We start from the raw sequence: 142,796 nt of genomic DNA, 5'->3' as shown, positions 1-142,796 counted from the left end.
CCACATTTTTTTAGAATTCCCTTAGCATATTCCGTCACTTTTGGCAGCAACAAACCCTAACATGGTCCAGGTGGGATGGCAATTTGTAGACATTTCTCCAGTAACACACTCCAATTCACCACAATTTTAAGCACAATTCTAACAACCAATTCAGTGACTTTTTGCCAAAACAATCACAACAAACCCTCCAAACCAAGATCCTAGTGCGAGTAGATGAACGGTCATCTTATATAGACCCTTTCAATTGCATAAGCAAACAGGTGCGTTCCTAAGGCATTTCCGGTGGCACGGAATACAACACTGAGCTGATGGTAACTTGGAGACCATTTTAAAAACATGTTTTAGTCAACATTTTGTAGAACATTACGCTAAGTATTTGCGCAAAGTATTTGCGTTGGTGTTGAACGCTTTAACCAGAAACTCTTTAGGAACAGATTGAAACGGTCTATAGTCTATATAAAGCTACGTGGACATAGTTGACAGCGCCAGGCTTATGCACATATTGAGAAGCCCTTTCGAAGTCTACACAAGCTACATGGATGTCTTGCCCTCATCAGAAAGACATGACATGGCACTCACGTTTAAAACTTGCAAACCCTCCTTGCGTATCTCCATGCATTTGCGTTGGCATAACTTATGTAGACTGAGAATCAGCCCAACCTCTGAGCTCTCTTGAACCAACTGGCATCACCCATGTGATCCTAAGGCAGATGCTGCTTCTGTATTGATAGTATTTGTTTAAGTCAGAGCAAAGAATCTGTATTTCTGTGAATGGCTGATATGCTTGACTGGTGCTTGAGTGCAGCTGTGAGTGATGTTTGAACAAAGGAGATGTATAGCACTACTACTGCAGTTCAGCCCAAACCCTTGAGGGACTCAAGATAAGGATGCGTATGAGGGGGATGCTCACTTGAAGTACAGCTCCTTGAAAGTGAAGTGCGTCTCAACGATGCCGGTGGTCTTCACTCGAGTCCTCAACACATCTTGCTGAGTAGGAATGTAATTCTGCTGAGATATCCTGTCCAGGTCATTCAGGTAACTACAAGAGAGAGTGTGTTTCAGAACACATAGCCATTAAAGTTATCTAAAATCTACTGGCCAAGCACAGGCATGACCAGCTGGCAAGTAACTGATAAACTAAACAGGTTTTTACAAGCATGGCACAGTGGAATTGGCTACATCACAATCATGCTTTAATCTTTAATAACTACTGCTTTTAATCTTTTATCCGTTTAATTTATATTATTTTCCATTTTACAGTCATGGAGTTAACCAGGCTTACATTTCACTACCCGTTGTACACACGTGTGTATGTGACGTATCTGAATCTAAATCTGATTGCCACATTCAATAACCATGATGGTGAAGCCTGAAAAATGACTCTGGGACTGTGATGGAAATATGGGTTGATATTTTTCTATATCTCCCAGGTTGAGTGTAAACATGGCGGGGTGAGCCGCGACTCGTTGGGCCGGCCAAGTGGCAGCCCAGCACGCCTCCTCTGTTTCCTAAATAACAGCCCCCACCTCCCATCTCCACTCACTTGCCTTACCCTGCCCTCTCACACACATTTGCGACAGCAGAGCCCCATCCCCTCCCATCTTGTCTAAATGCCATGTGGTCACATATGAAAGACTGGGAAAAGGCCATTGACTTTCCCTTTCCCATAAGGCATTGTACAAACACCAAATTTCACTGAATAATCCCACAATGTAAACCAATGAGTCTAATTCTCTGTTGTATACAGGTTTAGAATTTCATCACTCAACAGATGATCCGACTAAAAACAGATATCCTTTTCAGTGACACTCCTCCAAGTGGGGTAAAACATTCTTGACAAGTTTAAGCCTGAACTAAGAATGCAAGATCAATCTTGTTCTTCTCCAAAGCCCCACCCCAAAACCATAAACCACAGCACTGGAGCTCTGTCAGCTACCAAGTAAACTACACAGACCAGCCTCCATTGGTTTCCCAGCAGATGACTGTCTCATGGACCCTGCTGACCCACACTGGGGCGTCCTGCCTTGGGTCTTACTAGGACGCTGAGTCGTTGAGCTGGTACTCTCTGGAACGGCCGAAGCAGTTCTGGACGCCACCATCCTTCCACAGCCTGCGGATGACGCCGGCCAGCTCCGCAGTCATTACCCCTTCCTCAGCGGAGCCGGCTAACACAAACAGCTGCCTTGCATCGTCCTGGAAAGACAGGAGAAGTGCAATGATAACAAAGTCAGAGAAACGTGTGACCATGAGAGACACAGAAATATGTGATTGGGTAAACGTGTTAGGGCTTCAGACACTTTGCATTATTCAGCTTAAAGGCCTGATGGAGTAGCTCGTCTTCCTTCCTGTAGAAAACTGCTCAGTATGGGGGTAAACATGCCTGTGGTGATTTCTGATTCCGCTTTTTCTGAACATGCTTTCTAAGGTCAAAGGTCAATCTCTGACTGAGACACCTACTGCTCTGGCGGGGTCTCCAAAGTCGATCTTCAGCCGTCCCATGGCCCTGATGATGGCAATGATGGACTGGATGGTATTGCTGTACACAACCACCTTGTACTGCTTACACTCGTCCTCTGAGTAACCGTCTTCATGAATAATCCTTGAAAGACAAAAGGAACAGGATCAGGATAAAAACTCTCATAGTTTGAAGTGTTTTAGCCTAAATACTAATGCAGAAAAAATGCTTCCTTTTGGATATTTGTAATCACCGAGTACATTTTAAGATAATCTCTGGTTAAAATATTTGAAATTTCACTGATCGACTGAGGCTGGTTGGTTGTGTCTTGAACTCTCATATTGAGATTCTAGAGGTCTTTGAAGTGAAGCAGCTGCTGATGCAGCTGTAAAGCTGTGGTTAGGTCATTGCTCAAAATAACTTACTTCATCTGTTTCACTATTGTGCTCTTCCCCGACTCTCCAGCACCTGAGAAAAGGAAAGAAAAGAGCATTGCCGTCACCTCCAAGGCCAATAATAGAACCAAATCAAGTCGCATCGCTCAACTGACCAATCACAGATCTCGGAGCGGGACACGCTGAATAGAATTTTTCAATTCCTCCCTCAAACATCATGAGCCCGGCATGAACAAAGACAGGAGTCTTTCTATTTGAAGTCCTGATTCTCATTATGGGTGATTAAATGCCATGAAGATGAAAGGTTGGCCTGATGTCACCACCTAGGGACTTGCTGCTCTCCAGCAAAGAGCTGAAAGAGCACCAGCCGACTGGCAGACAAGGAGGATGGGTGGCTTATTTATACACAGCATTACTACATAGATTGCATGTAGCTAACAATCCTAAAAAAATGCCCGATATATACATTGCCGTTTGGCCAGACAGCTCGCATCACATCCCATCAATGCAGTGCAGTGCGTGCTCCATTATTCAGTGACGGGGACATCCACACAGAGACTCCACCAGCCTGCGATTTAGAGTCGTCAGCAGCAGCTTATATTTTGAAGACTGAGAGAATTCACAGTTTAGTTCTAAAGCCCTGCTGGCTCACTGGCCTATATTTATAGCAATGTGTGGGTTTTACTGATAGACATGGGGATGATCATGCGGAAAATTTCTCTCACTCACACACACACTCTCACACTTACAGACACAGAAACACAGCCTGAAGGAGCACAGTCAAACCCCTCCTCCAGTCAGGTGGGAATCTGGTCAGACTCTAAGCTGAGAGGAACCCACAGAGCATCTGATCAGTCGACTGGTTTCCATTCCACAACAGTGCAGCCACAGACCCTATCGCCATCTACACCAACTTCACTCACCAACTAGGCTGCCACACAACAGCTATCTGTCTGTGTCAGCTCTGAAGCCAGTTCCGTGTTTCACACTGAGAACACACAACACATTTCCTCACGTAAAGTAAAAGGGCAGCAATCTTAGTTGAGTGCAATGACACCTCTTACTCAACATTAATGAAACCAGAGTTGGAGACATGGTTGGTAGCCTAAGACTTTACAATCTGCTACACTAGCATCAAACTGACATATTTTCATATGAACAATGAAGACATTTACTTGTCAACAATAGATTAACACAGGATCACTCGCCAGTATCTGAATACAACAGACATAAGTTGGCCTTTCAATGGCCATCTATCATAACACAGCTGGTTCCCTAAAACGTCATAAACTGAAACAGGAAGGTGATCTCTGTTGCGAAAGTCATCGTTCCTAGCCAACACCCAGATTACAACCCGATGATCAAGCACTGCTGCTAAAGCACAGTCCACGTTTAGCTTTGTTAACTATTTATTATGACCACCCTAGAACCAGCGTTGGCAGTCCCATGGTGTTTGTCAAAATTTGACTTTCTCTTCACTCATCCACTTTTTTCCCCTTGTTGGTCCACAATGTCATATACTTCACCAATCTACATGCAACTTGATGGTAAGGTTGTAGCCCCACATGGCTAAAATGGAATATGGGTCATTCCAAGTGAAAACAGCCAAAATTGGGGTATCATGTACATGGTAAAGTGGTGAAAATATGCCTTATGTTACCAAACGAGGGAATCTGAAGTTTCAGGTCAATATCTCAAACGGTTTGCCCGTGGCGTCCATTTGAATTTTGGGTGCCACGGCCGTAATTGACACATTGGAATTTCACATTTCATCTTTTGCCATTTTTGGAAGCCCATAACGTCTGTTCTAAAAGTGGTAGGAGGCTGGAAACTGGTGTGGTAGTTCATTGTAGTCTGTACTACACAATTCTGGAGGCAGAATCAACATTCCTTACTAAAAAATGTTGACAGCATGTGTGATTTTTCACTTTTTGGGTGGCCTTAGCACCACAATTAATGATCATATTTATTCTAAACAGGATTATTTGTTATATGTGGGAACCTTGCTCTTGCCAAAATGAATTTGAAGGGTATGGTACCACTGGCGGGGGTTTTATGGGGGTCCAAAAACCCTCTCCGGCAGAGGTGACTCTTAGAACCCCATTTTTGGACCCCCAAATGACCATGTGGGCACTTGATGATCCTAATGGGATTTATACCAGATAAAGATACATATTTGTTCTTTCTTTTAATGAAATAACATTTTTGACTATGAAGCTCCATAATATGAATTTTATTCTTCACAATGCACCATTTTGGACATTGTTTCCAGAAGTCTGGAATGTAGATCAGGGAGAATTTAGTGTTGATAAAGCATGAAAATAGTGGAAATAACTTAGTATTATGCTCAGTGATGGCAAACAATTAAATACTGAGACGGTCATGGATTAACCCCTTATCTCCCATGAAAGAGACCCGCCATCAAACTTTTAAAGAACTAAATAACAAGAATGTTACATAGTGTAAGAGTTTTTCCTTGCCGCTGTCACTCTCCAAATAAAATTGAATTGAAAATTTAATTGAATAGTGTCTTTAACTTTTATCCAAGAAATTGTGGAAGCAGTGGCATAATTTTGTCATGGTCCTTTTGATCAAGTTTGTATTGGCGAGCACTGCGTCCATAGATGTCTGGCACACTGACACAACAAATGATATGTTGGAATGGCACCCAACAGGGGATCTGTCTTTGGTCCGATGGTCATGTGAGGATGTTGTTGACACTTCATGAATTTCACAAAAAACGTTGTTCATCTGGATGTTCAAAAATGTTTCCAATGAACACCAATTAGGTGTTAATTAATATTACTACGCTAGGTCGAAGTACTCCCAAGTGCTATTGCGCCACACATTGTAGTTCTCCTGTTTATTCGCATGGAAAATCGCCACGTTTAATGTTGTGACCTTACATTTTTATCAACTACTCATGCAACTGTATTTAAGTAGGGAAAACGTGGATGTTTTTGATTACTGCCATCTTCCTACCTCTATGGCTATGTCTGAGCCCTTCAACATGCTAACACATTCAGCCACGCACCAGAGCGTTTGAGTGCACGTACCGACACGGTAGAGGTATGACTCAACTCGTGAAAGTTAAGGTAAGAACATATATTACTACTGACATTGGGTAGCGTGTTCCTTTAAGATCAATTCCCAAAAGATTTTTTTATTTTTTATTATTCCTCTTTTTAGTCAACTTTAGCATGTGTATGTACAGGGTATGTAAACTTATGAGCACAACTGTACTAATCCGTTAATATGAAAATAGAAAACGCAATATATGAAAATTGTAAAATAATTATAATTTAAAAACGCAAACATATTCTGACATTATCGCTTTTACGTTAATGTTGTACGATACATTAAGATGATTCATCAGACCTGATGTGTTTTCTCTGAGGTTTCAAGACAACCATGTACTGTTATACCCTCCTGAAAGGCTGCTCTAGAACAAAGAAATTCTAACCAACTGCCCTGCTAGCCCCTCTCATGCACTAGAGACCACAGAGATGGAAAGCTCCTTGATGGTCTTTCAACCACCTTAACAGAATTGTTTCAATGTCTTGACCATGGCAAAACAGTAAAGTCTTCATCCAAAGACCTTGTCTACTAACTGTGACAGCTGAAATAACTGAAAGCAGAGCCAGGCCAGCATTTTCATGTGAGACCCTCACTGTGGTGATGGGAGAATTGCTGAATTGATGACTTTGTGTGCCAGCATCTACTTTTTTATGTCCTTAATACATCCTTGGTTAGAATCATTTTCATCCCCCTCCAACATGCACTCCAAGCCAGGTCAATTTGCTTTCCAACAATTGTCCCATAGGAGAGCAGATGAGCAAATGATTGTGAGACTTTATGCAAAAAACATAGCAACTTTCCAGTTTATGGACAATTACATGATAAATAATGCATTACTTAACCACTCAAAAAAAATATCAAGGATATTAAACAAGGCACCATTCACACACGACTCAACGTGATAGTGAAACTTGAACAATCCTAACAAAGGTTAGGGCCAGTAATCTCAGAAGACCTCAGTAAAGGCTTTAGACAAGTAAGCATCATAGGTTAAGATCATCCATGACTCAGATTCCTAGTATGAACAACCTGTCTAATGTATCGTTAGCTGTAATGGTCATGTGTGCACTGCCAACAGATGGTATTTTTTTAGGGAATCCTCTGCTTTAGCCTATACCTACATACAACGCCTCAAACACCTAATACATGATCATAATGTAACATGAAGCTAGCTTCTTCCCCAGTCATACAAGAAGATCTCAAAACCATACAGAGCCTATCCATCCTTCTGATCAAATGTGAAAATAACTCTGGCTATCTTTACACTACTGGTCATGACTATGGCTGCAAAGGGGTGGAACATTTCCAGTACATTTCTGCAAACTTTCCAGAAACGTTAAGCTGGGGGATTTTGGAGATCTTGACCCATTTTTTTTTTTTTTACAATTTGCAATAATAAATAGTCAATGAAATGGTGTTAGCTAGCTTAGCATATCTGATTCACTGACAAACAAGCTACTATATGAACACATTCACATTAGCAAACATAGCCTAGTATTTGCTAGTCAACCTTTAATACCATAGATCAAATATATTTACCCCAGTAGTACCAAAACTAAGTTTTAAAATACAGTAGTGTGGCTTCAATTATCCTGCAGTAGTGTGCAGGATTCTTAAAATTCTTATGATCTGTCATAAAGGAATGCACAGTGCATACGGGTGTGTGTGTGTGTGTGTGTGTGTGTAAGGGGGGGAGGTGTTCCTCAATAGCCCTGTTGCGAGTAGTGTGCTGTTACCTTGGGTGAACACAGATGAACCGGTTAGCTAACTTAAATTTTCACTGCAAGTCCGTCCAGAGACTATTGAAGTTGATCTCCGAATCACCAAAAACCCAGGAACCAATCACAACCACTTATCTGGCACGGGGCGGCCTTTATATGATGACAGTCAGGGGGGTTCAGTTAGCAGTGCTGTTCAACATAACCAATGGCTGCGCTAATGGTGCCAGTGGAATATGGACATGCATTTTCTTTGGAATTGAATAAACAACTGCATTTAAAAGCTTAGCTCTGATTGGTTTTACCAAGAGTATGCTTCAGCATATTTGTTTTTTAACTACATTTAAGTTCCCTGTTACAGGCCAACCTGCAAATCCCCATCTTCTATGTGTTAATTCCCACTTTAAAATTCCCAGAATTGTGCAATCCTAGTCATGACACACTGTAGACTGGAAGCCAGCCCAAAGCTGTCTGTGTGGGCTATATACAACGATAGACAGATGAGCAACACTAACATAGTCATTCATGTTACCTAAGCATGCTTGAGTTGATTTTGGTTGACAAAAGGGCTGCTGCTAGAGAAGCGAGAAGTTTAGATTCCGCTGTTATACAAGATATTATAAGCTGCTTTCAGATATAACCTCCAGAGTATATACAGAGCTTTGTCAAATGGAGGTCCGACCTTTCGGGTGATTCAGATATGATGCTAACCTGCAGACCTTATGCTGACATATGTGTGAACGACACACACGCACATGAATAGAATCTCCGTGTGGTTGACAAGGCCGTCCGAGTCCATTAATTCCGTATAACAGGACACACCTCGAAGGCCGTTATCCCGCTTATCACCCGGTTGCCACTGTAAAGCAAAGGAAACACACGGTTCCGTTTAAAAAGAAGCTCACTAGTTCAGCTTGTTGTAGGCTACAACTTTAGCATGGACAGTAGGGTTGGGTATCGTTTGGGTTTTATCCGATACCGGTGCTAAATCGATACTTTTAAAACGGTGCCGGTGCCGAAACAGTGCCTGAACCGGTACTTTGTTTTTAAAATGTTTTAAATTAAAATGGTCTAAAGCATGAATTGCTTTTTTTTTATGATGAGACAAATTTGAACATGAAATTGAACTGTTATATTCAATTTACTATCAATATTTCATTGCTCCTACGAATAATACATTTAAGTGTTAAAACAGCTTGCCATGCATGCACACACAATGGTAAGCTCTGCTTTCAAGTTTACCCAGTGTAGGCGATTTGCCATAAGGTATGTTAAAACCGCTTGCCATAAAACTGCCAGGTCATGGACAACGGCATTTGCAAGCAAGCTAATCTAACAGGGACTCTACTTTCCAGTTAATTCAGTGTGTTCCCAAATGCTTCAAGAAATTTCATGTCTTAACCCATAACACGCAGTAGTTTTGAACATGCTAGGCTACATGTAGGTGTTAGAGAGTTTAGATTCCCAGCGCTAGCCTAGTAGGCATTTTAACAGCAACTATGGCTATGCGCTAACACCAGTCAGCTGAGTTTAATTAGCGATAAAGTACGGAGATGGTTTCGTAGCCTCTTTGACAGCTCAGTGACATCTGGGTATGTAACCTACATATTTATGTTTTTTAACATGATCTTCATATTCATTGTGATGCTATATGGGCCTCATGCACATGAAAGATTAATATCATGCCATTATGTTGTTTTTCACCTTACAACTTTGCTAATGTTTCAAATAAATGTCAGTTGGCGCATTAGCAAGGATATTGTGTAACGTATAGGCTAGCCTACTGTTGATGTTGTTTCATAGCCTTTTGCTTGTGTGTAGTTAGGCCCACTGATAGATTTTGACAGGAGCTCGCGATATCGCTTTAAAGTAAGGTACTTAAGCTCACGCAAGCTGTCAAACACTGTCCACTCGCCTTTGTGGTGCACCCCTCTGGTTTATACATCCAGTGTTTATCATATGTTAGCTAACTGTATCTGGATGTGTTGCTAGATGGCGCATGACATGCAGTGATGCCTCGTATACATTTAAAAAAAAAAAAAAAAAAAGCTATTTAAGCACCGAAATCCACGTTGTTATTCGATGCAGTTCCTACCGTTTGCGTCAGCACCGGTGCCATATTAAAACCGTGTTTCGGTGCCCAACCCTAATGGACAGTTAGCTTGTTTACAGTTGATTCCATTGTTGCGAAGCCTGCAACCAAAGATTCTAGAGCGCTGCAACCGTCGTCCTACTATGGTTGTTATAGTTCCCATTCATAAGCATTGATATGGAACGGTGTCTTGTTATTCAGAATTAATAGCCACCCCACCAGTCAATCAGAGAAGAGTATTTCTTCTCTCCGGGTGATAAATCTGAATAACTGCTGCAACATTCTAATTCCATCAACTATTATATTAGAATGTACACAACTTTGGAATATGAAAGGAGCCCAACATACAGAAAAACTACCATACAGAACACTCCTGTCCTTTCTAATAAGTTTTTTTTCATTTGTGGAGAGAAATGGCACTATGCACAGTCACAACAAAGGGTTTTACAGGTTTATGACCAGCCATGCACATATATCAATTTGTGACACTGTCAGATATTTAAAATATCAGTAAGGCTTAAACCAATAGTTGAAGTTCAGGACTAAAACCAATGGGCCAACAACATGAAAGTCATGCAAAAACCTTCTATATAAAGAATGAAAGAGGACAATCCAGGATTATTAACAGCATCCCATATACAAGTGGAGAAAAACATTCTTATTAAAACACCAACTTCTGCCCAATAGTTGGGGTGGGACCAAATATTGACACCGCATCGTATTACTTTTTGTTTTGTTTACCTAAAATATGAAATTCTACAGACTCATCTGTCAATTTGACTTCCCATAATCACTACATAATGTAATAAACACATAATTCCAGCTCTTTGCCTTTTTCTTCCTCCTCATTTACGTTGATAATGTGACGTCCATATGTTAAGTATTGCATAAATCACTGTATCATGATCTTATTGTTATTGTGGGCAAAGCATTGTTTCGCTTTGTGAGTTACTCTGTGATTCTCACCCTTAACCAATAGTGATATGCACTGGAGTAACAGGATTACCATTTAATCATGGAGTATCATGATTAAATGTAAGTGAGTACTATCAAGCAGATAATTGCATAACCTATTTTACTCACCAACCCACCTAATCCCTGCCCTCTGGGTTGTTTTATATTTTACCTTTAAAATTACAAACCATATTATCACATTTATTTCATTAGCCTACACATTTTCTTTTTCATCAGTTTGAAAGAGTGACGTTTTATATCCTTGATAATGACCAGTGCGGGACACTGCGTGAGTGGTTTTTTATAAATAGCAAGACATACCACTGTCAACAGCACCTGTACAGAAAATGTTCAGTGTACAAACAGGCTAAAATTGCTGAGTGTAAACAGCCACAAGAACTAAATAAAGGTAGTTAGATTGAGTCTTATTGTTGAATTGGGTCACTAGATCCGTCACACATTCATGGTATAAATTTCCCAGCTAGAAATGCCTCTACAGAAAATGTGCGACAGACTACAAATGTGGAATTCAGAGCGCTTGCTGTTGCATGTTGCTACACGAAGACTACACTTAGGACAATGCTGCTGACAAATACATTCATTTCCATGAACATCTGTGGTTGATTTGACCATAGGAACAGTTCACATAGCACTCAGCCCAGTGTGTCCTCACTTTAGTTAGTTAAGTTAAGTGGTGGAGCACAAGCATGTTGGCAATCTGGTCAAGACCTCAAAAAATGTAAAAGGCATACAGCAGAGACACATCAATAATTTGCTTGATAAGTTTTGACAAATCAAGCATCCTGGTTTCAGCAGAACTTGTGTGCATCATGTAATATGTTATGAAGGGGAGAAATAGACAGAAATAAAAACCAAAACAGAGTTATCTGTAGAGCCAGTGACATTTCCTGTCGGGGAGAAAAAAACTACGGAAATCATGAAGCAATAGGTTTACACAATTCAGTCAATTTAATCCAAGCTACCAAGGGCTGAATATGGGAATGGGATGAACATTGTACCAGGAAGAGTTCAGCTGATTCAAATATTCCAGTGAGGTGGAAGCAGTTGTCTAAAAGGCCAGACACACTGTTATCAGTGGTGGATTAACATGCACAAAGGTTGGAGAATCACCAGCCAGCCCGAGATGTGCAACTTCAATGACAGACATCTTGAAGAGAGAGGGAATACATCAGCCAACACCATAACACTGTTGCTACTGACTTCAAGTGGCTCCCTGGACTTCACATACTTTACCACGACTTTCGTAAATGTTCTTCCTGAAACAGACGAGGCAATGCTGTCCAGGCCGACAAAGATGAGCCAGACCTCCAATGAGGAGGGGCCTTTGGCCAGTGGCCTAAAGCCCGAGCTGCTCTCGGCCAGTGTTTGAGGAGCCAGTTATTTGGGAGTCGCATTCATGGTGAAGCAGGGCATGTTTCATTAAGCCTGTTGAAAAGATTTCCTGCCGCCAAAGCACAGTGGTTTTATGCATCCAGAGCAAAAGCCAAACTCCATGGCTTTGCCCAACAAATTCTGTTCCAACGCCAACAAATGGAGGGAACAGTGTCTGGAAAATAGTTTGTATGTACACTTCTCTCCATTTCCCTCCAGTGTCATGCAGAGGTTGTTACACTCAGCCACAGAAAAATGTAATTCGCTGTAGGTGCCATAAATTAGCAAAAGGCAGAAATGGGTGCCTTTCAGTGGCACTGAAAACATAGCATTCTCTCTGACAGAGAGAATTAGATACAGATAAGTATGGCAACACTAACATCGATCACCAGGAAGAACATCAGGCACAAGCAGAATATGAACACAAAACATGAAATATAGCGATTGCCCTTTTCCTCGAAGTGGTTTTAACTACCTGGAAAGTAGGCTATTCTCCCAAATGTTTTGACTTAGTATGCCCACATTCCAGAACAACAATGGTTGGCTATAATAACAAAGTCATGAGTCCTTTTAACCACAATCTATTTGCCATTATTCACAGAAACAGACTGAATTGTGCAACCAAGACGGCAACTGGTTACATGAAATGCGCAACTAACCAAGAAAACATACACTTACAACAAAGAGTAGCCTACTGAAGTCTATACTCTTTGCTTAAAAGTATGCATATCCACAAGGACAAGGCTAAATGGACCGCATTACAGTGGATATCATAGCCAAGTGTAGCCTACTACATAAGATATGAGTCAGCTGTCGTCCCCGTCAAACATGGCCATTACAGACAGCCGAGAATTATTTTTGCTGGAAACACTTAATCCATTCACTTTTAGCAATGTCTGTGTCGATACTCACCGAGAAGAAGCAGTTTAACTTCTCTGGATGCCTTCTTCTCATCCTCCCGGAGATTGCGGTCAATCATTTTACTCCTCTCCATAGCCGCTTTATCTTCGGCGCTTAGTGTGCAACCCATTTTCAAAACCAGTCTACAAAACTATTTGTTGGAACCGGGCAATTGAGTAAATGCTTTGGCTAAACACACGCTTAGTTCTAACGCTTGTTGTCAAAACTTCAACAACTTACACAGCGCAACAAAGAAAACCAGGACTTAACAAAAAAGGCGTTGGCACCTAACGCAATTCTCTAACGTGGGAGAATGGACAATGTATAAGCCATCCGCAAACGCACTTAGAGCAAACACAAAATAAGCAACAACAGAAAATATATAACAGCAGGCTGTTAACGAGCTATTGTCATTCAAACTAACGTTAGTTGTATGAGTTTGGTCGCAAACCTCCGAGCTACATATAACACTTGGCTAGCAGTTTGACTTGTATGAATACTTGCCTAAAAAGTAACGTTAGCTATCCTAGCTGCTAAGTTACATGAGTTTCATTAGCACTGTTAGCTAGTAATCTTTAACACTTGAAGTACGTTAAGACGAAGTAATTAACAGAACACCAGAGTGTAAAAGAAAACACAAGAAACCCCAAACGTCCATACGTAATTCATGTACATCTGCTTCAAATAGTTCAAAAAGTTTTGTGTTATCCTCGGGCTAACTTACAGCTCCTCGTATACCCCCGCTCTTTCAGACTACTGCTGCTAGTGTAAAAGAAAAATGCAGAACTGCAAAAAAGAGGAAAAACGGAGTGGATACTGGGAAATGTAGTTCAATGGAATGTGGGCTATGTTCAACACAGCCTAATGTTAAAAAGTACGTTTTTTCTTTTCTTGTCAAGACAATTTACCGGTTATGGTGATAATAATTATAACAACAACAACAACAAAAAAAACACTGGGAAGAGCTGTAATAAAACAGGGACACCGAATGACTGTGGGCCTACATGTCTCCTAGCCTAGAAATCTAGACGCGCACCTAGCGGCAGCAAAGTACATTTGCTGCCAGGGCTACATGTCTCCCACTTCCAGTTTCCCAAAAGATTTAGGCCAGTGGTCCCCAAACTTTTTCTTCGGAGGGCCAGCTCACTATGCCTGGCTCCAAGAGAGGGCCAGAGACTATATAGAGTAGTTCTAGTAACCATAAATAGCTTAGTGCTGTGAACAACAGCAGTCTACCTTAGTTGAATATTTTATTACATTTAATCATAGGCTATTGCAATTTAATACCATTGTTAGCTGTGTTTATATTGTCATCATGCCATATCAGTGTAAAATTAAATAATACTAATAAAAAAACGTTTGCATTCCCAAAAGTATTAGCAGGGAGTCCAAAAAGTATATTTTATTAAAAAATGTGTGAACTCTAAATTCTGTGTCTTTGCTTTGCATACACAGCTCAAGTTGTGAATATCCTACAAATAATTTAAAGTTCTCAAACTATGAGAATTTTATGAAGTGCTGAAGTGGTCTGAAATGACCACCAATCTAACTTTCAGTCACCTGATGAGAACTTTGTGAACTCTTTGTATGAACATTTGAACGAGTGGATAAAAAATAGAAATAATTATCCCAGAAAGTCCCAGAAATATGACTTGAATAGAAGTTAGTTAGTTATTAACAATTAATTGATAATTTTTTTAAATACTTTGAACACTGATGCAGTCAGCATAGGTCTCTTACATTGTTTGCAGGTAGGCTTACATTTCATTCCGTTTTCGATGGCAAACGTAAAACAGCGCCAAAACAACCACCGGTGGACAAATCGAGTATTACATGTGTACTGTTAAGACTCGCCATAGAGAATGAATGGGGGAAATTGCGGAGGTTTTAGTTTGACGATGTTGTACTCCCGTGCGGGCGAATGATATATACTACGGACATGTTTTGGGGGGCCACCCAAAATGAGGTGGCGGGGCGCGGGCCGTAGTTTGGGGACCACTGATGGAGGCCCTAGAGTGCGCTCGCGCGTGTCTTAAATGAGGTATGTCAAATGTTTTAACAAACTATTACCACTGAGATAACATGCCATTTTATTAGCGTGAATTAGGACATATTCGTAGGCTAATCTAAATTGAAATGTTATCTTTCAAGACTCAAATGTGGAATGATAGGTAGCAGGTAGATCTGCCTACAACGTTCTCAGCGCAGTTTTCTCTGATTGTTGATTCGCTGACTATTTTAATCAGGCCCGCGACACCTTCACACCGAGGTGAAGTTAGTATGATATTTGATATTCGGATATTCGACAGATATTCATTTTTTTTAATGCGGCCGGTTTCACCCCGTGTTTGCAGACAATGTACAAACAGATGACCTGTCTACTTGCTCCCAGCCGACCTACTTAGGGACCGTTGGAATAATAGGATAATTATTCTATATTGGTTTGGAGTCCCTAGGTCACACGGCTTATTGAAAAAAGGAGACCATTCATGATGGCAAATAATGTATTTTCTTTAAAGTCATTAGGTCACATGGTTTGGGAGGTATTGAAAAAAAAGACCATTCCTTATGGGAAATAATGTATTTTCTTTAAAACATTCAGATAAAATATAGTGTGCATACAGTGGCAATAAGAAGAGGTGTGTCTGATGAGTCCCATATAAGATAACTATTCTGCATTGGTTTGGAGTCACTAGGTCACATGGCTTGGGAGGTATTGAAAAAAAGGAGACTGTTTCTTATATGAAATAATGTATTTTCTTTAAAAAAATAATATAAAATACAGTTTGCATACAGTCGCTATAAAAATAGGTGTGTCTGATGAGTCCCATATAGGATAACTATTCTGCATTGGTTTGGAGTCACTAGGTCACATGACTTGGGAGGTATTGAAAAAAGGAGACCATTCCTTATGGGAAATAATGTATTTTCTTTAAAATATTCATATAAAATACAGTGTGCATACAGTGACTATAAGAAGAGGTGTGTCTGACGAGTCCCATATAGGATAACTATTCTGCATTGGTTTGGAGTCACTAGGTCACATGACTTGGGAGGTATTGAAAAAAAGGAGACCATTCCTTATGGGAAATAATGTATTTTCATTAAAATATTCAGATAAAATATAGTGTGCATACAGTCACCATAAAAAGAGGTGTGTCTGATGAGTCCTATATAGGATACCTATTCTTAATTGGTTTGGAGTAACTAAGACATATGGCTTGGGAGGTATTGAAAAAAGGAATCTGTTTCTTATATGAAATAATGTATTTTCTTTAAAAAAATCATATAAAATACAGCGTGCATACAGTCACCATAAAAAGAGGTGTGTCTGATGAGTCACATATAGGATAACTATTCTGCATTGGTTTGGAGTCACTAGGACATATGGCTTGGGAGGTATTGAAAAAAGGAATCTGTTTCTTATATGAAATAATGTATTTTCTTTAAAAAAATCATATAAAATACAGCATGCATACAGTCGCTATAAAAAGAGGTGTGTCTGACGAGTCCCATATAGGATAACTATTTTGCATTGGTTTGGAGTCACTAGGTCACATAACTTGGGAGGTATTGAAAAAAAGGAGACCATTCCTTATGGGAAATAATGTATTTTCTTTAAAATATTCATATAAAATACAGTGTGCATACAGTGACTATGAAAAGAGGTGTGTCTGATGAGTCCCATATAGGATAACTATTCTGCATTGGTTTGGAGTCACTAGGTCACATGATGTCACAGCTATTGACAAAAAAGCTGAGCTAAGGTATATCAGAAGGTACTTTATACACGGTCCCTAAGTAGGTTGGCTGGGAGCAAGTAGACAGGTCATCTGTTTGTACATTGTCTGCAAACACTGTGTGAAACCGGCTGCATTAAAAACAATTTTTAATATCTGTCAAATATCCGAATAACAAATATCAAACTAACTTCACCTCGGTCACCTTCACGAACACGCTGCTATTTATGCGGACGGGCAAAGTGGTCGCCCATTCTTCTCTGTTGAACTAGCCTACTCACGGAGTAGCCTAGTCATCACACATATCATATGAAAGAGCGTTTTCTCATCTTTTAAATATTGCTGTGATAAACGGTTCGTGGGGGAAAAAACGTTCAAGAAATAATCATATTACTCTTCATAGCTCTGCGCTCATCTAAATTTCTGGGTGGAATGTCTCACGAGCTCTTTGCTCAATACATGACAACCCATATTATCAGAATAAACAGCAGACCTTAACAAACGCAAAGTTGTAATGCATTCCTCTGTAAGTAGTTCCAGAGTAATCTGGTTTTGAAGTTGTAGCACATGGTCTTCAACTTTGGGCTTAAGTTTCTTAAAACTGAAAGTTGTGCTTAAATCCAAATCGTACGGAGCCCCTAAGGGGACATGAGCAAAAAAAATCTAAAGTTTAGTTTCATGTGCTCACGTGAAACTTTCATGTGCTCACCTGAAACTTTCATGTGCGCACATGAAAGTTTCGTGTGTGCACGCAAAACCTTTTCACATGAAACTTTCACGTGAGCACATGAAACTTTCATGTGCGCACATGAAAGTTTCACGTGCGCACATGAAAGTTTCACGTGAGCACATGAAAGTTTAAAAACTTTAGAAAAACTTTAAAAACTTTAGATTTTTTTTTTGCTCAAGTCCCCTTAGGGGGTCCGTAAAATCGCCTATATATCTGTAAATATTAAAATATGAGGATATACAGCTCATGAATACGAGTCAATGTAGCCATAATGATTTATTTTCACAAAATGCTAAGCATGCGTGTATTTATTTTTCAAAATTTTCTTTCAGGTAGCATGCCCCCAGACCCTCTAGCATTGCTAAGCTAACTTTCTGAAGTGGGCAGGGGGGGCCTTTTCATGTCTGTAGGCTACCCAGGGGCCCAGTGCCTCATAATCCATCCATGCTGTTGGGTAAAAGTGGTCTTGTTTTCAAGTGCAATCAATAAATGAATTTAATTTTACATAAATCAGTAGCCTGACGTTGTCATACTCAAATTCTAGTCAGAATATGAGTCTGATATTGCTCGGATGTAATTATGGGGCGTGTACCAACCGATACAGGGGTGTGCCTCTGCACTCACTTATGTAGACATATCAGAGCAACGAAATAGCTTACCGTGCAGGAAGAACACACAAACCATCCTTCTTCTCCACATACCTTAACATTGTTTTCTGGTCTTTTGTAAAAGTTATTGTGCCATCAATATCTTCTACAACACCCGTTAGCGAAATATAAGAGATACGTAGCAGGGTAGGCTATTAGGAAAAACTGATATTTCCCCTCCTATTTTTCCTATTTTAAAAAATAATTGCTACAAACATCGTATATATATGACACTAAACTGTTGTGTCCACATTATGATTGTTTCAGAATACAATTCCCCCGACATGGCAAACTCTTCCTGCTGGACATGTGAGCAAGCCAGAGACTAAGATTGAAGAATTTCAGAACTTGAAATGGGGAAGTTGACAGCAAAACATATAGGCCTATATATACAATGGACTTCACTTGCACTTAAAGGCACAATCTGCGATTCCGCCAAAAGTTTGTTGACGTTAAAGCTCAACAGCCAATCATAGTTGGCCTATATCTCTCTTCCTGAACCCACCAACTGGATGCATAAACTTCCTTTCTGAACCTGAACAGAAGTATATATATATATAATATATAAGTATATATATACTCTTTTGATCCTGTGAGGGAAATTTGGTCTCTGCATTTATCCCAATCCATGAATTAGTGAAACACACTCAGCACACAGTGAACACACAGTGAGGTGAAGCACTAATCCCGGCGCAGTGAGCTGCCTGCAACAACAGCAGCGCTCGGGGAGCAGTGAGGGGTTAGGTGCCTTGCTCAAGGGCACTTCAGCCGTGCCTACTGGTCGGGGTTCGAACCGGCAACCTCCGGTATAAGTCCAAAGCGCTAACCAGTAGGCCACGGCTGCCCAGAAGCAACATGTTGGTTGGAATTGGCTTCTGCGGTCCCACCAGAATCTTGCAAAGGTTGGCGAGCTGACTAGTATGCCTATCTGTAGCTCAGCCACGTCTGTCTATCAGAACCAAAGCTGCTGATAAACCACTTTCCTGACAATCTCTTGTTTTCCTCAGTCAGTTGTTAAACATGTAGGTTAGCTTCAACACAGTTCAAATATCCAATAAGTGATCCCTTTATTACATAGAGAATAATAGACATGTTCAAAGCACCCATTAAAAGACATCTGTAATTTGAATTTATGATGATACAAAAATGAATGCAAACATAACTTTGATTATCTACATGAGGCTTTAGACCAAGCCTAGCCTACTTATCAAGAAGCTTATACAAAAATAACTTTCCAGTAGTCAAATATGGCCTCTTGCTACATTTGCCAGTTTTAACATGCTAACATTGCCAAATGTAATCCAAGCTTGTATATCTTTCTAAATATATGCTCAAAGCCTTACTCTCACATTAATACATCTATTTTTTTTTTACATTATTATGTGGTATGGCATTAATCCGGTAAAATATAACATACCTGAGTATGATTCGGTTCTCTATTCTTCCATATGCATAGGCTACATCTTGCATAGCCATTATCCTGCACCAGTTACTTAACAGTGAAAATAGGGAGCAGTAGGTGCAGAAAAAGGGAAACTAAAATTAGTAGTTTTTAGTAAACAAAATCTATTTTAAAAAATGAACTTGCTCAATGAAAATACATTTGTGAAAGAAGCCTACCACAGATTTTAGTAAATGAATAGATGATCATAAGATACTGAGCAAGTTGGAGTGCCATCGTAGGGGTTCGGTCCATGCTTCTCTTATCTTCTCCCTCCGCCTGTGAATGTCAGTGAGGATAAGTTGCCATGGAAACACCACCTTCAATACTTCTGAATGAAACAGAGCAATTTGGAATAAGCTCACCCCGTGTATGCCACAATACACTGGTGTTCTCGTAAAAGGAAATGCAAAGGGACTCAGGGTAACATGTGTATATGTTAAAATCTCAGTGTAGATAATAAAGGTAAAGGAAATACTCATGGTGCTGTGAGGAATAGATAAACCCTCACATGACCGATGGGTTATATATAAGCATGTCTTAAATCATTTTATGATATATCATGACATGAATGTAGAATGAATGTCCACCACAAAAAAGATACTTAGTAAGACTTAAAGACCTTAAAACCCATAGCTGAAAGGTCATGCTGTTTGAACCTTGAACCACACCACCAGGGGCCTCTCTCATACACTCCCATGCTCTCATGGCCAGGACATCAAAGCATATGTTTGTCAGTGTGTGTGTTAATGATATGTGTATGTGTGTGTTTGTGTATGTGTGTATGTGTAAGAGTGTGTGTGTGTGTTGGGGTGGGGTGGTATGCATCTTTATGTCCTATGGTGCCTCATAAAGGCTTTCCCATTTTAAAATTAAAAAAGAGAAAAAAAAAAAAACAACAGCACTATTTTGTGTGTTGTGTGTGTTTTAGAATGTAAATGTTAATTTCACATTTTAAAATGTTATTTTAACATTTCATATAAAAGTCTGTGCCATAGTTCCTGGTGGATTGCCTTAGGTGGGTGAGGGAATATTGTATATTTCATTTTGATGTAAAAAGAAATTTTAAAATGTCAAGCTGACAGAAATAGACATCAAAGAGCACCTGCTGTAAAGGTCATTGGCTAAAATATTTAGCTGGTCTTAAAATAGTAGTGATTCATAATATTTAGAGTTTGTATAGACCTTTTTGAACAGATGATGAACTGAAAACAAAGTGCTTATTGATTTTGTTGTTGGTATTATTTTGAGACAATATGTGTGATGATTCTCTGACTGCCAGACAAAAAGCAGAGAAGCAGACATCTCCAACTCCGTCATATAATTAGACTGTCACTGCTGTCTCCCTTAACCCTTAAAGGTGTAGGTTTTTGAACGTTCTAAGTTCCGCAACAATTGAAGGTTCTAAAATTCTATGTTGAATTCAATGAACCCAGATATTCTTTAGAATGTTCATTTCTCAACATTCCTGTCACACCGGTGTGACGGTACTCCTTTAAGGGTTAAATGTCACATCCCTTTTATCTTCTTTCTCTCCCAGCATTTTACTTTTGTGTCCTTTTAGACCTTCATACTAAACCTAAATGTCTAAATACACATGCCGTACGCACACGTGCACACGCATGCACACACGCACGCACGCACACACACACACACACACACACACACACACACACACACACACACACACAGACACACACACACACACACACACACACACACACACACACACACACACAACGAGGATCATTAGGATCAGTGTAGTAGTATTGTGTTGACTTGAATGGACATGAAATGAAACAGAAAGAAATATTGTAAATACCCAGGCTGGTTTAGCCAATGATTGGATGGAATGGCATCAAGGTGTGCAAGATGAACATTAGACAGACACACATGCAATTCTTGATGAATTTTAATTAGAATCAACAAAAATAATAAAGACTTGGCAAATGAGAGCAACAATACCAACCAGGACTTTTTCCTGCAAAACACAATATATACAAAGCTAAACAAAAAGAAAATAAATAATTAATTATACATGAACACCAGATGGATGCGGGGCTTTTAGGCACTATCCCCACAAAGATAACTATTCTCAAAGAATGCTGTATCTCACAAAAGACTAACATAAATACTGGTTAGTAAACCTGATGGTCATCTGTTTCTCCACTGTCTCGATCTACATTGACTTGCATGTTCAGCAACCAAGACAAAATGGCTGTAGAGCTTCATATGGCAGTGATCATATTAGGTGCAGAGATGTGATATTGATTTGAAGTTGATCCCACAACAACCCTCACAATGTGAAGGGTGTTTGGACTGATTTATGAGATAAGGGATTTTATGGAGTGATTTTATGAGCCAAACAAATCATGTTTGAGTTTGAAATTTCTGGATAATGATCAACTCTGACTTTCTCATGATGTGTTGTAGGCTATCTTTTACCACCCTGTTGTCTTAATAAAGTAAGTCATCTGTCATAGAAACAACAGAACATTCACACAATATGAGGGCGGTTCTCCATAGTGGATTGCCACTCCATTGCCTAAGCAGTGCAGAGGGTTGCACTTGAATGAGATAATTATGTTTGTTCTGTTTATATGTAATTCAATTTATACAAATTTCCATGTAGCTTCATCAACCCTTTCTATGACGCAAAAGAACCTTTGTGATCTGAATGAAGAATCCAGCTGAAAACACCAGCCTGTACTGAAGTCATTAAACAAGAAAATTAGGAGCGTTATGTCGTGAGCCCTTTTTTGCCCAGTTCCGTAACATACTTTTAACACCAAACCTAAGATGTCCCAAAATACCTTGCTTGACATCATGTGATTTAGTTCGACTGGGTTGGATAATAGAAAGGGAAAGAGAGAGAAAGGCAGAGAGATAAAACACCAGAAAATGTGAGACTTTGTTTATGTAGCAGTTTTACAAAGCATCTCTGTGTTTTATTTCCTTGAGGTGAGAAGATGGTGATGTCCTCCGGCTCTAGCTAAAGAAAGGGCAAAAGCAGGAGGAACACATGTAAGCACTGCCTCCATTGTATTCTGTGGTCACAACAAGCTCCGGCTGCTTATGGCAAAACACAGTGGTACTTAAAGTATACTGTGGAGAGACGTTTGTTCTGGTTTAACCTGTAAACAATGAGCCATTTGAAAGTGGGTTGGTCCTAATCATTAGAATTTGTCCTCTGTGATGTAGGCCATAACACTGTATTATGAAAGGAAGTTAGCATTTAGATGTTCAGGCTAGGAACCAGCAAGACTGTAATTTTCTTTAAATATGTCTAATTTGCTGTGCTTACATTTTGTGTTGTAATTAATACTACACAATGATAAACCCTCTTGAATCTCGCAAGTTGATGTCTAAGTGCAGTTTTTCCAGAGCAGTGTCGTGTTTCCAGTGTTGACAGATACACCATGTGCTAAACATGGTAGACTGAGTCAATGTGTTTCTCTGTGCAATTTTACTGAATAAATTTTCAGCGCAATCAGTGGGAAGTTAAAAATATTCATCTTTGTCTAACTCGGTCTTATAAATACCCCTGCTATGAAACCATTCAATAAAACCTGTTAACACTATGTACATTTTAATTAGGATATAGTCAAAAAGGCACAGCAATATTGTTTTGGACTCCTGAGAAAAAAATGTGACAGAATTTGCATTCATTTTCTGTCTTGAAACATGAGGGGGTGGAGATTGAGTAAACAGTCTTTTGAATCGGTGACAGCTCTCTCCACGCTGTGCTGTTACGGCACATGATTGCCAGTGACCTGACTATTTTATCCCTTGTCTGTCCAAACTCGATTTTGTCCCCAGGTTTTCAAAAACAACAGAAGGTCCTTTGGGGAGAGATGGGTTGAGTGGTGGCCTCAAAGGCACTCAAATTGTGCAAGATAACATGGCCAATGTCCACAAAATTATGATGCATTATATGTCAAATCTATTTGCTGTCTAAAGTGGCAGTCTGTTCTAATGTGATATTCGGTATTTGCCTATACCAAATTCAAAACGTGTTAGACTGTCAAAGCGAAATGGTAGAGAACAGCACTTGCATGCATGCTTACATCTTGTTTTGTTAGGACATGTTACGAGTCAGCCTCTCTCATCAAGAGAGAATTGAATGTGAAATAGAGGGCAAAAAATGATGACAAACGGCATTATCATTTACTTTTTTGAACTCCAGAAACATCTTGGTTCATAATATTATCCGGATTTTACTATCTGACAGGATCATGTACAGATCTTAACCTGATGTATCATATTAAAAAGTGTTCCACTTCAAACCCTGAAATTTGAAGCACATGTCGAATGAACAAAAACAAACTATTTAAAAAATTGAGGGGGACATCAATAGCAACAAAATACAAATTGAAACAAATGTGCGTTTCAATCCTACAGGTCAGGTATTGTCCTGCGGCAGTTCTCTGACAAGTTGAGATCATTGTTCAGGTGGTGTTGCTCCATGAACTCAGATGTCTCCTCCACTATTTGTCCAGGGATGTTTAAGTCAACAGAAGGCCTCTGGAGGCATGGAGAGGTCTGTAGGGGCTCAGGGGGTAGAGCATCGTCCCCCTTCTGTGGCCCAGATATGCTCTGGGAGTTACGAGGCTCCAGATTGCAGCCGGTGCCCTGGAGGAACTGCAGAAAGTTCTCCTCGATGGAAGCCTCGCGGCTGGGCAGCTGCTGCTCTTCGCGTGGCCGGCCCCACGTGAAGAGGCAGGCAAGCTGCCTCGATAGCTCCTCCCGGATCTGGCGGTTGAGGCAGCCGTAGAAGATGGGGTTGGAGGCAAAGCAGAAGTAACCGATCCAGGTGACCACATCTTCCAGATGGGCCAAGGTGGCCGGAGACGTGGGGACCAGTGCTGAGTAGAGGTGGAAGGCGAAGTACGGCAGCCAGCAGCCCAGGAACTGGCCCCCCACCGCCACCAGGACCATGGCCGCCTTCCCCCCGCTGAACGTCCGCTGAGGGGTGATACGCGCGCCCGCCAGGCTGGCCACCATGCTGGAGTGGCTGCTGAGGGACTCAGAGCGCTGCCGTGGCGTGTCCATCCACGTGGGCACCGGGCCCTGCTGCATGGCCGCCACCCTGGCCACCTTGAACATGTTGCAGTAGACCACCAGAATGATAAGGACCGGGCAGAGGAAATACATGAGTGTGAAAAGAACCATGAACACCAGGCGAGATGTCCCGCTGCCGCCTGTCCATTGCAGGGAACAGCGCCTTCGCCCCGGAGTCAGGGAGGGTCCACTCCCCCCTGTGCCCTGCAGCGCCAAGCCTAGCAGAGGGAAGGCCGACATGAGGATGGCTTTGACCCATATGGCCACCAGGACCGTGACCACCAGGCCCACGGTCATCTTCACCTCGTATCGCATGGGGTAGACAATGTAATAGTAGCGCTCCACGTTGATGGCGCAGATGGTGAGGATGGTTGCACAGATCAGGCCCACACTCAGGCAGAGGTAGCCGCGGCACAGGGCTTCGCTGAAGAATGCCTGGTCCGAGAGCATGCCCAGCGGCATCAGCACCAGGGCGGCCAGCAGGTCCACCATGCACAGGTGGAACACAAAGACAAACTTGCGCAGCTGCGGCGTGCAGGCGATCACCGTCATGACGGCCAAGTTGCCCATGATTGCCAGCAGGTCCACCAGCAGCATGGCGCCCAGGGCGAGCGACTGCGAAAGAGTGCCGCTCACTTCTGAATCGTTGGACTGGGGCAAGGTCAGCGTCCAGTGGCTGGCATTCGAGGCGTTCCACGGGATGTTGGCGGTGGCAGCAGGCTCCATGAGAGGATGGGTTGAGCTAAGTGAGCAGTGTCACACTCAAGCCCATTACCCATCCTCCTGTGCCTGGGCGGGGGTGGGGGTCTGAGGACAGTGGTTCAGATGCTTCTGGTAGGCCAAGCCTAAGGTAGCACCCCAAAGAACACTCACACACGTTCTCAGTGGTGATCAAGGATAAATCTCACTCCTCTTTGTCCTGAGGGAGACAGGAAAAACAGTTTCAGAAGACAAAATTCCAAATGACTTCCAGATAAACTAGAGAAATAGTATGCAACAGTGGCTTTGATTTTTACAGGCTGTGTGATGGGAAAGTTTATAAAGGAGGAGAAATGCATGAGGCATCATCATGGCCTGGGGTGACCAGGAGGCATTGGTTTCCTTGTTTATGGTGCCAACCTCACCTGTCCCCTACCCTGCACTCCATCAAAGAACTGAATCACGTGGACTGACTTTTCGTAGATTTCCATACGAACACACACACACACACACGCACGCAGGCGTGTGCACCTAAAACACGTCAGTGAGTTTGTTTTTTTCCAGACACCATTTCAGTCCATACACAGTGGGCAGTAATAACATCGCTGATTTGGAGCTATTTTGAAATAATCATGGGGACCAATAAATAAATTCAGTGAGACTGATGTCTCTGGGGCCATTTCAAGCTCCGTGGACTGTGGTGCCGCTGGAACTCAGAGAAGCTCTATAATAACAGCATTAATTAGCAAAGAGCAGGAGGGACTACCTTAGTGAAGAGGTCTCACATATTCTACAACATATTGAAAGCAACCCATATATTGTGCAGAACGTAAGATTCAAGGCTAGATACCTAGAAACAAGTTGAAAGGAGTAAGGCTTCACTTTAACAGTATCTATATTTAACTTTTGTTTGACTTGTGGATGAGAAAGAATAGCCATATGAAATTGTCTCGTATCTTATATATTTATTCTGAATGTGCATGGACCAAATGTTACCTAGAATTTTGCCAAATACCTGATCAAATTTAAGACATTTTAGAAATTGTCAATAACATATCTCCCTAAGTTCTATATAATAATTACAATACAAGTGAGAGGGCTAAGAGTATCACCCAGTTGGCTCTGTCTTAGATGTTTCACTGACAGAGTATATGACAGAAACTAAAAGCTACAAAATTTAACTCATGAGATCATTTTTTTACAAATAGTCTAAATATTGCACCAGTAAATAAATGCATTTTTCAATAAGGGGAATCATTTCAGTGAGTGACAAGCAGTTCAGGGCTAAGTTGCTAACATGTAGTCTAATTTTGGCAGACATTTCTTCAGTTAATTTCCATGTTTAAAAATGCATAATTTGCAGTTGCCCAAAAAGCAAGTCATCCTGAGATAAAACAAAGGGCCCAAACTAAATGTATCTTACCCCTCTATATGATCATGTTTGTCAACCTTCCAGTCCACACCCAAACATCTTAGCAAAGAAAAAATATTTTTTAAAAAACCCACTCATCTATAGTGGCATCCAAGTTAACTGTTGTAAAGTCAAAGTCTAACGTTCAAAAGAAAAGAGGTTCATCACCGCGTTTGAGCCATGGCCCTCTTCAGTCTAAGAGACTGGAGACTAAGAGGGAGAAAGAATCTTGGCTGCTGCCAACTGCGAAACATATGACCCTATTATATGCACATGACTCAGTATTTACTGTGATAGAAAACAAGCACTGTTGCCCAACAACTGATTTCTTTCTTTCTTCCTTTGGCTTCCTCTCCTTTAAGAAAAAAAATCTCTAAAGACACACAGGCAAACTTTGTAATGTCACAGAAAACTGATCATAATCTGGTGGGTTGTTGCCTACCACAAAATGCACAGTGGTCTCTGAGGTTGTTCCTGGGTTGATGTTCCTGTGCAATGGTTGGAGGTAATTATCAAATGTTAAAAAAATGTAAGGAACCCCCTTGGCCGGATCTCATCCCCCTGCTTTGTGTCGCCCACACCGATGTGGCCCCCTGGCCCAACCTCGCAGGTCTCCACAGTCCCTGCCCAGCCTCTCCTCACTGTAACTCAGATCCTACCACCTTAACAGAGTGACCTCAGCTCCTACTGCCTGTCGACATGGACACACGGCGCGGCACACATGGCAAAAACAAGACGGCAATATGGAAACAGTGTTTATACAGGGAGGGGGGTGATATTCAGAGGTAAGCCACGTCCATGATGTGTGTTGGACCGAGCATCTGTTTTCTAAGCAAACAAACAGCCGCCTCCATGTGACACTGCTCAGATTGGTGGAAGATGACATACCTTAGGTAAGGGAGCGAAGCTTTTTCTCTGCGGTGCATACACTCCGCCTGGGAACGTGGTCCTCTCCTCTTCTGGCGGTGCATAGAAGTGGGAGAGGAGAGGGGCGTCAGTGTCTCCTCCTCACCTGGCCCTTTCTCCCCCACCCCCACATGCACACACACACGTACGCGAACACACAGACACCCGCCCTCAGCCAGCCCAATCACCCCTCACCCCTTCCCCCCTCTACCCACATACACACACACACAGACACACACACCCGCCCCCTCACATACACACACACACCCCTCCCCCCCCTTGCGCTGCGCTCCAGGCAGCCGCCCGGTCCAGGTGGCCAGGCTGGTGCTGGAGCCGAGATGACAGGCAGATAAACAGAAAAAAGAGCAAGAGAGGAAGAGCTGGAGAGGGAGAGCCTGCAAGAGAGAACGAGAGAAAGGCACTCCCCTCGGCCGCCCGTTTCAGATGCAAAGCGATGCTCACCCAGACACAAGGCACACACTCATGCACACACACGGTGCACATGTTTCCACAAAATCGACGCGCACAAACACACGTATACATGCACACACACACATTCACACATGCACGTGTGCTCGCACTCACACACGCACAGGGCAACTGCAGAGCGGAGTGGAGTAGACAGGCAGGCAGGCAGCTCTGCTGCTCTCTGCTGGGTCTTAGTGTCCCACCCCCCAAGCCTCGCCTTTAACTCTCGCACCTCACTCAGAAACATGGCCATCAGGCAAGGTCACACTGGGTCTCACAGAGATGGGTGAAAATGAACACAAAAAGGCATATCCAATTTGCTCTCCGCAACTGCTTTTAGCCTTATCCCTGCCTCTCCAATAACATGGCATGTCAAGACCTCCCATGATCTGATCCATTCAAAAGCCCTTTCACGAGGGTGGATTATTTATTTGGAGTAACAGAGGCGGCAGGAGAAAAATTAAAATGCAACAGTTATGTTAATGTGAGACATTAAAGGGTCCCAAGGGACACACCCATTTATAGTACTGAATCTTTAAGCACAAGGACTATTTATACCTGTTTGGCAGGATCAACCACTCTGACCTAACTGCAACTTCACCTGTAGTTCAGATAATGTAGACATAACTGATCCTCATTTGCATTCACATCTACATGTCATAAACATTGACAGTCTGTGCATTTGCATGGCCAAGCATACTAATCCCTTTGGCAAATATTTTCACTGGGACGATCACCTTTCTCCTGGAATAGGGAAAATGGGTGTATAGTTTTTTCTGCTTGGTTATTTTTTTCCCTCTGTTGTTTTATTTTTTTTGATTGACATAATGAAAATATGTAACAGCAAAGTGTAGTAGTATTCTATTAGGGGTGCTTACATGTAGAGTAATGGTGGTGTTTACATGTGGAGTAATGGTGGTGTTTACATGTGGAGTAATGGTGGTGTTTACATGTAGAGTAATGGCAACAGGTGAAATTATGATATGGAATAGAATAGAACCTTAAAACAATGGGAAAGGGTGGTCAGTCTTTGAATAATCTGTATGCATTTGATTTTCCCAGTCTACCTTTAGGTAACAGGCTGTGTGAGAGACACATTGTGGTAGAGGTGTGTGTGGGAGGAAAAGGTCCATATTCTACTCTATAACTGTATATAGAATTAACATCAGTGTTTTGAACAATCTATGTGTGTGACAAAAAAAATGAAGCAAGCAGTCTAATAGTCTTTGGTTCATTATGATCAACAGAGAATTAGATCTGTACATTTCTAAAACATAGCCTACCTCACTGACATGGCGGTGACCCCATGAATTAAATTTAATGACCCTTTAAAAGTAAAATCAATACAAGCAGTAGTGTGTTGACCACTCTTGGCTCCCAGTGCTACACTAGTAAGCTGTTGTAATCACACTGCTATTTCTACCCATCAGCCTACTCAAACATATAGTGTAGAGGGCTATACATACATACATTCAGCGATCTGTAAAAGAGCAAGGCTCGTGTCCAGCCGTTGGCTGACTGCAGCGTGGGCCGTGGCGTGCGGGATGTGGCAGGCGCCGTGCAAATGGACGGGCCCAGGCTGGGCTCTGGTGCGCCGCCTTCCTGCCTCACCCGAGGGATGTGCAGAAGTGTGCGGATCAGCTGGCTCCCATTGTCCCTCTTTTCTTCCCCATCATTGCTCTGTTCTTCAGGGGATTTATTCATTAGTGATGGTGCTAGTCCAGCGGCAGTAGCAGCAGTCCCACACGACCACGTGACGCCCAGAGAGACATGGGAGCCCTGGCTAAGCGAAGGAGTCTGAATGGTCCTTCCTTATTGATTTTGTCCTCCATGTGCTGATGGGGTGTATTAACTGGATGATACTTGAGGTGGAACTTGGATTTTTTTTTCATATCATCAATCAGATCTTTACATGAAGTTTGTGTGTGAAAAAAACGAATGTGGTACAACATTGTGAGGTAAAATGATATAAAGGGCATTCAGCTGAAGTAATGTCTATGAAGCATGCAATATATTTCTTATCTTATAATATAAAGGTAATACCTGTCAGTGTTTGCATTATGGTCATATTCTGGTATGTGTTTTTTATTTCTTGGATTATTTTTATCTTGCTGCCACGATGGTGCATGAGTGTGTGTGTGTGTGTGTAGTTGTGTGTGAGAGAGAGCTGTGTGTTGGACGTGTTGAATAATGACAAAAATAGCCGACACTTGCTCACTCAAGCTGCACCAATCACAGAAGAGGCTAATACAATGGTTTCCATGGCTACCTAGAGCACTTACAACAACCTAGAGTCTAGCTTTCTCCTCAGAAATAATAAAGTGCAACAATGTCCACTACCAAAAGCCAAGAACAGCCTGTTGTTGAAGGGGTATCGAGCTGAAATTATAAACTGTGATTAAAATTCAGAGGCTATCACACATACACATGCACAGAGTCTAGTTTTTATTATTAAGACCATGACAAATGATCTAAACAGTCATACCCACTCAGTTATAAACCATCAAAGGCACTAAATTTGGATAGCTTTAGGCATTCCCTCTCAGATGCTGAAATTCCCCCTGAAAAATGGTGACATGCAATGTGAATATTTGTCTTATGTTCAGATAAATCTATTATCTATTTACTTAAAATCTTGAGGCATATATGTGATTACTGATTAATTTTCCATTTATTTGGCTAAAATTCATTTTGAAATAAGATTTTGTATTTAGGTTATTTCATTTTATGACTGACTCTTTGTTCCCCAAAGATGAAAAGAAAATCTGGATGTTTTATAATGTGATTCTCCACCAAAGCAGTAGAGGGAGCTCCTTGATCTCTGAAAATCCTATCAGGATTCATTTCATGCATGATGCTGCTCAAAATAAACTGAAAAGGTCAGGACAGTAATTCACCTGAATCCTTGTATAATTTCAAGTCATTCAGTTTAATAACACCACTGGTTTGCACTCTGGAAGGAATGCTAAATCATAAGGGAACTTTAAATGCACTGTCCTCAGGCCTTCACATACATTTCATAAATATTTTTAACAAATACAGAATTGCGCTAATAGACCTTATATCCTGTCTCCCTAAAAAACACTTTCATCATCTAACCGCATTTTTGTTTCATCAAACAAGTGACAAGATCTCTGTAGCTCACAGCATCAAGCAAATGCCCTCAAGTGCCATTTTACTCAATTAACCTTGCCTCGAAAATGACCATTACATCGTTATAACAATGTCATTGCTGTGCTGCTAATTGCTGTTCAGCTCTGTTTTCATTTGTGCTGTGACAGACTGGATGTGTCCCTCCATTCAAAGGTCTAATCTCTCATGCCCAGCAATCACTGCACGCAGTCAGGCAACCACGCACAATGACCATACAGCATTATAAAACAGAACAGGGCCAACAGTGAGATCACTAGGAGTTTGTGCTAATTTGGACATATTTAAAATATTACATATGTTTCAACAGCAGTTATAAGGGAAAAAGACCAACGGTTTTGTTCTGACAAACTGTAAGTGGTTTAGGCTATTACCTACATTGAAAATCGACCATGACCTTATGGCTGTGGAAGAGGATAGACAATTCCATTCTGGGTCTGTTCAATCCAAACCTATAAGAAGGAAGTCAGAAGCTGAGCAGAAAGTCCCTCTGCAGGGAATGCGCATTTCAGAGACATTAACTTCAAAATGATCTAAACGAATGCATGGCTATTACGCTAACACTTGTGTGCTATTCAATTGAAAGAAAGCTCTGTTCCGTCGAGACAAAGCATCTGTTAACACAAAATAACCCCTAGACACCCCTAGGTGTAAAGCTACAACAAATAGCATCTGATCTATTCCTCCTTCCCTCCACCCCTGCCCTGTCAAGTCCAACTTTTGACCAAAATACTCTAGGCCTAATCTCTAACTTGAAGCTACGGTTAATGAGAAAAGAGACCTTCAAAAGGGTCTGCCCTGTAATGAACCTGCTTTACAGAAGCAATTGTGACATGTGACTACATGTCTACATGAAAGGTATGATTTTCTTTACTATAAATACACTCTTAAAACAAATGTGTTGTCCCTATCTGAACACAGAGATGTGTTAAAAAAAAAACAATGCAAGTTTTCAACACATTATTTTAAGAGTGTATGAACATGATTTTCCATAGTTTTATTCTTTTGTTGCAATGCTGTCTAATTTCTCATTTTATTTTTTGCTTTTGAAGCATTTCATTCGACAAAAAACATACAGAGTTTTGTAAGAGAGACACAGTGCACTGGCATACCTTGGGATGGGTATGCCATGGATTGTTTTAGCTACGTCTAAATATAGCTTTGAATCAGTAGGGTGAGTCACATTCCGAAGACAGAGGGGCCATAAAACCGTTCTCTAAAGCATGAATTCTAGAGATGTAAACTCTATTTTGCATACATTTTGGAAATGTTTCAATTGTTTATACACAATTATCTTGTAAATGATCTTGGCTGGTCATATGAGCAGTCATAATGTTCCATGGTGACACCGAGAAGCAGAGGTCCTCAAACCCAACCTAGTTTCAGTGTGTGGTATGGATAAATCTGAATCACAGGACAATTTTATCAAAAAAAAACATCACCAGCTCTGAAAGAACAAACAGACACAGACAAACACACACACACACACACACACACACACACACACACAAGCCCAAAATGTGTCAGGAGTCCCGCAGGCCACCACAGAGCTGGTTGGTGAATAATTCCTTGTTTTCTAATCACATCGCTCTGCACCACATCTTCCCTCAACTCACCCCATGATTCATGCCAGTATCTAGAGAGAGGGGATGAAGTCACATGACGGAAAGCTCCACATTTTAGATTCTCCAATATTTTCCTAATTTCTCCTTACAGAAATGGTATATGGTATGTCCCCCTTTGCACTTAACTGCAGGTATACCTCTGACGTCCTGCACGCCGACGCCATATCAGCCCTTATTTGTCGCACATACCAAAAAAAGTACAGCAATGTTCAAAATGTCCACTGATTCCTAATGGGTGGGATTTTTTTTTTCTCTCTTTCACTGGACTGAAGCATTGCTAGATGTTCTCCACCCACTGGTAAAGCCCTGGGGAATGTGAGGCTGTTTGATTGCTCATGCTGGTGTGCATTGCTGGATGATTTTGCATGAGTCTAGGGGGGTTAAAAGGGGGGCCAGCGTTCAGATCCTCACCCTGTCAGACAGCACTAAGTGCCACAGGAAATGGCTCTCTCTCAGTGTTTTTTTTTTTTTTTTTTTGTAGTTGTCTAAATCGGCCGTTGTCGTTTTTCTTTCCATTATTCAAAAAAGCTCAGCTTCAGGGAATCGGAAAAGAGCTGATGCTTAAAATAGACTGCAATTTATTGGGGTGGGGGTTGTGAGCTTCTCACGCATTACTAATGCCCCCTCCTCCTTATATCCTCAGTAGATGCACACAGCAATCAAGAGCCAATCCAGCCAGGAAGCATCAATGAGCGAGCAGCCAATGCCAAGATAATCAGATACAGGGCCTGCATGGCAGGCGAGTGGGTGTTCGTTATATTTGGAGCAGCATGAGACATTTGTTTATTGTCCCTTGGTTTAAAGACAGAAATCCCCCAGAGAGAATTAGAATGGCATCATTGAGAAGAAAATAAAAAAAACAAATGAATTAAGACACCATTGCGGGCAGCAATGTGTTAGACTGAGAGTATAAAGATCTATTGTGAAAAAAAACATATCTTACTCTGAACATAGCAGAGGTGTTTCAGGAGAGATGAAAGCGCATGAACAGCCAGTGAAGGGAAAAACCTTTCAGGGATGACTGCACTGGGAATATCAAAGTACCTATAAGCAGCGGTCGGCGACACGCCAGACTTATCTGTGACAAAAAGGGCTCAATTTAGCACCAGTTCCTCACCCGATGGCTAAGCTCAGAGTCCTCTGAGCCATATGTAGACGTCTTTATGAAGCAGACATGACTTAATGCATTAGAAGGCCTCTACAGCGTTTAGAGCTGTGTGTCAGAGAGGGTCTGTGGCCAGAGGGAGGCAGTGTAGCGCGCCCTGTGAGGGAACTGAAGCGGATCAAACAGGGGAGCCAGTGCAATGACATGGCAAAACAAGCCAAGGCCTCTGGCAAAGGTTGCACAGTCGGATATCAACTTGTCAAAGGTCTCGCTCTGTCTGCCCAAAGGCAGGAGGAGCATGAATAGAACGACTTCCTGCAGGATGGGGGGAACTAGCCACATGAATTCCCCTAGGATGGAAATTGCACTTAGACAAAAAAGTCTGAGGAGCTGTTTGGCTGAGACAGGCAGGCAGAGTGTAGCCACTTAAGGCGCGCTAATGCATAGGAAATGCACTGGGCTTTGATGATTCAATCACTTGAATGCCATTACTGACAGTTAGTAGCACATCCACGCAATACAGACCTTATCCAACTTGCCTCGGGTTCAAACTCAGCTGCTCGACAAGTGCTACAGTTATGGAAGGTAGGCTATTCAGCTTTTATTTACACTTAAAAGAGCTTTCTGTTGAACTTGTCTGCTGACTGGAAACAGTGATTGTAGCAAGCAACTGTGTTTATAATATTTAGTACTGGTTTTAGGGAAGAATAGCCTCAAGGAGGGAGAGATTAAGATTTTTATAAGCAGGTCTTGCGATATTTGTACAATCTAGACAGTCTTGATAGGGTGGACACTAAAAAGTGATGGAGTTATAAGAAATGAGGGGGGCTAACTGGGGATTATGGTTTGGAGAAAGCAGTGCTGGGTAAAACCAGTCACCCTCACCTGGCCATCCAGAAATAAGATAAAAGGAGTTGAACATAAGGATGAAAGTGCTTGGGGAGAGTGAAGGGTCATTATTGCACTCAGAGGCCACGTGATTCAAGAGATTTGGTTGTAATTCAATCCCACCTCCCTCTTCAAAGCGTCTGTAAGAAGACTGGACTGAAAAAGGCCCATTCTGCACTGTCAGTGTGTCAGAGAGCCGCATTCTTTTTTATTTATAAAACTCTGGTCATTAAGTTTCTGCAGCATGTGAATATCAACAAAGGCTCTTAATTGGTTCATGTGGACAAGATAATTTTTCTTCACTAATGCATCTGTTAGAGACATCAGTCGTCTCCGTACCTCAGTGACCTAACACCAAGGTGGGTGACCTTTTTATGATTCAGGAGCTCTAATGAACACCTAATGGGATATATCTATTTAAAAAAACTCAAGGTCCAAAAGGAGTTGACAGATATTTAAAATGGTGCTCAAGGGGGTTAATGGTCATTAAAGACCCAAGCCAATAGCACTCTGCATTGCAGGACATGTGAAATGGCTACATGGTCACTTATCCCTGTGATGTCCTTGGCTGATGTGCAAAAGGCTCCCCCTTGGGTTTAGCATCACGCTGCAGCACGGGTCGACCTTCAGAGGAGGGCCGGTGGGGCACCTGGCTCTTCTGCTCCAGTGGTCTTTGTGATAAATCACCAGCTAGGCACAAAAGTCAGCCCACACAGCCCAGGCATGGAGGGAGCCACAGCTGTGGTACACAGCGCACAACATCATCAACAAACCAACTGCAAATGAGCTGAGGCAGAATACTGTATTCACAAAAAAGTGATTACTGTCCCTACGGTAAATTGTGTGTTTTTACAGTGTGTCTGTCCCAGACAGTGTCATGACATTATACTTTATTTCAGTTCTGTGCTATCTTGGCAAGTAATGCTCACAAATGACTTTCCAGAAATCACTTCTCACTCAGTGGGGGTCGTTAATAGGAACAGATGTGGCCGCATTAGTGGCCATCTCCGCGGGTCAGGATAGGAAGCATAAGTCACATGGAAATGGACTGCAGTATTGAGTCACTCCACGCCCAGCAATGAATCAGCCGAAGGTGTGGAGAAGGCCCTCGCTCCTGACAGACAGAGGCCTCATAAAAAATGACTCAGAGTCACTGGTTCCTCATACACCGTTATGCTAGGAGAGGTTACCCAAATAAATGAGCATGTTGCAGGGAAGTGACTGACAGAGGTATTTAATGTACAATACCTTTTATCTGTCTACTGGCTCAGCAACCCAAATGGAAACTGGTTATCACATTTCACTTTCAGTATAGGGACAAACTGATATATTTCTCAGTGTTAAGAATGACCACAGAGGGGCTCAGGCCTTTGTATGAAGTGGTGATTGGTGAAATGTTCCAGTCAGGTTTTAGACACATTGTTTTTGTCCCTATGTTTGGATGGATTGACAGTGGTTTGATAACCTCTGGGTCATTTGTAGTGGAGTAATCTTCAACTCCAGACTGAGAGAGGATTACTGGTTAAATAAGCATTCTGCTGGTCCCCATCATGACCCCATCCGTTTAAATTCACGAGGTGATGAACATTACGCAAGAGAGAAATTAGGAAGTCTAACAGACATTACATTCACAAAAGCCTCTTGGGATATTTGATCTCAAATTCATCCTATTCATCCACCATGTCAACACATGTCCAGGAGGTGAAGGAAAGGTCACAGATACACTGTAAAAAATTTAAAGGAAATCATTTTTCCAAAGAAGAAGATTTTTATATTTACTTTTCCCTTTCATATTTCTTCACTATCTATGACAACAATCGAACAATCTAGGACAACAAATTTAACCGACATTTCAGTGTGAGTCTTGAGATATGGTGAGTAGTTTCTGACGCATGGCCATTGACCAGGAAATCACTGTCGAGGGAGTAGAGGCAGCAGTCTAGAGGAGGGTGAAATGGAAGGAGAACAAAAGGTCATGAGGTCAGCATGTGCTATTCTCAATGTTCACTGGGTGACATTTCCTCAGGGCTGTGGGACAGTACACTCAGCCCGAAAGGAGGAAGTGCCAGTCCCAGGACAGGATGCAAACGCACAGGCTCTCCACCCGACGGGAGAGAGACTACACCTCAGCGAGGCGAGGCCAGGGGAGTCTGAAGTCAGTTTTAAATGTGCAGTGTGCTTCTATGTAATAACTGTTTGGTGGAAGAGATGTGGTACAGCTAATAATAACTAACACAGTCACCACTGGGGGCAGACAGACAGATATTGCCTCTCAAAAGCTTGAAACAGGAACAGGACTAATCTAATCATGAACCTGTGATGTGTCAGAAAACAGCCCTGTCAAGAATGCTTCTTCAAAGTAACTATAATAATAATAACATTAATAATAATAATAATAACAATAATAATAATAGTAATAAATTTGATTTATACACACTTTTCAAGTCACCCAGGGACACTGTACAATTAAAAGGTTCATGGATGTTATACATTAAATACAGACAGAAATGACAAAGAACTAAAAGTTTAAGACCCAACACACTTACAAACAGACACAGAGGACACTGCGCACCAGAGAACAAGAAATCACAGACACAGGGCATAGTGGAAAGAAAAGATTGTGAGAACAGTACTGCAAGAGCACTGTATAAGGATTAACTAAGTTTAAAGAAGTTAGGAAACTGAGGAGAAAGCTATTCTGAACAGATGTGTTTTTAGCATGGTCTTGAAGGTGGATTGTTGTGCATTGCGCAGTGCTAGTGGCAGGGCATTCCTGTTCCCATGGCCAAGTACGGCTGAGAATTTGAAATATATTGCAGGCTGTTTATTCTTTTTGATGAGACGCCAGTGAGTAGGGTGTTGCAGTAATCCAACCTGGAGGTGATTCAAAAGCATGAGTGAGTGTCTCAGTGGCAGATGGGGTGAGAAAGAGACGGAGTTATGCATTTCAGGCGATGTTTTTGATGTGTGAATCAAAGCAGAAGGAAGAGTTGACTATGACACCAAGGTTTCTTAGCTCAGCAGAGACGGTGGTGAGGTAACCAGGAATGGCTAACTGAATGTGCCCATTTTTGCAGTATAACAGGGGTGGAACTGAGGATCGCTGGTTGAGTTTTACAAAGTTCTGTGTCATCCAGCTGTTGATGGTACTGAGGCAGTCAACCAGGTCGGACTAGTCCTTTTTTAAATTGATCAAACGTGTATAATACATAGGCCTAATCAGTGTCATTATCAGTGTATGCTGCACTTACTTGTGTAACTTAGTTAAAGAAAGAGGTGCAGGTGAAGGTGCAGGCGAAATCTGGCCTGTAGGCACAAGCTGTAGCTAGGAGAAAAATCAATGCTAACTGTTCAAATCAGACATAATCCCCTTGTTCCCAGATGTAAACTCAACAGTATCATTCATTTTTACCTGTTATCCATTCACTTCATGATGTGAAATAGTGGAAAGAGCTGATTTGTAATGCAGTTCAACCATATATAAAATATTTACAGAATCCCCAAGCACTAGATTGTTTTTACAGTAGCTTTTAATAATCACCCTGCAAAACAGACAAAAAAACCACAAAAAGTTTGGCCTTGGTACCCTGACGTGTGGCCTTTGTGCCCCACGCCAAATACAGTATGCCCAACTGAAGGCCAAGTGGCCTTGCCCCTAAAATTATGAAATTCCAAGCCCAAGCATTTAGTATATCACATGTTCTTAGTGTCTGTATATTGTCCGTCTTACTTTCCATTTATGTCGTTACAGTGTGTTCCCCTACTTATTTTAGCACAGTCAGTAATGAAGATTATGTATCTTCCTGGATAGACTAGTACAGTATACAATTGTTTTGTCTTTTCTGTTTCATTTTCTTTCTACCCTCCTGACCTCTGTTAAAGCATTCGTAAATCCATTAATACTGTATATCATGGCTGTTTGAACATTGAAATAAAATGTCATGTCTGTATATGATGAATGAACAGTTGTATTTTGGGGGGGACAAAGCTCTTCCATGTATGCCTGTGTTTTGTAATGGAGCAGGGATTAACATTGGTGGCTCAAATTGGAGAGGATGCCTTTAAATCCCTTAAATCTTACCGCAAGGCTCCTCACTGAAAGGAAGATTACCGCCATTGACACAGGCTTTATCTAACACCCCGAAACAAATCTGTGTAATTTATAAAACCACGGTCTCTGAAACAGCCTGTACTGATTTTTAGAGGTGAACATCCCTATGTGCCTTGTTTTTTTCTTTTTTTTCCATAAAATTATTGCCAATCAAATATTGTTAAAACAAAGGACTAAAATCTACTGGCCTCTTAAATTATTCCTGCCTTGTCTCAACGTTGTACAACATAAAAAGTGTTTTAAGGTTTTAATCATTCAATTATGTTGCACAAGATAAAAAAAATGTAAACAGCGCTTTAGAAAAGCAGCTGGTCTGACATCTAAATCTCTGATTTTTTGTTTCCAAAGCGGGAATGCTTCAAACTGACGTTATCCCAAATCTGTAAATTAATATGAAACTTGCTGGCTGGAATAATTGTATAGGTTGCACTCTCTAAAAAATGTCAATGTCCTTTCGCAATCTGTGGTTTGGTTACATAACCCCCTTGTCTAGCCTTGTATTAGCTTGTGTCCATCTCTTTCGGCGTCTCTTCTATAAACCTGTCATATTCAAGAACACCACATTCGTCCTTGTTTTTTTTTTTGGATTCTCTGTGATATTCTGCACATGCTACTCTAGCTTCTTTATGTTCCTTACAATGCAACTGGCTACACTTCTATTCTACTACAACAAAAGATAATGTTTTCATGAAGGACAATAAATGCACTGCTTATCTGTCTGCATTGGCATTGCTGAGTATGCTGACAGTGCTCTTCATTAATCAACATATTTTTTCTTCACTGAAGGGTCAATATGCAGATAGGCTGTCACCTTGAAGTCCCGGAGGGTGACGCTAAGCCTTAATAATATATGTCCTGTTCCCTCCCATGAGCATCCGAGTGCATGAAGAGCCAAAGCACTTGCGTAACAGCCAAGGTCCTGCCAAGTCATTAGTTAATGCTGGGCTGGAGATGGGGGGTAGACCGAGCCGGACTCGGAGACTCTACGCTGTCCTTATGAACGCATTTAGGGGGAGATGAGTTTTCTCACTGTTGACCAGAATTCATTTTAGCTTAACACCATCTGCCATGCTTTGCGGCAATGTGGAGTGGCTTCAGATTAGACTGGAGATTGGGGGTAGAGATGGGCGAGACTGGATGGAGGAGACTGGATGCTTCCTTCCTCGCCAATCCCCTAAAACGCAACCTCATGTCGCATCCTCTTCCTTTTTCATGCCCACTGTATGTGACTTATGCAATCTTTCATCTCCTCTATCTCTATCTCTCTCTCTCTCTCTCTCTCTCTCTCTTCTCAGGCAGATGTGGGCAGACTCTGGGGCTGATCGTCCCTGCCGATAGGAGGATGCCATATCCCGGGCGGGCAGTTCACTCCTTTCCTGTGTCTCACAGAATGGCTTTTCATTATATTATCAGCACTCAGACTAGATTATTTGCTCTCTGTTTAGTGGTATACTCAAATGAGATGCTTGCAACAATGCTCAGAACGGAACGGTCTGAAAGGAACACACACATACACACACGCATTCGCGCACACACACGCACACAAACAGACCTCTGGCTGTGACAGGTCACATATTCGCAGGCATAAACAAATCTGGCCTCAAGTGACATCTCTGTGCTTCGTGTTCCCTACCCGAGGCCCCATCTTGGCACCTGTTCACCTGTCCTTCATTATTCACAGCGTGGGGATAAATAAATGAAGACAGTAGCTTAAAGAGAAACACTGCGGTGCAACGGGACACTGTGCCACACGGGTGTGACTCACACGGTAACCCTCCTGGCTGTCGCAGAGCGCTGCCACAAAACGGGGAATGCTGCAGTCCAGGCACTTACATCAGCCTGATGGCCATCTGTGCATGACTGATATGATCTCTCAGCTGCTCACTGGCCCTGGACAGGTAATAAAGCTGGAGTTATGGGCTCCTTAAATGTCCTCTTCACTCAAACCAGCAGTAGACTTCTATTTCGGGTGACTACACTGGTCTCCAACCTATTTGGTCCATATGGAACTTCATGTTCTTTGGCACATATATACTGACGTGTATATATGTATATATATTTGCACAATCCATTGACTAAAATGTATTATTTACTTGCTAGCATCACTGAGTGACTGCACTCTTCCCTCATTATGTTTCCTATAATGTCAGGCAGCTACTAAAATAGTCCTCTACACCCCACAACAAAAATAAGCCCTTGACAGAGAAAGAGAGAGTGAGAGAGAGAGAAAAGGAGAGAAAAGAGGGAGCAGTGCCATTCTAGTTGAAGAGGGGAGGTGAAGGGGCTATTTATTTCCAATATGGCTGAGAGTGCCGTCACTGGGGCAGGACTATGGCTACAGGGTCATGTGAAAAAAATGGGCCAGACCCTGAAGAGTAACAACTGCCTGGGAGCCTGGGAGCTGCCTGCTGGATCTGCCCACTCGCCTGAGTGAATGCCCACTTGCCAACAATAACAAGCGGCGGCTGAGAGCAGGTGTGCTGCTCACTTCAATCACCTGAACAAATATCAGTCATTAGCAGGCAGAGATGGACTCCACTGCCAGGTGGATGGAGGGAACATTGGCTGTTGGCTGCCAGCTGGTGTCTGCTAATGGGCCTTCAACACACTACCGGCGGTCACCATCCATGTGTTTACTCTGGCAAACGGGGAAAGAGAGATACAGTTGGCAGAGGGGAGCAAAAATATCACATCAGACATGGAACTCTGTACCTACATGAAATGTGATTTCTGTTTATTTCATTCGTCTGACTTTTGTAGAGTACCATTCATTATCAAAGCAAATACGGAGAGATGCTACAGCTAAAGATATCAAAGTATTGATAAAAGGCCACAACGTGTCAATGGTAAGCAAGTAGAAGAAAGACTTTACCACCTCAACAATTGTGCTGGATATTCCTTTTGAAAATCACTCTCAATATTACAGGGAAGTATACAAACACTGTCTTTTCAAACTATGAAATAACCACATTTTATTTCAAGAAAAGGGTAAGATGGATTTAAAGTGTCCATAAGATGGTATCTCTGTCATTATTACATGTTAAACAACTATATTTGGTTTGCTCGACTACAGTCCCTTTGCATCATTATCTACCAAGAAACAGCATATTTTCCAGTTACCGTCATTGGATTATACCCTTTTAACAGAATGTAAATTAGGCCCATGTATGCAGCTGTTCTCTTCTCAGATTGCTGCTACATAAACACGACGTGCTAGCCTCTGCTTTCTGTTAAATATTAACTATTGTAACTGGATACAAAACAAAAGCCAACTTCTGGGCTCTGAATGCATTTATAAATGTATTTCAATTTCATGGTTCATCATTTTCCGCCCTCGTCATTGATTTTAAGAATCTGCTGCTGAGACAGTTTCACAGCCTGGGAATTTTCCAATGTGCTCTACCTTCACATGAACATATGACCACAACAGCACAACGTGGGTCACTCCTCAGTATTGCATTAACGTCAGGCCAGACATGGAAAAAAGTCCTGCTGGTTGCTAAGTGATGAGAGGTGAGGGACACAGAAAGACAATGCCGGCTGGTGTTTGTATAGTATCATTAGCCAATGGGGATCCCTGTCTGCCTCCACTGGTAAACCCACACACACTTCTCACACATGCACATGCACAGACACACACACACACACACGCGCACGGACAAAAAACGCAAAATAGTTAAAGAGACCATGCAATATAAGCAGCCTAGGAGAGGATAAAAAAAAACATGTCTTCCAAGAAAGCAAAACCCATGATTCAGCATTTTTTCAGTATGACCTCATTGCTCTCTCATGCATTATATCCGCCAGATTTGAGAGACCCTGCAAAGTGAGTCCATCAACTGAGGGAGAGCCTGCATGAATAAATCACCTGCTCTGCTATTGTACCTCAGTGCAATTGCACTAAATAACTGTCATTTGTATTATGCATTTAAGGGTCATTCATTATTTATGTTGCCGTTGACTGTGGTTGCATTGTCATCTGTTCAGGGAATCCACTGATCCATTAATTTGTCAGGCTCAGGTGAATATGATTGACAGGGGCATTTAGACCAACAAAATCTAATTACATTCCTAAAGTTAGCCCGGAGTGAGGAGTCTAAATTACCTACTCAGACAATTTGTTACAGAAGAGCATGTGAAGTATGATGTGGTCAAGTGAAATCCTGGACACTTAGACCAGTGTAAACCATATGATAGCTTGTGTAAGATCCTGTTGAGCTATAGTTCTTGTTAATTATGATTGTGTATAATTCCAGGGAATGTATTTACCCAAGAGGCAGAGTGGCCAGGTGGTGCATACGCTAACTAAGCATCATTTTAACCAAACATCTTATTATTCATGGCAGCTGGAGGAGCTATTAAGGAATCGTTGGTATCGGAAGAATGAAGAGACCCTCAGTATGAGGTCATTTCCAGAACATAACCATCTTTGAGATAAAAGCATGCCAGCGTTACCACAACACCCAACAAATGAAGGCGTCCCACTGGTTTGAGTAGGCAGATAATTGTGGGGGATTGTTATGGTTTCGTTGAAATTCTGGCACTGGCTTGTTTTGTATGTGATCCCTGTGACGCAATAAAAGCACTCTGTAACTGTTTAAATATGAAATTGCAGCTGATGCATAATGAAAAAAAAGAAAATCCTTTTTTAAGGTCAGGGTAGCCTATATTATCTGTGCCCAAGGGAGATGCCTGTCTGGCTCCATAAATTCTTCACAATATGAACAGACTCGGAGCAAGGCACAAGGTAGGGCTTCTGAACCACCACAGTAGATGCAAGGCTACAAATAGTTGCCAGGCAACACTGTCCCTATCACAGCAGGAACCTGAGTCAAATAGAACATTAGTCATTTTGAGCACAAATGCAAACGGCTTGTGGTTAGGACAAATAATTTATAATAGGCTTCAGTAGGCCTGCTATGTCAAAATAAATCCAAGTGTCTGTCAAGGACAATGTGTGAGCCAAATTAGTGCATATATTGGGTATAACCAAAATATGTGAGAACAGCATGTTATGCTATGTAAAAATTAAGATCCTTCTAAAAATTACTTCAGTGAGAAATACATAAGAGGCAATTGGCATCAGTTTCTTTTCACTCATTCGAGTGTGTAATCTGTCCTGTGCTATTGATTTCTAAGAGTGCATGTTCTTTCCACTTGCCCCACAATGCATTTTTGGTCAGGACATGCAGTACTATAGAGACTAATGAGATACAATGAAATCCTTAAGGAGTTTTGTGGCTTTGAAATTAGGCAAACACACCCTGTCATTAAACCTCTTGACACCGTTGTGTGAACCAGATGAGAGATATATCCTTTCACTTCAAAGTCCCCTGAAATGTACAGAGGTTAAGGCTGTAGCCTATTTAAAAAAAAAAAGGGGGGGGGGGGGTACATCATCATCATCACAGGTTGTTCTTCAGGTGGGTTAGCCAAGGTGATCCCATTTTAATGCTTTCATCTTGACATCCAATCAGTCTCTGTCCAAGACAGTGTAATGTAATGGCTCCCTAAAATATTCCCTAAAAATGACCAAATAATCTGTCTTAATGAAAGAAGCAAAGTCAGTTTTCTATAATCCCCAGTTAAATAAAAGAGCCAGCAACATTGGTCCTCTTTTGTTCCAGGACAAATGAATAACCCATAAGGCTCACATTGGGCAGTCGTGAGCTGATCGTGTCATTTATGCCTCCACTTTTCACACATGTCCACAGACACAGAACCAGAGGAAACAGTAGGCCTACCATGAAGTAATGCTGTCAGAAGGTCTGTAATTACATTCTCCAGAGGGAAGTCTTACAAGGGCTAGATTTTCCAAGAGTAGGCCTATTCTGGTGGATTTCCATCTCGAAGGAGGTTTAATGTCACTGTGTCCTGTGACCAGTTTACCTAGAGGGGGTAAAGAAGGGCAACCCTTAATAGTGATTCAGGATTGCTGTAACTGTCAATTTATTGATTTGTATCACAACAAATTAGCACGTTATATAGCGTACTGTATGCGTAGGCCATTTGAACAGTAGACTAATCATATTTGTCTCACTAGCCAATTGAGTCTTATGTTGATACTAATGCCTGAAATCCGTATCGTTTGTAGGGTAGGCTACTTATCTCTTGTAACACAAACTGGGGGCAATGCGTCAGACGTGTCCGCTCACATTAACATGGTTTTGTATCGCTGAGCCACTTGCTACCTCCTTCAAGAATTCGCCCCGACACTATGACAGAAATTTGGCGAGGCTACGTGTAGGCTACACTTTCATCCTGAGGTGGAAAATATGTTATTTATTAAGAGGGTGAGACACTGCTGTCTATTCCAGAAATTGTCGAGCTTTTCTACCGAAAGCTCACCTAAGCCAAGTGTTCTGGATCTTTGCTTTGAGACCATCGATGATTGCTCTCCGCACTACTGCTCATGCGTCCAAACGATTCAGTGCGAGGAGATGCTGTTTGGACTTCGGTGATGTCTTTGGAAGAGATGGTCTTATACCCCACGTAATTACACTGATTTTCTGCGAAAAGACTGACGATTCCTTGGACAATCGCCTCTTCGTTGTTAAATGCAAACATTTAAACTATTTTGATGTTACGATGTCTCAAATTGTGGCATGAATCCACTAAAACTTGTAATTTAATGTAATCTTATTTGCGTATGACTACATCAGTCACGTTAAACATCTGGATCTCGGGATAATTGGATCATCTCTCATGTGCCCCTCCTTCGCTCCTGCATGAGAAGGTGCATGCTTAGATGGACGTCTGGCAGTGATGTGTTGTGGACGAAATAGATTTCGCGCCGTATGTTTTAAGAGGATTCGCTATTGCTTTTAGTCTGGAAATGGCGTGATCCGTATCAGCGCAACCAGGAGGTATGTATGCCACTGCATGTGTAATAATTTTTAAATTGTGGTCCGTTTGGTTCGATTTTTCTACCATCATCTGCCAACTCAACGAAATGGTGCAATGCAACACTTATCTTTGATCTGTCGAGGCCGCACAAGAATTTTCCAGCTGCTGTAACTTTTGATTGCCTACCTGAGGCGTTAGAGCATCTTCTTGCTTTTGTAACGTTCCATGTTGAGTAGGCTAGGCTACTTAGGATTGCCCGTAAGATCTGTGTTTGTTTACAATTCAATCCTTGAGTCAAAATGTTTGTGTCCTCTCGAGGGTGCGTGTGCATGTGAGCGCGCGACTGTATCAGCATTTAGGGCTGACAAATGTCAGTAAATGTACACTCTACTAGGTTGTTAAAGGTCTTTTATATTCCCTTTTTCTTGTAGGACACTATAACCATGGATCCCTCCAACTGATGGCCCTTGTTTGGAAAAGCAATAGAGTCTGAGCCAAGCAGAGCACTAATGATGTCTTTTCCACACACGTTAGGCAAGTGCGTGACAGGCATATCATTCTCAATGAGTGCCTGGGTTGGCTGGGTTCTCTGTTTCTCCATGCTTCCGCTGCAGTACCTAGGGACTGAGGGCTCTGCTTTGAACTGCCACACGACCTGCATATGTGCCAGCAATGTTGTCAGTTGCTCCAAGATGAGCTTGACCACGGTCCCTACAGCTCTGCCTCTGTACACAGCAGTATTGGACCTCAGCTACAATAATATCACCAGGTTGCGTGCAGAGTGGACCCCGGTCAAGCTGCCCAAACTGCGCAACCTTTTACTAGGTCACAATGGGCTTCACTTTGTCTCATCTGAAGCATTTATATATGTCACTCAGCTCCGCTATCTGGACCTGTCCTCTAACCATCTGGATCAGCTGTATGAGTTAATGTTTGAACCTCTGGTGCACCTGGAGGTGCTGCTTCTCTACAACAACCGCATCTCACAGATTGACCGCACTGCCTTCAGCAGTCTCAACAGTCTACAGAAACTGTACCTGAGCCAAAACCAAATCTCCCGATTCCCAATGGAGCTGGTCAAAGACAAGACGCGACTCGAGAAGCTCAGCTTGCTGGACACGTCTTCTAATAAGGTCAAAAGTCTGCCACTCCAAGATCTTCAGAACCTCCCAGGCTGGATAAAGAATGGACTTTACTTCCACAATAATCCACTCCCATGCGACTGTGACCTCTACAGTTTGCTGACTCATTGGTATATTCGAAAGTTTAGCTCAGCCTACGACTTTAGGGATGACTACACTTGTGTGTTACCAGGCTCGGAGAAGAAAAAAATTGTAGCCGCTTTTGAGTTGAATACCCTCCTGAATTGCAGCACATTTAAGGAGGAGGGTCAGGAGACCTATTTGGAGCAGACGGTCTTTCTCAGCTGCGACACGCGGCAGCAAGACACAGTAAAGACCTGGATGCTACCCAACAATGTGCCGGTGATGCCAAATAGCAACCAGAGCGCCGTAGTCCTGCCCGACGGCAGGCTACAGATCAGTCCGGCGCGCGCGGAGGACTCAGGAGTGTACACTTGCTTCGCCGTGAGCGAGGCTCTCAACGAGACCCTGTATGTGGTGGTGAAGGTGCACAACTTCACCATCAGCGGCAACGGTGAGACGCTCAACACGGCCTACACCACCCTGGTGGGCTGCCTGGCCAGTGCGGTGCTCGTGCTCATCTACCTGTACCTCACGCCCTGCCGCTGCTTCTGCTGCCCCAACCACAACAAAGGTAAGATGCACCACGAGGATAGCATCCACTCCTCCATGCTCAGTGCCACACCTACTCATGAGGACTTGGCCACCAAAGCCCATCTTAACAGGCTTGTTGCTTTCATAGACCCCAAGGATCTCCAGGGGCAGAATGGCAAGCTCAACCCCAACGACGACGAGGACGTGGAGGAAGATGGCCTCCAGGGGAAAGCGCACAGGAAGAAATCCGTCGCAGAGTCCATCAGCTCTGTTTTCTCGGACACTCCTATTGTGGTCTGAGAAAGGACAATCCCCACTGGGCTTAGCCTTTCCCAATTAGATAGCTATTGGGAGGGGTCCACCCAGTGTTTGCCGAACTCATACTGTGACCTGTAAAATAAGAGGAATTGACATCCACACAGCCACTCAGCTTTTGGTTGACAGAGGCTGTGTAACCATACCATTAATCTTGTATCATTGTTGACAGGACAATATAGAACGCCTTTCCAGCATTGCAATCTGTAGCACTTAAGTATATACTGTGATAAGGCTGGGCAGCATATTAATATGTGGCTAGATGGGAAAAAGGTGTTGTTGGAACGATAGGTCATTGGCAGACTAAGACATTGATTAGCATTATTATGATATTGATTAGCTGACTGGGAAAAAGCCAGACATCTAGTTCTTTCTCGAGCATTAGCCTTGCAGAGTGGTATATTGAAAAGAAATAGACTAGAATGAGTTCTCAGTAGATGTTAGTACATATGTATTCCCCCGACTACTAACAGACCAGCCTGACATTGTTTGTAGAGTCCTCGTCAATGAGTCATTTCTAGAGGAGTGGCATGCCATACACAAACATCTCATTAAGTCTTGTGTCTGTCTTGGAGCAGAGGACAGGAAACTGCCCTAATAGTATCGTATTAAGTGAGCTGTCCAGAAATTGTTAAGTCTTGAAGACTGTGTGCTTGTAGAAAGTGCATTAGGGCTCTTTAGGTAGCCTACATTCTGTTGGAACTGCCTGTTTTTTCAAAGCAAAGTGCTCAACCTGAAGGGATTTCAGATTTCCTGATAACTGCAATTGTACAGTTACTTTTAAGTGTTCATGTACGACCTGAAAGAAACAACCATGTCGATCACAGTGTCATCATAAGTCTATGAAACATTTGTTAATGTTGTGGTTACATAATTAGCACATAATAGTGTTCCAAATGTGTTTTTCTATCGACATAATAGGAGGGTCAAGCCAATTTGATGACTTTAGATCAAAGTTCTTAGTGCAGTCCATGTGATGAGAGGAGTATTATATGCTGTGAAGAAAATCACCGGCAGTATTATTGTGCCCAGTATTTCTTGCGTGTTGTATTTAAACTGTGAGGACCCGTTTATTGCCCTTCACGAATTATTTGATTCTGAAGGAGGATGTTATTTAAATACAAACAGATTTTTCTTCCCAATTGTTTCTCTATTTTTAGCCATTGGCTGTAAATTATAAACACCCTGGCATTTATAAACCCTAGAAAAAATATAAATACCTTATATTGAATTCAGGTTTTGTCATAAGAAATAGTTTCTTAAATATTTGCACACAAAATCTAAAGTTGATGCTCAAAGTTGAAGTACAGCAAGTCCCTCCTGAAGTATTTATGGAAATGAACTGTAAAGCGATTTTGTGGTCTTTAGGGATAATTCAGAATTTACATCAACATCTCTGTTAGATGTTGAGGTGATTTTACAGCATTCAAGGTCTTGTTATTTATTTCATGGCAAACACAAGTACTCACTGTATGATCCAGGCAGTAATGAGGAAACATTTGTGACACTCATCCCTCGGCCAAAAAAGAGGAACAATTTCAATACCATGAGCATGCTTGTCATGACAACAGGAGAGCGGTCAATTAACAAATGATAATGACATTTGGACTATAGCTCCTTCAGAAACAAGGCTAATTCCATCATGATATAGGTGCCATGGCTAAACTAGAAGCTGTTGATCATGGCATCACATTAATTTGTTTCCACTTCCAGGTTACGGGATGAATTAGTCTGAACATGAGCTACAGAATGCAATGCCCTTTAAATATGCTTGATAATCTCCAATGATTAATAATACACTTGGCAGAGGGATATTTTGTTTTCAGAAAAGCACTTAAACCACTGCACTAAAATTCAAATACATGCCTAAGAATATGTACCTTCCCACTCACATTTACACATGGTCTGGTTTGACATGCTGCCACTTGTCCAGGTAGAGTTGATAGTGTGGTAGTGTGGTGTGATTTGCTGAATAATTGTACCTACACTCTACTTTCCCTCAATGGACTTAATCAAACAGGATGTGATGGTAATATATGTAAATATCTGTCATTAACAGATTTTACATTATGGCTTTGTTATGTCAGAATAAAAATCAGTTTTACGAGAGTGTCAATACTAGTTGCACACACATCATAATCTTGGAGATTTTTCTATAATGCGCATAGATTTCCCTGGCACTTTTAATATTTCAATTATAAGCCATTATCTGTCACAATCTGCTTGATGTGTTACTCGGAATCATCTAGACTGAAATGTTTTCTAATCTCAGGGAGGTGTTTGAGCAAATATCTAAAAATCTGAGGCAAATCAAAAAGCCATTGGGTTTTATCAAGACCTTCACAGCTGTTGAAGCTCTCCCTCTCTCCCTCATTCTTGACATCACCTCCAGACAGTGGACCTGCAACTCTCCATTCACTGCCTCCTAGCCTCCTAATCCCTAATGTAATGCATATTTCTCAAGAGAAAAAAAACATCTGCTAGAGATTTGATAACATGTTGCTGTATTTGTCTATTTTGTATAATTGTAACTGTATTCATGTTCAACACATTGTTGGTTGTGTGTAACATTCATCAAAAAAAAACACAAGTTTGTTGCTGTCTTTTATCTCTGATTTGTATAGGGATACATTGTTTCTCCATAGATAGACAAGCAGGTTGACAAAACACATCACAATGAATGTAGTGAAGACCTGTTACAGATAGGGCCTCCTGGGAGTGTACTATTGGCTCTCACACAACAATTTAAGTTACAATAATTTAAAATAACACCCAATGCCTGATGTCCATGTGACCTAAAGAGAGTGAGACAGATATAAATGTATTAGAGGATGTACTAAGCCATTTCAAAGTGTAGTAATACTAACCAGGTGTTAGATAATGCAAGGCATTATGTCACACCCCGCACGGTCAGGAATAAACTGAGAACTTAGATGTAAATGACATGCATTTCAATATGAGGTCTCATTGCAGTGGATTTGATTTTCATTCTGTATATTCTCTTCTGCCAAAGGATTTTTAGCACATGTGAATTCTCATCCAGAGAAGTCTAGTATGGCTATTTATATTAGAAATATTAATTATATGATATATTAATTTATATGATATATGGAATTTCAAATAAACGCGAGTAAATCTATCTCAATCTGGAGACATTTGAAAATGACATCTTTTGCTCTTTGAGAAGGGAACGAAAGATTACTTGCAGTTCTGCTGAATAAAATGAGATGTTGAAGTATTTTGATCTTGTCTATGAGCAACCCCACTCCTTGCAATAAGCAAGAGCTTCCCAAAGATAATCAATAGTTGAAAAGCAATTAGAAGTATGATGCTAGACAACTAAGTCCCAGTAGGTTCAAAACAATGTATAAATCTACTAGTCCTGTCTTAGGTATTGAATGATCACAGTAGGTTTGCAGAATTGCATGCTAAGGAATGCATCAAAGGTAGGGACTGTGCAAGAAAAGTATATGGTAATGCTAATCCCAGACCTCTAGGGTTTATAACTGTAGACAAGGTAGGCTATTATGAGAAATGCTCTCTGAACAATAAAACCATGACAACACTTTTGGTCTGGCACTTGTTCTTTTGCACTGTTCCGCATAAGACATTTACAAATGTAATCCCTTAAATGTTTCTTCATTGCACCAGAAGAACATTCATGTATCTAATAATGTATTATTGCTTGAGGAATATAGGCCCATATGTGGAATCTAGAAATTAAAATTCAAAAGTCAACAGATGGATATGGTTAAGGGAATGAAGCTTTTAGTTTACCTGCAGACACCATTGACACCAGACCCCTGAATAACCCTTGTTGTTTTGTGAGTGTATCTCATTATGAGTGGCATCAGTTAACACCCACACATTTCCCACCGCCTGCATGCTCCACATGCATTACTGTATCACAGAATGAAACCATGTGAGAGGTCAGATTTGTTTTTGTTGTTCTCCTATTCCGCTCTCATTTCAATTGGCATCTGACGGCAGTGAAATGTCAGCCAAATACAACTACAGGTATCAAGAGACCCAGAGTTTGTATTTGTTGTACATCTACTAAATCTGATGTTTCTGAGAGCAGCCCACCTGAGTCTATTTTAAAAACAGTTAGGTAGAGGTAGAAAGGAAGGATATCTGCACCAGGGCCTGTGACGCAATAGTGATTTGTGATAGTGATAGTGAATAGTGATTTTGGGAGGGTGGCAGGGTTATGCTGACCTTTTCAACTTGTGTTGAAATACAAGTAATGGAGGAAATAATCGGGTTGGTGGATACGTTTCACATGGTTATGTTTAGACCCTGAGCTGAGTGAGGTGCATAAGTACATTAAACCACTTACTCAGGTCAAGTGAACTAAGTGAAACCCTGCTGCAAACACACACTGCTTTTTATCTTTATTTGTCCAGTTGTAATTAGTGATTTGTTGGGAGTCTAGCGTGAAATGTCTTGTTCAAGGTGGATTACATCATCCTGCTGACTGTATTTTTCCAGTCTTGTTACTTTAGAGTGGAGCTTGGTACTCTACTGACATCTAGTGGTGATGATAAACAACTACTCCCTCTGACACAAGTAGTGTGGGGATGGAAGTTCTACCATGCACTATCATCTGTATCTAATGACTTCCAATTTTATTAGGAAGTCACTTATGAATCACAAGAGGAGACAGTTGACCATTAACATGAAAATGTATAGGCTAAAATTATATTTTGCTTTCAGACGTGATGGTAAAAAAATAACATTATTGCAATCTGTATGTTCCTGTATGCCACATACGGCTGAAGGGACAGCCCATGACTATTACACTCTTCTAAGAAGATGAAACAACCTTAGAATGTACATCCCTAAATGGAGAGAGTATCATTAGAAATCTAGAAGGTGTCTCTTATCATAGAACAGCTGACCTGAATGGCCATCTATCCACATGCTCAGAAAAGAGGATGTAAAGGAAAGGTATCAGATTCCAAACAAACTGACTCATTGACATTTACCAAATGAAACTACTAAAATGCCTATTATGACATTAAGGTTGGTCTACAGGGCTGTTGTGTTTGTTTCATGTTTACTATTTTTTGTGTTCCCGGTCAAAAATGACTGCTGCATTATAACTTGTTATAAATCTATAGTAACACATATTATCTAATGTTATGATAGACCTTTGTATCAACTAAGTTATATTGTACATAACCAGTTTTGAACTTCCATTTCCTATTTATGGCCTGCAGGCCTTATTGACCTGAGCTCATTCAAGTCAGAAAGGGGAAGATTCTATTGGGGAAAGGTTCCAGTGGGCGCTGGCATAGAAGCAAAGGTGTGTTTGTGTGTGTGTTTTAATTTACAGAAGCACACATACAGTCCATTTTATCAATAGGTATGTGCCTGGACTCAAGTTTATACACTGATCATTTTCTCAATCATTCATTTCTAATGGCCGATCTTTTTTGATAGTGAATACACATGGGTGTAATGGGAAGTTAAATAAAACTCTCAAATTGTTATGAAAATTATCAACATTTGTTTTGTGTGTTCAGATGACCTGTGTTAACAAAGTCATGGAGCCTCATGGTAGTCAGAATAAACAATATTTTTGAGAGAAAAGAATTGTCAATCAGTCACATTTGACCACGAACACAACAGGAGGGTTAAATGTTTTCTTCCTACGAAATAACTTTTGTAGTTTGAATAGGAAACTGTTCTTCATCCTCTGCACTCTAGGTCCTCTTTTATTTTCACTGTGTATGCTTCCCCTTGGCTCCATCTCTGAGAAATACAACATTCAATGTCATTGTTATGCAGATGACACACAGTTTTAGCTTCCCGTTACACCGGATAATACTTGTTGATTGCACAACCTCGTTAACTGTCTAAATGATACTAAATGCTGGATGTCATTAGTAGTACGATGAGAGACAGCTTTTACCCATTCAGAATCATAGCTAAACTGTGATTTTTACCTCACAAGGACCTGGAAACACTGTAACTCCCCTATATGGAATTGACATGTCACTCAGATTGCAACTTGTTCAGAATGCTGTCATCAGTTTTTTAACTGGAATAAGAAAAAGGGAGCACATCACTCCTGTTCTGGCTAAATTGTATTGGTTACCTGTGAAATATAGATTAGATTTCAAAATATTACTTTTTGTTTTTAAATCCCTGAATGGTTTAGCTCCACAATGTATTATTGATCTGTTAAGTCCATATTCTGCTCCCAGGTCACTTAAGTCATCCTCACAAAACTCTGTTCTGCTTTCACGCCTCAAAACCAAGGGGACCATTTCTGTTGATGCCTCCCCGCTCTGGAATAATCATCCTTAAATCCTTCATTTCACAATTCTCATTTTTTACTCTTTTCATCTGATACTTATTATTAATTGTTCACTTTTCCCTCCTCTTGTAACCTCATTTTTTAGTTGTGAATCATTTGTTTAATTGTAAAGCACTTTAGCTCAACCTGTTTTTTCAAATGTGCTATAATAATAAAATGACCTTGACCTACAAGGCTACTGTGAACTGCAGGTTTTGGTATTAAAATAAATTTAAAGCAACAGTATGTGGCAGTTTGTGTTTGAAGTTTGAGGTATGATTTTTTTTATATAGGCAACTTGTTTTCACATTATCAAATTCTTTTAAAATCGATATATAAAGGATAGGACTTGCTACCCAGGCTACTTATGAAGTTCAGTGGTCTGATAGACTACTTGATGAAAATGTAAGAAAAGGCATCACACCAGCCTCAACTAGCACCTACATCACCAGGACACCATTGAGTACACTAGTACACTCTTATCGGTGCCAAAACTGTGCCGTTATTGGTTTATGCAGATCTTTTAGGGCAGGGTATATGCAGGAAATTGGAAGTCAAATACGGTATAGAATCCTTTTAAAGGCTTTTACAATATATTTTTATACCTCAATGCCACTGGTAACCGGCAGGGTTCCCACAAAATGTAAAATTCCATGACACTTCCCTGACTTTCCCTGACAAAAAAAAGAATTTCCATGACCTACTTTAAAATGAAGGGTACAAGATTTCAGAACAGTCGCGTAGCGTTTAAGAATCTTTAACTTTTTTTTTGAGCAAATAAATGGGTATTGAATGAACAAAGTTGGGCTAACCACAACTCCTCAACTCTAATAACCAGATATACACCAATTCTGAATTCAAAATTCCCTGATATTCCATAACTTTGCCCTAAAAATTATAAAATTCCCTGACTTTCCATGTTTGGAATAGACTTTCCAAAATTCCACGATATTCCAGAAATTCCATGACCCGTGGGAACCCTGAACCGGTTAGATTAGTGGCACCTTTAACTTGCATTGATTTTGTCTTAGTTTGCAATAATGTCTACAGAGCACTGTATCAATGCAACAGAATTCAGGAGGGAACACAACTCAACAAATTATTCCTCTTAGTTTACAGGCCGTCAAGGATGAAAAGACATTTGTGTTGCATTGTCAAACTAGCCAACAAAAGACAGTCAGTGGCTTTGTGAGCATGCAATATGAAATGTGTTAAATTTAGCAAGATTCTAAACCTAGAACACTAGAAGAATCCCTATGCAACTATACAATATATAATAAATACATTCATGTATCCTTTTAGCATACAAAGTCTTTGGACAAAGACTGGATTGAAATAAATAAAATGTAGTACTTTGTAAAATGGTGATTAAAACCTTTTACTACTTTTTAAGGTAGATTACCTTACGTTCCACTGCTCTTTACTAAAAAACATGCAAAAACATTTAAAAAAATTGTGTCAAACATGTGGGTTTTGATCACCTCTCCTGTTGAGTGCAGGAACACAATTGAAGAACAAGCCAACCCATGTCATTCAAGTGTTAGGGATATTTAATTCATTTTCCATTAATTGACATTTTCTATTTAGCAGCATCTTAGGAAGGTCTTGAGGTATATCTGTACTCATACACGGGGAATCAGCTCTCATTCATATTCACATTTCATAAACACTCACATTTACAAACTCACACTCTCACTCACACATACAAAACACTCGACCCAGCTGTGTTGCGTACAGCCCATCATGTCCTGTGCATAAATTCTGTGGCAATAGATGGCAGTAGGCTTCTTCTCCTAGTGGTTTTAAGGCAGACTGCCTCAGTGATGAAGCTTTGGCTGAGGAGGATAGAAGAAGTGTCATTAGTTCAGCCTCAAAGCACACCATCATCTTTGTTCATGAAAAAAAGTAACTTTTCAAGAGATATTTAAACAGCTCATTTGTACACTTTTGCAAACTGTGTGGACTTGATACTGAACCATTATGTTAAAAACATAAATAAAATCTCTAAAGTTGGTAGCTCATTGGCATGTTCAGTCTGGAATATTGAGCTCACTCATGGGCGTAGATGTGTGTGGGGTCCGAAGGACGTGTCCACACCAATATCAAACAATGACTGAAATGTCTCCTCCAATATTCAGGTTGAAACGGGGTAAAAAAGCGCCTCGTGCGGTACACAAAAGGTTAAATAATTTCCCACTTCATTAAACGCCACCTAAAATACGTCTTTGAGACAGGTCTGTTTTTTGATTGGCTTAGCTCCCTGTAGTAGCCTATGTAATACTGTCGATTAGAAGTTTTTGGCACACTTGGCTGCAAAGATCTTAGCTCTATAATCTTTGCTTGGCTGTCGATTCGAGGATGTCGGGCAAGAAAAGAAAGGTGGAGGACATCAGAAGCTATTTCAAGAAACAAAGTGTAGGCCGAAGTCATAATATTATGCGCTAGTTCAAGGCATAGAAATGCCAGAAACGTTGTTTTTTGCTACACATTTAGTTGACAGTGCTATATGTGTATAGCCTATTAAATGGACGTTGGAATCAACCAATAGCTAGTTCAGCTATATGACAATGGTTAGGAAAGGAAATGTATGCTTTTAACCAGCAGTGCTATAAATGTTTGCTAAAATGAATCGCAATCGATTTGTTACTTTGTCAAATGACAGAAAAAGCAACCCAGCCGCTCACTTTATCAAACAGTGGTGGTGTGGCAGGGTCACTCACAGCAGCAGGTGAACTTGAATAAGGACATGGTGTTTTTTTTAGTGTTAGCTAGTTATAGGCTAGTTAGACCTAGTGAATACTACTGGTCTTTTTCGAGATTTGAGTCGTGCTGTGTCACTGCTCATGACATCAATATTTTATTTAAGTGACAGAGGAACCCCGGCCAGGTTGTTGCTCAAATTTGACATGGTGTTTTGACTAAATGTATTACTGCATATGCATCAGTAGGTAATGCATCATACAAATTTTGTCCCCACCAAAGCTCAGACCAAACCTACGCTGTTGAGCTCACTGTTTTTTTTACACAGCAATATAACCCTGCTCTAGACGCACTGTATCTCTCTCAGCCCTCACCTTCTGTGTGTCAAGTTTCTTCTCCAGCCCAAGGGAGGCTGCCGCCCCTTTGCTGTCCTTTTTCCAAGAGAAGAAGCTGGAATGTGAGGGGGATGACAGGCCCAGAGATTTGGGGGGTTGCGAGGGGGTCACGGGAGGTGAGACACCACTGGCCTTGCGTTTCTTGCCCAAGCCCTTGTGGTCGTATCCGTCGGGCCGCCGGTGTGGTCCTGCGCCGCTGCCCGCACCCGTTCCTGCGCCTCCTCCTCCTCCTCTGCTGGAGTGCTCCGGGGGTGTGGAGGGAGCGTGGCCGGAGGGAGGCCCCGCGGGCCGCTTGGCCAGCGAGGGCGAGCGTGCCTGGGCTGTGTGCGCCGTCGGCCGCGGCTTGCTCAACAGTGACAGGGCCCCGTTGACAGGCCTCCGAGAAGACGCGGGAGTGGTGGACTTGTCCGGGGAGGCCACAAAGGCGCGTTCCTCTTGCCGCTCGTAGCCCCTGGCGGCGCTGCCGCGGGCGGATGATGGCGACTGCTCCTCCCTCCCCCCCGTGCCGGGCGAGGCCCCTGCCTCGGCCCGTCGGCTCCGCTCCAGCTCGCGCTGGCGCAGCTGCTGCTTGCTGGGCCGGCCCACGGGGTTCTTGGGTCGGCCGGGCCCCAAGGCTGCGGCCGGCCTGATGCCTTTAGTCTCTGATTGTCCTGAGGTGTTCTCCCTGCCCGCGCGCGGAGGGAGCGAGGAGCTGCTAGTCCTGAGGGAGGAGAGGGCGGGCGACGAAGAGGATGAGGAGGAGGAGGAGGCGGCAGACGCACGGGTCGAGGCGCCGCCTGAGGGGTCCTGAGAGCTGGGGACAGATGCCACCGCTGCTGGAGTTCTGCTGGGCCGCGTGTCTGCCACCTGGGGGATTTTCCTGCAGAGAACCCAAAACATTATGGGATGGTTTCCACATGATGGATGACTGAAAACTGACAAAATAGTGCTAGTCTTTAATTTGTATTAATCTGTACCTTATGCTAAAGTCTTCATCAAAACCAATACAGAGCAAGACATTCAGACACAGAAGCCTAAACTGCCTCTGAATTGTAACAGCTATTATACCAGGGGCAAATCATCAATCCTACATGAGAGGCTGAAAAAATATACCGGCTTCAATATCAAAGTATACCGTACTTGGTCACAACAGTGCCACTCTAGCTATATACTGCAAAACATAGATCACATAACCTTTTAAAAGCACAATTGTGTATTGTTCTCTCTACATGTATTCAAAGATACCCGATGGTCCACTTGAGAAATGAATACAGTTTGTAGTGAGTATTACGAGTATTAAGTAATCCATGTTCCCAACCCAAAAGCCATGACTGAGGACCTGTAGGATACTGTATTAATTGTAAAACTGATTAACTGGGCAAAATGTAGCAATTGCTCTCTACTAATTTTGTGCTTTGCAAATACCTGGAGAAATAAAGTTCAATATTTTAAGTTGAATGAACTTAGAATGTTGCTCATCAGCCCCTCTAAGCCTTGACATATCAAAGAATGGAAGTTGCCTTTAACAGGTGTGTATCAGTGAATCTGTAAGTGAAATTGCACTCACTTCCAGAGATGCGCGCTGATGTGCTGCTCGACCATGGCACTCACGGCTGACCGCAGATGATGCAGCCGCCGGTCGAAGGTGAAGACACTGCAGCTCAGTGCCCGACTGCCAAACGTGCACAACTGTGAATGAGTGAAGGAGAAAGCTTGCGTTAGGAGAGCTAAACATCACAGAGTCCATGAACTTGCAAGCAGCTAACAAGTCCATGGTGAGGATTCTACAGTGAATAGCGTGAAAATCTGACTGTGTGCTGGCAGGCCTGTCATGTAATGCTACTAAAATAAAATTATATAATCAAATATAATCAATAATATCAATACACAAAAATTCACTCAATATAGAAAATTTTAAATTTGTTTTGACAAAACGAAATATCCCAAAACCAAGTGTTTCTTCATGGAGTCATTTGCTAAAAAAAAGCTTATGTGTTAAGTTTTCTCTCTAATGTCGTACCCCAAGAGGTTTGGGATGCCATGGACTGAACGGGAGGTCTAGGGTCTCCTCCTGGCCCTCTCCTTCGCTCTCGTCGCTGGAAAGGCGACTGTGATTGTTGGACTGCGGCGTGGGTTCCTCCACTTCTGCTGGAACTTCCATCTCCTCTTCCACAGCACTCTCCGAGGGAGTCCTGGGCCTGCCAATCAACAGACAGCACAGCCCTCGGTCACCTTCCACATCAACCTCACTGTGCCACCAGATAAGCCTTTTATGTGTTCATAAGATTACTGCTGCCAGTGTTAAGATGTACCATCACAGAAAATGAAATGTTAATGCTGCCCTCTCGTGTGGAAAGTGACACTTAAACTACTTAGTCATTGTTTGCCCTTTACAAGGATAGAGACAGAGTCAATGGTATGTGAGAATGTTAAGAGACACAGCTCAAGGCCAAAGTGACGGTCAATCTCTGCTACTACAGATATTCATTCATAGCTGTTCAAAAATGACTAGAACAACGTAATGCACTTAGAACTTCAGACTTATTTGTCTCATTGCTCATACCTGAGATTTACATGGTTTGGCTGACGTTTGCAGTGAGGAGGCCCGGTTTGGCTAACGGGGGTCTCAGAACAGGGGGGCTCCGTTTCTAGCGTTTCTCTGAGAACAGGGGCCCGCTCCCGAGCCTTCGAGCCCATTTTCAACTCTGTGACCAGCTGGTCAAAATTCTTGCTCCTTCCAACAACCTGCCTTCGCTGGTGAATGGAGTGGATCTGCAACAAAAATGGGCAAAAACAGACAAATCAAAAGGAATATTACGACTGAAAAAGCACAATAACTTTATTTAAATTATTGTTTGGTTCTCTGAACAAATATGAAGCTGCATTAAGATAAGATTAGATTAGATTAGATTAGATTAGACTAGATTCAACTTTATTATCATTGTGCAGAGTACAAGTTGATACAAGTAAGATGATGGAAACGATAACATAAACATAAAGGTAAAGATAAAAAGGTAAAAATGGATGTGCAGGCAGCAAACCTGAGCACATGGTTTGGGATGCATGCACAGACAATGGAAATAGACACTTACATTACATGTCAGGAGCCTGGTGCAAACTTTCTTCCTCTCTGGATCAAGTACTCCACAGTGCTTGTCCAGGTCTAATTCCTTTCCTGCAGGTACAAAAACATGCACAAGTGTCCATAACAAGCAACAAAATGCAGTCTCAAATGTGAAACCAAACAGCATGATGGGCCTCGACAATGAGGCACAGTACACCATCATTTAAGGATTTTGATGGCTGATTTTAAAAGATTTGATGGCTGATTTAAAAAGATTGTTGTGACGCTTAGGATGCTTTCAGACTAAGCGTCTTTTTCTGACAAAAGAAGTTGCGCAGACCGCTTTTTCAGTTTGAAAAAAGTAATAATCTGCCATCGTTTTTGTTCAAAAAAGCAGCCGGAAGCGTCTTTTTGCGATAGACAAAGTGCCTAACGTTACGTGTGGATACAAAATGTCGTGGAAGAGAAAATTGGCGTTGGCTATTGCCTTTGGTATGTTATGGTAAAATTGTGAAGCCATGTCAAACTATGCTCTTCTGATAGTACGCTCAGACACTAAAAAAACAAGTCTCTCGACCGGTGTTCTGTCACCTTCTCCATTTTTTACTTGTTGTCATGGGAAACCACAGGTCTCGGTAATCCGCTTGTGATTGGTCAGCTGTAAAAAAACAGTGTGACATATGGCGTTTCTCCGCTAGAAGTTTAATATTTCTCAACTTTATAAACAGCTCTGAGCTGCAGAACAAGACGGCCGTGATCACGTTTTAAAAGAAGCCGAGTACTTGTTTTTAAAACACGGCCTTCTCCATAGGATTATAATGTAAAACAGACGCCGGCAGCTGCAAAAAAGATGCTTAGTCTGAACGTACCCTTACTGTGCACTTTCTTGTAGGTTCGGCTGTAGGTTCTCGGCCCACGCAAGGGGCTGAGAACATCCACAGGTGGTCCTTGCATGCCCTTCTGGAGGGGCTTCTCTCCAGGAGAGGGTGCGCTGGGTTGCACTGCCCCGTGGCGCCATGGAGGGTCTCGAGGACTAGGGGCAGAAGAGTGGGGTGGTGATGGCGGGGTTCCCTGGGACAGCTTATCGCCTGGCAACGCGCTGAAGGTGGAAGACAACATTGTAAGATAAAGCAAATGCAAACATGTACGTGTGCAAACTCAACAAAGTGGTTAACTGATCATCTTTCCATAATACACATGGGTAATTCTCCATGGCATGGAAACTCAAGCTCTGCAGTGAGAATTTCCCTTTCTTCTTGAGGAGCTGACAACCATCTTCCCAATGCCGATGACTAATTTATCTAAATGCTCCACACACAGGATGATAAAGTAAAGACAGAAAGAGTATGCTACCTGCAGGAGAGAGAGAGAGAGAGAGAGAACACACAGTAATGACACAATGCCTTACCTGGCACCCTCTTTCTGGGCTTTTGTGGGCCTGTGTGTGGCAGGCGGCGGTGGAGCCCTGGGCGATCCTGGCTCCTGCCACCTGCCATCCCGCGCTTCCCGAGAGGCACTGTGCGGACCAGGAGGACGACCAGGCCGAGGTCGCTTCAGCGGGCTCGACAGAGAGTGGTCGCCGTAGAGTTTGCCGAGTGGCCCATGTCGCCTCTCGCAGTGTTTCTCAAATGCCTGGGGCTTCACCACCTGTCCACAATGACTGCACACCACCAGGAAAAAAGTCGTCGTGCGCTGGGCAGTGGCCATAAATTGACATATCTGCATGAAATTGAGAGGAAAGTGAGAAGAATGTTCTCTATAAAAGCAGCAATGGTATCATGCCTTAATAGTCTTTACATTTCACATGCCAATAAGAGGTGCTTGTTCACCATGGAAGGAACATGTACACACCAGTTTCTTGGTTCAGTTCTCCACATAGCTAACTAGTACTTAAACAGGTGTGCTACAGACACTGTTCATTTGTTCTGTCTTCGTAAGTTCCATAATTACAAATGCAACTAACCTTCTTTCCTGAGTGTCATAGTTTCCATCCTTTTCTTCACATTCTTGCTGCATTCTTCTGTATTAGACGCTATAAAGAAAGGATCGTGACATCAATAATGTACACTAACAAGGCTATCAAACAGACAGATCACAAGTGGGTTGACGGTTCGATGGATTCTAAATGAGTTCAGATTCAGGTTTAAGATATGTACACACACACACACACAATGATGTACAGGGCACTCTTCACTGAAGTTTTTGGGGGGGGGGCATACATGCACTTACAATATGCTGATTGCCTGGTTTAGCTACAGAAGCCAAAATTGCCAATCTCAGCGCATATACATGGGATGGTATCTTTGAAGAATGCTTGCTAGTGAGAAAGTACATGAGGGCGTATACAGAATCTTAGCTAACTGGTTGCCCATCTAGCTAGCGAGTAGCTAACGGTAGCTAAAGCTAAGCAACGTTAATTTGAATGATTAATTCTACGAGGGCTTACGAGACAGCTCAATACTAACAGATCTATACAGACAAGCTAATTAACACCCAAACTTAGGAAGAGGTATTTAGCGCGTTCTCTTATTCGCCAAGTCAACTTTGCTAGAAGAAAGAGCTCCACCTTCACTTCCCGTTGTCTGCAATCCATTTCTCCTAACGTTAGCTTGCTAGCTACCATCCCCATCCACTCCTTTATGTGGTTCCCTATGAAGGCAATGCGTTTGTGTGGCTTGATATACAGTAAACATGTTAAATATAAAAATATCGCCGATTAACTTGGCTTTCTCATCCTATAGGCTGGCGAACCTATCGAGAGTGACACAAGCTAGCTAACAAGCGCTAGCTAGTTAGCGAGCCAACTTAATGGCTGAGAAGCAGGAAAACCCTGAGCATGACCATCTGTGATGGGCACAAGCATATCGATGTGATTCAAATACACAAGGATAATGGATTACTCATATATATCATAATATACATCGGATATGTGCTCACTGAACAATGAGACCTGTGAGATTTCTCAAAGTATCGTTAACAATTGTTAGCTAAAGTTGACTACAAATCTATGCCGCGCTAGGACCCAGTGGGTCTTTTGTTTGGGTTACGGTGAGTGGGTACCGTGCTTTTTTAAAGAATATAAGTCTGTCCAGACTGTCAGCACGATCGCAGGTATTTCAGTTTGGAGGACAATCGCATTACTCACCCTCCGATGCGGAAACGTTGGTCTTATCTATCCAGGAGCTCCAACTTTGTCCTACGAACTCAACTGGGATAGAACTCCGCCGATCTGAAGCAGCCATTACTGCTGCTGCGCGTGCACGTACCGCCATCATCACAGCGCGCTCTCACTCAAGACGTCATAGCACGCCTTCGCAATGCGTGAACGTGCACATTTTGGGTCTACTTCCTAAAGATCTGCAGGTGCATATCTGATACCAGCAACAGAGCTTACTTGCATGAGCATTCCACATGTTATTGTAGATTTCTCATACAGTCGTATATGTCCAAGCCGAATCTTCTGTCTTTGGAAGAAAATCCGCCCAACAACACTGCAACAACTCATTTGGGCATTTTTTGTTGGTGCTCCAGCCTGCATCCTGATATACTCTAGGCCTGTCTGGTCACCTGTCTGGTGTATATTTAGGACTTCAATAGATGCCATCATCTTGCTCTTTGGTATGACAACTAACGACTTTTAACAAAAAGCAAATTAGTATTGTAGGAACTGTCATATCTGCACACAACCAATGTTAACATTATTTATTATTACATAATAACAATGTCAACAATCCACAATATACAATGTAACTTGATAACAATGTTACAAGACAACATAATATTGCAGTTCTGCAAAGTCTTCACAAGCAAAAAAGCAATGCTTTTATTTTAACGCTTTTATTAGAAATCCATGTTAATTTTCAGCAAAATGTTAATAACAAATAACCAAAACAGATAAAAAACCTAATTAAACACCCCACTGCCTGTCTTCACAAATGAGCGCCGAGAGCATAAACAGTAAAAAAATAAGGCAATCACTGTCTACGTTTTAGAATAACATAACTTTACTTCAGCACAATCAAAATTTATTATTAGTCTACAAACACAATATAATGTATAATGTAGTGTGTTGACAATCTGAGATCATAACATTTCTATTGAAAATAAAAACCTTTTTTAAAGATGACAGATGTGAGATGACAATAACGGACATTTTGCATACACTACAGTTCAGCTTTTTAATATGCCAATTCACCAAAGTGACACAAAATAGCATGTGAAAAAAAAAAAAAAAAAAAAAAAAAAAAAAAATCGAGGTGTATATTGGAGTGACTTGTTTTTTAAAAAAAAAAAAAAAAAAAATCACTTTAAAGCAAAAACTTTTTGCTTGAATCTGCTATTTCAACTTTCAATACGTTCATGAAACCAATCCAATAACAATTCCTTCTACAGAACGTTCTCACATCTGACATTCATAAGTAAAATGGATAGGTATTGCCAATATAAGCTATTTTATTTCACCTGACATAGTAAATCTGAAAGCCAACACAGATATTTCTACCGTCCAGGGAAAGGTTGCTCTCCTGCCTCTGGGTTATCAGCAGGGGGAGCTGCAGTTGGCTTGTGGAAGGGTGTTTCTTTGAAGATGAACCAACAGTTTCCAGCCCATAGGATGAGGTTAAGAAAGCCAAAGGTCTGAAATGAACAGATGTGAAAGCTTAGTCACCCACAAGGGGGATTCTAGAGAAAAGTACGGTATGGAAGGGTTTACCCTACATTATAAAGTCTCAGGTGCGGCACCTAAGCCAGTGTTTCTTAACTGGTCTGGCCTTGGGAACTTCAATTTTCCATAGTCAATAAGTCGCGACCCATATTTTAGTGTTCAAGCCAACTGATAAAGTGAGGTAGCCTACGTGGTAAGACGTGCAAAGTGCCTGTAGCCTACTTGTTTGGAACATGCTGATGTTAGGCACATTTGTGAAGTCTCAACTCCTGTGTCGCCTTTCAAAGTTTTTGACAGGTTTGTATTTGACAGTAGGGTGCTTTGTATCCATGTGGCGTTCTAGTTTCTTTGAAAAAGAATGACACATTTTGATTGGTGTAACTACAGGACGAGAAATGATGAAATCCCAAATGATGTAACTACAGGACAGGAAATGATGAAATCCCAAAATCCTTCCCAATTTCACATGAAAGAGCATTATTCTTACATTGTTTCATTATTTTCCCACACAGGTTTACACAGAGTGATGAATACCTCCACACTTTCACTTCTGAGAGACTCTGCCTCTCTGAAATGCTCTTTATTTTTATATATATATAAAAATATATATATATATAAAAAATCAATCATGGTGCCAGTTTAACTAATTAACTGTGAAATGCTCCTACTTTTGTTTTGTCTTTATCGTTACACAAATTTCAAATTCAAAATGAGCTTAAATTTTTCACAAAATAGTTAAGTTTGTCACTTTTAACAGCTGATATGTTGTCGATGTCCTTTTTTTTGCAGCTAAATATGGGTTTCCAATATTCAGGAGCAAACTGAAGCTTTCTCTCAAATGGGAAACTACTCTGGCAACAGGAATGACCTGCCAATCAAGACTGGATGAGAGTTTGTGTGATTGGTGTGTGACTAGATACTATGACAAATGCACAGGTTTTCTGATATTAAAAAAAAAAAAAAAAATTAAGCATGGCTGCATCTGAGATTTTTTACAGATCAAAATGACATAAGCCTAAAAGCTGTTTTGAGTTAAGGCCATATGTTTAGTCTATTGAAAAGCCTAACTTGATGATCGAGAAGAGAAACCATTTTGTGGAATGAAGCATCATCATATGAAATTTGCAACGATGTGACTCAAAAACAGTCTCTGGTTGCCTATAAGTGACATCACACTCTGTCTACCACTCATTGTCTATAGCTGGTCATGCTTTTCATGTGTGGCATTCTGAAACTTCAAACTTCCTTAGATTCGGGACCACTGACGTGCAGACTTCTTGAATGGCAGGGCGAAAAAACAAAATGGACACCTCACAAGACATGGGGTCCCAACCCCACGGAAAAAGCTACCATGTAACAAGCATGGACAGATTATGAGCCACTGGGCAAAGATATGTTCCTTTCCATTGCAAGGCCACTTCATAGCGACGCAGTGCTATCTGAGGGCACTTCATGATTTTCTTTCTTCCATCAGAAAGACACCTGTAGGGAACATCAACTTTATCCTATTGTAAAGGCACCTATTTATCACATATTATCCACTGCAGGGGCATCCATTAGGAAACATCCCTAAATCGATACAACAGTTGGACTTATTTGCACTACCACCGTAACACACACACACACCTCATAGAGCACCTTACCACTGCATACTGAAACACAGGGTCAGTCCCTGCCCTGTCACTGCAAGCGCCTCATGCTTATACTGTACATCCTTAGTACATTCATGTGGGTCTTTGATTTGGTATATTTTACTGTCACCCTGTTTAAGTTTAGTTTATGTTGTTGTGTGTGATGTGTTTGATGCTCATTGAGCTCAATGCAAATCAAACCAGCTAATAGGCTAACTGAAATAACACCCATGCCATCTCTAGGTATGGTGAAGGGTATGTGATGATGTGGGGCTATTTTAATTCCAAAGACCAAGGTAACTTTATCAGGATGCACAGTATTCTGGATCCATGAAATAACTGGCCTTTAAAAATAAAAATCTGCCTGTCTCTATGGGAATTTAACATGGGGGAATACTTATGACCCCTGTATTTTAAGGAAGAACATTTATTTATTTATGATACATTATTCATTCACTAAGAAAATTGGTGTCCTTAAAGGTTAGATATTTCCTCATTTTTCACTTAAGGCATTAAGATCAATTTCCAAAAGATGATTTTATATTCCTCTTTTCAGTCAACTTTAGCATGGGTGCCAATACTTTTGGCCATCACTGTATATCTATCTATCTATCTATCTATCTATCTATCTATCTATCTATCTATCTATCTATCTATCTATCTATCTATCTATCTATCTATCTATCTATCTATCTATCTATCTATCTATCTATCTATCTATAGTAGGGACACCCTTTAATTCACTGCATCACATTTTATCCACTAGAGGTGCACCTACGTTGGCATTTCTTTATGTTTTCTCACATGTAGTACAATATACAGGGCTGCATTCCACTGCATTCTGTACTAGAAATGACACCCTTTGGTACACTGGCATGTAGGGGTAGTAAAGAGGGCATTCGATAATGGCACTTTTTCCAATGGAAGGGCACACATACGAAACGGCAAGTATAGGCCATTGTAAGGAGCACCTTATAGGGTCTTGCATTATGTTTACAACACTAGAAGGGCACTCATTAAGACACATTCTTCAAACTTATTGTTTGAGGTGCCACTCTAGCGGGCACTGAAAACATTTTCTCATGAAAATCCGACAATTTTGAGGGCATTTTTTTTACATGTTTATTGCAATTATGTTTGGGACGATTATTGCTTGTTTCTATTTGGGACCTTGGAGTCGGAATTGTTGTTTGTTTATTCTAAGTCTAAAGGCAGTCCAAAGTAGCCTGGGCTATTCGAAGTGTTAACATTTTCACATTGTTTTGAGCGACTGCATAGGCTACCCACTGGTTCGCGTTTCATGCAAGCAAACCGCATTCTATATTGTTGAGGTCAGACATGATAATCATCCAAACATCTTGCATCTTGACTTTCTACCCATTCTACCCTCTCTGGACCTGCGCTGTGCTGTGAGCGGCAAAAGCCATGTGTGCTTCTTTTCATATATTAGACGATATCTTTTGCATTTCTTATCCAAACCACATCAACTTGGCACTGCACTCACTTCTGCCCGTAGCAAGACACTTGCCAATCAATCGGACGAACGGTCCGACAGATAAACGAATAATAAACACATAGACAGACAGACGTTCCTGTAATTAATAGACAGATATCGTTATGGTAAGGTTATGGTTATAGTACAGTATGAATCATCTCCTCAAAACATTCATTTAATATCTCTTCCAGGATTTACATGGACCAGAGTTCTTATGAAAAGATTACTGTTATCACTGTTTCTAATTCTATGGTAATGGAAGTTGAAACATCTTTGACAATGTGGAACATTGTATATAATGACCATATAATGTTACCATACGAAAACTATCCATTTAGTAATGAGGGAAATCCAAACAAATCTTCCATTCGCAACACAAAGTTTGTTTTTGAAAAAATTGTGACTGAACCTACCACTGAGGCATTGAGGCGTCCCATGTGCGGGATGGCACCTGGTGTACAGGTGTTCCCTTCCTTGCACACACTGAGGATGGTGACCAGAGTAGACGGACTGGTGGCGAACTTGATATCAGTGAGGCCCTTACCCCAAGCAGAAGAGCACACCAGCCACAGGAAAGCAAATGCACCAGTCACCAGCAGGTCCTGTTGGTAAGAGGACGGATGAATTTAAACACCGCCATCAACTGAATGTTGACACATAGGATCTCAGAACTGATAGATTAATATCAGGAGTTATTACAAACATCATCAGAGGCACCCAGGCACACCCAGATACAGGCCACTGAAAAGCTCAAGCTTAATTATGCTTTCCATTGTACAATCTGCTGGGTGACCTTTCACCAGATTCTCCGTAATATCTAAAAACAATTCCAAGGATATCTTGGCTAATAAATATTCCTAGCTTTGTTTGGTGAACAAGATATGCTTGACTAAATTATTTAAAAGAATAGGGAATATTTGATTATTTTTTACTTAATTATAGTAAGAGACTTTCAGAGTGCATGGAGACTACAGTACAGTCCTTGACAGGGGTAGTGTTAGACAAGTCTGTACACACTAGAGTACGGGTGTGACTGACTTATTTCACCTCGTGACTACTTGCTCTTCACTTTTACTTACTAGGCAAAGTAAATGAATGTTGTACTGAGCCAAAAATAAAACAGACACTAGAGATATGAATAATTGTATTTGTCCCCAAAACAAATGTATGTTGCTTGTAAGTAATTATGCAGTTTTTACTAGAATCCTAATACTGTAGTGTAACAATGTTTTATTGGATAATGACAAAGAGAAAGCACATGACATCCAATCAGAGGAGTATGACTGTTGTCAATGAAACCGGGAATGACACTGCATTTAGATCAATTATGTTAAAAAGGTAGTTACACGATCAGACTGAGCAGTTTGTTTCAAAAGGTGCTAAAAATAACACCCTCTTATGGTCTTATGGTCATCAGGCAACTTTGAAACATACTGGTGTGTTAGCAAGAAACTACATTTGTTTCCGTTTTTTTTCATTGTGTACAATATATAATATTTGTACACAATATTTGTACAGGGAGGCCACACCAGGCAAGTAACTGAAGTGTTCCGTTTGCATTGCATCTGCTGTGTGCTCTACTATGATGTGATGGATCAGATGTGGTAGCTGTGCATATGTGTGGAAATGTGGAATGTGCATTCCAATTTTCTGCTAACCATAAGGTCTTATAATATGCTGTGTTGAAGTGGTGGATGTAGATTTTGAGGGTGAAAAGGTGCAAACATTTTTTTTTTAATTGTCCAGGCTAATTTTACTTAAAGGTGCTCTAAGCGATGTTGGGTAATGTCACTTCTGTTGACATTCAAACAAAGCAGAGAGCTAGCTTGCTACTCCCTCCTCCTCCCTCCGGTGCAATTGAAACTCTCCTAGACGCACATCATGTTGGTGATTGGCTGGAACAGTTTGTTATGTTTTTATGGTCCAGGATGGACCAAGTTGTTGCTACTTTTTGGAGCCTGGGCCGTCCAAAGATCACATTTTTTGACAGTGTATTCAGGGCACAGGCAGCTAGCGGATGGTGAGGTGATGTTTGCTGTATGTGGCAAAAAATGTTTTAGCTTAGAAATCGCAAAACATGAAGCAACCATCGTGATGCCACGCCCCAAAAAGCCAGACACGCCCTGTTCTAGATCCTGCTTTAACATAGGCTAAAATATAAAAACGTTTTCCTGGAAATTAAATTGAGCCTAGGACTAACTGTCAGCCAGAGAGTGCAAAAATGAAGGACTATTCTCCACCGTGTTAAAAGAAACCATTTCTTTCATTAGAGTTATAGGATCAGAAGACCTCTGTCTTTCACCGTAAGGCTTGTATTTCATGCATTTGGCGAAAGCCCCAGACAGCAGGGGAGTGGTAATCAGGATTCGTTATTTGTAAAAGTTGTTTGCTGTGCCCTGCCTCCAGGTAGCCTGGCCCCACCCACCTAGATTTTCTTTCAGGGAGATCTAGTCTGGAACAACATAGTTCATAACCATTTCCCTCAAACAAGAAAAATGTCAGGCCAATCAGCGACGAGTGACGTGATAAACAGAAGCAGCAACACTGCAGAAAAATGCAGAAATTTATTTACAGCAAAGGTAGACCCACATACATTGTTGAGACTGTTTATTGTCAGTTTGTAAAGTTTAGGCGAAGTAGGAAGTAACGTTAGGAATCTCTGATCAATGTGATTGGTAAGACTGGATCAATGATTTCAAAGTTAGTGCCTGTCGCGATGCAAGTGTTGGAAACGTTTCCCAATCAAGAGTCGAGTTTGGATTTTTCCAGACTAGCCTCCAGTAGCCTGGACTGTGTGATCGCAGGCGCAGCCTCTAACTTTCACTTTCCGCTACCCCTGCTCACAGTCGGCATGGCCGGTGATAACTGTTTCTGCACTACATTGGTACTGTTACCACACTGCACATAGCTGTACATATCTGTCTATATGGTTCATACTGAATATCCATACTCGGTTTTCTGTAATAGATTATGTTAATATGCTGCATATATCTACACTGTGTGCAAAATTATTAGGCAAGTGAGTATTTTGACCTTATTGCCATTTTCATGCATATTTTCCAACACCAAGCTATATAAACTTGAATGCTAATTGGATTTAAGCATTATCAGGTGATGTGTATTTGTGTAATGAGGGAGGGAGTGGCCTATAGTGATCAACACCCTATATCAAGGTGTGCATAATTATTAGGCAGCTTCTTTACCTCAGACAAAATGGGCCAAAAAAGAGATTTAACAGACTCTGAAAAGTCAAAAATAGTAAAATGCCTTTCAGAGGGATGCAGCACTCTTGAAGTAGCAAAGATATTGAGGCGTGATCACCGAACAATCAAACGTTTCGTTGCAAATAGTCAACAGGGTCGCAAGAAACGTGTGGAGAAAAAAAGGCACAGATTAACTGCTAGAGACTTGAGAAGAATTAAACGTGAAGTTACCAGGAATCCATTAACCTCCAGTGCTGCCATATTCTAGAAATGCAACCTACCTGGAGTGTCCAGAAGTACAAGGTGTTCAGTGCTCAGAGACATGGCCCAGGTAAGAAAGGCTAAAACACGACCACCACTTAACAAGACTCATAAGTTGAAACGTCAAGCCTGGGCCAAGAAATATCTGAAGACAGATTTTTCAAAGGTTTTATGGACAGATGAAATGAGAGTGACTCTTGATGGACCAGATGGATGGGCCCGTGGCTGGATCACTAATGGGCACAGAGCTCCACTTCGAGTCAGATGCCAGCAAGGTGGAGGTGGGGTACTGGTATGGGCTGCTATTATTAAGGATGAGCTAGTTGGACCTTTTAGAGTTGAAAATAGACTTAAAATCAACTCCCAAAACTACTGCCAGTTTTCAGAAGATCCTTTCTTCAAGCAGTGGTACAGGAAAAAGTCTACATCCTTCAAGAAAGCCATGATTTTTATGCAGGACAATGCTCCATCACATGCATCCAAGTACTCCACTGCATGGCTAGCCAGCAAAGGCCTTAAAGATGACAGAATAATGACGTGGCCCCCTTCTTCACCTGACCTAAACCCCATTGAGAACTTGTGGGCCCTTCTTAAACGTGAGATTTACAGTGAGGGAAGACAATACACCTCTCTGAACAGCATTTGGGAGGCTGTGGTTGATGCTGCGCAAAAAGTTGATCATCAACAGATAAGAAAACTAACAGACTCCATGGATGGAAGGCTCATGACTGTTATTGAAAAGAAGGGTGGCTATATTGGTCACTGAATATTTTTTTGAAATGTCAGAAGTTGTATTTATGCGTGCGAGTTGTGTATGTATTATTCTTACTCTAAGAAATGAAAATAAACAAGTGAGATGGGAACATTTTAGCTTTTCATTTAGTTGCATAACAATTCTGCACACTAATAGTTGCCTAATAATTCTGCACACATAGACATTTTCCTGATGAAGCCTGATTTCTGATTTTTTCCACTTCTGGTTAGACACAAACGGCATTTCATTGTCTTTGTACTTGTACAGTGCACAATGACAATATGGTTGAACTTCGACCGCGGCACGCACAAGAGCCGCTAAAGGAGGGGGGTTCACATTGTACGCACAAACAGCAGCACTGGGCTATGAAAGCAATTATTGTCAATGGCTTGTGCGCAGAAGAACTGGCCTACCGCTGCGCTTAGCAATGAGCAGCGCAAGCGGCATTTTGCCGCTTAGCCACTCTTACGGTCATAGTTGAACCATGTTGAAAATTGACCACGGCGCGCTGTCAATCTTTTGCGCTGAGCCCGCCAACCACAACAAAAATCTAGCCTAGCGGCAAGCGCAGTGCATGCCACGTACAATGTGAACCCCCCCTTAAGCAAAATGCCGCTTGCTCCGTGCTTTGCTTGGCGCAGTGGCAGACCAGTTCTTGCGTATTGCCGATGAGAATAATGTGTTTCATAGTGCAGCACTGCCGTTTGCACGTGAAATGTGAACTCTGCTTGAAGATTTTAGATGAGTGACCGCAGTAGTACCAGTAATAGTTGCAGCTTTTTTGCTAGGCCCAGCGAAGGCTGGCAATGTGGGATATTCTGCTGGTTGGTGTACACATTCCACCATTTACAAACTTTCCTTCAGCATCAAACGTATGAAAAATGGCCGAAGAATGTATAAAAAGAAAGTAGTAGTAAACAAATTATTTCATATATATGTATGTGTGTGTGTGTATACACACACACACACACACAGGGTGCGCAACTGAAGCGCTTCTTTCGAATTACGTAAGAAAGAAAATATTAACAGAATATTTTACAGAAAACTGAATATGGATAATCAGTATGAATCATATAGACAAATATGTACAGCTATGTGCAGTGTGGTAACAGTACGAATGTAGTGCAGAAACCGTTATTACCGGCCATGTCGACTATGAGCAGGGGTAGCGGAAAGAGAAAGTTAGAGGCTGCCATCGCACAGTCCAGGCTACTGGAGGCTAGCCTGGAAAAATCCAAACTCTGGTGACTCTTGATTGGGAAACGTTTTCAAGACTTGCATCGCGACAGGCACTAACTTTGAAATCATTGATCCAGCCTTACCAATCACATTGATCAGCGATTCCTAACATTACTTTCTACTTTGCCTAAACTTTACAAACTGACAATAACTTTTAGAAAAATTGTCTAATTTTGTCAAAAGTACGCATCACCATCACTTCTGGTGTAGCCAGATCCATTCATTACTGTATAGTGGAAGCTAATTGTTGCAGCAGACGCAACGCGAACGGAATCCCGGTGTAGCCTCCCTGTAAGAAGAGTCTGTACGTGATGTGCAAATATTGGGTGAGAGTTTTTATCTATGGTGGTGCCAGCAAGAAATATGATAAGAGTAGCATGTGAGTAGTGGATTACTTACACTCCCAGTTTACGCAATGCAGTCATAAATGAATCTATTTCATGTCGTTTTCTCACATGAGGGTTAGCAGCAAGCCACCCTAACGGCATGATTTCAGTATTCAGAATTATGTCTAATATTGCTCATCAATAACTACTTAGTGGATGGTGGTGATCAAGTGGCTGGTCATCTGGGAAAGGCCCCTGATATGCCTTTATGCTGGCCTCCTGCCCAAAGGGCCAGAGCAGCTGTTGTTAGCAGGACACACCCTCCAAGAGATTCATTTACACAGTGCTGTGAGGTGACCTTAGACCCACCTCTGCCTCTGTGTGTGACAGCAGCTGCTGTAAACCAACATGGTTTGGTCCAAAAACATTCCTCACAGCTTCTCCATGGTACACAAATGAAATGCTTAATGTCAACAACAAGTCAGTGAAATCGATGGTGTTTTTACCCGAATTAGCTTAGCTTAGCCCATGCTTGGCTTTCACTACCATACAAAAAGCATTTTGAGCAGAAGATGTTTGCTTAATCAGATTTCGTAGACATGTTTAACTAAGAGGGTAACAAATGCTGAGTACTGTTGAAACTATGCAAAGTATTTGTTGAGGTCCGACTCGTGAGCCGGTGCAGCTGCACAACATCTTCAGACAGAGCAGATCACTCACTAGAAGGCCAACCTACCCAGTCTAATTTACCCCAAACATCTCCCAAAAGCTTTGAAAACAGATATGCCTTTACTGATGATGACTACCTAGACTTTCTTACTTGATAGGCAAACAAACAGGCATGGGTTTGAACACACTCACCACAATTGGGCCACGGCTTGTCTCTCTGTACAGCTGCTGATAGCCAAGGTAAATGACCAGGGAAGCTATGCTGTATAGAAAGGCAAACACTCCAATGCAGACAAAGAACTCAGCAGATGAGGAGTAGTTTCCTGACAGGTAATGTGGAGTAGAGCTGGCGGGGGTGGTGACGGCAGAGGCATTCAAGCAGGTTGGGACTAAGTATGGCTGGCTCATCAGCCTGGGAGATGAACAGGATTTAATTAATATCAGTCATAATGAGGTCATGGCTTAAAATTGAAGTGTATAAACATATCTACACAATTGAATTGGAATTCACCTGAAGGGGTAGGTAAATGTGGCGAGAACCTCGTCGGGTTTGGGTAGTCCCTTGCACTGCACATTAAAGCGGGTCTCTCCAGAGTAGCCACCAGTCGTTGCAAATGCAAATATGGAAAAAATCTGCAGGCACACCCCAATAAGTAAATATTAAATTAAACAAAAGTCAGCCACTGGCAAATGCAACCCTGGCTGTGAAGAAATAATACACTTTTAAGTAAATATAATAAAGTATTAAGTAAATATAATAAAGTATTAAAGTGCCCATATAAAAAAAAAAAAAATCACTTTTTCTGGGATTTGATGTGTTATTGCGTGTCTCTGGTGCTTCCACACGCATACAAACTTGGAAAAAAAAACACCCATGCTGTTTTTAGTGAGATAAAGGTTTCTGGATGTATCCTGCCTTCAGCCTCCAGGGTGAGCTGGTCAAAATCGGCAAGGCTTTTGAGTCACAAGCCAAAACATTTCAATATTCCCACCCACCACCTCCTTTTAGGGCAATTACGTTACGTGAATATAATGGAAATCTATGGAACTGCATCGAAGTGGGCAGGAAAAAGGATTTATACTTACTAAATCGTTGAACAAACGTGAATAAAAGGCACAAAATAAGGTTGGTGTAAGAGTTATCTGTTTGTTCATGGGATTCATTCTAATTCCATCACTTACATATTTCCTACAACTAGGTGAGATAGCTAAGCTTATGTTGTAGGCTACTGAAGTTCCACTGTTAGGTAGCTAGCTAGCAAGCTAACCGTTTTACATAGAGATTATGGTAGGCTAAGTGTTAGTTACGGGCTTTATTGACATAAAGTATGAAGCAAAGCCAAGATGGTCAGGCTAGGCTGGAGGCATTTGTTTGTCACGAATGACTCTGGTAACAGTTAATGGAGTGGGGCGTGGATAAGTGAGCAGCAGCTCATTAATATGTATTGAGCAGCAGAAACAGCACACTTTGACAGGGACTGAAAAGGAGTGTAATAGAGGTAGGTAGGAATCTTTTCCTACAAGCTATTTCCAGGAAACAACTTCAGAAACATGTTTTCTGGAACTCATAGACCTATTTTAACTTGTTGAAAAATAGTCATAATATGGGCACTTTAAAGGACAGCTCTGGGCTAAGGACAACCTAGGTTCTATTTTTGGATGATAGAGTGTAAACTTTCGTTGAGGACACAAATTACAGTAGTTTTGAGTAAGACAAGAATACACATTTACAAGTAAATATCACATAGCCATAGTAAGCAAGTTCACTACATCAAAGTATGTGGCTACTTTAAGACACTGACAAAGTTCAAACTATTACACTTATGTGATAATGTAAAAAGGGTCCATGCAGACAAACTGACATAATTCTAACATTGTAAGTGTACAGAAAGGATATAAAAAAGGATGGTTTAATCAGTCAGTGCATTACCTAAATTCTTCTTCTGGTCATGTTGCTAGGAGAAGTCCTTACAAGTGGATAACCGAATGCCATCCAAACTAGTGTCTGGCTGTCAATGGATTCCTCTCAAAATTATATTTTGAGCTTTGTCAGTGGCTTAAAGTTGCTATTTACTCTGACGTAGTGAACTTTCCCTGAAGTCTGTCACAATATGCTATTTTGTTATAAATGCATATTAATGTCCAGCCTTACTCAAACTACTTGGATTAACGTTGCTTTGGTCCCCAACAAATGTTTGCACTTATTATCATCCAAAAATGGGCCTTAGGTTGTTCTCAGAACAGAGTTGTCCTTTAAAATGACCAGTGTAACACAGCTCAGTCTGAAGACAAAAGCTTCAGAAGAAATTAAAGTAAAATAATGACGTTTTAAAATCTCAGCAGTTTGTCTGTAGGTACATGTTTGTATAACTTTTGCTTTTGTTTTCATAACACTTTCAACAGCAACAGAAGCAAAGAGTTGGTTTCCTCAGCTAAACTGCATTTTTTTTTGACAGGAAGTGGAGTTTTTTTTTTGCTGATGAAGCTCAACTTGTGCCGTTACAACTGTGATCACACATAAATACAGGTTCACCATTTTTCATTTTCCAGTCAAGTAAAACAATCTAATGGACCAGCACCGATAATTATCTATAGAAGTCATGGGACAATGAATTTTCCCTTGCTTACAGCAAAAAGTGCGCTTCTGTCAAGTGGGTCAATAGCAGCTGACTGTTCATAGTTTTCAGCAAGAATGTCAAGTGAAAGTCATTTCCTATTTGTTGCAGTTCTTGCTCATCTGTGAAGAATATCTCCTGATAAATACTCTATACATACATACATAATATATACATACATATCTGAGATCATACTATAAACAAGGAAAAGTTAAAGCAAAAGGGGAGCATAGATGAGTCATGCCTCTGAAACAGCGTTCTGTTCAGCTTCAGTTCTAGAGGGAATGTTTTAATGATATAGCCACCCTCGTGCCCAGTGAGGAGGTAAAGGGCATTGTAACTCCGTCTGTATGTCGATCTGTGTGTGCGCGTCTTAAAAAGTACTGAGCTGGTTATGGTCATCTTGAGGGTCACTATCTCGGCCCACCAACGGGATGATCCAAATCCGGAGCCGGATGTATGATTCTGAACAATCTTTTTTTAAACTCATTAAATATAGGGATAGGTCCGCAGTTGCCTGGCTCTTCTTGATTGCAAAAAGGTGATGGTAAAAGTGTAGATTGGGTAGAAGGCCTGCACTGCAACAGACAATTCAGTTAAGCCAAAGCAAAGGCAAAGTCCTAAACAAGGCGTAAGACAGTCCATGTAGAAAGAAGGCTGCCAGAAGAGAGGAGAAAATTATTGGCACCATCTCACCGAAGTTAGCGCTACAGTCAATGTTTTCAGGGAGTAGGATAACGTTAGCTAACTGAAGTGGAGAAAGTCACGTTAGCTAACCCACACCATTACACATAAACTTATGCCAAGTTACATGCGGAAATCTAACCTATGTCGACGCAGAGGCGACCTGCTAAATGTAACTTTCCTAAAACGTACTAAAACTAAACCTAAAAACCAAAACTAAACTAAACCTAAAAACTAGACAAGGAGAAGATGTGTCATTTGAAGGTTGTGACAGCTTCAAAGGTCAGCGTTATTTCATACAAGGTATTTAGTCAAGCAACATAATTCATGACAAAAACTCACCGTCTCGAGAACTCGAATAAACCCCAGGGGTTCCTTCAAAGGTCCAATATCAAGACTGAAGGCTGTCATGACTTTCTGCGAGTGGTTACATTAACATAAAAAGTTAGTTAATTCACCACATTAAACGTTTGTCTTCAGTAGACTAAATTTACAGAGTGAACAAGTGAAATCTTTTTAGGCTACTAGCAGAATGCAGTGCTAGCGCCGCGTAGCATACACATCAGGCCAGTTTCTGACCAGAGCCTCACTCTGATCTTATCGCTTATCTTTTAACGTTTCTCTCCCTCTCACCTGCGTAATCCCCTCCATTTTGCTGTTGCTGTTGAAGTTCAACAAGGGTAGTAAACGTACTTTGGATTTTACTACTCTTTTCGGGGGTGGTCTTCAACTGTCTGCACTAGACTTGTCAAACTTTTTTTCTTAGAAACTTGTTTCACACGTGATTCTGTAGGCCGAAACCTTAAAGCAACAGTTGGTTATTTTTAAATACTAATTTGATACATTTATGACAACTGCTGCATTTACTACTGTTGGATCTTGCTTTTTTATGCATTCTTTCTTTTTTGTTTCTTTTTTAATTAGTGGCGTAGCCTATTTGATAACACTGCAGATAAGGGCCGTCCCTCAAAAATAACCTTTGGAAATTCCTCAGGGTCCCATATTTTGTAGTGGGCATGGCATCACTTGCATCTGTTTAAAACACTATACGACGATACACGACGGATAATTCACATAAATATTCCTGAATAATCTAAATAGCCTGGCTGATTTCTTTAAAATGAAAAATACGAAGATGGTTATTTATTTCAACCGTTTTAGTTTTTTTCTTTTTTGTTATTGCTGGCTCTGTCTCAGAGACAGAGTTGATTAATGTTAAATCGTTTATTCATTTTAAGAAGAAAAAAACAACATTTTGTACAATACGTTAAATTCTTTATGGATTTATTTTGTTCCATTACTATCATAGGTTAACATGGTTGCTTTTCATATTTAGACAAACACGTTGTCCATGTTGTTGCAAAGCCCTCACTACCCCATAATAACCACAAGATGTCACTATTTATTCTGTATGACAATGAAGTTATTACGCAAAACTAAATGAGAATGTTCTCCCCGTGAATCATAGGCAGCCACAACCCTACACATCTTTTAATGGAATTAAAATGATTAGCATTTTACCATACTTTTCTGGAAAAAACATATTTTTCTCCTGTGATTTACAGTCATAGCATAACTTTGTTTTCAACTCAAAACCTCTCAAGTCATTCACTCTTTGTCAATTCTTCATATATCTTTCTGTAAAAACAGGCCTGTATCACAACAAATGCAGGAAACTGGTCATAAATACACACACAGTATAATGTTTTGGTTGCAAAAGCAATGTCAACGCACATTCCAGGCCTATATTCTACATCCTCACAAAGAGGGCATCCATACAGCAGGGTTTTTGTGAGCAAGTGAGAGTATTAGCATACCACCCAGCGGACAGACTAAGAACAGTAAGGTGTTTGGAGAGAGGCCTCCTCTTATCGCTGGTTCATTTCTAAGGAATAAGAGTGCCTTTGTTTTTTTTCCCTTTAGCAAGTCGCCTGAGCTGCCATGGGGGAGGGGTGCCTCTGGATTGTACTGTATTTGCAGTGGAATGCAGCCTGACAGATCACAGCCAGTGCAACCTGTTCTTCTCCAAACAGAAAAGAAACTATTAGGGATATGCTATTTATAACGTGTTCCCAGAGTAACCAGTTCAGTGTGCCATGCAATGTCATAGCATATCAGATTTCACTCTCTATTCTTTTCTAAAATAATCTCCTTTTAAACTGTCAGTGTCCAAGCTGCATGTGCCAGTGCAAGGCAAGTCCCTTACAAAAGCTCCAGAGTCCAGATTAATCTTAGGGTGGAGAGACCGGCAAATCTGATAGGGTGAGTCTGAGGTTTCCATTATGCTGGCGGTGTGAAAGTGCTTAACAGTCTCCCTCCAGCATTCTCATCAAGGCCATTGCAGAGGAGAAGAATGTGCCTCAGTTAGAGCATAGAAATTCTGAGTCGATTGGCTGCACTGGGCCAGACGCCTCAGAAAGGTGGGGGTGGGGCTTTGAGTGAGGCAGCATGAGTGACACAGAATCCCACTCTCCTCTCCTCACACCACATGATGTACAGTCATGGGATAACCCTTGCTGCAGGACCCTTCATCAAATCACATGCATGGGGACAATTTCATTAGCAGCAGAATTAGACTCACTGCCTTGGATGGGCCTAATTGATAAATATGATTTACCCAATGGGTAATAAATAAGTCTATCAACACAGAAATTATAAAAAGGGTTCAGAGGGGCACATGCCATTGAATGACAGACCTGGTAGAATAAACAGACATCATGCTTACAACAGTATCACCCAGTGATAGTAGCCTGTACAGACAGTGAGGTAATGGACCATAGAGGGCCTTCAGTCTACAAAAGATACTTATATATAATTCTGTATAGGAATAACAAGGCACATGTATCACTCTGGGTATACAATTAATTAAATGAAGGTCATGGGTTACTTGTTAACATCTATACCACATTTGCAATGGCTTTTGTTTAAGATTAACAGTCGTATCATTGGTGCTATCGTTTTTAAATGATACATAGTCAGGCGCCAGTCTAGGCTACACTGAATCAGGATTAGGGAGAGAGCACTCTGGGTTTTAGTAAAGCTCGAGCATTTGATAATCCGTGGAAGCAATACCACGACACTGGCCAGATGCTACAGTGTATCATATAATAGCACTGGCTATAGGCCTACCTCTACAGAAGATACATTTATTGTAGTGGATTAATCAATTATGTTTTGGTACAACTGCTGATTTTTTGTGGCGTAGGCTATTAACATGAGTTTGGTAGTCTATTCAACTGTTTTATTCACATGGCAGTTATTGTATTAGTTCTAAAAGTATGAAATAATATTACTCTATGTCCCAAAGCATTCTTTGACATGTCAAGAGATGGGCTTACTTTTGCAACAACGCAATTAAAGCTAGTTTCAGTATAATTTAATGATGTAAACGCTTTAACAAGATTTGGTCTTTTACTGTCTATGGATTTGGTCCCTGACAACCAAACATGAGCGTTGCTTTAACCTGTGCAAACAAACAAGATGCAGACCAATCAAAATAAGAGCTTCGCTTGTCACATGAAGCAACAGCCAATCATTTACTCTTGCCTCCAAGATGCAGTCCTGTGTTTTAATATAGGGACTCATATTAAAGGGACATTTTGGCACCAATGCAACCACAATATTACTTTATGTAACATTTTCGTCGATTTATTCGAGGAGTACGTTTTGTTGAATCTTAACGCACAGTCGTAAATTCCTGTAAATTAATAGTATATTAGGAAATATCGTTGTGCATCAACGCGCCGCCTCGAAACGTAGCCTACCTTCTGACTGACCCGTCTCTACGATGAGCAGATCAGATAGCCCGCTGTCAGGAAAACTGTGTTTTTGTTGATGACATCTTCGGCCGCGCTGGAGCGACCTACAATTTACTAGCATTACATGGACATTTGATTCATCATCCCATTTGGATTTAGACAGCATTGGAATAATGGGGAGGCTGTGGTACTGCCTCTTAGTTTTTTTGTTACCCGTGGTGTTTTGTGTAGATTTCCGAGAGGGATCTACACAATCTTCACAGTCATCTTTTTTCGCGAAGAGTTCCCAAATGGGACAGCACCACATTGCAAGAAGATCACTTGGGCAAAAAGTTAATAGGAGAAGCACCGATGAAAAAGAAGACACCTGCAATGCTCTTCAGGGATACCAGACCAAGTTAGCCGACAATACTCACAACGTAAGTCACTGAATTGCTCATGCACCTGTGAAATCTTCACACATAGCCCATTTTTGTCTATTGTTGTCCTCTAGACTTAGCTTCGGCCTATTTCTTTTTTCCAAAGGTATGAATACGATAGGCTACGATACTTATTATGTTGTACAAGTGTATAGGAAGAATTAGCTCAACTTTGTTTCTCCTCTTCTTAAAACAGACAAAGTTTAAATGCCTATAATGCCTTAATATAGCCTACAGTTCACTAATAAAGAGCCAAAACGTTTGGTCGGGTTTTACATGAGTCAGTATAAGAAATAAAGTGTTGTTGTTGACGTCCTCTTTGGGGGTAGCACAATCCCACACGCAGTACATGGCTTAAGGGCGACTCAGATGGTCCAAACTCACTGCACTGGATAAACTTGTGTAACAACATACAGAACAGGCCTCCTGTCACGGGGTGGAGAATTGATCTAGAGCTTTCAGCCAGCAGCTAAGTCTGGCTGTCCTCTTGCCTATTATTCCACTATTGCCTTCACTGAATTCTGGAAAATACTTTGGCCTGCACGTTAAAAGTCATTATCCAATGTAGTGAGAATAGGTGTCAGATCATTCTTCATTAAAGATACTATTTTCTCTGATCCTCCCCTTATGTGTTTTCGAGTGGTTTGAGCATATTCTGCCAGTCATTCCTTATGCAGTGTGTGTATGGTGGTGTGGGACAAATTAGAGCAGACCTGCTTTAGGAGATTAGAGGATTTAAGTGTTTTATTCAGGGTAACAGATGCAGTGAGTGCACAGAGAAATTGAAAGTATTTTGGTCATGTCACGTTTCGGTAAGAAAACACAGAGTCAATGAAATACTTCTCAAGCACATGCATGCCTTAGGAGATCATTAAAAAGCTATATTGTGTGTGGAATGCAAATATTCTTTCTACCAAGATGCTCGCTGGAGTGCAATATATGGACAAAATCTTGTCTTAAAGCCATTTGTAATAATAAGGCATGAAATAGATATAGGGGCCCTTGTTGTGTATACAAATATTTGTTCAGCAAGTCTCACTTGGACAAACTCAAATTAATTTTTAAAAATAAGACGTGAATGTAGTGTGTTGCCATATCTTTATATTTTAAAATGACTGTCTCCAATGAGCTGTTGTAATGAGACAGGTTCATGGAAATCTAAATAGCTTTTTTAAACACCTACATATACTTCCTCATATTATGTTTAGGCAAAGGTCTCCAGCTAATGTTTTGAAGTATATTTTAGCTCAGTGACTTATTAAAGACAGAAATGGAATATAATTTTGTTGACTTCCTCGTGGGAAGGATTTTAAAAAACAACTTGATACTGGTTGTCATGGACATGACATGACCAGTTGTTCACTCATAAACCATGTTGGAAACTTGAAGGTATGGGAGTTGAGAAGTAGTTTAATTAATGTGAAGTTAAACATTCCCTCCAAATTCTCTTTTCAGTCTAAAATTCACTCAAAAGGGTACTTTTTTTGCACTTCGAATGCTGATTTTACTAGTGCCACAGATGAAAGGTATATTTCTCAAATCTTGCAGTTGTCTCATAAATGAGGCATGTAATGTGTGAACACTAAAAATAGCATATTATGACCATTTGGTAAAAAGTCATGCAACACAAATCAGGAAGGCAGGAAGCTTTGCATGTTTTAGTTTGTGCCTGTATTTCAGTATTGAAATTTGCAGAAGTTCCTTTTTGATCTTGTGCCAAATACTGATCAGGGGGCAACATCCGCTGGCATTTCCTGTAAAACCTTCCTGTCATGCATCCAGAAGTGTGAAATAAGTGTCAACATTTCAAAATGCTTTATATCCATACTATGTATTAACACTTTTGTTTTCATTTTCTGTAGTATTCTTTCAACGATCTGAGTGGCTCTGTGTCCCTTGCTTGGGTTGGCGATGGAACTGGGGTAAGTTCTCACTCTGTGGTTCACACTTTCCTGTTTGTTCATTGCAGCTCTCTCTCACTGAGACACGCACCTGCAGCTTCTATAGCAGTCTACTAAGCTTCCTCAGCTCTGAATTTGACATGGAGCCCACTCTGCCATTCTTTAAGAATGTCTTAGGTCTGCTGTTGGTGAACAGCCCTTATTTGTCCCTTACTTGTCCCTTACATGTGACTGTAATTGGAGCATTTCCTTACAGGCACAGTGTTCTCAAGTGATCCTACACATTTATTCTGTGTCCTGGACTTTTTAGAGTGAAGCATTTACCGGTCTTCGCTAATTGGGCTCTTTGCATGAGAGTCAAGATATTCAGATTTTGCAGTGAAACTACAGTGGGGTGTAAAGTCGACCCTCTCATTCACACCTGCAATCATATTGGCCCCAGTATTGAACAGGTTTGCCAACTCTGTGTCTTGCAGGCCCTCAATGCTCTTAATGCTCTCCCATGTGAAATTTAGCGCCTATGTGTTTTTTCACCAAATAGTGCTTCAAACAGTGACATCATAAGACAGGGTTGGCTTGATTCAATTGGGAAATCACAAGATCACCAAGATGATGTTGTTTGGTGCATCTCATTCAAAGGCTGTATTGTGTTGTGAACAGCCCGTGTTAAAAGATAGCCATAAAAAGCTAGTGGATAAATGGAGGACTGTCACACAGTCAGGATAAGTCAGGTAATAGTGATCTATTACTATATGACACCTATTATCAAAAAGGTGTGCCATGATGGGGAGATATAGTTTTACTTTTTCTTTGAAAAGTCTCCATATCCCAGATGCCCTTGTGCTGTTCTGTGGGAGCACCAAGCATAACAACCTTGGCCTAGCAATGACTCTCAAGGCTCCACTAACTGCTAGTGTGCTCTAAGGCAGTCACTTTGTATGCTAAGTGGGTAATATTTGGTTTTGCACTGTTTTTCTGAATAACTGTACGACTGATTTTGCCATGGTCATAAATGCGTGCAGTGTGTAACATTGAGGCCACAGGTGAGGAGATGGCAGGGAGTTGTCAACAGACAAGCTGAGGCAGCTAGCCTAGCGCAGCCTTGGAGAGCTGTGCGAGCAGCCTCAGCTCTGACTACTGCCGTTTCCTCCTTTGTGAACTCCTTATTGTAAGGGAACCGGTTTTGTGCCTTCAGTAAAACAAACGGCTTCACTGAACCGAACAAACTCTTGAGGAGCACTACACTAAAACACTAGGAAAAATGTGCTCTAGTGACATTACAAGCCAAGCATCCCCTTCCTCTGTTTTGCCTGTATGCATTGGTGCCTTTCCTTCCATGTGTTAGTACTGCTAATAGAATACAGTGAATACAAACGTTCACCACTGAAGAGCAGCACACTGAGAGTAGCCCTGAAACAAAGTTTTGGTCAACGTGAACTTTGTCAGGAAGTGAATAAAGACTAGCCATTTTTGGCATAGTTTATACCACTTTGATTATTCCCAAGAGATGGGCTCTACCCCCTGCAGAGTGAGTAAGAGGAAGGCAAGAGAGCCTTTACCACGAAAAATGTCTGTGTTCTTAGGGATATCGAGGGAGTTTTGATCTGTGCAGACAGATGAAGGAAGGGAATGCGTTCCCCTTTACAAATGAAAAAATTATGGTGGCTGCACATGTGGATTTTCTGCTTTCAGAAATGAAGAAATATGAAGGTTCCCCGTGTGGTTTTTCTGCCTTTAGCTTTCCGCTGATTTGATAGGCATTCCACTCTCTTGATGGCTCTGATCAAACCTTGTGTATTGTCCTAAAGATACTCGACCACTACTGTGTAGGATGCTCTTATTTTCTATTTCTTGTAGGGAGTTAGCAGACTGGCTTTAAGCAGTGCCACTACCATAGAGCGTATCCCTAGGGGCAGACATGATTTCACCCACAGTCATCGCACCACTGGGAGAAAATTCATAAACCTTCTACTGAGATGACATCATTGTTTCCGGAAGGTTCTGTAATCCTTGTCTGAATGGTGCTGTTTGTCTTCTCCACTATACAGGTTGTCCTGGCTCTGACAACATTTCAGGTTCCATTATTCATGCTAAGGTTTGGTCAGTCCAAACTATACAGAAGGTAATGAGCATTTCTTTTCTGTCTCATTTTAGTGATGAGTGGTTTTATGTTATGCTTATGTCTCAATAATGATACTTTCAACTTCAAGTCTATTTTGGTTTATGGTATTTGGTTCTTCTGTCTGCTCCTGTACTAGTGAGAACTATGGGAAATCCTTCCAGGATGTCACAGACCTCATCAACAACACCTTCATTCAAACAGAGTTTGGCATCGCTATAGGTCCTGAAAATTGTGGGAAGGTGAGGATGATGTCGTAGGTACATAAACTATGGTGTTTATTATGACCGCCGCTAGCGAAGCGGTCATATAATGATTGTCAATTTTTTAAAAATTTTTTTCGTCATCTACTTCCTGAATTTTTGGTCAACGATACCCGGGACACCGAAACACCGGTACACATGAAATTTGGTGGGTATGTAGCCCCACTAGACTTTTACAGAAAATTTTCGTTTCGTCCCCGGAGGCCACAGTTACAGTTTTGTCATAACTCCCTGATGCATTTTTGCATTTAGAATAGCCAGAGCATGGATATCTCAATCGGAAAATTAAACAATATCGGGTGCCTATGGACTAGGCTGGGTGAACCCAGCCTGATCTGCCCGCTATTTATTTTTTGATTTCTTAAAAGATTGAGCTTGGTCTGGTGAAAGCCAGACTAGCCATGGACCTCAGTTACACAATGCAAGGGAACATGAATCAGCCTATATTTGCACGAACAATAACGGACAACAGCTCTTCAACTTTGGCCCGTTAAAATGTGTAGGAACAGTCTGGCGACACATTTCATCAAGGCCCATTTGGACATGTCAGTTATTTGGACCACTGGTTAGATGTAAACCAGCATTTCGTTTGTTACTTAATTTGTGCATTAACAATAACGTTTCAGACTACTGTTACTTAATTTGTGCATTGACAATAAAGTATCACATGAACTAAAGATGACTAAAATCTTATGTAGAAGAAAAAACATTCACAAAAAATCCATCCATCCAAAATGACCTTTGTTTTTGATAGCTGTTGAAAACGGCATGGAACTGACAGAGATGTTTTTGTTTATAAATAAATAAATAACATTATGCTGATACCTTTTGCTTTTCCCAAATACAATGTAGCCTACAGGTGTAAGTGACCTTTCATCAATCCAGTTGCAATGGATGAACTGTGATGAACTGCCCTACTTGAGATTGTTTAGAGATTTTAAAGGTTTTATAACAATGCTACATCTTCTTTGGCTATTCTACAATCTATTCACCTTTTCAGCACCAGTAGGCTACTTTCTGTGCAGCCGCACACACACACTCAGGCATGCCAAACAAGCGTACACAAAAGTTTCAAGAGTGGGGGATGGAGTAAAAGATGGAGACAAATTGAAGTGTGATTTATTTTCGCGGAACGGATGTACAGGACTGAGCGGCGGTCATATTTTGTACCGCTATGTGGTACATCTAGTTTGCAACATTTCAGTTCAAATATTTATACACATTTCAACATTTCACAATAGATTGACATCAGTTATTGGTACATGCAAAAATGTGTAGTCAAAAGATTTAATTTGTTTATTCAAACCATATGTAAACCATGATGTGGTCATCTGTGTGAGTTGAAGTTTGTGAATACCTGGTTCATTTTCCCACTGTGTTTGCTCAGGTGATTCTCACTGGGGATGTGTCGGGAACTTCAGGGTCAAGGATTTTCCTCTCATCAGACTCTGGAAACAGCTTCAGTCATGTTGACCTGCCCTTCCATCCCATGGTGCAGATCATGTACAACCCACATGATCCCAATGTTCTAGTTGTCATAAGCAACAAGGTAGCGCTTCACCCACACCTGTCTAAATAGTGGAATTCCCTCATACAGGCATCAGTTGACTCAAACATAACAACATCTGAACTCTGTCAGTTATGTTTAATGATTGTTTAATGGGAGATAATCAGTCACGGTCCTTATCTAAATTATGTTACTGCACATTTTATTGCTAAGTAGTTGACACATGCTAAAGTTGTAGACTTTGTGTAGAAAGCAGTGAAGCTGAATACTAATTTGTAGTTTCTGTGAATGTGTGTAGGTTTATTAAATCAGTGTGATATGTCATGTAGGTGGCCTAATAACATCATCATGTTTTTCAGCATGACCTGTGGTTGTCAGAAAACTTTGGTTCAAACTGGAGGATGATCCATTCAACTGTCTGCCTCATGAAATGGTAAGATCCAGAAAGCCTGCTGCAGTTGACCATCACTGCTAATTTTCAGTGGTGATACAAGCATGTCACATAAAGCCCAGATCACTCTGTGTCAGCTCTTTACTGGATTAGCCACTGACCAAAATCCTATGCTGAAGAACGCTCAGTGGAACGAACCTTGACAAAATGTGGAAATTGGGTTCTTGACTGTCAAATAAACCTTCTAGCAGAGCCTGGCCCCATTTCTCTATTTATGTTCTGTGCGGGTTGATATGACTGCAATGTTTTCTCAGGCATATTTATAGACACATAGTGAAACTCGCTCCTTTTGAATGCTTGCTGTATCGCACTTAGAACCCTTAGCCTGTGGGAAATTGGGTCAGACAACGCCATAACTAGGGTGGGAGTTCCTGGACCAAACAGGACAGTTTGCACAAGGTGTGAGTTTCAGTAGGGCAAGGTTGCACCGACACCCATGTGATAAGCAGCTCACGTGACCGACAGCGCTCAGGACTCCAGAGTGAGCCGCTAAAAGTTCCTCTTAGGTTAGAGGGAAGTAAATAGTGAGACATTTGTTTTTACTGCAAGAGGCATTTTTGCGGGAGGGGAAATGCAGCACGAAATTCTTCTTGCTGAAATTATAGAAACACAGGTTGTCACCCGGGCCTAAAATACCCACTTTCGTCTAATTAATGTGTATTTTTGTGTGTGTCCGTACTGACATGAGTGTTTTTACTTACAATGATCAAATTACTGCAACTGAAAAGTCAGATTAAGCACATTTCTCATATTTGATAGTCTTCACATTTCTCATATTTGATAGTCTCTCTCTCATCATATTGATTTATACTGTCAGCTGAACCCAGAGCCATATAGAATTTGTTATTTATGTATATACTCTTTAACACTCTTACATCTTGTTCATTCTTCAAGGGGGATTGACAAGACCCTGTTCTTTACCACAAATCTCAACGGATCTTGCTGTGAGTGAGATGAAAAGTGTAACGAATTCACATATGCGTAGTTTCTTCCATGTTGTTAAAATTACTGCAGGTCTCAGAGGAAAAGTGGTGGTTGGCATATGCCAGTCCTTGAAAGAGCACAGTATTATTTAAATACAAGCAATAGTTCTTGTGGTTGTTACTCAAAGTTGTTTTGCACTGTTGAGATAACTTTGTCTCTCTGTCTCTGTCTGTCTCTCTCTCTCTGTGTGTGTGTGTGTCTCTCTCTTTCTCTCCTCAGATGACCGAGGAATGCTTGTGCTGAAAAAGACGTCAGATTACGGGAAAACTAGTAAGACCATTGCCGAGAAGATCTACTCCTTTGGAATTGGTGGACGCTTCCTGTTTGCCTCTGTCATGACTGGAAGTGTAAGTTTCGTATAGTTGTGCCAGTGCATGCACTGTGACTTTGTAACCATGTGTGTCATTAGTATTTAGACAAAATCACATTCACATTTGTCACAGTGTGATTATTTTGCCCTAGCTTTTATAGCTGATTGGTTTGTGTGTGCATTAAGTAGTTGTGGGTTCAATTCCCGGCTGCCACTGTTGTACCCTTGAGAAATGCACTTAAACCCAAGTTGCTCTAGGGAGAATGGCCCTTGTAATAATTGTATATTATCATATGTAATTCGCTTTGGATAAAAGCGTGAGCCAGATAAATAAGTAAAAAAAACTAAGGATATGTTTTAATGGTTACTGTATGTCCCACAGACCAACATGCGAATGATCTACGTGTCATTAGACCAAGGAGAGGTGTGGAATATGGCCCAGCTTCCTGCTGTGGGCCATGAACAGTTCTACTCTATTCTGGCAGCAAACAACGACATGGTCTTCATGCACGTGGATGAACCGGGTGGTCAGTCTTCACTTTCCTTCTTCTTCTGGAATATTCTTTTTGTTTCTACATTGTATCATGCGTATCATAAATAAAGTGCTCTCTTTTTTCCCTCAGACACAGGCTATGGCACCATCTATGTGTCAGATGACCGGGGCACGGTGTACTCCAAATCTCTAGAGCGCCACCTGTACACCACCACAGGGGGCGAGACTGACTTCACCAACGTCACCTCCCTCCGCGGAGTCTTCATCACCAGCATTCTGGCTGAGGGTAGGACTGCTTATCTTAAGATAGAGGACTAATGATCTGTTTAAGGAAACTCTCAGCCCCACTGCTTTTTTTTACTCAAGGATGACTGTCCATCAGATAAACGGACCTGTGCTTGACGTTGTATGCCTTTCTTCTACCAGTTTCTTTTCCCATGATGCAACATTTTTTACGAATGGCAGAATGTTTACCAGGACCCATGTTAGAAGTTCCCATGGTGGCCCTTGTAATGACCTATGCTAGAATGTGACAGAACAGAACAAGTATAGCAGAGGGAGTTCTGTTAAGTCATTGCAAGCCAGTGCTGTGTCATATTGTGACATTGAGTGATTATACACAATATAATAATGTTTATCCTCATTTTTAACTGTTAATGTGTGTGAGTCAGGCCCAAACAGTTTATATTTTATACAGTTCAGCAGATGTGTTTTGTTTGGTTAAACTTAAGCATGACACTTAAACCTGTAATGTGTAGATGGCGTATTGTCAGATGCATGTAATGCCTGTTTTCCTGTGTCCTGTAGATGGGTCTGTGCAAAGTGTCATGTCCTTTGACCAGGGAGGAGAGTGGGTTCCCATCCAGAAACCTCTAAACAGTCAGTGTGACTCAACTGCTGCAGACAAGGAGAAGGTAAGGCGCCCTATGGTTACGCTCCATTCAGGGTGTTGCTCTTTAAAAGATAGATGTTTGACATATTATGGCAATATTATGGCCAGCACTTGTTCTCCTGTCTGTGTGCTACATAGCACATTTGCGTTCGTACAAGTGATTTGACCCTGAGCGGTATCTCATCCTGCAGTGCAGTCTACACATCCATGCGTCATACAGCACCTCCATGAAGCTGAATGTGCCTATGCTGCCCCTCTCCGAGCCCAATGCAGTGGGACTCATCCTGGCTCACGGTACGAAACTTCACCAAACTGAACACCACAATCACTCTTCCTGTTATACATCGGTAATGTATTACCCAGCTCCAGTCTTATCTAGAGTTTACCTTTTCCTAAACAAACAAGGTGGAATGTATTTGAATTCGTGCTTATCTTTATTACACTGTGTGAGTGTGTGTTAGTTCATCCTGGACAGTTTCATTTCTTCTGACTGGTTGCAGGCAGTGTGGGCGATGCCATCTCTGTGATGACGCCGGATGTGTATGTGTCGGATGACGGCGGGTACTCGTGGCAGAAGGCGCTGAAAGGCCCCCACCACTACTCCATCTTGGACTCGGGGGGCCTGCTGGTGGCTGTTGAGCACAGTAACGAGCCCATCTCCACCGTCAAGTGAGCACCAGCCTAAAAGTTTACTGTGACAGACGATTTCCACAAACAATCAGCCTCTGACACTGAGAACTAGACTGCAGATGGTTGTAATTAATTTGAAGACTACACAAACATTGTGCAGAATCATTAAAGATATAAGAAAAGGACACGCATGAAGTAGGAAAATAAACAGAACTGAACACATCAAAGGATTCAAAGGACACTATACTAAATATAACCTCTTGGATTATCCATGAAAGATATACAAATGTGTCTGTTTATTCTGAGGTCGTTATTATGTTACGTCTGACTTAACTAACACTATTGTATGAGCGTGTATGTATATGCATGTGTAACATCCTAACTCGTGTGCATCTGTGTTTTATTTTCTGCAGGTTCTCTACTGATGAAGGTCAATGCTGGCATGTGTACAACTTCACCACTGACCCAATTTACTTCACTGGCTTGGCGTCGGAGCCTGGAGCACGCTCCATGAATGTCAGCATCTGGGGTTACCGAGACTCTTTCCTCAGCCAGTACTGGGTCTCCATCACCATCGACTTCAGGGAGCTTCTGACACGGGACTGTACGTTAGCACTGCTTGATTCCAAGCTAATGCCATATCTCTCTGTCAACTGTGCACACATGTCTATCTATATAAATAAAGCTTCAAATGTTCAATTATATAATGTTTATTTGTAGTATAAATAATATAAAGAAGAGCTTTATTTGTATTATTAGTAATGGTTGCTTTACAGAAGTCTGACTCCTTTTTTGTTTCATCATCCAGGTCAGGATAATGACTATGTGCAGTGGCTGGCTCACTCTGATGACATCAGCGATCCCAATGATGGATGCATGCTGGGGTACAAGGAGAGGTTCCTGAGGCTGCGTAAAGACTCAGTCTGCTGGAATGGACGGGACTACACAGTCAACAAAGAGCACACGCCCTGTCCCTGCACTCTGGATGACTTCCTCTGGTAGGCCCCTTACGCAAACCCACCACCACCCCCACACTGACCTCGAATGTCACCCTGTCCTCATCCTTGGCTAAAATTGTCAATCATGTGTCATTTCTGTTTGATGATTGAATTCTCATTGCCACTGAATTTGGTAACTTGATTATGTATTTTGACAACATTTTAATCTATGTTACCTGTGTTATCAGTTGTTAATGTGCAGTGTCTCTTTCATAGTGACTTTGGCTACTACCGTGCAGAAAATAGCTCGGAGTGCGTGGAGCAACCTGACCTCAAAGGCCATGTACTGGAGTTCTGCCTCCATGGCAAGAAAGAACAGCTGCAGACCAGTGGGTAAGACTTCCTCCTTTTAACCTTGATGTCTACAAAGCCACAGCTACCGGATCTCCATCTGCTTTATCTACAGGAAATGAGTGGGAGGAGAGTTGCTGGTCAAATCCGACGAATATCACACTTATGTGGGCCTTAGATTCCTGTGCGTAAGGCCATTCCAGGCACGGAAAGGGTATTTGAAAGGGTAGCTTAATGTGCTCAAAAGGTTAAATCTTAACTGAAGGTAGGAAATAAAACTTGAGGTCAGATACTGTAGCTCCTATGGTTTCATGATTACCATTGGTGGAACAAGAGTAAGAGTAGATAGCCGATGGAGTGGAGGACTGATTGCCGGATCTTTGTCAGAGAGGAGCCATGTTCTTCTATAACACATATTTGGAATACGGGTTCCATTCATCTTTCCGTATTTGTACTGGTTAATCGTTAACTCCAAATGTTGGATGACCTCCGTGTATCTTTTATTATGTCTCCAGCTACCGGAAAATTCCAGGTGATAAGTGTGAGGGGGGAAAACAGCCGGAGCGAAAGGAGATTGACCTGAGCAAGAACTGTGTCAGTAACCTCATAGACCCAGAGCTGCTGGTGAGTCTATGCAGGCTTCTCAGGCTTTATTATAAAATACAATTTTCAAATTGTAAAAGTTAAGTGTTTTTTGTATTGATCTCATTGTCTGTATTGTCTATTGTCATTTTATCCCCCTTGCCCAGGGACCACAAATGTAAATTAGCCATATAGCTAACTCTGCAGGACCTGAACTGTACATGGCCTCTGACAAAATGAATGTCAAATAATGGACTTTTTTAAGAGATTAATGTCTGTCTCCCTCACTTTATCCCGTAACAGAAGGACATCCACCCCTCCAGCTCTGCTCCCATAATCGCCACTGTTATTGTCATTCTGGTGATCAGCATTGCAGCTGGAGTTCTCTTTGTGAAGAAATATGTCTGTGGAGGAAGGTGAGCCTGCCATACCTGATTATAGTCACCAATCACCTCATGAGCTATGTGAAACATGCAGACACCTTAGACCCTCAAGTAAAAAATCTTTAAAACTTAGAGGCTTTCAGATGAATAAAAGTTCAGATTGCATATCAAATATAGGTTGTGGATATTTTTGAGTATGCAAGTGTGAGTCCTTTCTGTGTGCATAATGCAATAGTTGATCTATTTACTTGATATAAATACAAAATAAAAGTAGTTCGCTATTTCATAATGTTTATGTAAGGTCCCATCAATTAAAGTTGTCTTGGTCAGTACATGTTAGGAGTGTGCCGTGCGCTTTGACAACAGGACTTACTTTGTTCCCCACAGGTTCCTGGTACACAGGTACTCTGTCCTGCAACACAATGCAGAGGTCAATGGCATTGAGGGTGTGGATGAGCCATTGGACACCAATGTGGCAGCACCTGCCAAGATTGAGTTCCACGATGACTCAGATGAGGTAGGACTCTTATGAACACATTTAACCTCTCTCTCTTTACAGCTGTGACAAAAAATCAACTGTGCTGTAACCATCACAGTTTTGATCAACAGCATTAAACTTAGCCATACATTTAACAGGTCCATAACTTGTGTCTTAATGACCCTGTATCCATCACTATGTATTTGCTTGCCTTTTGTAATGTATATTTATTGATTATTCACTATTGTACTATATGTATTCAGGACCTTCTGGAATGAGGAGATCTCGGTTTGCTGCAGGAATCTGAGAGACGTTTGGTGTCTCATCTCATCACAGTGCAAGGCTACTCTCTCCTCTTCGAGCACACTGTCATTTCCTGCAGATCTAGCCTTCATTAACCCCCATCACCCACTTCCTGCTTTGATGCTGATGCTGATGGATAGGATGCCTCCATTTGCACGGCGCTCAACAAAACGGTATCCATGTGAACCTTGTAGTGACAGGTGTAGTAACTGTAGGCTGAGCAACCGGAGCATATTTCAGTGGTAAGCGCTCTTAGTTGTAAGTCTTACTTGTCTTATAACATACAATGCTCTGGCCATTAAATAGCCTTAGTTGCTGAAATGGCCTTAAATTAAACAAACAAACAAACTTACCTGTTTTATCTTTTATGATCAATTTTTGGACAGCAGTTGTAAAAACATCAATTTGGCATGGGAAGTCATTTGGTCTGGCAAATTGTTAGGTACTATTGCAGATTCATATCTTTATACAAAAACGTGTGTTCATGGGTGCAGATAAACTAATTTGTTAAAGGCAGTCTTTCTTTTTACCTTCTTGTCAACCTCAAAATTAGTTTTCTCTAGGGGTCCTTACATACATATTTACATTTACTTCCTTATAATCCACCAATAATATGGACAAATGTAATATTTTTTCCTCCTCTGTGAATTGATTTGAATATTTTAAGAGGTTCCTTTATTTTGGTTTAATATTTATTTTGGATTAACATCTAGGAACTTCCAACTTCTTACCTAACTACTTACATAGAATAAGTGTTTAGACAGCCATATTTCTAATGTAATAAGCAATACAGTGCTTAGATACAGTGTATCAGCAAAGCAAGCTTACCAAGCTGGATTTGGTCAGTTGTTGTCAAAAGACATAACTGTGAATAATTTGATACTGTTTGTGGCTGCACAAGTTTATGTAAGACCCCGTAAGGAGAGTATTTTCAAAGGGTATTGGCTAGAATTTAGGCACTTGATTGGGCCTCATTTTGTAAAATGCAATCTTGTCTTCTATTAGAGAGAATACATTTGAAGGAAACATGAGTAAAGGAATGTAATGGAATACTTTTATTTGATAGGCTGTGTTTATATTCATAAAGAAGTGTGATGTTTTTTGTAGAGGGCATCATTGTTTTAAATTCTAACAAAACATTGTCAGTAACAGCAATTTTGCACCAGAATGGTTGATCAGACAGCACAATAGCTGTTGAGCTGCATGTTTGTTAGGTGAGCCATTTCTCAATCTTTTTTCTTTTTCCCACTTCGTTTCCATTAAAAAAAAATGGCAGAAAGTGCATGTACACATTTTGATGTATCTTTTAACGTTCCTTCTACATTTTGAGATATAGTTTAGTATATTGTGTCCCCCAATTGAACTACATGTTAGAAGTCTTCCTTACAATTCCTTCCCATGCCTAGTCTATTTTTTCATTGTTTGAAATGGAATTAAACACATGAATAGTCATTTAGGCTAGTGATTAATGTGACTTAGATACTCCAGTAGAGAATTTCCCTGTCAGCTTTCATTAATGTATGTTAAGACCTCCAGTGCAAAAAAAGCTCTGCCTCCACTGCACAGGTTTATACTGCAGATCATATACATTTTCCTGACGAGAGAATACCCACTGCAAGTATGTACACACTACTGTCTGGATATGTTCAAACAAGTGCCTAACATGGAGGTATAGTTTGTGCCTTCACAAGTGGTGTAAAGCTCATGTTAAATAATTGATTATGGGTATCAGGTCTTTGTGCCCATCCCTTGTATTCAGTTTCCAATGGAACTTGTCTTGTTTGTCACACATACTGTAGAGGGCTTTGCGTTTAAAGCTAAGACCAGTACCTCATTTGGTCTGCCTCACTGAGTTTCCTTGTAAATATTGGCCAACCCAAAGTCATACGACTACTGCAATTTTAAACAGTTACCTGAGAACTGGGCTTGGCTTTGTAAACCCAAGAAGCAATGGTCATGTCATCAAAGATGGCTTCTCGTCTGCCATTTTAAAAGCAATATTTTCTGACTGCCATTTACCCAATTTATAACAGTGGCAGCCTAGAGATCTGATAAGATGAACATAAGCTAATCGAGTTGTAGCTCCATGGTTTCCTAGTGACAAACCAGTTTATGTCCCATTATTTGCACAATAGGTCCGGTTGAAATGATTGCTGTTGGTGTGTTGGGCTAAAGGGTACATATACAAGATGCTCCTAATTTAACTGGATTCTGAAGTGTGGTGGTTGTCTTGCGGTTTCGAATCAATGTACATAGCATTAAATGTGACAGCTCTGTAAATATTCAGCTGCTCCAACTTTGTATCAGCTGCTCTTGTTCTGTATATTGAAAAGAATTTGCTTTGGTTGAAGAAAAAAAAATAAATAATGTGTCCCTTTTGTGCTGATTTTGCTTTTGTCTCAAAATAATATTTGTCTTCATCTTTTTCAAAACAAAATTGAGTATAATTGTAGTCACATGAAAGTGTTATTTATTTTTAACTATGCCAAGTCTTTGAGGAGTGTTTAATATTGTTGCCCTCACAAATGTACAATTTACACATTCAAATGCAAAGCATTCTTGGTTCTGTTTTACATAACATGCTACAGTATTCATACCCGGTACAGAAAGTTACCTTCTGCGTCAAAATATTCACTCCCCTTCTGTACTACTGGAATATGTTCTTCAGTCATAGTATGTGCAACGTCTTGTAATTCTGCATCTGAAAAAGTAACCCTGTCCCAGACCTCTCCATCTTCAGAATAATCAACATCATCTTCCTCCTCTAACTCCACTGACTTTACAATAGTTAAAGTCTTATCTTTGTGATGTGTGGGCACCATGCTATTCAAATGGTCTGTTGACCGTTGTGGGGTCCCCAGAGAAATAGCAGTGGAGCTTTTACTGTCCACTTTAATCATTCCTTTGCTTTGACTAGCCACCAGGGCTCCTGTGGTTCCTAAGGGAAGTGTAATCGGGGTGCTGTTCCTGGGCAGTAACCTGGGCTGAACCTTAGTCCCGTCTGCAAGAGATGGTTGCTGTTGTTTAGCCAACACCATTTTATCTTGCTTCAGTTTCCGCTCTGGGCTCGGAGTGAATTTACTGCGGAGTATTCTGGAAATTTCATCTGGAGTGACTGAGAAGCCCTCAGCGAGCCGCTCTATGGTCCACTCCTCTGGAGACTCCCGTTTTAGAAACCTGGTGTAAAAAAAAGCATAGCATGCAAGTGTTCAGGAGGTCACTAAAATGGTGATGTTTTGTGCAGTACAGAGAACATGGAGAAACATTATGGTATATTTATGTATCCATTTCACATTATTCCTGTAAGTACAAGTGTCGGACCTGATCTGTTCAATTGCTTCCCATGTGAGTGTCCTTATTGGGGCTCCATTTGGCCTCAACTGCCTATGGATCTTGTGGAATTTCAAGGTTTTCATTATTTTCTTCTCCTCTCTGTAAGCAAATACCATACCATCAGACATACTATGGAATTAAAGCATCCACAGCCTATATAAAACAATATTCCTTACAGTTATTAGATTTGACTAATATACTTACTTGATCACTGCCTCAATCTGTGCATCCATATCATCCAGACCAAAATCCTCCTTATTAATCTCCTGCTTTCGTGTATATCTGTGATTTGAGGCATGACTTCTCTGACTCCATACACGCAAATCATGCTGGGCCAGCCTTGAGGTACACACTGGCATTTTAAGTGGGACATTGCCGAGCTTGAAGGCCACAAAGCAAAACACTCTTGTAGGCATGGCCATTGTTGTACATCAGCTGGAACCCCGTGGGCCGGAAGGGTGTGATTTATACTTAACACTGAAATAAATGAAAGTTTGTACACTTTAGCATTCCGTTTTCATCGACACAGGTTTAACATTAACAGCTGAAGCACTGTCTGGCTTTCAGGTGACAGGATGCTGAACTATTGAACTACTTTGCTATTATAGTCAAAAGCTGTTGTTATAACATTGCCTTAATGTATTTGACGTTAAACTTTGCATGGCCTTACTCTGTTTGGCCTAAATTAATTCGTTAAATGAAGTAGGCTAACTTAGCCTACCTGCAACGTACCTGTCTGTTATTATCCATACAACACGGTAAGCGAGGTAACGAGGACGGTAAGGATTGCAAACAAAAAAAAAAAAGAAAAAAGATCAAGACGTTGAAATGTCGTTAGACTAACCAGAACATAAATGATGATCAATTGGCTATTCTGATAGCAGGGGAAGTTAAGAGGTAAACCAAGAAACGCATGGGTTAGGAAATACCAAAACTCATTTTTGTTACGTACTTCCGCCTTTTGTGGAAATACGTTACACTTCGGGGCGGGGCCTTTACGGTTTATGGGCGGAGCAACTTGGTCAGTAAAGAAGCAGAAGTATCCTGGAAGAAACCTTTGCCACAGCATCAAATAATTGGTCATTCCTCATGATCTCTGCACATACAAGTGGGCCTTAGGTTATACGTTTATCGCGCAGACTCTACATCCAACATATTCATTGAATGTGTAAAATACACAATGTGAACAATGTTGTCTGACATATTTTTTTGCAAATAGATGAATAATATAAATAATGTTTTTACGTTAGATTATATCTTATTTAACTGGACCAAAGGCTGTAATCTGCGCCTCTAGCAGTTGAACTCAAGTTGACGACAACGAAATGCGTTACATAGTTGCAACAGTTGTGTAGAACATTTTGTCTCTGTGTGAACTTGGAACACTGTATCAACTCCCTTGAGGTAGTTGAGTGTTGTGCATTGTGCCATCCGTCTTCTATTTCAGGTCAGTCTTCGACAGTCACGTGACTGACAAGCCTGCCCTGCCCCTTTGTTGGCTGGGTTTCTTATTAGCGCCATTTTCTCTGCACACTCTGATGATTGGGTTTTTGAGATCTACGCTGGAGCCAATCAGAGGATAACCGGACAGCAGAGAAACGGTAAAGGGTGCACGGCTTGAAAGGGATGGTAGCTGACAACACGGATTGGTTTGTCATTGACCAACCAAATTACTAATTCTGCAAAATACAGAAATTGAAACGGTAACGTGAGACGAATACAACCTCGGTGTGCTAGACCAACACAGGCGTTGAAAGTGAAGCTCACTGAAATGCCATGGGTTAGCAAGCAAAGTTAGCTGTAAATTACAAGGTAGCTAGCTAGTTAGCTAGACGTGTCGTTGTTCCTTTGTTTGGGGGGGAACAAACGGGTAATGTTGAGCCGTACTAAACTGAGGTCCCATATTGAGCTAACCATTTATCAGTTGGGTTTAGACAGATCTCCGCGCTGATGTTAGCCAACCTGACGATAACATACCCATCGTTCTTTTTCTACAGCTAAGTCTAACGATATTCGAAGGTATGGTTGTGTTGTTTCACAACAAAAAGGCACTAGTCTTTCATCTAACAGTTACTGGTAGATGTGGCCTTACGCGGCAGCCCCAACATTCTCTCAGTCATACCAAAAGGATAATCTTTGTAACTTCCCAGGAAACATAACGAACGTAATGCTAGCTGATGAAGATGGCAATATTACCTAGAACTAACTTACGTGATTTCTTGGAAATAATAAATCGCAAGATTCCAAGTATCGTCAGTGTTGACGTACTTCGTCCAATCATGCTAACTAGCAATGCTATCATTGTATGTTAGCTATTAGCTAGAACTCCTTTCAGCTACACGCCTGAGTTGAAACTACTATTGTTGGGTTCCTTTGATTCAAGTTTCTTTACAAGTATCTTTATGGGGTGATGGAATTTCCATGGTGACTTGTAATAATTCTCTGCTTGTTAGTAGGCAGTTTCTACCTTAATTGTACCATTTGTGAAGGTAGTTGACTGACGTAAGCTACCAGGTGCAGTGTGGTGGCTTTCTAGTGTTGAGTTGTTGTGATCATCGGGTGAAGTAAAGGCCTTTCATTTGACAGTGACAAACCAGGTTTCTCTCTCTCTCTCTCTCTCTTTGTCTCTCTCTCAACCGAAGACATTTATTGTACAGAAATGAAATTAGCTCGCATCTTTTGGACTAAATTAAACCTTCAAAAACGTAGTGTTTGGCTTTCTTGATGCTAGAACTCGCCTTTGCAATCGAATTTCACCTTCTCACAGGTAGAGGAGAATCCAGACGTGCGGTGACATGGAGCAATACACTACCGCCAACACTGGGGAGCAGATCGTGGTGCAGGCAACCAATGGACAGATTCAGCAGCAGGTATGATAAAAAGAAACTTGTTGAAGAGAAAGTAATGTCAACAGCTACTCAGACAGCAGTATCTACTGAGTGTTTGCATTTTGAGTGTTGCTTGAGATTACTTGAGAGGCAACTGACAATCAGTGCTTTATTACTAGATGTTTCATCTGATTCTGCAAGTGTTTCAATGTGTTGGCGGTGTTTTTTTTATTTTATTTTTTTATGGTGGCTCATGTACTCCTGTGGGCTGCACTGAGCTAACGTGCCATTGTCTGCAGGCACAGGGCACAGTGACTGCTGTGCAGCTGCAGACTGAGGCACCTGTGGCCACGGCGACAGGCCAGCAGGTGCAGACACTCCAGGTAGTGGTGTGAACTCTGACCTCCAGCTCTGCCTTTCTGCATGCACTCTCTATATGTGCTGTGAGCCAGACCAGCATGCTTCAGTATCCTGTTGTGACCCCACCACGAGGACATGGTTAGACATGCTGCCGAAAGAGAGCTATGTGAGCTTGATGCCATGTGGCTTCTCTTTTCACAAAGAGACTCTGAATTTAAATTTTAACTCCTGTCACCAGTTCCTGACAATTGTGTAGTGACATATGCACTCGCAGTGTTTCGGCATGCTTCTCCTCACCCTCTTGTGTGAAGTACATGGTATCCGTTCGACCTGCAGCATGGTCACTCATGTCATGGATCAAAATCTGTGTACGCCGCATCTGAACATGCTGCATGTGTGTGTGCTGTTGGGTCGCCATGTCTTGCACCATGTCTTATCATAGTTTTAGATGTACAGTACGGAATAGTCCTCTCTAAAGACAGGCCATCAAAATTCCGCCTGCCTGCCAGCTACTAGAGAAGCTAATTTAATTTCCAAGTGCTTTGAGACGTAAACATCTGTGGCACATTGAGACTGGATGTTTCCTGTAACAGCTGAAAATAGCCATTTTGAATTAGAATAAGCATCTTTTAAAAAAAGCTGTTTTTACCATCTATTCATGACCTAACTCCTACACGCAGGTGACGGGCCTAGACTGAGCTGGTAACCCTGAGCCATAACACATTACTCCGCTGTGTGTCTCTCGCTTTCACGTGGTGCCGCTGCTGCATGTGAAGTCAACCCACCACAGTCCACTGTCAGGTCCTCCTAACCTTCCTCAATGTCCCTCCTTGGCAGGTCCAAGCCCAGCCCCTGATGGTGCAGGTGAGTGGCGGGCAGCTCATCACCTCCTCTGGCCAGCCCATCATGGTGCAGGCCATGCCCGGAGGCCAGGGCCAGACCATCATGCAAGTCCCAGTGTCTGGAGCGCAGAGCCTACAGCAGGTAAGCCAGTGGTCTGCCATTGGGTGCGTTCGTCTTCTGGTAGCTGCTTACAACGCTGGCTTAAAGCAGTGCATGCTGGACTTCATACAGTGCATTTTTCGCGTTGTGTGAATCCCAGCATGCATGGCTTTAAGCCAGCGCTGTCAGCGGCTACCAGAAGACGAGCGCGACCATTTTCTCCAGACCCCCAGCCTCTTGGCTGTCCCTCCTACTTTTCAGTTTCTGTCATTGGTCATCTTCCTCGCCTTGTAGATCCAGCTGGTGCAGCCGGGGCAGATTCAGCTGCAGGGAGGGCAGACGCTGCAGCTGCAGGGCCAGCAGGGTCAGGCACAGCAGATCATCATCCAGCAGCCACAGGCTGCCATCACTGCCGGCCAGAACCAGGTAAGGCTCGTTTTATTGTGGTGGTTAGGGTTAAGGTTATGGTTAGGGTTAGGTGCCTTGAAGTCGAAGGTCGCAGTGTTGCCTTGAAGTCGACGGTAGGGGCTTAAAACACCATCGAGCGTAAGGCTGACTCAGTCCTTCTTGGGAAACGCCAACCTGCTGTGATCAATGTTGTTGATCTTTAATGTCCTGTCTGAATCTGTATGTTCTTTCATTTTAAAGGGACAGCAGATCACTGTGCAGGGGCAGCAAGTGGCTCAGACGGCCGAGGGCCAAACCATTGTCTATCAGCCTGTTAACGCAGATGGCACCGTCCTGCAGCAAGGTATTTACATACAAGGAGTTTTGTATATATTTTATAGTTTGTTTAATACTCAAATGATTGCTTTTGGTATTGTATTTTTTTTCTTTCAAAGTTAGTGAAGGCTTTTTTTTCTACAGGGATGATCACCATCCCAGCAGGAACCCTGGCAGGCACACAGATTGTGCAAGCAGGGGGCGCCAACACCTCCACAACCAATAGTGGCCAGGGCACAGTCACAGTCACGCTGCCCGTCTCTGGCAACATGGTCAATGCGGGGGGGATGGTCATGGTAAGACCTTCCCATGAGGTACCTTGAATATTTTTACATATACATTTAGTAGTAATTCACCAAAACTGGGGATGACCTGGAGTGTAGCACAACAATGTAATACATAATCACTTAAAATCTCCTTTCTCTCTTCTCATGGTGTATATCTATCACTACTGGGTTTGGCCTGGGATCTTTAATTTTTAAATCTTTCATTTCCATGCAACATTTTTGTTTCTCATATTAATTATTTAATATCTTCTCGTCACTCTTTTTACTACTTTCTTGTTAATTTCAGTGCTATTTTTAAGCTATTGGATTCTATTCAGTAAAGTAATCTCTTCCTTTCACTTCAAGTAACAACAGCCTCCTTTCATGACTTCTAGGTGTCACTGTCTCCACACTGTCTTGTGACAGTGCCATTCCTTAAAAGCTCTAAACTCTAGAACATCTGATTAAGCATAAGTGAATTAAGCCAAACCTGTCTCTCCCTCTTTCTCTCTTCTGCTCTGTCCCTTGTCAGATGGTGCCTGGTGGTGGCGCAGTGCCAGCCATCCAGAGAATTCCCCTGCCAGGAGCAGAGATGCTAGAAGAGGAGCCTCTCTACGTCAATGCCAAGCAGTACCACCGCATCCTCAAGAGGCGGCAGGCCCGGGCCAAGCTGGAGGCTGAGGGAAAGATCCCCAAGGAGCGGCGGGTGAGTGTGAGTGGGCCTCTTAGGATGTGGGTGGCGACTATTGTCTGCACTGGGTGCTAGCTTAAATGGCTTAAATAGATCCCATTTCAGGAATCTCACTAATTATAAGCCTTGGCTTTCAGGTGTTCAGAATCACACAATTCACACAATTTTTTTTTTTTTTTACTGGCAGTTTTGTGGAAATGCACTACTGCAGCATGTAGACTTTACACTGCCATATGTCCAAATTATGTATGTAATCACATTTATGCTTTCAATAGGAAACTTAAATTAATAGATCAACTGATGGCCTTTTTAAGCTAGCACTCATCAAAATCTAGGTTATTTGAGTAGTCAACAATCAAAAAGAAAGTTGCCTGACCATTTTGATCATTCCTTTATAGTGCTAACTTTGCATGTGCAACTGTATACATCATTGTGTGTTTTCGTTCTCTTCCCTGACAGAAATATCTCCATGAGTCACGCCACCGCCACGCCATGCAGCGCAAGCGAGGTGACGGCGGTCGATTCTTTTCGCCCAAGGACAAGGAGGAGATGGCCCTGGCCGCCTTGCAGGTGAGGCACCAGCACAGGCAGCAGCAGACGAGTGGTGTGAAGCAGGAGCAGGATATACACAGAGCAGTGGAGTTCTGCTCGCAGTGGCTGCCTCAAGGCACCCCACCTCTGGCTTAGCTCTCCACCCCCTCCCCGCCCCCCCCATCCCCTCCCCCCACTGTGCTTAAGCCATGACATGCTGCCCAGAGTCTTTGCTTAGGCAGCATTCATGGGTGTGCAGCTATTTCTGTGGCTTGGAGAGAGTTTTTTTTTTTTTTTTTTTGTTTTGTTTCTTTTTTTAATTTTTATTTTTTTCAAAAGACTGTTTTGAGCACAGCACCACACTGGCATGCGCCATGGGCCAGTAGGAGGTTCTGGGCGGATCCAGCCCCACATCTCGTTAAGAACCTCCAACTCACTGCTATGCAGTCTGGCCCAAGGGTTATAACCTGCGTCATCCAACTGTCTCTGGATCAGCTCCTCTTTACTCCAGGCACTTGAATCTACAGCCCCTGTTCAGAGAAGTCATGTTCACCTTGTAAGGTGACATTTAAATATAAAGTGTTGAATGTATCAGATAACCCATTCATTGTGCACATAGTCTAGAGCAAGAATTAAACTGGAGTTTCCATGATTTTTCCTGTTTTTAAAAATGATAAAATTGTATGTTAAATTCTTGTAAGACTCGAAATGAGAGAGGGGTCATATTGTGTACATTCACTATTGAGGTTGTGGTTGATTTCTTAATTTAACTTAAGGTGCCAGCATTGCAGATATCATAGAATGGCCACAGCCTTAACCACAGGCAACGTCAGCTGCTTCGAAGCTCTGCTGTTTTCACTCTTTGCTGCCAGTGCTGTTTGGGCACAGAGTTCTTTGCTCACGTTTGTTTTATAAAAGTTTTTGCTCTTGCTTTATTGTGTATTTTTCCCCCCAAATTATTGCATGTTCATATGGCGAAGTTGTAGGAAATGTTGATTGAGAATAACTGATTGCCTTCATCTAATCTCGTGCTTGTTTGTCATCTTACTCCTTTCTGTTACCATTCATTGGCACACATTTGCCATTCTGTCATTCCATGTTTTCATTTGATCTGTTTTTTGTTGTTGTCATTAATTCATTAAATAAATGACAATACAGAACATGCCAACTTTCAACTTTTTTCAAATCAGTAATTGGTTATCATTTAACAAGACTCTTTAATTTTTATCTTCATGCTTTGTTGCTTTGCTTTAGCTTGGCTTCATTAATTCTCTCCCTGTCCAATGCCCTTTAGTCTGCAATGCTCACTATTCTCCTGAGTTACGCTTTTATGTCCAAAAATACTCATATATTTTAAGATGTGACGCTAGTCATTGTCTGATTCAGACTTCAGTTTTTCCAGGATGTTTTGTTGGTGACTTGAAGTCCTTGGTAAAAAAAGGACCAAATAGGCTATATTTAAAGTGTGTGTGACCCATACTCGTTTTTGATTATTTTATCAGAAGGACTTCATCACATGGTACTTATTTATGAAAACTGTACCTACCTCCCAAGATTGAATTCAACAAAGGGGACCCAAAAAAATGAAAGAAAGAACTGAAGCTCAAACCTGCATAACCATACGCCTATGTGAGCGTGGGTTAATTGTAATGATCAACTTGCTTCTTCCACCCACAGGAGCAGCAAGACTCGTCTTCCGCTGGAGATGAGACTGTGGCCCAGATGATCCGGGTCTCATAGGGAAACATCCATCAGTACAATACCATGAGTCTGCAAGTCTCTCATTACCTTGACGATCCCTCACCCTTCCTCCTTAAACATCCAATCAACTGAGAGCTATTGAGAACTGAAAATTTAGATTTTCCACACCGTTCTTTCACAGAGGAAGTGTCAAATAGCATTTATCGGGGTGACCGAAGTACATGAAAGTTCAAACTTCAAATAGTCCTTCCTGGCCCTCATCCTGCTTTGTTTGTACAGGTCTTGTTAACCGTAGAAATAAATGAGGTGACAAGGATACCTCTTGGGATCCAGGTTCAGTACCTCATGGGGAGCAAGGACAGGCTCTCAGCTGGTGTGTGTGTGTGTGTGTGTGTGTGTGTACACTATTTCCTAAAACAGGAAAGACTTTTACACAAATATTTTGATTACAATTGTAGATGTGTAGGATATTAAAAATGTTTCTGTTTCATGTTTCTCATCAACTCCCCAGCCCCAACATGTGGCACTACGTGTCTTCCATGTTTTGTTAAAATTGCAGTTTTTTTATACTTATTTTGCAGGCCATCTATAAAAATATGGATGAGGGCAAATGAATTGATGCATATTTGTTAGGATTATGTTTTATGCTGTCTTTATATAATATATTTTAATTAAACGTCATGTGTTCATGAAAGTCTTCTGTGTTGAGTTTTCACTTTTACATTGAGTGCTCTCTTATGGGAATTTAATGAGAATTTCACATGGAATATGTTCAAGATAAGATTTTAAGTAGTTCTGGTCCAGGAACTCATTTTTTTAAGTAGTCTTAAAACTTCAGAAGTTACACATATAAATGCCTATATTAGGAATTATGTGAAATTGTATCAGTGTACAGTAGCCTACACATTACTTGTAGGCCTACATGTTCTGTCGTTGGCCGTACAACCTTTGCTAGTGTATCGCAGAGAATGCACCATAGTGTGCATGAACCGTGGTAGGAGTGCACCATTATTAGACAAGCCCCTCCCACTCACTGCCTACATGTTCAGGTACTAGCTGCAACAAACTGCTACGCTTCCTGTCAACTGGACAGTGAAATTGAATCGTCGGTTATTTCTGGTTTGTTGTGGAGTTACGTCGACGACAACTCTGAACCACCGTCCGAACATAATCCGCATTAAAATATTGTTGATGCAGTGTTAACAGCATTTAATGCCCACTTGTCAGTTTTCACTAGCAAATTCCGAAGTAAAGGCTACGCAGAAAGGACGGGGAGAAAGGTGACACTCGTGAGAAGGCTCTCCATTGCGTTAACAGCTAAAGGAATCGGACATCATTCATTCGGGTTGCTCAGTAGATTGCAATGACAGATTCAAATGGGGATGGAAAGTTGGAGGTGAAACAGGCCAGTAAAGAAGTGAAGGAGAGCGAGAATGTGGCTGAAAAATACTCCGCGATGACAGTCAAGAACACCGACATGAACGTGGGCGAACTGTCCGCAGCATTTACTGCAGTCCCCACTCACAAATCTGTCAAGAAGGTAAGCCCTGGCTATATATCAGACATGTTGTGGGGTAAACATGATAGCTATGTATTCAAAACTCCGTATTAGGCCTACGTACGTCCATTCTTTTGCCTATTTAAGCTGTTGCGAGTCAGTCGTGATCTGCAGGGATCTGTGATAGGCTACCCTGCTGTTAAAGCATCCGATGTGATGCTCCTAGGTATTTCTAATAAAATATTAAAGCAGCTTTTAATTACTGTGTAAAACTGCGTAAAACTATAGACTGATTAACTAAATATGTCTGTGGTGAGATGATGCAGTCTCCTTTTACATAAACGGGTCGGTTATCATCAGGCTTCTGTATGGCAGTCTAGGGGACAGTAATGTATTAATTGGTTGGTAGGCTACAGCAAACTCTACGCTACTTGTAACGTTAGGTTGCTTCATTGTACTAAATATAGTAGCCTACACCTAGCTTGGCATGGCAAGTCGCTGACTAAATTGTTATGGACATTTCCTCATAGTGCTGTGGTAATCAAGCAATAAATCAGGTAGAGTGAAACGCTGTCCTCAAATAGTTTGTTATCAAGAGGTATAATATTTCCTGATTTGTAACAGATAAATTGCCAGCTTTTCAGTTTACCCTTCACCAGTCTAGCCATGCTATCATTCTTAGCCATGAGTATCCAGGCATGAAAGGAGCTTACCGATCTCTGTGTAACCAGGAGAACACTCCAACTATTGCTATGTGTAATGGGGAAATGGTTTTAAACAGGCGAGGCTTATCTAGGGGCCCGACAAAGGCTTAACCAAGTCCCCCCCAACCCCGACAGATTTTATCATAGAAATATTGACCACTTGTATGTTTAGTAGGACCAGCCAGGCTCTGGGATGTAATGGGATGTTTAAATAGAAGTGGCATGAGCACACTTCTGGATAGGACAGAGCCATGTTACTCCAGCTTTATATAGATGATTATATTCAGATCACAAGGCATTTTAATATCCTGTGATGCATTCTGCTTTACCATATAGTGCACAATAACAATATCTCTGAAATTAAAGCTAAATGGAGATGTATAATTCATCACAGTTAGGAATACCCATCAGATTAATAATTTTGGTAGGATTTAAGGTAAATGCATCATGCATGCATCATGCATCATGCATTTTAAACGTGGCTGATGAACTTCAAATTCAGAACTGAATAACTGTTAAGGATTATCTAAGTCAATGCAATCAATGTATATTACTTCATATGCATGGGTTGATAAGCTGTATATAAACATTGTGCACAAACATGGTACACCACACCTGGAAGTTATTTTCTGTATTTTAAATATCTTTGTGATACATCTATTCACTGGTGTTAGTTTTAGAGTTAAACAAATATTTCTTGCTTCCTGGAAAATGTGCCTGGTTTTGAAACAATGACCGGTTTTCTGTTGTGACAAAAATGAACCAAATGAGGAAACTAATATCTTTGACTTTTGAAAGACGCTCTTAAGCATACAGCAGCGCATGTGTTATCAGGAAGAGTATTAATTTGATTTGCTTTGGGAATGATCTTCTCAAACTAGTGAAACTACCATACATTTAGAAATTCTGGTTGTAGCTTTTTATAAACAAACAGTGGCACAGTCACTTCAGAGATTGTTTGTGTTCAGGATGAAATGCACCATGGGAGTTTGGTGGCATAAAAGGTCATGGTGTAAAGTATCTTTGGAGTGTATAGCCATGATTCTCATATGACTCAGAACAAACAAACCTCTTGGGAAGAGACTAGATCACTACCTGATTGTGGGAGATTTTCACCAGCCAACAGACCTTGTTTTTCTGAAGGAACTGTTTGTTCCAATAAAGTTAATTTTATTTACCAGCATTATTCTGCTCGTATCATTAAAATACAAGTATCCTTTTGACATTTTGTCCCCTTAGAATTATAAGGTCCTATCTACGTTCCGAGCAGTTCTGCGATATTGAGCTTCAAAGTCTTAGAATTCCATAGTTATACTAAGCGGAACAAACCTCTTTAGATAATGTCAGGCAATGCAACTACAAGAAACACCTCACCTCACCTCACCTCACCTTAAGTTGCCACAGAATAAGAATACGTCAATAACTCAATTTTGATAAAAATGTCAGATAGAACTTAGGGGACGATTGACATTTCTGACCTGTTTGTCCAGCCTGTGTGAAGTGCATCAGTAGCCTATGCCAGCCTCAGCATAGCCCTCTAGCACAACACATTCTCTTAAAGTTCTCTCTATTGTGGTTATACAATGAAGTGGATTTGTTTCCTTGCATTCTTCAAAGCATATAACTACATAACATTCTTCCAGATGCCAGTGTATGGTAGGAATGCAAGGAATTCCATAGATATCAAGCCAGTTTATTGATTCCTCTTGTCTACTCAGTATTTTCCAGCTTTGATGTCAGCTTCACTTGTAAGAATTTAAAGTGTCACAGATTTCTGAACAGATATAAGATAGAGTAACTTGAAATGCAATAATGATGAAAACACATAAATAGATAATGTCAGAAAGTCACTCAATAATTCAGATCTCTGTTCTCACTACTTGTGTGTATTATGCATGTTCTTGTTGCCACGTGACTGTTATGTTCATGTTGCTTCAGGTGGGGAGAGTTAACTTCGTTTGGCTCAGCCAGATGCATTCCTCTCCTAGTGTGGAGGGACAGCGGCCATACCATCCTTTAGCAATGAAAACAAAAACATTGTTGTGTGGGGTGCAATGGCAAATATACCATGAACACTCAGTCTGTGTACAGCAAGCATTCAGTTGCAAGCTCTTCATGATGTCTTGTCCACACAGATCCGCAGAAAGCCATCTGATGCTCGCCATTTGTGTTCGCATGCAGGCTTGCGTGGGCAGTGCCTTGGACAACCGATCCTCTGGTGAACGTTATTTTGATAACCTGGGGAAAAAAGTTGCAATAAGCTGAGAAATTTGACACATCTGGTGTGCCTCGCCTCAGGAGCATTCTCTCTCCTCCTGCGCTCTCTGTCTGAATGTTGGCGTCGCGTAAGGGCTGTGACCTTCCGACCCCTGTGATGCTGGTGTGGTCTTGTCAATGTTTAAGGGAAAAACAGACACTCAGGTCTCACACTGAATGAAAATGGCCAGAAAAGCTTGTCTGTGTCTGAATCATAGTCTTCGCTTCCCTTTGATCATAATGCGAATACCCAGAAATGAATATCTCAAGGACAGAGGAATACTGCTAGATTGTGTGTAATGTTTTGGGTCTGGGAAACCATATTGTTGTTATTTAACCAAAACTAAGAACAAAATATACTGTGCGACTCTATACGACTCCATTTTACCAGCAGTGGATGAAGTCATGGGTGGGGTTTCGTGCAAACAGATGCTGGTAAGCTAGCCTAACGAATTACTTAGTGTATTTTATCCACAGCTTTTGGTTGGCTTAACCTACTTGTACTTATAGAAAGGTTCAGCAGCCATCGTTCTTGTAATTTTAGCATAGTGGACTTCCCGTGCACTGACTGATATTATGGTGGTGTTGTTGTTGAGGTGAACTTTGGTCTTTTTTTAACTTTATAAAGTAGCAATTAAAGTAAAAGACTAAAAGGTTTGATAACAGTTCCATATCAGCAAAAGATAACCTACCAACAGCAGTTCAACTCAATTTGTGTTAACTAGATATATACATTTCCATGTTAAAATGCAATATGACATCATTCATAATCTCCCTCAACTGGCATTTTATAGACCAAGGTCCTGTTAAGATAAACCATGGCATGAATTGACCATTTGTCTTTGCTTGTTTTTCTATTTACTGCCATATATTATGCTACTTCTTTACTCGAAAGTCGGAGAAAGCTCCAAAGGAAGCTTGGCATCACTGTGTGTGTGGCCCTGGGCCAGAGTACTAATTCCCTCACAGGCCCAGGTATTAGCGGAGTCACACTACTCAGCCGGTCGGCCGCTCTGCCATCAACTGCTTGACCACGGTCAGGCCTGAGTCCGTGACCCGGCTGACTCTTTGAGACACTGAGCGAGGAGGAGGGGGGGGATGGGGGCGGAATATTTTTAGCCGGGATTCAAGATGGAGCTCCAGTGGCTGTCCGTCAGTGCTCAGGGTTCATGGAAACGGTCCTTAAATCCTCCTGAGTCCTTTTTTATTAGCACTCCCAGACGACGAGCCCTCAGCGGGAAAGTGAAAAGCTGGCTACACTCGGGAACTTGCGCTTTTAGATTAATACAGATCAGAGGCTAAGTCAACATCACTTGTTGTGAGTTGTTGTTTTTTCCCCCTCCTCCTCCTCCTTCTTCAGTGGGGGAAGGCATTCTCAAATCCCTCTCAGGAATCCACAAGCAGGCTGCCCTGTGTGTCTGTCTGTGCCTCCTGGTGCTGCAGAGGGTTAAAGCAGTCAGACATTCATACATAAGAGGTTGGTGTGTGTGTGTGTGTGTGTGTGTGTGTGTGTGTGTGGGGAGAAGAGAAGGGGGGGGGGTCAGCTTTATGACTGGTGGAGGTTCTGGGTTTGGACTCCGCACCCACCCACCCACTCCTGCCTGAAGTTTGCCATATGAAAATCATGACAATAGGGAACCTCCCCTTGTGTGTGTGAGAGCAAACTGCTGGGAGAGCACACGGGATGTAATATCAGACTGCTGAGCCGGTGGACAGAGACGCACAGGAAACATGGAGCAGAATGATAGCAGGCACAGGGTGAGTGCTGCTGGCGCATCCAGTGATGCCCGCCAGGGGCTTTTATAGGGCAGGTGTAGCACTGTAACTAGAGATGATCGGTTGTTTGCTCTCTTGGAAGGATGTGATAGTCAACATGGGAAACACTTTAGCCACTGTAGTAATAAAACTGAACAGCTTAAAAATGTGAGGCCCAAAAGTGCCTCTTGATTTGGTAAAGCCAGTGATGCAAAATTCAACCTTGCCCTTACGCCAGGATGAAACACAGATGTTAAATCTGAGTTTCAGGGTTTCATATATTAGTGTTTTAAGAAGCTGGATTCCTGCTTTTAGTGCATGATTGGAAATGCTTGCATATTAGTGAGAGTCATGACTTGAGAGTCAAGGTTTGGGTAGAGTATACAACATGATTGTTTCTCATATATATTTTTTTTACATTAAGCTTCTCTTACATCAACATTTATATGTCTGCTGCTCAGAATCAAATTATGTTTACATGTATCTGTACAATTTACAATGTTGGTTTAGGCTAGTTGGGCAAAAGGATACAGCTGTACTGTCAAGTATCTCCATTATATAACAATATTACCATATATTATTTGTTATGCTTTAGCTTCTAAGGGTATTATTTGTTATGCTTTAGCTTCTAAGGGTATGCCATGTTTTGTACTCCATACTGTGAACACACAAGGGCTGCTAGGTCCACCCAGAGGTTCCAGGCATTTGTACCCTAAGTGTCAGAAACTGTAGCTCACATGCAAGTGTGTTTTACTTTCACGTTTCTTTGAATCATCAGTTGTCTGTTATGTCAACTTTCTGGACCCATAGAAGAGTTTGCAGTCAAAACAAGGCCCACCTAAATCTCTCCAAATATTTGGTAATATAATAATAATGGGGTGTAGTGGGTTGGTTAAAGTATATAAAGGTAAAGCATTTACTAGCCATACATTATATAACTATTATGCATTTTTATAACTCAACAACTCTACAATTAACAGTATAGAAATCAGATATCGCTCTAATTCTATAAACATTTTTAAAGCTTTTGAACTCTTATTGTTTTCTGACCAGGAAAAATACCACCACTACAATACTGATATATGAAGAGATGGTTATAACCAAATAAAGGAATAGTTATAAGACTACTGTAATATGTGGACACTAACATGCATACAAAGGATGAACATCATAAGAATTACATCATTGATGTATGTCTGGACGCATTTTATAAAATGTACTGTTATTATGTAAGTACAGAGGCACAATCATTAATTTATTCATTAAGTAGAAATCATGCACAGGGCTTTGACTGTGTTTTTATTTCATGATGTGTCTGGGCTAAGTTTACTGAGATATTTGGAGCTGATCCAAGGCCAGTCCCCTTCACTGAGTGCTTTGTGAATATACTGTGAGCTCATCTCATTTTACTTGCAGTGCTTTCATGAAACAGCTTTGAAACATTTGGTGATGTTCACATCAACAGCTGAGTCCTCAGTATTTGAAAATAAAACATAAACATGTGTGGTGGAATGGGATCTAAAATAGAATTTGGGCCAACGTTTAAAGAGCCCTCTGATTTATCTGTGATGTGCCTGTGTAAATCTCACTGGCCCAGGTGAAACCTCAGCCTCGTGGTGGGCTGCTTCTCCACCCTGCTCTTGTCCGGGACATGTGAGTGAAAGGGGGTTGTTTCTCAGGCAGATGGCGAAAACTAAGATCCATGCCCCTGTCCAAGTGAACTAGGCCACGCAGCGCCTAGCACTGAGCTCTTGTCTCCTACCAGCTCACGTGCATCCGGACGTGGTGAGGATTCTGAGGAATCCTTGCCCTACTCCGCTCTGTGCATGCTTCAGGCTCGTAATGAGAAGACCTCATCAGCTACGTAGTTTGCCACTTGGGCGAATCCAAGTCTTGTCTTAAATTCTCATATTGTTAGTCTTGACAACAAAATGATGCGTCCTTCTAACATATATTTGGAGAGGAACACATAGTGATCTTACTGTGCGCTGCTGAATCCCACAGTGTCTTGTAGTTATAGGTAAATACTGTACATGTGATATATTGCAGTATATGCAGTTGTTGCAAAAACATTGATTAATCCAGTGCCTTCTGATTGACATTGTTTGCATCGATACAATCAACTCAACCATGTAAATGTTACTCTGTCAAAAGATCATAACAAATACATTTACTACGGCACATTAAAATTATAGCAGCATTAAAGCATTAAAACTCAGTGTTTTGTATGAAAAGTTCAATAATAATTATGCATTTAAAATATACACTTATATTTCATGTAGTGCATATTCATTCTATTCAGGGAAAAAGTGCAGCAAAAATTGTGCTGACCTAACATTTCTATGGCAGTACAAGTGCATGGTGCAGTGTCAAGGTTGAGGTGGTCATGGGTGAAAACTTTGCTTGTGCGTCACTTTGTCACCATACGCATAGGTCAATCTTAATAATAAAAAACAAACCTGTAAACGAAACACGGAGGCTGTCTGAATGCTAAACAAGTCGGAAGAAAACACCTTGCCTTACCACTCAAAGTGGTGACTCACTTATCTCCCAGACAGACACGGCTGTTGTGGTTTCATGCACAGCCAGCCCTAAGTCAGGCGTCTACAGATCAAGTCAGGTGTCTACAGATCAGCATCCATGTTGTCTAAACACCAAACACTCAGAGCTGGGCTGAGTGTCAAGGTGATTTAAGGTGAGAGGACGTAGACAGGCATTTGGCTGAGTCATGGGGTTTCTGCATCACTATTGGCAACAATAAAAAAACACCTGAGCCAAAATGCATCTTGAGGCTGATGCATGAATGATCCTGTCATCTATTTATGGACAGTCTGATTCACAGCTAATGTGCCCTCTCTCTCTCTCTTTCTCTCTCTCTCTCTCTCTCTGTTTCCACAGCAGATCCAGTTTGCCAACCAGGAGGACAAACAGGAGTTCAGCAAGTTCCCCACCAAGGCAGGCCGGCGCTCGCTGTCCCGCTCCATCTCCCAGTCTTCAACGGACAGCTACAGCTCAGGTCTGTCCAGCCTCTGATCTGCTCTCCACAACATGGCTGGGCCCCAGGGCCCAGTGTCCCTCTCTCTCAGTCATAACCCCACAGCATGAATCTATCAATAATCGCTCAGCACTCATCAAAGTAGAGTGGCCCAGCTGACTGCGTGATAGACTGGCTGTGCTAATGTCATTAAGTGTGAACTGTGTTATGTGTGAACTCCAGCGGCCTCCTACACGGACAGCTCTGATGATGAGTCTTCTCCGCGGGACAAGAACCAGGTCAACTCCAAGGGCAGCAGTGACTTCTGTGTGAAAAACATCAAGCAGGCGGAGTTTGGCCGCCGTGAAATAGAGATCGCAGAGCAAGGTAGGAGTTCTCTTTAGCACACACACACACACACACACACACACACACAAACAAACAAACATATACACGATTATGGCTTGGTCAGATTACAGGATTTCAGCCCGATTTTTCCATGATTTCTGTCGCAGCCGACACATTTTCAGTGTCATACCCAAATATGAGAGGTTGGGAATGACGCCGAAGGAGGAACGCGTCTTGTAATGTGACATATTCAGCGACCAGCGATTTATTGTCTGCGACGTTCCACAACCCCACAACAAAAAGTCTTGTAATGTGGCCAATCTCACGACCAAGACGTGGCAATAATTTATGGTTATATGATTGCATAGTCTGACATAGTCAATCCTAAAAGACCATCGTGGAAGTCAAAAAAAGTTGTGTAATCTGACCAAGTCATTACACTGTCTACTTCCTGTGTCTCTGGCTGTCTCTCTTTCCTACACACACACACACACACACACACACACACACACACACACACACACACACACACACACACACATTCATGGCACCAAAGATGTGTACATACACACACACACACACACACACACACATTCATGCACCAAAGATGTACACACACACACACGCACACACACATTCATGCACCAAAGATGTACATGCACGCACACACACACACACGCTGGTTTTATTTCAAGTGCTTTTAAGTTGTCAGTGAAGCCAGTGGAATTGTTCCAGATGTATGTGTTGCCTCAGGCAGGATAAAGCCAATGGCAGCAACATTTTCCTTATGTAACTGTACTATAGTCATGCAAATTATTGATCTTCCTCTTCAGCCGGTTTTACAGACCACACACTTAAATTCTGAGCATGTTCAGTCAAACAGCGATGCAAGTATCACAGCACAGTGGCTTGTATTTACATTAGGGCTGTCAGATTTTCAAGAGATGATTACCGTGGCCAAAACAATTAACAATATCATGATATCTATAGAAAATGTGATATTGCTATCAGTGTAATTCATCTTTTTTTAATTGTGTACACATGTATAAAAGCATACAATAAGAACACTAAATGTATAATGAAGAGGCAACCAGATGAACTCTTAAACAAAATGTATTATTTCTATTATTATTATTCATCAATACCATTATATTTTGAAACCCTTAGTTAACATACAGTATTTCAGATTTTGAATGATTCTTCACATGGTGGGTGTTAAAGTGCAGTTTTGCAATTCCTACCCCATAAACTTCAGTAGTCAACTTCAAAATAACTTTTGGTAAAACAAAATTGTGGACTGCATCTTTAAGTAAGCATTCTTGTCAGAACACAGGAATCCTTTTTGGAGAGCAGCCTCTCTCTCTCTCTCTCTCCCCTATTTCTCAGACACTAGCTCACACACACACAAAGAGATTCATACAAGCATAGTTGGTAGTAGGTGATGCGCTTTGGGAAGGTACATGTCACTCTGTGAAATAAGCATTGAGAATAGCCGGATGGCTGAAACGTCTGCTCTTGCTCCCAAAATTAAATGGAAAAACTCCTTTCTGACTTTGTTTAAGTAATTTCTTTCAGTGTGCGAACTACTCCTCTCTCTCTCTTCAACTCTTGGTTCAAACGCACCTGGCTAAACTCTAGATTATCTGAGCGCAACAATACTCCCCTGCACTCTGTGAAATAAGACCACTGTTTTATGAAATCTGCTGAAAATGCTGTAACAAAGAAAACATTACCCAGAGAGGCTGGGAAGACTCTTGGAAGAGACTCTGCATTTGCAGAACTGAACATCACATGGTTCCCCTTCTGTTGCTCTGGCAGTGTGAGAGTTAACCGTTAACATTTCCTTCTCTCAGCCATAATGCATGAGCGGGTTAAAGCCTAGTCCCCACTGCTGGTTGTGCACAAGATATTACTTCACTCATTTGCACATTATGTCTCTCTGTAAAGATGAATTTTAGGTAGACTTAAACACACGACCAATGCATTTGCACAGTGAAGTGCTTTATTGGCTATTGGATGACTGGGCATCGTTACTTATGAGTGGGCAGGATGTGAGCTGTTGGCGTGTTTAATGTGTTGCGGGGGAGCGCTGAGTGCTTTCTGGAGGTGTGCTGCTGATCTTAAGAAGTGGCGTGTTTCGCAGTGCTGGCCTAAGTGACGAGGAAGTGGCTTTATTCCTCCTGCCAGGCCTCACGGCTGTTTGTGGCAGGCTCATCGAGAGACTGTCCCATGCGTTTCAGTGCGTTCATTAACCTGAGTTCTTTCCACTCCCAAAACCCCCTAACACCCCCACCATCCCCACCCTGCCCTCAACCCCAGTTCTTTGTATTTCTCTCCACTGCTCAGAACATGCCCTCTTTTCTCCCCTACAGCAAGCTGAGTGCAGTTTGAAGTCCACCATCTTGTTAATCTGTAATTAATGAGCGTTTGTGTTTTCCCCCCGACCCCTATTGTGACCTCCACAGACATGTCTGCCCTGATGGCGCTGAGGAAGCGAGCCCAGGGGGAGAAGCCTCTGGCTGGGGCCAAAATAGTCGGCTGTACCCACATCACAGCTCAGACGGCCGTAAGCATCCCCTCATCTCCATTTCCACTGTTGTACACCACCCCTGGTTGTGGTTAAAACACTGAGCATTACGACTGCTTAAAATATCAATAAAGATTGATCCACTGTGTTTGTCTGACTGAGTAAATAAACAGGCCACGCTTCTGTGGCTTGTAAATTTGGGTTTCATTAATGTTGTTGATTACAGTTTAGGATTTGACCGTGTAAAAGCTTAAGTCTTAATCACTTTCCTTGCCGCCTGCTGCTGCTCTCACTCTGACTGAAGTTGTGCTCCGCACTCTCTCTCCCTAAGGTCCTCGTGGAGACCCTGGTTGCCCTGGGAGCTCAGTGCCGCTGGACCGCGTGTAACATCTACTCCACTCAGAACGAGGTGGCCGCTGCCCTGGCCGAGTCAGGTAAACCACTCAGGGGCCCTCAGGGCTCTCATCGAGAGGGAGAGAGTGATAGAGAGAGACAGAGATAGATAGACAGAGAGAGAGAGAGAGAGAGAGAGAAAGAGAGAGAGAGAGAGAGAGAGAGAAAAGATAGAGTAATAGAGAGAGAGCTGATAGAGAGAGTGATAGAGAGAATGATAGAGAATGATAGAGTGATAGATAGAGACATAGAGAGAGATAGAGAGAGAGCAATAGAGAGAGAGCTGATAAAGGCTTTAGTTTTTGAGTGCATGACTCACCGTAACACCTGACACATCCTGTCTCCCACATTTTCAGCTTGTTAGAGCGCTTGCTTAGGCTACTCAACAGTAAACACCCATCTGATTTTTGACAAGTGAAATTAATAATTTTATGTGTTATGTGTTAGTCAGAGGCTCTCTCCACTGGGAATCTGTTGCTAAAGTAATTTCAACTCTACCATATTTGCCCCAAAATCTGGATTATATTTATAAGTAGGTTAACTGTACAACTTCTGCAGAAGTGTTTGGGTCATGTGGGTTGCTCAGGCAAAACTGACAGTGGGCTGGTATATCATTTGGATTGCTGAAGGTGTTGCAGTGTTTGCATGGAAGGGGGAGTCTGAAGATGACTTCTGGTGGTGCATCGATCGTTGTGTTAACACCGAGGGCTGGCAAGCAAATATGGTACCTGCACCACAACACCACATGATTAGGGATTCAAATTTATATTATTTACACCTGATATGTGTTCATTTACAAATACTTTTATGTTATATGGAACAGTCTCTGAATAATTCTCATTAAGAGTGTGTGGTGTGTGCTCTTCTCCTACATTAGATCCTGGATGATGGTGGGGACCTGACGCACTGGGTTTATAAGAAGTACCCAAATGTTTTCAAGAAGACCCAGGGCATTGTGGAGGAGAGCGTCACCGGGGTCCACAGGTAATGCGTTTGGTGTCTGTATGAAACATGGAAGCATCGCAGTTGCAATGCAAATGTAAGTGTATGTGGCAGATTGACTCTACGTGTGAGTGTGTTCACTTCCCAGGCTGTACCAGCTGTCCAAGGCAGGGAAACTGTGTGTTCCTGCCATGAATGTGAATGACTCAGTCACCAAGCAAAAATTTGACAACCTCTACTGTTGCCGGGAGTCCATATTGGATGGGTGAGTGAGCCTTTATGAAGCTATGGCGTCCGCCCAGTGAGCTGAATGTGAGTGTAAAAACACTTTGCGGTGAAACCTAATCTCATCATTTATCCATGTTTTCACAATGCCCTGCAGCCTGAAGAGGACCACTGACGTGATGTTCGGTGGAAAACAAGTGGTGGTCTGTGGCTACGGAGAGGTCAGACAATTTTCCCGCTTCAGTGAAGATGGTCCTCTAGAGACCGGGCGAAACCACCACCATGATTAAATGTGCATGGTGCTGTCTGGCTGGCTACTCTCCATTTCACTTTGGGTGTAACAGTGTGACCGCATGTTTACTCGGCTCTGGCTGTTTGTACTGCAGGTGGGGAAGGGATGCTGCATGGCACTGAAAGCCCTTGGAGCCATCGTCTGCATTACAGAGATAGACCCCATATGTGCCTTGCAGGCCTGGTGAGGACCACAATGTGAACTCAGACAACAGCAGTTTTAAAACAGATTCAGCCTCATACCATTGGGGAAATGACATGACTACAAATGTGCACATAATTTCACACAAAAAAAAAAACATATTTAAGCTGTTGATGCATAGAAGCCAGATGGGGTAAAAATATTGTAATTTGTGTTTCATACAGCATGGACGGTTTTCGGGTAGTCAAGCTGAATGAAGTCATTCGCCAAATGGACATGGTCATCACATGCACAGGTATTTTGAAAATGCAGGTGTGAATTTAGTGACGCGTCTACACCTTTTCCCCCACGTCTGTGTGTGAGGTACGAGAGGAGATTAAAGGAGTGTTTGTTGTACAAATGAGCTGATACGGTTCGTGATAACAAGTGGCTCCATAGCTCTAGTGGCGCCAACCCTCTGTCTGACGCTTTTGGGTTCACTGCATGTGCGTCTCAAATGCATGTATCAGGAAGGGTCAAATGCAAACTCAGTAGACATTTAACCTAAAACATTTCACTGGGTCACCTTCAAGCCTTCATGTGAGTTTTTGTTTTTAACTCAATGTCTGTCACCAGGAAATAAGAACGTAGTGACCAGGGATTACCTGGACCGTATGAAGAACGGCTGCATTGTGTGCAACATGGGTCACTCCAACACAGAGATTGACGTGGTGAGTGTGTGGAAATGCTGGGAGCTCTCACACACATCACACAGCATGTTTGCATTATGCTGACACGGTTGAGTTGGTTTCTACACTTAGGCTGTGCATAACGTTTTAGCCATGTTTGCCATAGAGTGCTGGACAAACATATGCCTGAAAGGTTTTTTTTGTAATGGTACATTTCCAACAGCTGGCACCGTGTGTGATTTGACAACAGAATGCATAGCCTGTGTTTTTCCATGAGTTTAATGATTCTGTTTGTACAATAAAAGGGGTTGATCTGAGTGTTCCAGTAGTTTTATTGATGTGGTGCAATATGTGCATATTTCTAGCATGACTTGATATATATATATATATATATATATATATATATATATATAGGCAATGATTATATATGATTAATGATTATAATGAGTATATATTTCACTGTATGAGTTTGTGTGTAATAACGTTTTGAATATGATCATCCCAGGCTAGCTTGAGGACACCTGAACTGACGTGGGAAAGGGTTCGTTCCCAGGTGGACCATGTTATCTGGCCTGATGGCAAGAGGGTCATCCTGCTAGCAGAGGTGTGGTAGCCTTCCTACTCAGTTCCTTCATCCTGTGTCCACAATAGACTTTCATTTCATGGTTGATTCACGATGCATTTGATCTGTTTTGTGTGCCCACTACAGGGCCGGCTCCTGAACCTCAGTTGTTCCACCGTTCCCTCATTCGTGCTGTCCATCACAGCCACCACTCAGGTAACTGGCAGTGCTGACTGCTCTTTTACAGCTTGGCAAAGCCAACTCAGAGCTAACTAAGGATCCCAGGCTCCCAGTTACCGTAGTCTAAACTAGTGACAGACAAGAGACTCACCAGTCTCCAGTGAAATGTATGAATGTTGAATGGAAATATCCTTTTTTTAAAGAGATAGATACTTTATTGATCCCCAAGGGGAAATTCAAGTTATTTAGTTTTAAACTAAATTATTTAGTTTAGTCCGTTCAAATAAGAAAATAAAATCTAATAATATAATATCTCCTTATCATCTCATTAGTTTCTGCCTGACAACAATGAGATTAAATGGAACTAAAATAAGGATTTAGGCTTACATTTCCTGCTTGTATATTTTCACAATTTGAAGACATTGAATTAGTCTTTGACAAAAGTACTGTTCCAAGCTGTTGTGGAGAGGGATAGTTACGAGATTTTTAGACAGTTATGGCATATATTTAAAGTCACATTTAGCTCCCTTGAGCTATCAAATATTTATCTTTGAGAATTTTCCTATGGGAAAATGCAACAAATGGTGAGTGTTTTTCTAAGATGTATTTTTATCTCATCTGGGTCTCTGAAGGCTTTGGCTCTGATAGAACTGTACAATGCTCCAGAGGGCCGATACAAACAAGATGTCTACCTACTGCCCAAAAAGATGGGTAAGACTTGCTCAAAAATACTTAATTATTTTTTATCAAGTCTCTTGAAAATGTATGTTAGATGAACATAAATTTGTGTTTCTTCCAGATGAATATGTGGCCAGCTTGCATCTTCCTAACTTCGATGCCCACCTGACGGAGTTGTCAGACGAGCAGGCAAAGTACATGGGTCTGAATAAGAACGGCCCATTCAAGCCTAATTACTACCGGTATTAATGCCTGCCACATGTCAGTCTCAACACAGCCTAGCAACATTTAGCCGCCACTCTCCTGTACTACACATTCAAGTACGATAGCTCAGTTACCAGCGACCAAACAACATTTCAACATTGATATCAGTGCACACAGTGAAAAATGAATTCACAAATAAATCACCAAGCAAGGTGTTTACTCCCCCCTACTGGTGATATATGGAACCCATGTGCCCTGATGTTTAACATTCAATTCAGACTTAGGGATGTACATGTAGTATTTCACTAAATATGAAGGACATTTATTTGGATAGCTGATAGAACACTGATGTACTCATGAAGTTTTATTTTCACAATTACAGATATTAACAAGAGGGAATGCCAGAGAGCAAGAGGAAATCAGTAGTCTTCAAAGTTCTGAAGTAACTTTTTTTATTGCTATAATTTTAATCAAGTCTAATCTACTAGTCAACATTTCTATCCTTAAGGTAGGCTACTATTATGTATTCAATTATACCTATAGGTATTGTGACCAATAAAACTTCCTTAATTCCCTAGTCATAAAATATGTCTTAAATCATGTCTTAATGTTTTCTATTGTTGATTACTTTTTTTATTATCAAATAAGTACTTATTGATCATAGTCCATTTACGGAATTATTCAAAACAGTGCCAAATCCTGGCCACATGATCCGAACAGAATGTATCCTGTGTGTGATTTCATTTCTTTTGATGCGTTGCACAAACAGTTTTCAAGAATTACTTAGATAATTATCAATTATTAAGGAAATCTCCCAATCAGAAACATTTAATGCACTGAAGGACCCTCTGTCTATATGTATTAGAATGTTGACCTGTACTTCTGTGTTACATGTGTAAAATGAAAATGTATAGTGGATATAATAATTTCTACTTAGCTTCTATTTTAGAAACAAGTCACGCTATTTGTGTAAGCTTTACTCAGCTCAGGAGTGCATGGAGCACAGACCTAGATGTAATAGTATTCCCTGGACCTGGAAGGTTCTCTCTATAGCTGGATTTAACACTCTCATCACTGACCACACATTACACTCTGCCATTAACACTCCATATTTCAGCACTGCATTATAAATTATATTTTTTTCATTCCATAAGTTTTCAATTTGCCTTATTTAGAGGAAATGACACACGGTCATAAGCTTCACTTTTGGTTCCTCTCATAGCAGGTGTGCCTTCCAAGGCACTTTGTGATCAGATCCAAATGCCTCAACTGTTCTGTAAAAACATATGGAAATCAGAGAAGCATACATGGCATGTCACTCACATGATTATTTATCTATCTAACCAATTTGAATAGCTGTGTGACCTGTAACTTGTTGAGTATTTGAAAACTGGCTGATTGCACACATTTTTACATTTTTATTTTCACGTTTCATGTACATTAATAATCCATGGCAGGACCTCTCGATCACTCCTCTTCCTTGACCCTTTAAGAACCTATTTTTTGTGGATGTACACTTGTACAAAAATGCCAGCTGGCTTGAAGGAAATATCACTGTGAATTTCAACATGGGAAAGCATTAACGTACGTGTTGATTTTCTTGATCAGTAAGATATGCATCTGGACACCTCTAGTCTTTCCCATGGCCATTGATTTTGTTCTTCTCACTGTGTAACGTTATCCGCAGCATATGTGTTGTATTTAAAATGTAACGACTTAATTGCTGTTTTAGTGCAAATATTTGCATCACAATAAATAAAGTCACGCCAATCCAGTCACAAGTTTTTTTTATCCCCCTACATTTTATGCTACATGCAACAAACGGTTGTGATTGTGTGGGTCCGTGTTTACCGGCAATGAGTCTCGACGGTACAGCCAGATAGCCTACTCAAGAATGGGCAGTGATTACGGGGTAAAAATAAATAATGTGAGGAATGAATGGATTTTCCAGTCCATACTTTCCCCTCTAACTAGACCCAGTAAAATCGAGGTAACTAATTTCAACTCGCCATCGTCTTCTTGGCTGTTAGTATTCTCCTTAAGGCAACAGCTGCCTGTCATGGCGCCAACGTCAGTGGTAAGTTCAGGAACTATCCACCACCACTAGTAGAAAGTTCAAGTCGTATCCGCCAGCTTCTGAAATGTCACTGTCGTCAGAGTATGGAGTAGTCTAGAACAGACAACGGCTATATAAATATGTCTAGTTGACTCTGCATGCTCACATATTAAAAAAAGCGAAAGCACAAATCCAGTGCGCAACAACGCATTCAGAGGGAAAACATCACTTTATCTGTGAGTAGCTTTACCAGAGATTTTACTGTTTGCATGTCATGTCATGATGGTTGAGGAACTATCAGGTAGCCTAATCCCTGAATAATTGTTGCAATTTTTGCTTTTATCCAAAGTGATTACAATTGAGGAACAACCAAGTTTGACATATAATTGATATAATAGTTTTATATTAAATAATAATACATGTGCATACAGTTTATGTGTGGCTTATACAGTGCCTACTAGTTGACAAGCTATGATAAATGAACATGTGAATGAATGTGTTGTTTTCATGGATAGCTCAGTTTTGATTATCTAAATACCATATTAATTCGAATTTTAGGTCTACTAAAATGTCTGCTGCTAAAGGAGTATCAATTGGAATTGATCTGGGAACAACCTATTCATGTGTGGGAGTATTTCAGCATGGTAAAATTGAAATAATTGCCAATGACCAGGGAAACAGGACAACACCCAGCTATGTGGCCTTCACAGACACAGAGAGACTTATTGGAGATGCAGCCAAAAACCAAGTTGCCATGAACCCCAACAATACTATATTTGATGCTAAACGGCTTATTGGCAGAAAATTTGATGACCCCATAGTCCAGTCTGACATGAAACTCTGGCCCTTTAAGGTGGTTAATGATAGCGGAAAACCCAAAGTACAAGTTGAATACAAAGGAGAAACTAAAACCTTCTATCCTGAGGAGATCTCCTCCATGGTCCTGGTCAAAATGAGACAGATTTCGGAGGCCTTCTTGGGACAGCAGGTTAACAATGCTGTCATCACAGTCCCAGCCTACTTTAATGACTCACAACGGCAGGCAACCACGGATGCAGGCGTCATCGCTGGTCTTAATGTCTTGAGAATCATCAATGAACCCACAGCAGCTGCCATTGCCTATGGCCTGGACAAAGGGAACAGAGGGGAGCGCAATGTATTGATCTTTGACCTTGGAGGAGGCACCTTTGATGTGTCAGTCCTGACGATAGAAGATGGAATTTTTGAAGTGAAGGCAACAGCAGGAGACACGCACCTGGGTGGGGAGGACTTTGACAATCGCATGGTCCAACACTTTGTCGATGAATTCAAGAGGAAAAACAAAAAGGACATAAGTCAGAACAAGAGGGCTGTGAGGAGATTGCGTACAGCATGCGAGAGGGCCAAGAGAATCCTGTCGTCCAGCACCCAGGCAAGCCTCGAGATCGACTCGCTCTTTGATGGCATTGACTTCTACACGTCCATCACCAGGGCACGCTTTGAGGAGTTAAACTCTGAACTCTTCAGGGGAACATTAGAACCAGTTGAAAAAGCCCTCAGGGATGCCAAAATGGACAAAAGCCAGGTCCATGACATTGTGCTTGTGGGTGGCTCGACACGCATCCCTAAAATTCAAAAACTCCTGCAGGATTTCTTCAACGGTAGAGATTTGAATAGAAGTATAAATCCGGACGAGGCAGTGGCATACGGAGCAGCTGTTCAGGCTGCCGTCCTCATGGGTGATACTTCAGAAAATGTACAGGACTTACTGTTGCTCGATGTTGCTCCACTTTCTTTAGGTATTGAGACTGCTGGAGGAGTCATGACACCCCTGATTAAACGCAATACCACTATCCCGTCAAAACAGACACAGATATTCTCAACATATTCAGACGACCAGCCCGGTGTGCTGATTCAAGTGTATGAAGGTGAACGAGCCATGACCAAAGATAATAGCCTTCTTGGAAAGTTTGAACTCATTGGTATCCCGCCTGCGCCTCGTGGAGTCCCTCAGATTGAGGTGACCTTTGACATTGACGCGAATGGCATCCTGAATGTTTCAGCAGCTGACAAGAGCACTGGCAAAGAGAACAAGATCACAATCACCAATGATAAGGGACGGTTGAGCAAAGAAGAAATTGACAGGATGGTCCAAGAAGCCGACAAGTACAGGGCAGAGGATGAACTCCAGAGAGAGAGGATTGCTGCCAGGAATTCTCTTGAGTCATATGCCTTCAATATGAAGAGCAGTGTGGAGGACGAGAAGATGAGGGGGAAAATCAGTGAGGAGGAGAAGAACAAAGTCATAGAGAAGTGTAAAGAAGCAATCTCCTGGCTTGACAACAACCAACTGGCTGAAAAGGAAGAGTATGAGCACCACCTGAAGGAACTTGAGAAAGTGTGCAGTCCAGTCATCTCCAAACTGTACCAGGGAGGGGTACCACTAGGAGGCTGTAGAGCCCAGGCTCAAGCTGAATCTCAAGGTCCCACCATTGAGGAACTGGATTAAACTGGTAGAATTATGGAGGCAAGACGTTGGTGCTGGAGCTGTGACAGAAAGAGACTGCTCTTTGTGAAACAGCTCTTATGCAGTATTGTAGCAAATCTCAGAAGAACGGAATGGTTTATTATCTTAACCCGAAGTCAAACTGGCTAAAACAGGACGGTAAATCCTTTGGAGGGGATTAGTCTGAGCCTTAAGTACTTCCAAAAGGTGTTATGGGAAATTTATTTTCGACTCAAACAGGCACTATTTTTGTCTCAGAGCTATTGGTAACAAAAATAAATAGGGGATGCACATATCCTAATAACAATGATAAAGCAATTTAAGCTGTAACAGATTGAAATGTGTGTTCTTTTCCAAGAAAGTTATTTTTTCAACCAGTGTTTTTAAATAGAATTACGTTGTAAAACATATATTGTAACTGCATGTTTTGGGACAGACAAATGTTTCAAACTATGTCAGTATGTTATTTCTGTATCTTTTCTGTAATTGATTAAAAATAAAAATATCACAGTGCTGTTTCTTGTTGTGCATTTTGCAGGACATGTGACAATGACTGAAAAAAAAAACAATACTGTTATTGGCTCTGCCTTAGATTAGTCAGATTATCTGGATGAATGGCAAGGAGAAAGCAAAAGTGCATAATTACTTTATATTGTAAGCCTACATCCATTCTATTTTTTAAAGGATCCAGATGTTACAGTCATGCACAAGTCTTCCAATCATCTCAAAAGTTTCTTGAAGAAGTTGTAAGTTACTCTGCATGCACACTAGGTGGCAACGTATGACAAGCTAGTAAAATGACCTATACTTTAGCATAATCACTTTATTACTTTATCTTTTTGCATTGACTTTATCACTTAACCTGCATCTCTGTCTCTACAAACTAATCATCTGAGAGAATAAATACAAGCAACAACCTAAAGGTATAGTCAATAAAATGTTATAGGCATCCATAGCTTAGACCAGTGATTCTTAAACTGGGTCAGGACCCCCAGAGTGGTCGCCAAAATATTGGAGGGGTCGCGAAATAAATAGATAGATAGATAGATAGATAGATAGATAGATACTTTATTGATCCCCGAGGGGAAATTCAGGGGGGTCTCAGTAGCATACAGACATCACACACAACATGCACTTACAGCAGAAATGGTAAATATAAGTATAAACATATAACCAAACTCCACTGTACAATAAAGACAGTAGGAGATAAGAAAAACTAACAAAACTAAATACTAAATATACTATATAAATAAATGTAAAAAATCCAGTGTGCTTGAGGGTGATCAAGCATGAGACGCTTGTAGTGACAGGGCCTGTAGTTCTGTGTGCATGGGTGAGGTGCTTAAGAGAGGTGAGTGTCATGGTGAAGGTGCAAAAAAAGTAGTCCAACAGTAGTCCTTTAGTTATGTGTGCATGGTAAGGTGCTCAAGAGAGTGAGTGTCATGGTGAAGGTGCAAAAGTAGTCCAAATAGATAGATAGATAGATAGATAGATAGATAGATACTTTATTGATCCCCAAGGGAAATTCAGGGGTCTCAGTAGCATACAGACATCACACACAACATGCACTTACAGCAGAAATGGTAAATATAAGTATAAACATATAACCAAACTCCACTGTACAATAAAGACAGTAGGAGATAAGAAAAACTAACAAAACTAAATACTAAATATACTATATAAATAAATGTAAAAATCCAGTGTGCTTGAGGGGTGATCAAGCATGAGGGCTTTGTAGTGACAGGGCCTGTAGTTCTGTGTGCATGGTGAGGTGCTTAAGAGAGTGAGTGTCATGGTGAAGGTGCAAAAAGTAGTCCAACAGTAGTCCTTTAGTTATGTGTGCATGGTAAGGTGCTCAAGAGAGTGAGTGTCATGGTGAAGGTGCAAAAAGTAGTCCAACATTAGTCCAACAGTGCAATAATAAGGTCTAGAGACCAGCATAAATAATATGGACAAATCGGAGAGTAAAGTATAATGTAGACAAGGTAATATAACAAACTATAAAAAACTATGTCAGTGCAAGAACAGGTTGAGGTAATAGGGTTACAGCCATTCAGTATTGTAGCAGAAGCCATTGATCATGTGTGCTAATATAGCATGAAAAACAGTGTAGCAGGAAAACAGTAGTAAAAAAATTAGGCTGTGGACATTAGTAAAACAGTAGTAAAACAGTAGTAAAGCAGTAGTGGGCAGTCAGTACTCAAACATGGAGAGGGTGGAGAGGCAGACAGACTAAGCAGACTAAGCATACTACTAACTAACTAGATAGATAGATAGATGATAGATAGATAGATAGATAGATAGATAGATACTTTATTGATCCCCAAGGGGAAATTCAAAATGATTTGTAGTCTGGATTAGACATTTTCTAGAGGTTTTTAGTCAGCCTACCTGAGAAGACATTTTCTGCTTCTGCTTCCAATGCCCATCTCGCAACATTTTGAAACCAAATTCTGTCGTGAGAGAGAAGGGGCTTGCGAGGGGGGTCGCCAGACAAAAAGTTTAAGAACCACTGTTTTAGACAACCATAACACAACAAACACACACACAAACATACATATTTCTCACATACATAAATATCACTCACAGAAATGTAAAGAGTTAACAATTTGTGAAGTGATTACAAAGGTCTGGTATGGACTAACCATGTGATGCAATGACCATGACAAGGTGCTCTAATGGTAGAGTGTGTGCAATAGTGGTAGTGCAAAAGTGAACAGTGCAATAGCTTTGCTTATTATTAAATATTAACTATGATTATGAAAAGACAAGAATGTAAACATAATAGAATTGCTTGACAAACAAGAAAGAAATAATATACTCTAAGAACAATGTATACAGGGAATAAGTTATAAGATGTAGATGTTATGACCACAGTCCAGATTGTGTAGGAGGGCTAATATAGCCTATAAGACAACAGTCAGGCGTACAGCAGACAAAGTGATATAATCGTAGGGGCTGAATAGATTATAGAATAGAGAATAGAATATAGGCAACTGCTTTCAACAATAGTATACTTCACAGCGCATTTCAGTTGTAGTAATAGCTTTACAGTCGGTGGATTTCTCTATTTGCCTCTTTGTAGCTTTGACATTTAGCTCATAGTTGGTTTTAATGTATTTCGAATGGGATTTCAAGACAGCTCTGGTGTTCCGGACCTCTTTCATACTTGCCATACTTCTACTCCTGAGACACCGTCTTTTTCATATCCATTATCTACCCTATACAATTTTTATATCAATCAATATGCACTTATGACAAACTTCAGCAGAGTCAATTGCATTTCATGAGATGATATTTCGTTGCATTACAATCATTTATGATGACAGATATGATCTGTCAATTGCTTTAAAAATCAAGGGTTCTAGTTGGATAGGAGGTTGAAGCGAAAGTGCTCCCTCACTCTCATTTCCTCCTTCGAGGAGGATGAGCTCTATGTGCACTCCGTCTGTACACACGACGGCAATATCCAAGATGATACACTTCAATGAAATGTTACCATATTTCTTTGCCGTATCTTGTTTCTGCTAAAGAAGACGTTTACAAGCAAGTCTATCAAAATAAGACGATAGGTCTTCCCTCTTATGATTTGGGAAAACAATATTTAACGCGCTCTCCTATCAATTAGGCTGCCACAGGCGAACAAGGAGTTAATTTGTCTCTGCTGATGCATAAACCATCTTCCTCATTTGGATCGTCTGACCACGGTGAGGGTGGATACTTTTGGTGGAGAAGCAACAGATATTTTGCTGAGCAACAAATGCCTTCTTTCTGTCAACAATACTCGTGCTTAGTAAAATGTGCGAAATATTTTAGATTGCGCTATTCACGGAAATTCGCTTTTTACTGTCGACGTTAAGGATCATGAAAGTGCAGGTGAGAGTCTGCCAGCAGTTTTTAAATATATTAATGCTCACTTTTCTTGGACAGAGAGCAAGAACATTAAATCCTAACAACCATTTTTAAATCTGACAAGTGTACCTGATGTTGCTCCACGGCACAACGGATCTGTAAACTACTCCTGCTGATGGTCGTGAAATTTCAAAATGAAGGAATACAACAGTTAAATATCTTTATCTGCTACGTTTGATCTACAAAGCAACAATTTTACCACGGTCTACTGAGTAATGGATGACTGATTATTTACGCCGGATTAAACATTGCATTTTTAGTTTTAGCGGTGTGGCACGGCTGGCGGAGCCCCTCAATAACAGGTGGTTTTCAAGGCCAGATCAATGCTGTTGGCTAACATTTAGTATAGGCTATTACGCTGAAGCGTCAGCAATGAGAGGGCAAAGAGGAATACAATAGATACGGAATCAGAGGACACTTCTGTGAACTGAAAGATTGACTGAAATACTAGTTTTGTCAATACTTTTGAAGACACTTTCCTTGGTAACCCATCCAACGAAATCTATGATTAGCTCAGTGTGTGTTTCGTCTTATCGTGGGCGCAAGTCAGGCAACAAACCTCCGTCTAAAACATGTTTAAAGGAAGAGATGGCCAGGAGGGAAGACTCGGACAAAATCATCATAAACGTTGGTGGCACGCGTCACGAAACTTACAAGAGCACCCTTAGGACCTTGCCAGGCACCCGGCTGGCATGGTTGGCAGACCCAGACTCCCAGGTGAACTCGGACGGTGACACAGGGCCAAGGCATTCTACAAATGAGTTATTTTTTGACCGACATCCAGGCATTTTTTCCTACGTATTGAATTATTATAGGACTGGAAAGCTTCATTGTCCGGCAGATGTATGCGGCCCCTTGTTTGAAGAGGAGTTAGCGTTTTGGGGTATTGATGAAACGGACGTAGAGCCTTGTTGCTGGATGACATATCGTCAGCACAGAGATGCAGAAGAAGCTCTCGAAATATTCGAACCTCCCGAACCAGACGACAACGAGGACGACAGAGAACTGTCCAGACGCTTCGGCATCGAGGACTGTCCTGAGCGGTCCAGAGGATGCTGCGAGGTTTGGCAACCTAGAGTATGGGCACTTTTCGACGACCCATATTCCTCGCGGGCCGCAAGAGTAAGTTTCACCAGTTTATCATAACCCAGAGGATTTATTAAAGAGTAAAATATGACGATTTCACAAAGTGCATGACAAAATTGGTTACATGCGCAATTACGCACAAGAACAATCTTTCAAGTCACGTGAATGGTGTCCAAACGATTTAAATAGCATTTTTTAATGGTAAACGGGAGTGAGCACTCATATCAGTGTGTGTGTGAGTGAGAGAGAGAGGTACCTAAAGAGAGTGTTCATGTAACCACTGTGATAAGGTGCTGTGGTGTGGACAATCTACAGGTGTTTTGTAGGTTGGTCACCAGATACTAGCAAAGCCCCCTCCACGCAAACACATACAAGGAATGTGGAGCATATAAATCTCCACTAAGAATAACTTGAGGTCACCTAGCACACATACTGTATGCCTGCCTCAACTCATTTCAATTTCAAAGACCATTTGCTTATTCTGTTCTTCGAACAGCCGAATCGTCTATACTGACTTTCTTAGAGAGCAGGTGGCTTTTTTGGCACTCATAAATGTATGTTTCTTTGTATAGGTGTAACTGCAAGTAAAATACATTGCCTGTTTTTTCACTCAGGCAGGCACAGACATTTCCCCTAGGATTGCATCATATCTCTTTGTGTCTGTCTTATCTAATTAATAGTGACATGTGAAAGCATCAATGTTTGCCAGCAAACAATAAAAACATTTCAATACATGAATATCACTACAAGTCATATTACTGTTGGTTATTGTGAAAATGTGACATCAGATATGATGATGTCTGTAGTGCTGATTTGCTTCACTACTATTCACTCACTTAAAAAACAAAAGCTAATCACATTTCCAGTTTGGCATGTCAGTCATCATGACTAGGAAAACAGAAATCTCGCTCTCCTGTCTAATATGTCATCTCTAAATCATAGAGCGCTCTTTTTCCTCCCTTTCACAATCCCCCCACCACCCCCACCCTCTCTTCACCGTCTGTGCAGACACAGGTGGGGCTAGCTATGTGTTTGTGCTGTAGATCAGTCTCTGGATTTATCAGTGTCCTCACACCATACAGGACTATTTGCACCCCTGCCTCTCAGTCAATCACCTCTTTCTCCCACCAGATGGGTTTGTCTTTCCTTAATTAATTTAGATGGGCATTCAGCGAATTGCTTTGACAGAATGGAGAGGACTCAGGCCCTCTCCAGAGACTAGGTGGAAGTGCAGCGTACTCACATGACTCAAGGTATCATTAAAAGACAGTTTTTAGGTAAAGTCGCATCAAAGCCCCAGAGGTCAAATTGAACGGAATGCATATAGAGTAGTGCACATTTGTTTTTCTTTCTGATTATAATGTATTTTATTATGTACCGTGCCACTGTATCTTGTGGGACATCAGGGGCCATCAGAGCTCATTTTAGCCAATGCATTTTCTTTAACAAGATTACCCACCTTAAAGGTTTTGTAAATACCAACCATTCGCAGCAGCAACAGAAAGAGCATTTAGTAAACAACATCTGGACAAGTCTGATAGCTGTGCTGCTGTAGATAACAGTGGAATGGTGGCACATGGCAGGGATGCTAGACGCATGAAAAATGTGTGGAATAAGCAGCACTGCTGGCCTTCATATTACATGTATCTTAGCTTTAGTGAGTGGCAGCCCCCTCACACTGCAATTAGTTGTTTTCTCCGATGATGTTGTTTGACTGGCTGCTGCATGAGCATGAATGGGTCCAAGGACAACATCTCTCCTTTATTTTTTAAACCTCTCTCCAAATAACAGCGGTGTGACAAATGTCGTGGACTATAATTGTCGTTCACACTGCAGTACTTGGCAGTGTGCTCTACTGTGCCTGGCCAAGGAATGAATAGTAGGCTTCTCCTGGCTAAACTATAATGTATGACATTTTCAGTTTAATGAAATTCATGAAAGGAAGATACATTGTGGTGAGAATAAGATGTTCATAAAATATTCTGTGCATAAATTTATGATCAGCTACCTCTTAAAACTACAGCTACAGATCCTATCCTTGCACTGTACTGGGTCAACAGAACATGAGTGTTCTAGTATTTGTGTAATGGTTAGCCCTGATTTGTGCCCACTGTAATCTTTTTTATTTTAGAAAGCCTGGTATACTATTCTCCAAGGGCTCTTCAGAATAATGTGCTCTGAAGTCCTTCAACTGAACACATCCCTTTTAGCACCTGTGAGATTTTGTTCACAGTGTCTGAATCAACAATCTGGCCTCTGGTTCCTGGCGTGTGTTATGTGGACATTAGCAGGCTGAGCTGTGTAATGTTCTGACCATTGGATGTGGATCAATCCTGTTAATCATGTTAATTTCTTGTTAGTGGTGAAGCTGCCTTGTTTCATATCAACTGTAATATCCGTCTATTTGTCTTTGATGTATGATAAGCCTGTTCCTCTGCTGCAAGGCTGAAGCTGTTTACAGGAGTTGTTTCTGGCATTGGCCTTGCCTCTGAATCTTGTATTGCATCTAAATGTTGTATTGCCTCTGAATCTTGTACTAATGACACAACAACTGTCCAGGGCCATGTCACAGTATGGCAGGGACACAGCGAAAGGTTCTGTCATCATACTTGTCTATGAAATATCATATACTGAAGGAGGTGTGTGGAGGATGGACATCACAGATAGAAACATAAACTTAAAAAAATGCATCATGCTTAGGTCTCTGTAATCCAGATGAGCTGAAAGTGTGTACAAATACAAGATAAAACTACATATTTGCTAGGCCTTGGCGAAACAACAGTGGATTCATGTATAGGTTTTTTTGTTGACTTTTGGGTCATTCATTAATTGTGCAATAGGCCTTTCAACTTTTAATCACTTGACTCAGGTAACTCTAAATTAGTCCTTCAGTTTATGTCTTGCTCTAAGAGGCTCTTGCATTCATAAAATACAGGCTGAACACTTAATGATCTACTTATCGGATTATAAACAAATAATCCTATCATACTTTACACCAAAAAAATATTATCTTTGTAAGATGTCAGCACTCACAGCAATCTTAACATGTAAAGAAACGGAACACTGACACTGGACACTGAAGCTATGATCATATTTATTATGACCGCCGTGCTAGCGAAGCAGCGGTCATGTAGGTTTAGTGGTTTTTTTTCCTTCGGATTTTTTTCTGTTTTTTTTTTTTCTTCAGTGAATTTCTGTCAACGATTCCCGGGACACTGAAAGACCGGGCTGCACGAGACTTGGTGTGCATGTAGCCCCATAAGGGTGACATGGAACCATTGTTTTTCATTTTCTGTGAATATCTCGAGAACCGTAGGGCCTAGGATGACCAACTTTTTTTTGTATGTTGATCTCAAGAGGCCATGTCAACCCATCCAATATCCACTCATTTGAGGTATAGCCTAGCTCCAACTAGTTAAAAAAGCTACATCTAGTTATTTATGCTGTCCATCAGTTCCACTAATATCAAAGCATATGACATAGTGACACTCCACAGGCAGATCAACTGTTGTTGTGGGCCGATCATGTGAGACATGGGATATCAGTAGGGGCCATGGGCAGGGGGCTTCCGTCCCAGTGGGTGCTCTGATCAGGGGGACTGTGGCGAAGCAGCTGGAGGCGAGGATCTCCAGAAAGACGTTCCAGCTGCCTCAGCAGCTGCCAGCAATACAAGCAGCCAGAGCTCAGCTGTGCTCTCGCACCTCTGGAGGCTGGTACACTGATGTGTGTGCGAGCGAGCATGTGTGTGTACATGTCTGTGTCTCCATCTTTGTGTGTGTGTGTGCGTGTGTGTGTGTGTGTTTGCACAACTGCAGTTATACACATGTATGTGTGTGCGTGTGTGTGTTTGTGTATCTGTGTGTTTGTGTGTGCAACTGTATGTGTGTGTGGGTAGGTACGTGTTCTCGCAGGCTGTTGGATCTGAGGGGACCACACAGGGTTCTGAGCCTGGGGCCCGAGTGCTTGGGGGAGAAACACACTGTGTGGAACTGCAGCATGGCCAGCTGGAGTTGTTGTCATCATTTAGTTTAGCTGTGTGGCAAACAAATAAACAAACCAAAACAAACAAACAAAGATAATGACTGAATGCATAAGGAAGGTTCATTCTATGTGTTGTCCACATAAATTGATTATGAGTTTTGGGATAAAACCCTGCTTGTATAATGGTTGCAAGCAATGTGCAGAGGCTTGCCTAGTAAAATACAGCATCTGGCAGGCTTGGTCACAATGTTCAAATTAAACATGGTTTTGTACTTCTTCAGCATTCTTGATTACTGAGGCTGTGAAAAACTGTATACATAAAGGGCCATACACACACACACTCAGACACATACACTCTCTTACACTGTAAGCTGCAGTCACATCCCTTTATGCCGACTGTATCACAGTAAGACCCCTACTTCATCCTTTTATGAGCATTCTGATTCCCACTCCTCTGTATTCAAGCCACAGGCTCCCCTCAGTCCCATGGTGCATTGGAAAAGATTCTCAGCAGATCACCCGTCTGTTTAGTGCTGAGATAAACCATTTGGCATTTAGATAAACCAGTGGCTTATGGCTCCCGCTATGCCTTCAGCAGATAGTGTGAGGGCAAAATTGCAGGGTGATGTTTTCATTGGAGGGTCTTCCCTCCTAAGACCAAATGCTTCAGGTTGTAGAATAGATTCTATTTGTGGGCTATTATGACTTTTGTAGTTATGCAAGTAAACTATTTTCTGAGGGTGGTAGGACTTTCCTGCAATAGAAGGAAATAAGAGGTGTGTTTTTTTTTATCCTATATTTATCTTGAAAGTCCCTTTTAAAATGGAGTAAAATAATATATTTGGTGGAAATCTGGCCAAGATAAATAAAGCTTTTCGAAAAGCTAAAATGAAATAGATCTAAACATTACAAACAGGCATCAAGCAGAACCATCCTGCTCATCTTAAAAAAATACAGACATAAAAGCACCAGGTTTAATTATGATAGATTTTTCAAAACTGTCCTATTTCAGACAGAAATCTAAAGCACATTTTTCAAATGGTGGATGATGGCTTCATGGACACATTTTAAGTCTGTCTTTCTAAACATGTCCAGCTGTTTTCTGTAAAAGTATTGTGTAGCACATAGACTTTTATATTACATCAGAAGGGCATCAGTGAACTACTGCAAATTATCCATCACAACCATTTCAGGTGAATTTCTAAATATTTCTAGTGCGATTAGACTGCAGTCACAAATGTATGGTCTATGAATAACACAGGGCTGCTGCTGTGCCACCATGTGCCTGTGTAATTGGGGATGAGAATCTGCAGGTGGGAGGGCACATGGGAGTGTGTTTGAAGGCTTTGTGGGACCACCCCAACACATCTTGTCCACAATGCACCTTGGGCCAGTCTGGTGAAGAACTCAGTGCACATTGGTTCAGTCTGGTGAAGAACTCAGTGCACCTTGGGTCAGTCTGGTGATGAATGGCTTTTGGACTTGGCTCCCACTTCAAAGTTGCTTCACAGACAAAGTAATGGTTATCTTTTCACGTGTGTATACATTACAGGCTCATATTCTTTTGGTGTTATGTAGCTAACACATGTGATAAACATGCACACTGTTATTCTACAAATAGACACGTACACAATGTACATGCTCAATGTCAAGCTACTTTTAAGCGTGCGGCAGCAACACATTTGGGAGTGCACTCTAGAAACAATCCCTCCTGTGCTGGCTTTAGCCTCAGGCTTTGTTAATGTATCTGTTTTCTGTCATAGCTTTGGAGAGGGAGGAGGCCATCTGTCAAACGCAGAGGTAGCCTCAAATCATTCTCTCTGCACGTGCATGTGTCGCCGTGTTCACGTTTACTGCCTAAAGCACCCTGGGAAAGAGTCCCACAAATCATTGGGGCAGATGGTCACACCTCCCACAGTCAGCTGGTTATAATGGCGAAGGGATGGAGGTTGTCAGACAGCAGACAGAGCTGACAGGTAGCAGCAGGCTGTGGGGAGAGCATCCAGGCATGCTAGCAAGAGCTCCACAGACTCGGGGGGGCAGGTGGATGCGGCAGGGGGTGCGGGGGTGAGAGACATGGGATGCCATCGGGCTGGCATGGGAGGCAAACGCAGTGGCACCTCACACAGCTGTCCCGCCGAATGCCCTTGTTTGTCAGGGCCTGCCCTCTGCTCTGTTACGCTGATGTGGCTGAGAGCCCTTCTTCCGCCTTGTGTGATTATTCATGAGTGGGCACAGTTTAACAACAGCTGCATGTAGGCACACATAGTAGTGTGTGTGTGTGTGTGTGTGTGTGTGTGTGTGTGTGTGTGTGAGGGGGGAGAAAGAGGGGAGAATATACTGATCTACTGTGCAAGTCAGTCCATGTTTTTCTTATTACTATGCAACCTGCCTTGCGAGCTTGTTAAACAGAGTAAACATTGCCCTTTACTTATACATTTCACACCCTTACAGAGGGTTTTCTCCGTCATGATAGGAGTTTCCCCAGAGGCTTTATCCAAATGTTATCCATATTTCATAGTTCGTTGGAGAAATGTTTTTTTATTTAAACTTGCTGTAACCTGAAACAAGTCTACTATGTATACAGCTGCACACAAGTGAGTTTTTCCATAGACAATATGTTTATGGAATTATCTCACGGCCAAGTTTGCCAGGCTATTACAGTACCATCCATAAAAAAGGTTTCATGCATCAATCGCTCTCTCTTTCTCTGCCTAAAATATACAAATTTTAAGAATAATTTGAAACAGACACCCTGCTGTTATCCTCAGACCAAACAGCATTGCCTAGAGCACAGTCTTCATGTTCAAATACAGAGAAAAAAAAGCTACCTCTGTTCTAACATTTGAATTTCAATCAGCCAAGGTGTAATAATGAAACGCTCTTCTGAAAGCATGTCTGTCAGAGGGAAATGGACTCATAGGTGTGGGAAATTATAAACACATCTTATGAGCAAAGCAATGGATTTGAATCCTATTACATTGTCATTTGCTTTAATTAAGGTTGTGTGAATAATTAATTCCCCGATTCTATTGCCACCCCAATAATTCTGTGGAACAGTAAACACAAAAGCAAAACTGTAATATAATATGATGGGCCACTGGCAATCATCTAAATAATCGATCATTCAGTAAAATAATGATATTTTTGAGGCGGTAATGTGATTATCTGTTTCTAGATGAAGAGAGTGAGACGTAGATAAATCAGCAATAAATGAATGAGCGCTTCACAATTTGTTATGTTTCAGACTCATCTTAAAATGGTTTCAATTCATTTTAAGATGAGTCTGAAACATAACAAAATGTGGAGTGCTGTGAACACTTTCCATATGCACTGTAATAAATGAAAACAATAGTAAATGAATATCAAACATTCAAACATTGGAAGTACATATAATGTTAAGGCATATAAAGGAACAGCACTCTTATCAGAATTGTGCACCAAGCCTGAATAGACACATCATATGTGTATAAAAATTAGGCCGTTTGTTTTGGGGAAAAAAATAGACTCGACATAAGACAGCATTGCTGGGTCAGATGGTGTTTGTCAAAACCTATACATGCCAGAGTCTATGTACTGGTGGTGCTTCAAGATCAGCTTTCACTGTGTGAGTAGAGATAGAAAAAGTTGAATGGACAGATATTATATCAGCTGTCTTCTGTCGATCTGTTATGTTAACCAAGGGGCATTCTTCTCCTTATGCACCTCCCCTATTGGGAATGACCAGTATGGTTGTCATGGCTTTTCTCTCTCTCTTTGTCTGTCTCTCTCTCTCTCTCTCTCTCTCTCTGTCTCTCTTCTCTCTCTCTCTCTCTCTCTCTCTCTCACTCCTTATCCCCCTCTCCCCCATGTCACTCCCACCCTTCTCTATTCCCCATGGCAGTTATCCTACAAATGTGCAGAATCCACTTAGTATGAGCTAAATAATGGTAACAATGTTAACAGAACCTGCATACAATATCTGCATGCTAATCAGGTTTACTGTGCGTCTCCGCATGTATGCAGCTGTCATCTGTTTCCAGTGGGAAAGGGCCAGATCCCCGCTCCCTTGTCAGCCGTTAACATTTCTTGGGGCTTCTCCTTGTCGATTATCTGGCACAATTAGTGTTATTAAGGACCCTAAAAAAGGAGAGGTTTAACTCCTTAGCTCCCAAGAGCCTTTTATTCTTCCTGTGTGTTAGTCATCACTGTTTGCACATACAGCAGTGAAATGTGCAGCTGCTGGAGACATTGGCAAGAATTGTAAACAAATGGAACAATGTTTTTTTTATAATGTTGTTCTTTTATATGTTGTTATCATTTATAAATAACAAAGCTAATGATATCCTGAAGAGCACAGTAAAACCTATGCATGTAACTCAGACACAGTAACAATGATCTCATATTTTTCTGCTAAGTAGAATCATGCTGTATTTTACTCTTTGAATTCTTAAGACATGACACCAATCGAACATTTCAAAGGTACATTTAAAATTTGTGCAGGTTGTTTTAAAACGTCTCCTTTCATCTATAATGTATATTTGCTAAGTGTCATTTCAGTGTTACTAAGGCCCCATACAGTACATACACCACATGCCCATGTCAGTATGAGTATTTCCATTATTTTTTATCCATTAAGCATTTGTATAGTATTGGGATGTACTATAATACCTTTAATAGAAAATATGCTACAGTTTAGCTAGTTTAGTTTAACATGGTCTTTTCTCATAATATCATACAGTATCTACCAACAAGCTGGTGTGATATTTCAATGGAGCTAATGACTGGCAGTCCTACTGTAGCCGTCAGGACCTCTGGACCATCGTTAAAAAGACATACAGTATGCTTTGCTCTGTTATGGATAATGGTTTGAAAGGCTACAGTATATTAAGGACCCTGACCAGGGGAACTCAGTCCTTTCCTACCAAGGGATGCTGTCATGTCTCTAATGAGCCATCACTGCCCTTAATGCCTTAATTAGCTTAAACAAGTAATTGCGAGACTCGCTGGTGAGCAGTTTCCGTCGAACATTAGGTGTTAGCACTCTGGGACTCATCCGCCGCATGATCATTGGGATTTCACACTCTATCTGTTCTGACTTCTGACCTGCTGATTGTGTGCCCCCTGTGTTTTCTAGGTCGTCGCACTCGCCTCCCTCTTCTTCATCCTGGTGTCCATCACCACCTTCTGCCTGGAGACCCATGAGGCCTTCAACATACCCAAGTTCCACCGGGAGAATGTGACAACGGGGAACATCACTGTGGAGGTGGTCACCCAACAGATGGTCACCACGCCCGGGCTGATCATGGTGGAGGGCGTGTGTGTGGTGTGGTTCACCTTCGAATTCCTGGTGCGCGTGGTCTGCTGTCCCAACAAGCTTCTCTTCGTCAAGAACACGCTCAACCTCATTGACTTTGTGGCCATCCTGCCCTTCTACCTGGAGATGAGCCTGAGTGGCATCTCGTCCAAGGCGGCATCCGATGTGCTGGGCTTCCTGCGCGTGGTGCGCTTTGTGCGCATCCTGCGTATCTTCAAGCTCACGCGCCACTTCGTGGGCCTCCGTGTCCTGGCTCACACGCTGCGTGCCAGCATCAACGAGTTCTGCCTGCTCATCATCTTCCTCGCCCTTGGCGTGCTCATCTTCGCCACCATGATCTATTACGCAGAGCGCATCGGGGCACAACCGGGGGACCCACGGGGCACCAACCACACTTGCTTTAAGAACATTCCCATCAGCTTCTGGTGGGCGGTGGTGACCATGACCACCCTGGGCTACGGGGATATGTATCCGAAGACGTGGCTGGGCATGATGGTGGGCGCTCTCTGTGCCCTCGCTGGTGTGCTGACCATCGCCATGCCTGTGCCCGTCATTGTCAACAACTTTGGGATGTACTACTCACTGGCCATGGCCAAGCAGAAGCTGCCCAAGAAGAGGAAGAAGCACAATCCCAACCCGGACGTACCGACAGACTCGGCCTCATTTGGGAAGTCTGACTGTAACTCCCCTCCAGACAGCACACAGAGCGATACGTTCCCTCTGGCTGCTGAGGAAAACAGTGGACGGAGCCGCTCAGGTAGGCAGAACGAAACCTTAAGTAGTAAGATATGACAAGATGGTAAATTGCCACTGAAAATTAGATTAGATTTGCATTAGCATTGTATTTGTATTGTATTGTATTGTATAAAGACCGATACCGATTTCGATATTTCAAAAATTTCAAGGATTTCAAAAAATGATATACAATAGATCGGCTAATATTCAGTTTTAAAGGGATATTCCACCATTTGGGGAATTACACTCATTTTCCACCTCCCCTTGAGTTAAACAATTCATTTTTAACCCTTCATCCAGCCTCTGAGTCTGGCGATACCAGTTTTAGCTCCAGTCTAGCATAGATTCAGGGACCATGATGGAAATAAGTGCTTGCACTTTGTCATGATTATTTTTTCTATCCCTTGAATATGTCTTTTTTCCAAATAAATCAAATGAAATCATTGAATCTGATTAGGCTATTAGCTTCTCGCTTGCTTAAAAAGTGACTACGATTTCCGGTAATTTTCCGCTAATTTTCCCCCGCAAATTAATCAAGGCCCCAAGAGAAAAAAGTCCAAGCGAGTTAACTGTGGGAACAGCAGTTGGGTAAACTTGTGTTTAGGGATGTAACGATTACCGGTATAATGGTAAACCGTGATAAAAATGTTGACGATAACAATTACCATTCAATTAATTTCAAATATCATATTTATTGCAGTTGATTACCACGGTGTGGAAACCGTGTGTTTAATCCTTCCCAGCTTCATCTAAGCTTGCTTTTGACATACAGTAGGCCTGGTACAATGAAAAAAACTGGTACCCTACTGATTCTGTTGTCTAATTGATGTATTTAACGGCGATTCGGATTAGGTTACATATGATTTTAAAAGGCGGAACATTTTCACCGCAAAACTTGTACTGTATCATGTAGCCT

The 142,796-nt window shown here is 41.5% G+C and overlaps 11 protein-coding genes across 33 annotated transcripts in view; 6 read left to right on the top strand and 5 right to left on the bottom strand.

Annotated features, from left to right (window-relative positions):
* The window catches only part of gnai3 (guanine nucleotide binding protein (G protein), alpha inhibiting activity polypeptide 3), a 32,081-nt gene extending 12,284 nt beyond the window's left edge, over positions 1–19,797 (bottom strand). Inside the window, exons 1-5 of one of the 2 annotated variants that reach the window (XM_048242105.1) lie at positions 19,519–19,797; positions 2,881–2,923; positions 2,458–2,599; positions 2,036–2,193; positions 911–1,039 (exon numbers count right to left, since the gene is read on the bottom strand). In XM_048242105.1, coding sequence (XP_048098062.1) covers positions 911–1,039; positions 2,036–2,193; positions 2,458–2,599; positions 2,881–2,885 — 434 coding nt within the window. In that variant the 5' untranslated portion in view covers positions 2,886–2,923; positions 19,519–19,797. Of the gene's footprint in view, positions 1–910; positions 1,040–2,035; positions 2,194–2,457; positions 2,600–2,880; positions 2,924–12,996; positions 13,766–19,518 lie in introns of those variants that run through there. The other variant, XM_048242104.1, reaches the window with a different exon arrangement.
* A 1,674-nt stretch (positions 19,798–21,471) lies between these two features.
* gpr61 (G protein-coupled receptor 61) lies at positions 21,472–44,835 on the bottom strand. 2 transcript variants are annotated; one of them, XM_048242103.1, is made up of 3 exons: positions 44,711–44,835; positions 27,602–27,672; positions 21,472–25,522 (listed from the first exon to the last, which is right to left on the bottom strand). In XM_048242103.1, the coding sequence occupies exon 3, from the start codon at positions 25,327–25,329 to the stop codon at positions 23,938–23,940; it is 1,392 nt and encodes a 463-aa protein (XP_048098060.1). In that variant the 5' UTR covers positions 25,330–25,522; positions 27,602–27,672; positions 44,711–44,835; the 3' UTR covers positions 21,472–23,937. The 2 variants fall into 2 exon arrangements, with proteins under 2 accessions (XP_048098060.1, XP_048098059.1); XM_048242102.1 differs by lacking the exon at positions 44,711–44,835 and having other exon boundaries at positions 27,602–27,752.
* Positions 44,836–44,901: 66 nt separating this feature from the next.
* Positions 44,902–51,428, top strand: amigo1 (adhesion molecule with Ig-like domain 1). Its single transcript, XM_048242100.1, has 3 exons — positions 44,902–45,832; positions 46,244–47,588; positions 47,697–51,428. The coding sequence occupies exons 2-3, from the start codon at positions 46,322–46,324 to the stop codon at positions 47,846–47,848; spliced, it is 1,419 nt and encodes a 472-aa protein (XP_048098057.1). The 5' UTR covers positions 44,902–45,832; positions 46,244–46,321; the 3' UTR covers positions 47,849–51,428.
* A 4,271-nt stretch (positions 51,429–55,699) lies between these two features.
* On the bottom strand, positions 55,700–63,664 carry atxn7l2b (ataxin 7-like 2b). Its single transcript, XM_048240880.1, is given in 11 exon segments — positions 55,700–56,002; positions 57,242–58,121; positions 58,809–58,930; positions 59,262–59,439; positions 59,805–60,013; positions 60,334–60,416; positions 61,175–61,404; positions 61,714–61,985; positions 61,987–62,024; positions 62,269–62,337; positions 63,451–63,664. Coding segments are annotated over 11 exon segments (2,229 nt in total). The 5' UTR covers positions 63,581–63,664; the 3' UTR covers positions 55,700–55,984.
* A 928-nt stretch (positions 63,665–64,592) lies between these two features.
* Positions 64,593–78,628, bottom strand: sypl2b (synaptophysin-like 2b). The gene is made up of 6 exons (XM_048240881.1): positions 78,479–78,628; positions 78,188–78,262; positions 75,058–75,179; positions 74,739–74,958; positions 68,508–68,696; positions 64,593–64,940 (listed from the first exon to the last, which is right to left on the bottom strand). The coding sequence occupies exons 1-6, from the start codon at positions 78,494–78,496 to the stop codon at positions 64,803–64,805; spliced, it is 762 nt and encodes a 253-aa protein (XP_048096838.1). The 5' UTR covers positions 78,497–78,628; the 3' UTR covers positions 64,593–64,802.
* A 2,771-nt stretch (positions 78,629–81,399) lies between these two features.
* Positions 81,400–96,993, top strand: sort1b (sortilin 1b). The gene is made up of 20 exons (XM_048241285.1): positions 81,400–82,022; positions 83,885–83,944; positions 85,972–86,045; positions 86,182–86,284; positions 87,693–87,854; positions 88,172–88,245; positions 89,158–89,207; positions 89,467–89,594; positions 89,940–90,084; positions 90,181–90,336; positions 90,858–90,964; positions 91,134–91,236; positions 91,443–91,611; positions 91,986–92,176; positions 92,381–92,570; positions 92,787–92,903; positions 93,377–93,485; positions 93,747–93,859; positions 94,214–94,343; positions 94,568–96,993. Exons 1-20 carry the CDS (start codon positions 81,777–81,779, stop codon positions 94,580–94,582), a joined length of 2,442 nt encoding a protein of 813 aa, XP_048097242.1. The 5' UTR covers positions 81,400–81,776; the 3' UTR covers positions 94,583–96,993.
* Positions 96,994–97,060: 67 nt separating this feature from the next.
* ngrn (neugrin, neurite outgrowth associated) lies at positions 97,061–98,882 on the bottom strand. The gene is made up of 4 exons (XM_048241286.1): positions 98,673–98,882; positions 98,145–98,417; positions 97,929–98,039; positions 97,061–97,784 (listed from the first exon to the last, which is right to left on the bottom strand). The coding sequence occupies exons 2-4, from the start codon at positions 98,360–98,362 to the stop codon at positions 97,199–97,201; spliced, it is 915 nt and encodes a 304-aa protein (XP_048097243.1). The 5' UTR covers positions 98,363–98,417; positions 98,673–98,882; the 3' UTR covers positions 97,061–97,198.
* Positions 98,883–99,431: 549 nt separating this feature from the next.
* Positions 99,432–106,676, top strand: nfyal (nuclear transcription factor Y, alpha, like). Of its 16 annotated transcripts, none has more exons than XM_048241893.1 (10): positions 99,432–99,541; positions 100,708–100,810; positions 101,068–101,154; positions 101,966–102,112; positions 102,365–102,496; positions 102,719–102,821; positions 102,938–103,107; positions 103,592–103,771; positions 104,210–104,320; positions 105,959–106,676. In XM_048241893.1, exons 2-10 carry the CDS (start codon positions 100,736–100,738, stop codon positions 106,019–106,021), a joined length of 1,068 nt encoding a protein of 355 aa, XP_048097850.1. In that variant the 5' UTR covers positions 99,432–99,541; positions 100,708–100,735; the 3' UTR covers positions 106,022–106,676. The 16 variants fall into 16 exon arrangements, with proteins under 16 accessions (XP_048097850.1, XP_048097861.1, XP_048097854.1 ...); XM_048241897.1 differs by having other exon boundaries at positions 99,456–99,643; positions 101,068–101,151; XM_048241892.1 differs by having other exon boundaries at positions 99,456–99,643.
* Positions 106,677–107,020: 344 nt separating this feature from the next.
* ahcyl1 (adenosylhomocysteinase-like 1) lies at positions 107,021–124,099 on the top strand. Of its 4 annotated transcripts, none has more exons than XM_048240478.1 (17): positions 107,021–107,522; positions 115,094–115,211; positions 115,413–115,556; positions 117,983–118,083; positions 118,376–118,478; positions 119,067–119,161; positions 119,315–119,421; positions 119,528–119,644; positions 119,762–119,825; positions 119,991–120,079; positions 120,262–120,332; positions 120,653–120,747; positions 121,211–121,309; positions 121,415–121,483; positions 122,080–122,158; positions 122,247–122,367; positions 122,712–124,099. In XM_048240478.1, exons 1-17 carry the CDS (start codon positions 107,346–107,348, stop codon positions 122,716–122,718), a joined length of 1,656 nt encoding a protein of 551 aa, XP_048096435.1. In that variant the 5' UTR covers positions 107,021–107,345; the 3' UTR covers positions 122,719–124,099. The 4 variants fall into 4 exon arrangements, with proteins under 4 accessions (XP_048096435.1, XP_048096436.1, XP_048096432.1 ...); XM_048240480.1 differs by lacking the exon at positions 107,021–107,522 and adding an exon at positions 112,157–112,198 and having other exon boundaries at positions 115,097–115,211; XM_048240479.1 differs by having other exon boundaries at positions 115,097–115,211; positions 122,247–124,099.
* Positions 124,100–124,185: 86 nt separating this feature from the next.
* On the top strand, positions 124,186–127,383 carry hspa1b (heat shock protein family A (Hsp70) member 1B). Its single transcript, XM_048240474.1, has 2 exons — positions 124,186–124,621; positions 124,944–127,383. Exon 2 carries the CDS (start codon positions 124,954–124,956, stop codon positions 126,871–126,873), a length of 1,920 nt encoding a protein of 639 aa, XP_048096431.1. The 5' UTR covers positions 124,186–124,621; positions 124,944–124,953; the 3' UTR covers positions 126,874–127,383.
* A 2,914-nt stretch (positions 127,384–130,297) lies between these two features.
* Positions 130,298–142,796, top strand: part of kcnc4 (potassium voltage-gated channel, Shaw-related subfamily, member 4) — an 18,069-nt gene continuing 5,570 nt past the window's right edge. For 2 of the 3 annotated variants that reach the window (XM_048241940.1, XM_048241939.1), the window contains exons 1-2: positions 130,298–131,904; positions 140,966–141,902. In XM_048241940.1, coding sequence (XP_048097897.1) covers positions 131,287–131,904; positions 140,966–141,902 — 1,555 coding nt within the window. In that variant the 5' untranslated portion in view covers positions 130,298–131,286. The remainder of the gene's footprint in view (positions 131,905–140,965; positions 141,903–142,796) is intronic. The other variant, XM_048241941.1, reaches the window with a different exon arrangement.

This window comes from Alosa alosa, chromosome 4, assembly GCF_017589495.1.
Source record: "Alosa alosa isolate M-15738 ecotype Scorff River chromosome 4, AALO_Geno_1.1, whole genome shotgun sequence".
Lineage (NCBI taxonomy): Eukaryota > Metazoa > Chordata > Actinopteri > Clupeiformes > Clupeidae > Alosa > Alosa alosa.
The sequence above is the reverse complement of the archived record's forward strand: the minus strand, read 5'-3'. Positions and strand labels throughout refer to the sequence as shown.

What these genes read in the sequence shown, in the direction of transcription:
- sypl2b (XM_048240881.1), bottom strand. An exon ending in ACATTTACCTACCCCTTCAG is followed by an intron (nt 74,959 to 75,057) that starts GTGAATTCCAAT and finishes TTCATCTCCCAG; the next exon opens with GCTGATGAGCCAGCCATACT. An exon ending in CAAGCCGTGGCCCAATTGTG is followed by an intron (nt 68,697 to 74,738) that starts GTGAGTGTGTTC and finishes TCTTACCAACAG; the next exon opens with GACCTGCTGGTGACTGGTGC.
- ahcyl1 (XM_048240478.1), top strand. Translation starts at nt 107,346, where the DNA reads ATGACAGATTCAAATGGGGATGGAAAGTTGGAGGTGAAACAGGCCAGT. An exon ending in ATATGTGCCTTGCAGGCCTG is followed by an intron (nt 120,080 to 120,261) that starts GTGAGGACCACA and finishes TGTTTCATACAG; the next exon opens with CATGGACGGTTTTCGGGTAG. An exon ending in CCATCACAGCCACCACTCAG is followed by an intron (nt 121,484 to 122,079) that starts GTAACTGGCAGT and finishes GGGTCTCTGAAG; the next exon opens with GCTTTGGCTCTGATAGAACT.
- hspa1b (XM_048240474.1), top strand. Translation starts at nt 124,954, where the DNA reads ATGTCTGCTGCTAAAGGAGTATCAATTGGAATTGATCTGGGAACAACC.
- nfyal (XM_048241893.1), top strand. Translation starts at nt 100,736, where the DNA reads ATGGAGCAATACACTACCGCCAACACTGGGGAGCAGATCGTGGTGCAG. An exon ending in GAGCGCAGAGCCTACAGCAG is followed by an intron (nt 102,113 to 102,364) that starts GTAAGCCAGTGG and finishes CTCGCCTTGTAG; the next exon opens with ATCCAGCTGGTGCAGCCGGG. An exon ending in TGGCACCGTCCTGCAGCAAG is followed by an intron (nt 102,822 to 102,937) that starts GTATTTACATAC and finishes TTTTTTCTACAG; the next exon opens with GGATGATCACCATCCCAGCA.
- amigo1 (XM_048242100.1), top strand. Translation starts at nt 46,322, where the DNA reads ATGATGTCTTTTCCACACACGTTAGGCAAGTGCGTGACAGGCATATCA. An exon ending in CTGCCCCAACCACAACAAAG is followed by an intron (nt 47,589 to 47,696) that starts GTAAGATGCACC and finishes TTGCTTTCATAG; the next exon opens with ACCCCAAGGATCTCCAGGGG.
- sort1b (XM_048241285.1), top strand. Translation starts at nt 81,777, where the DNA reads ATGGGGAGGCTGTGGTACTGCCTCTTAGTTTTTTTGTTACCCGTGGTG. An exon ending in CAGTCCAAACTATACAGAAG is followed by an intron (nt 86,046 to 86,181) that starts GTAATGAGCATT and finishes CTCCTGTACTAG; the next exon opens with TGAGAACTATGGGAAATCCT. An exon ending in CTGCTGCAGACAAGGAGAAG is followed by an intron (nt 90,965 to 91,133) that starts GTAAGGCGCCCT and finishes CTCATCCTGCAG; the next exon opens with TGCAGTCTACACATCCATGC.
- gpr61 (XM_048242103.1), bottom strand. Translation starts at nt 25,329, where the DNA reads ATGGAGCCTGCTGCCACCGCCAACATCCCGTGGAACGCCTCGAATGCC.
- ngrn (XM_048241286.1), bottom strand. Translation starts at nt 98,362, where the DNA reads ATGGCCATGCCTACAAGAGTGTTTTGCTTTGTGGCCTTCAAGCTCGGC. An exon ending in CAGATTGAGGCAGTGATCAA is followed by an intron (nt 98,040 to 98,144) that starts GTAAGTATATTA and finishes ATTTGCTTACAG; the next exon opens with AGAGGAGAAGAAAATAATGA. An exon ending in GAAGCAATTGAACAGATCAG is followed by an intron (nt 97,785 to 97,928) that starts GTCCGACACTTG and finishes TTTTTACACCAG; the next exon opens with GTTTCTAAAACGGGAGTCTC.